General features: G+C 47.7%; 1 long non-coding RNA gene across 1 annotated transcript; it reads right to left on the bottom strand.

Moving 5' to 3' along the window:
* Positions 1-42903: 42903 nt before the first annotated feature.
* On the bottom strand, positions 42904-112505 carry LOC146816498 (uncharacterized). The gene is made up of 3 exons (XR_014962451.1): positions 112008-112505; positions 44085-44465; positions 42904-43374 (listed from the first exon to the last, which is right to left on the bottom strand). It is a non-coding gene; the product is annotated as an uncharacterized LOC146816498 (long non-coding RNA).
* Positions 112506-144179: the final 31674 nt, after the last annotated feature.

The following is a 144179-nucleotide window of genomic DNA, read 5'->3' as shown; positions in this document are numbered from 1 at the left end:
CTCGGGGCAAAAGAGGTAAAGGTGGAAAGGCATACAGGAGTCCCGAATTCCACTCTAAGTGGAATGCATCTCCAAGCTAGAGACACTTAGAAAACACCAGCATGTAAAAGTGCTGACATTGTGTGTTCTCGGCGGTGGCAAACAGATCATGCCAAGGTTCTTCACATTCGCGAAAGAGACCTTGCGCCACCTCCAGGTGTATCCACCATTTGTGATCCGCAAAGTGTTGACGGCTGAGTGTTCACATATCCCACCAGATGTTGCACCACCAGGAAAATGTCATCGTTTTCCAGCCACGTCGAGACACCAGAGGTGCATGGCTTACTGGCATAGTGCCCATGACTCAACCCACTATGCTTGTTGCAGTACCAGATGGCGATGGTGTTGTCTCTGAACACCTGAACCAACTTCCCTTTGATGGATGGTAACAAGGCTTTCAATGCCAAGCGGATGGTTCGCAGCTCCAACAGACTGATTTGAAGCAGGCCTCCGTTGGAGACCAGGCCCCTCTGATATTCACCTTTCCCAAGAGACTGCCCCAGCCCAGCCAGGGTGCATCGGTCACCACTGTCAGCTCTGAGTTGGGAATGGAGAGGGGTCTACCACTGACTCAATCGTGGTCCATTAGTGCCACTGGAGATCTTTTGCAGTCTCTTTAAAAATCTGAACTTGATCTTAGAGTTCCCCCAGGTGCTGTGCCCACTGGGACCTCAGATTCCACTAGAGAGCCCCCATATGCCAGATGGCGTGCTTTATCCACAGGATTCAGGAGGCCATCAGTTCCAGCAACCACAGAGTCATTGTCACTGCAATCCAGGGCCAAGGCTGAAACACCGGGATCATAGCCCGAATGTCCTGGACACCCCAGTACTAGAGGAAGGCACACAACTGAACCATGTACAAAATAGCTCCAATAAAGGAGAGCATCCAGAATGGCTCCAGTGAAGGGGAGGGTATGTGAATGAGTCAGGTGTGACTTCTACAGGTTTAAAGTGAACTCCAATGATATAAGGAGATTCGCAGTAGTCTGGAGGTGGGTGATAACTGCCTGTGATGAGCCCGCCTTCAGCAGCTAGTCGTCAAGGTAGGTGAAGACTGGAACCCAACCTCCAAATAGAAGCTTTTGTAAACACACCCATGGGCATTGGTGAAACCAAAAGGGAGCACAGCAAACTGGAAATGCTCCTGGCCCACATGAACCACAAATAGTGCTTGTGGGTCTGCAGGACGAGGATGTGAAAATAAGCATCCTGCAGGTCCAATGCTACAATCACTCTCCAGAGTCATAAGCAGACAAGACCTGGGCCAAGGTGAGCATCTTGAATTTGTTCTTCAGCAAGATGGCATTGAGAGGGTGAAGGTCCAAAATACGGCAGAGGCCTCCATCCCTTTTCAGCACCAGAAAGTAGCAAGAATACCAACCACAGCCTACTTATGGCATCAGTGCTCTCTCTATGGCTCCTTTGGCCAAAAGAGCCTGCACTTCCTGATGTAAAAGGGACAGATGGTCATCTGTTAGCCGCTCTAGGGACTCTGGGAGAGGCGAAGAGGGTTTGATAAATGGCAGTGCATAACCCTGCTAGTCGATCTGTAACACCAACTTGGCTGAGTTGACGGCCTGCCACCCTGGCAGGATGTGCTGCTCCAACAGGGTGGCTCTGTGTCACCAAGGACACGTTAAACAGGCTTGGGGCTGTGGCAGCCGGAGGAGCAGTTGACTGGGCTGCATGATTCTCCTGGTTTCCCTGAGACCTGTGGATACCACAGCCATATCATCCAATCAAGAAAGAGGGGAGCTAGAAGAGATTGTCATCCATTCTTCTTCCATAGCTTATGTCATAAATCAAAAGGGGGAATGGATCACTTGTAACTAGAAGTAGGGGTTCTTAAATCTTAGTTTCCACCTTTAACACCCAAATAGGTGTTATGAGAACCCTCAATAGCGTATTTTAGGGTGGTATGGGCGGTTTATCTTGATTCTCCGCCTTCAGAATACGCGTCAGCATTATCATTGGGTCTCTTGTTTTTCATGCTGCCTCCACCTGGAGGGAACCACTGCTTCTTAGTAGTGATCAGTAATATTGGTGCAAAAGTGATGATCGTGGAATTAAAAGTGTCAAACCCACACTGCCCTCAAGGAATAAAATTTAATCTGGTGGGTGTGTGGGGAGACTATTAAAAATAGTGGTGCTGTAGGTTAGATTATGTAACGAGAGCACTTTAGGTGTCCATATCAAAAGGTCGACATGTTTCTGCCCATCTGGTGCCCCAGGAGGGGGTCTTGGGGCATTCCTCAGGACCTATTCATAGTGAGAGCTGGTGATGCCAAGTTCTAGAATTTAGAATATAGCTGTCTTCATAAATATGATAGTTAGCAATGTCTCAAGATTATTGTTACCTATAAAAAAATGGGTGAAATTAATAAGAGACAAACAATGATACGAGCACCAAGTTGGTGTTTGTTGGATGTTGAAAATTAGGTGAAGAAGATTACGGAATAAACAAAAAATGGCAATTCTTTGTGATACTGTAGAGCAACATATACAATGGCAAATCTCTGATATACTCTGTAAGGAAAAAAGCCCTGGAAATACATATCTATTGATACGGTACGTAGATCAAAGTGCCAGACATATTCTTCGATATGTTTCCCTTGGTCTGTGAACTATTTGGGTTGTTTTAAAACAATGTTCCAAATAACGGAAATCGTACAGAGCTTTGCGCTAACTCGTCAACAAGAAAGATCATTCTGTAATTTGGGCGATGTTTGCAATCAATATACTTCTAGATGGTATAGACATTTGAACTAAATGCAAACCGCAAAGAAAACAAGGATGGGGCGGATTACCTTGAAACGTGTCCGTATTGCGGCTTTGCCTTGCCAGCATTAGCGTCTCGCCTATATTGGTAGAGAAAAAAGGGGGGGAAGGGGAAGGAAGGATGAGGAAGGGGAGGTAGGGAAGGGAAAAGGGAGACAAGGACATTGGAAATTACGAGTACCGTTAGATTGTTGTTCTTGAAAGCGGCTTCTTGATCGTAAGGGAGATTGTCCTTTCGTACCTCCTTTGCGGGCTGAGCACGACTTGTGCTGACGCTGGCTTGCAGGACTCGTGGTGAACGAGATCCCGTGTCTTGCCGATTTTTAATCTGTGTGTGAAAACTGAAAAAAGACTTAAGAGTTGTTCGTAAAAAGTGTTCAATAAAGTACAGTTGACTTGAGGTTCTTGTCGATTGAAAAAGGTAAAATCATTGTACTTGGTTGGGATAGACCAGAGAAATATTTTATGATGATAAGATACGTGAGATGCCGATGTGGCCTGTATATATATGTGTGTTCCATTCTGGAAAAAAGAGGGGTCAGAAAAAAGGGAGCGAGTCAGAAAAAACCGTATTCTGGCGTATAAATCAGATTGCAGCAACTGGTCAGGTGACATGTACATTATTTGAAAGTGAGCCAAGGTATATTATCGTTCAGACCTTTAGTATCTGTACTGAGGCGGTGGACCCACCTCTGTTCTCTTTCAAAAAGAATCCTTTCAGCATTGTTCTTGCATCCTACCAATGTTTCGATTATGATCCATTTTAGATCATCCACAGAGTGTTCCTGTTCAATGTAGTGACGACTCATTTTGGTGGTTTCACGCTTACATTTCACATTACTTCTGTGTTCACCGATTCTCACCTTTATTTTCCTGCATGACATTCCGATGTACCTAAGGTTGCACGGACATGTAATCATGTAGATTACAAAGGCTGTATTGCAGTTGGTGTGCTGTTTTATAGTCCATTTTAGATTTGGTGTCAGTTGAATAATCTTAGTTGGTGTCGTTAGATGACATACTGAACATTGTCCACATGGGTAGTGACCTGTAACTGGTTGTAAATCCCATAGGGTATTTTTCAATTTTGGCGGAGCTGAAGGTCGTGTGTGCACCAGAATATCTTTCAAATTTCTGGTCCTCTTATTCGCAAACCTTGGTTTTTGCCATTTCAAATCGCCTGAGATCAGAATTCGCCAGTTTCTGTTAATTATTTTCTTAACAGCGTTGCTCGCTGTGCTGTAGGTGGTGACACAGGTCGGTGTGTTATCTGCGGGGTTCCTTGGTGTGGTTTCCAGTAGACATTCTCTAGGCTGGTTCCTAGCTCTTTTTTTGCATTTAGAGATGATTCTGGTTGGATAATCTCTTCTTAGCAGTTTGGAACTTAGGTCGTCCGCTTGTTTTTTGTATTCTGCTAAATCACTGCAGTTACGTTTGAGCCGTAGGAACTGGCTGTATGGTAGGTTTTCTTTCAGTGGGCGTGGATGGAAACTATTGAATGAAAGGAGACTGTTTCTGGCAGTTGGTTTGAAGAATGTTCGTGTTTTAATGGTATCCTCTTCAATGTAGATGGTGAGATCCAGAAAGTCTAGCTGTATGTTGTTGGCTGTATAGGTGAATTTCAGACATTCATCTTGTGCGTTCATCCATTGGTGAAAATTGCTAAGACTTTCCTGGTCACCTTCCCAAATCACCATGATGTCATCAATGTATCGTTTCCAAAAACGGATGTTGGTGATATATGGATTTCTTGGATTTTGTATGTACATTTGTTCAAATGCGCTAACGTAGAGTCCCGCTACGCTAGGCGCAAAGGTACTCCCCATCGAAGTTCCGTGTCGCTGTTGGTAAAGTCTCCCTTCAAATTCAAAATAGTTTTCCTTAAGAGCCATGGTACAGCATTGTAGGATGAAATGTCTAGGGGTTTGATATGTCCAGTTTTGGTCAAAGAGTATTGTCTCTAGAGTTTCAAGTGTTTTCTGTTGGGGTAGGCTGGTGTATAAACTTTCTACATCGAAACCTACTAAAAGCATTGTTTCGGAAGAGAAGGTTTCATTCTGCAGGAAATTTAGTAGGTCGCGAGTATCCTTCAAATAAGTAGGTGTTTGTTGGACCAATGGTTTTAAAAAATGGTCCGCAAATTGTGAGAGCGGTTCTAGGACCGATCCTATACCCGACACAATGGGGCGACCTGGAGGTGGTCTCCTCTCCTTGTGTATTTTGGGGAGGGAGTAAAAGTATGGTATTCTTGGTGAGGTCGTTCTCAGAAAGTCTGCTTCATTACGCGATATCCATCTGTTAATTTCGGCTTCTTCCACCATGATCTTAATTGTCTGCTGTAATCTTGCTGTGGGATCAGTAGTAATTGGGGTATAGAATTTCTCATCTGACAGTAGGTCAAGGCATTGATGGTTGTAGCCTTCTTTGCTTATCAGAACAATACCTCCTCCCTTATCTGCTGGTTTTATTATCATGTCTTTATTGTTTTTCAATGTCTCCAATGCTTGTTTTTCTGCTTTAGTTAGATTCATAAATGGTTTTTTCAAATCTGTTAGTTCGCCGATTTCTTTCATTATGGCTTGTTCAAAAGCTAGGAGTTTAATGGGAACCTGGTGGTTTAATGGGAAAAAAGTAGATTTGAGGCGCAGAGACGTATCGCCTTCTTTTTGCTCTGTTTCTTTGTCAGAGAAAAAGGCTTTCAGTTTCAATTTTCTACAAAATTCTGCAACTTCGCATTTTGTTTTGAAAACATCTAGATTAGGGGTTGGTGCGTATCCAAGTCCTTTGTTCAGCACTTTTTCTTGAGCTTCTGTAAGGGTTATGTCTGTCAGGTTGATTACTAACGAGTCGTGTTCGTTCCTGGTTTGTCCTTGGTTATGTTGGACATGCTCCTGGTTTGGACTTGTCTTTCTTGGTCTGTCCATGTAACTCCTTTTCTTCGTCCCCTTTGGTTGGTTTGGCCACGTCCTAAAAAAGGCGGTTGCTGCATGTATGGTCCCATATATTGTCCCATTGGTGGGGGCCCTGTAGTATAGGGATTCATCCACCCTTGGAAATTTGGTGTATATGGTTGAAAAGGGATTGGATGTTGATTCCCAAATTGGGGAGTACGCCAAAAGTTGGGTCTCCGCTGTTGTTGGCGTCTGTAAGGGCCACGGTTCCTTCTCGATTGTCTCGTGTCAGTGGTGTTCCAATCAGAGTTATCACTTGAAGTTCCGCTATTCTCGGTATCGGACTGATAGTCCGGCATCTCATAATCATCTTTGCTATATGGATGCATCTTTTCCATGGAGAAGCGTTTCAGGTCTTTGCCCAATTTTTGTATTTTGTTGTTGGTGATATAGTCTTTGGTCTCATTCATGTCCTTGTTAATTTCTTCAAGTCTTTTTTTATAGACTGATATTTGTACCATGTTCTTGATTTTGGTTTCGAGCAGTTGGATCTTGATGGTAAGAGTTTCTGTCAACCTTGTGGCTGTTTTTATTATTAATACTAGATAGTCTCTCGTACACTTCCACGATATCGCGGACCAGTCTTTTCGGAATGCCAGATCTTTAAGGAAAATTCGTGGTGCATTATGTACCCAGAGTCCCCTCGGGGCTGCATTGGCTCGCAAATATTCCGTCATTATGACGCCATGAATGGCCGTCCTGACTTGCTCCTTCTTTAATTCAGAAAGTTCTTCCCAGTCTGTATTCTGTTCCAATGTTTGTGTGAGATCACTACTATGTAGTAGTGATGGTAAAGAAAGAATTGCATTAATTTCGTCCACCGAATAACTCAAACCCAAATTTTCAGCCATGGTTGGTTGAGTAAACACAGGATATTGTATAAAATACAAGTCGTCGTTGACTTTGGTTCCTTTATATAAAGGAGAAAACTTACTGAGTGTTCCCAAAATTCGAGAAGGTAGTAAGTGAAGGCTCCCACAGCTGTGCGCTGCGAAATATCATCCAATCAAGAAAGAGGGGAGCTAGAAGAGATAGTCATCCATTCTTCTTCCATAGATTATGTCATAAATCAAAAGGGGGAATGGATCACTTGTAACTAGAAGTAGGGGTTCTTAAATCTTAGTTTCCACCTTTAACACCCAAATAGGTGTTATGAGAACCCTCAATAGCGTATTTTAGGGTGGTATGGGCGGTTTATCTTGATTCTCCGCCTTCAGAATACGCGTCAGCATTATCATTGGGTCTCTTGTTTTTCATGCTGCCTCCACCTGGAGGGAACCACTGCTTCTTAGTAGTGATCAGTAATATTGGTGCAAAAGTGATGATCGTGGAATTAAAAGTGTCAAACCCACACTGCCCTCAAGGAATAAAATTTAATCTGGTGGGTGTGTGGGGAGACTATTAAAAATAGTGGTGCTGTAGGTTAGATTATGTAACGAGAGCACTTTAGGTGTCCATATCAAAAGGTCGACATGTTTCTGCCCATCTGGTGCCCCAGGAGGGGGTCTTGGGGCATTCCTCAGGACCTATTCGTAGTGAGAGCTGGTGATGCCCAGTTCTAGAATTTAGAATATAGCTGTCTTCATAAATATGATAGTTAGCAATGTCTCAAGATTATTGTTACCTATAAAAAAATGGGTGAAATTAATAAGAGACAAACAATGATACGAGCACCAAGTTGGTGTTTGTTGGATGTTGAAAATTAGGTGAAGAAGATTACGGAATAAACAAAAAATGGCAATTCTTTGTGATACTGTAGAGCAACATATACAATGGCAAATCTCTGATATACTCTGTAAGGAAAAAAGCCCTGGAAATACATATCTATTGATACGGTACGTAGATCAAAGTGCCAGACATATTCTTCGATATGTTTCCCTTGGTCTGTGAACTATTTGGGTTGTTTTAAAACAATGTTCCAAATAACGGAAATCGTACAGAGCTTTGCGCTAACTCGTCAACAAGAAAGATCATTCTGTAATTTGGGCGATGTTTGCAATCAATATACTTCTAGATGGTATAGACATTTGAACTAAATGCAAACCGCAAAGAAAACAAGGATGGGGCGGATTACCTTGAAACGTGTCCGTATTGCGGCGTTGCCTTGCCAGCATTAGCGTCTCGCCAATATTGGTAGAGAAAAAAGGGGGGGAAGGGGAAGGAAGGATGAGGAAGGGGAGGTAGGGAAGGGAAAAGGGAGACAAGGACATTGGAAATTACGAGTACCGTATTGAAAAAGGTAAAATCATTGTACTTGGTTGGGATAGACCAGAGAAATATTTTATGATGATAAGATACGTGAGAGTACCACCTGACCAGTTGCTGCAATCTGATTTATACGCCAGAATACGTTTTTTTCTGACTCGCTCCCTTTTTTCTGACCCCTCTTTTTTCCAGAATGGAACACACATATATATATACAGGCCACATCGGCATCTCACGTATCTTATCATCATAAAATATTTCTCTGGTCTATCCCAACCAAGTACAATGATTTTACCTTTTTCAATCGACAAGAACCTCAAGTCAATTGTACTTTATTGAACACTTTTTACGAACAACTCTTAAGTCTTTTTTCAGTTTTCACACACAGATTAAAAATCGGCAAGACACGGGATCTCGTTCACCACGAGTCCTGCAAGCCAGCGTCAGCACAAGTCGTGCTCAGCCCGCAAAGGAGGTACGAAAGGACAATCCCCCTTACGATCAAGAAGCCGCTTTCAAGAACAACAATCTAACGGTACTCGTAATTTCCAATGTCCTTGTCTCCCTTTACCCTTCCCTACCTCCCCTTCCTCATCCTTCCTTCCCCTTCCCCCCCTTTTTTCTCTACCAATATAGGCGAGACGCTAATGCTGGCAAGGCAAAGCCGCAATACGGACACGTTTCAAGGTAATCCGCCCCATCCTTGTTTTCTTTGCGGTTTGCATTTAGTTCAAATGTCTATACCATCTAGAAGTATATTGATTGCAAACATCGCCCAAATTACAGAATGATCTTTCTTGTTGACGAGTTAGCGCAAAGCTCTGTACGATTTCCGTTATTTGGAACATTGTTTTAAAACAACCCAAATAGTTCACAGACCAAGGGAAACATATCGAAGAATATGTCTGGCACTTTGATCTACGTACCGTATCAATAGATATGTATTTCCAGGGCTTTTTTCCTTACAGAGTATATCAGAGATTTGCCATTGTATATGTTGCTCTACAGTATCACAAAGAATTGCCATTTTTTGTTTATTCCGTAATCTTCTTCACCTAATTTTCAACATCCAACAAACACCAACTTGGTGCTCGTATCATTGTTTGTCTCTTATTAATTTCACCCATTTTTTTATAGGTAACAATAATCTTGAGACATTGCTAACTATCATATTTATGAAGACAGCTATATTCTAAATTCTAGAACTGGGCATCACCAGCTCTCACTACGAATAGGTCCTGAGGAATGCCCCACGACCCCCTCCTGGGGCACCAGATGGGCAGAAACATGTCGACCTTTTGATATGGACACCTAAAGTGCTCTCGTTACATAATCTAACCTACAGCACCACTATTTTTAATAGTCTCCCCACACACCCACCAGATTAAATTTTATTCCTTGAGGGCAGTGTGGGTTTGACACTTTTAATTCCACGATCATCACTTTTGCACCAATATTACTGATCACTACTAAGAAGCAGTGGTTCCCTCCAGGTGGAGGCAGCATGAAAAACAAGAGACCCAATGATAATGTTGACGCGTATTCTGAAGGCGGAGAATCAAGATAAACCGCCCATACCACCCTAAAATACGCTATTGAGGGTTCTCATAACACCTATTTGGGTGTTAAAGGTGGAAACTAAGATTTAAGAACCCCTACTTCTAGTTACAAGTGATCCATTCCCCCTTTTGATTTATGGGATACCACAGCCATAGCCACAAAAGGGTTTTCTGAGGCTGTGGTAACTGCTATCGGTATTGATAGCCCCTCCTGAAGCCATAGAGGGGATGAAACTGGTGTGGAGTGCCGGACAGGCTTAGAGAGAGTGGGGCTCTGCTTTTATAAAGTGCTCAAGGACTGGGTCTGCCTTATCTCCGAACAAACTGGAGCTGTCAAATGAGATGTTCGTCATACTAGTCTGGAAGTCTCCCAAAAAGCCAGTGAACCACATCCAAGCCTTCTGGCAGAGGGCCACACTGGTGCCAATGGCTGTATCAAAAGGGTCAATTGTGTCAAGACAACAACAGATCATGGATGTTGCCATGCCACAGCCATCATGAATGGCCTGGGACAGGATGCACAAGACTCCTCAGGGACAATAGGCAAAACCTGGGTGACGGAATCCCACTAGGCGTGAGTATACTGACGAGAAGACAGCAATTGTTTACTAATCATAGAGCAAGACTTGTTGAAGAGAACACACCAGCTTCGACTCACTATCCTGAGGGGTGGAAGGGAACACATTTAGGGTCACCTTACAAGCTGAAGCCTGCACTACTAAGCTCTCGGTGTAGGATGCTGATTTAGAAAATTAAGATATTCAGGTACAATCTGTTGGCTGACCATGGGTCTCGTTCAGGTCCCCAAAATGGTGCAGGGAAGTAAAAGATCAGAACTGGACTGACCTGGACCGCAGTCAGCACATTTGTTTTACCCTCTTGGATGGGGAACTGCAGGTGTAAAATCTCAGCAGCCCGACTCATAACCACTGCAATATGACATACCTTCGTCAGTGGCCAAGCCCGGAGCCGAAACCAGACCAGTGTCTGGAGAAGTATCCAGTCCACTGGCATCCTGTAGGCCCTCATCCGAATTTTCCTCATGGTAGGCTTGGTGAAATTAATCTCATGTATCATATTTGCCATTATCCAAGTCTGTACAAAAAGGTCATGCATAAGGGGCCCTTGCGGTGAACACACTGGGTCAATGCCAGAGGGCTTGCCCATCTATGCATACTGCATGGCCTTGGTTGAGGTATGTGCGGCTCCGTCTCAGAGTCGCACATCACTATGAGTTGACGTCATCGTTAGGTGTCGGTGTGGCATCAGTGGATCGCATTCCAGCAATGGTCATGGGACCAGAAGTGGATCCAGTACCAAAGTACAGATCCAGAGGGCCCAACTGGTGAAGAGCAAGTCCCATCGCAAGAAGTTGAGATGGGAGGCCTCTCCGCTGTTTGGAGGTCATAGGTATCCCAGAGGGTGCTAGTGTCACCGAAATACACAACATTGCATCATGAAACTCCTTCAGTTGCTGAGAATGAGCCCCATGCCCTGGACATGCAGGCTGACACAAGGCAGGAGCAGGGGCCAGCTTCACGGAGTGACATCAGTAACGAGTCATAGAGCGACGGCGATGCCTTCATGCCATGTCACGAGTGTGGTGGACAGGGTCCGGTCGGTCTTCAACTGCTTCCATTTCTTCTTGGACTTATCCAAAGACTTCAATCTCGAAGACAATCCGTCATGGGACTGGCTTCGGGAGCGGGACCAGGATCTTCCCCATGACTTCGAACGATACCAATCTTTTCTGCGTCTGGTGTCAAAAAATCTTCCCCTTGAGCTACCGAATTGCATTCGGGTGCAAAAATGTGGAGTTGCTGCAGGTTTTGGAGTCGTGGTCCGACCCCAGCCTCCACAGGCAAATCAAGTAGGGAGCAGTCGCAGAGAACACAACATTTTATGACATTTTCCACCAGGTCTCAGCCATGTACACTTAGGGAGGGGACATTTTCCTAGTACACTAGAAAAAAAGTTGAAAAGCACAGTCTCATTGAGATTAGGGGTAGCTCCGGATCTGCTTCTGTTGGCACGAAAAAAAGGAACCGATGTCAGCAAACATGGATGGCGTCTCTATCATCGCACACGTCACGTCCGGCACAGTTACTGCTTAAGATTTTCCAGATTCAGCCTGACTCCTGGAGGAGTGTTCAAAACGTGAGAATTCCAGTTAGAAGCCTTTATGGGAAAATGTAAAGTACACAAAAGTGTAAGTTACCTTTGTTAATCAGACCCAGTATGTTGCTGGAGCCAGTCACCCCTTACCTCCTATCTGTCTGAGCTTTGAGGGCACTGATATCAATCATTCTTCTGCTGCAGGTGCCAACCCATGAAAGCTTGAGCACTGTGAGCATCAGCGTTATGCTAATCTCAACTAGCAATTTCCTGAACACAATATTCACATTATACAAATCAAAACCAACACCCTCACTACTCTCAGTCTTTTGTTATTTACAGTGACCAGTACCCCCACTACATCTTCCCTCATAAATAGTTTAAGTGAGATGAAAAACATATAAATATATAGATACATATCCACACATAAAAGATAGACATACTTAGAGATGTTAACATATTACACTTAGCTCAATAATCTGGACGTATAAAATATTAATATATAAAGACCCATATGTACATGCATGTTCAAAAAATTACAAGCTCAGGCATTCACATGTTTGCTGTTGATACCTTTACAATTTCCCCCCAATATTTCAATAGTTAAGCACTTGTACATACATTTTCTGTAATCATATTTACATGTTGTGACATATATGTGTTATCATCAAAAAAGAATTGGCTCTCTGACCTGCCACCGGGGATGCTCGCGGTACGGGAAGCCGCACAGGTGTCCACTCTGTGCCTTCGACCTCCCCAACACGCCTGTTTGGAGTGTGTTCAATGCTTCCATGATGGCGATTGGACTCAGGACATCCTTTTGGGCGATCACACCTCGAACAGGGAACTATACCTTCTCGGCTGATGTCACACATTGTTGTCCAATGGGAGGCAGGAATGTGATGGTGGGCTGCCATTGTGTCCTTCCCCCATTTCCAGTGGCCTTGAAGGAAGAGGATGCCAGCCACCCCTGACACCTTCGGAGTCCTTTTTGCGAGTAATAAATGGGAATTTAGGGTTTTGCAAGGAATATAATTGAGGTTATGTTTATCTACATAGGGCCCAGGTCTTCAAAAGGCAACGTTACCCACTGTTAGCCTCCCAGAAGGCCAGCTGCCTCTCACCTAGGTTACACTGTCCTCTCTCCTTCAGCAGTGCAATATCCAGCCTCACACCTGGCCCTTATCAGGTTGTGTTTCCTCAACAGGAGAGGGTCCATCTACTATGACCATCCACAGCCCCTGACTATCGATCGTCATTACTGATTTTAAAATGAGAAGCATTTTATAAGATGGGAGAAAAACGCTGAAAAATATAAACGTTCAGACAAAAAAGTTTGAGTCTCCTTCCTAATTAGGGAGAGTAGGTGTCTGTGCTTCGGGGCTTGAGAGAGAAAGCGCACACAGTTCAAGGTTTAGCTATCAGCCTCTCAGTCTGACAAAAATCAGGAAACTTTTCAAGAGCTGGCTTTTCACCCTATCAGTTTTTTAGGTCGAGCCTGAAGTCTGCGCGCATGCGCTGCTCTGCGAGGCATGCTGTATTTGGTATGAGCAGTTTGACGACGCCCACCATTTTTAATTGGTTCTTTCCTGTGCCTTTCTAACTGCTTCTCTTTTGTGTGGTGAATTTTGCCATTTGTCCCTCCTTTTGGGTGTTTTTGTCACGCCCATGCTGACTGGCCCTGTTACATCAGTTCGCTTCAGGCATTTCATACTTGCGGCGCACACCTTTTTAACATGAGTTTTGGGACGGAACCCGAGCACTCATGTTTGGAGTCCCTGCGTGCCTGTTTGGGCACAGAGTTCCTGAAGAGACCAACGCCGCCCATCTCAGCCCGGACACACCCTTCACTACACAACGTGCCATTCCTCCCTGGCGGCTCACCCCGTACCTTTTGATAATGGCTTGAACACGCTGAAAGTTGCTTTCCTTTCATGCTTGCTGGACTGAGCGAGCCCAATCTCGTGATGTCATCCTGATACCATGGTTTAAATAAGCAGCGGGTGTGAGGGATTAGAAGAGAACCATTTGATCAATGGTTTGGGGTGCTAAAGGTCTCAGGATGAGACAGAAACCAGGGTACACACTTGGGCCGATAACAAATCAGCCCAGTCAACACATGCCATGCAGTTAATGAACATTCTTTCAGACTTCATTTTTCATCGCCGGGGGAAGAGAAGAACATTAATCCTGATAACTGACACTTACACTTAAAGCTAAAGTGCTGATAACCGTACAAATAATGCTGATGGTTTATGTAAAGTATGTGAACTGTATATGTGTAGTTAGAAAAGTATGACAGCGTGCTGCCTGTTTATCAGTCAATGCATGGATATTACAGAAGGGAGGGAAACCAATTTAGAAGCAAAACAGCACGTTACAAGCAGCAGTCGAAGTGGGCGGGGTCTGTCTCATTCTTCTTCACTTGCTGAAAACGGTCACTTCAAGAAACGGCTCTCGCCCTCTCTTTACTCCCCTTTAGTTCATTTGTTCCCCTCTCAAATGGATCCAAAAAAGAAGAAACACTTTTACTGCCAGTGTCAACTTTTTTCATTAGCAAAGCCAACAGCTCTGGCTAAACACTTATAAGGTCCCAAAGGGGAGACCTATTGGCTATGCCAATGCTTGTTTCTTTTATTTCCTACTTTCTCTCTAAGTAGGTCTGCAGCATCAATCTCACTGGGCGAAAGGCTGACAAATAAAACAAATGACACATATGTAAGTCACATCACCACCATCAAATCATCACAGCGCTGCAGTGAGTTTCCAAAATGATAAATGGAGAGTTTGAAGTTTTGAAAACATTGCCAGATTCGCCAAGCGACCCTCCCGACATCTGAGATCACCGCTGCAGCCCAATACGTTTTGAAAACATTGCCAGATTCGCCAAGCGACCCTCCCGCCATCTGAGATCACCACTGCTGCCCAGTACGTTTTGAATTTTTTTGTTAGTGGACACATGCATGCATGTGTGTGTATGTGTGAATGCATTGGTGCGTACGTACTGTGAATGGGTATATGCGTGCGAAAGTGCTTGTGAATGGTGGGTGTATGGATGCAGGGTTTGGGAGGTTGCTTTGTGTATGTTATGTTTTGTTAATTAATTTAGATATATCCACAAGTGTTATTACATTTTATACTCAACACTACTCATACGGGCCCAGGGGCCAAAAACTCTGCCCAAACACTATCTTACTCTAGCTTAGAATTAAGATCCCTTAACCGGGACCACTGCCCCTTGAATAGGGAGACTACTAGTGCTCTTATGAGAGAAGGTCTCCTTATACCATTGAAGGATAAGCCTGCTCACCCCAGCCCTACTCTGGCCCAGACCTCCCCTGTTACGCCTCAACTGTTGAAAGTTATGGTCCTAAATACACGCTCTCTCCAAAAGCACGCCATTGAAATCTTTACGTCTCTACAAAATGAGGCCCCAGATATCCTGGACGTGTCCGAAACCTGGTTAGACGAAGAATCTGGACCTACTATACTGGCTGCGTTCCCAGACGGCTATGATGCCATCTGGCACAACCGCCCTGCTGGTAAAAGAGGAGGAGGGGTAGCGTTCCTTTTTAAAAAGCACCTAAGGATAGAGAAAGTATCAGGTGAAACTTTGGGTGGAACTGACTTGCTGACCATTAAGGTCTGCCATCACTCCTCAAGTATCACGATCTCCCTGCTCTATCGCCCCCCGAAATGCCCCCCCAACTATACTAACCTCCTAATTGAATCTATCTCCAATCTCCGCTCACGTTATCAACACCTCCTAGTAATGGGAGATTTCAACTTTCACTGGGATCAACAACCCAGGGAGGCTCAGGCTCGCCTACTAGAAGAGACCTTTTCCGACCTGGGTCTCTCCCAACTAAATACAACTCCCACTCATGTGCAGGGGCATATTTTGGACCTGGTTTGGTCCACCACCCCCTCCTTAACACTCAAAGAAGTCATCCCTTGTCCCTGGTCGGACCACTCCTGTATTCATCTGACACTCCCCCTTACTAAACACATAATGCCACCCACTGCGGACTGGACACGCGTGCGCATCTGGTCTAAAATAGATGGCCCGCTGCTGCTAAGCGCCCTCCGCGATCTTCCTCCCACTAAGCGGGTGTCAGCTGATATACTATGTGCGGATGACATAGAATGTGGGGCCGTTGCCTTTTCTGACCGACTCTGCGCAGCCATTAATATAGTGGCCCCGGAAAAGAAAAGAAAAATCTGCAATAAAGGTAAAGGTGCCCCGTGGTTTACGGAAGAACTCAGAACCTCCAAACGTACTTTACGCCATTACGAACGACTCTGGCGGAAAAACTACAATCCTCAGGCCCTGGCAGATTATAAAGGAGAACTAGCCTCATATAAAAAAGCGCTGCTGCTTAGTAAGGCAGTCTTCTATGAAAACAGGATATTGTCTGCCTCCAATAAACAAAAAGAAACGTTCAGAATCCTGAAGGAACTCAGTCAAAAACAATCAAAGACCACCCCACCTAGCAAAGAACAATGTAACAATTTCCTCACATATTTCTCTAATAAAATTCAGGATATTCTGATGGAGATTGGCAACTCTCCCTGCACACCTTTACCCAAAGCAGCGGATGCCTTGCAGGTTACTAAGGCTGAATCCCTTTCCTCTTTCTCACCCCTTGGAATAGATACACTCCGAAGCCTGGCCAAAAGGATAAAATCAGGCTCCCCAGCCGATCCCTGCCCGCCTAGTATTTATAACCTTGCATTTCCAGAAATTGAGCACAACATCCTGGCACTTCTTAACGCCTCCCTAAGGTTAGGGAATGTTCCTAGCTGTTTCAAGGAAGCCAGAATTATCCCCCTCCTGAAAAAATCAGGTGCGGACATATCTAATATGAAGAACTACCGCCCCATCTCCCAACTTCCCTTCCTCGCTAAAATACTTTAACAGCACGTGCTTCAAATTCTCTCCAGGTTCCTTGAGGATCACCACCTCCTGGGGGACAGGCAAGCCGGCTTCCGTGCTCATCATAGCACTGAATTGGTGATGCTATCTGTCCTCGACGACATCAGATTGATTACAGACAATAATAAGCCTTGTGTGCTGGTCCTTCTTGACCTGTCGGCAGCGTTCGACACGGTCAACCACGCCATTCTCCTGGAAAGACTACATTCTAGAGGAATTGAGGGATCTGTCTTACAATGGGTCACCTCTTTTCTGACAGATCGCACCCAAAGAATTTAGATGGGTGAGTGGGTCTCGGAGAAAGGCCCTATTACCTGTGGAGTCCCGCAAGGATCCGCACTCTCACCCCTTCTGTTTAATATGTACCTCAGTCCTCTAATCAAGGCTCTATCGGCTATGGAATGCCAGATCTTCAATTATGCAGATGACACTCAGCTCATTCTCCATATTGAGAATTCTCCTCAAGCACAATCCAGGGCAAAAGATATTCTACGCTTTACGGTCGACTGGATGTCGGCCAACTCACTTAAAATCAACCCTGACAAAACCGAAGTTTTGGCCATGTCAGATGACCACAATCCGTGGAACTCCCTGTACTGGCCCCAGGAGCTGGGTGATGCTCCAGTCCCGATCCCGGTGGTTAAAAGCCTGGGAATCAAAATAGATGACAAACTCACCATGGCCAACCAAGTCTCCACGGTCTTTGGCACCTGTGTGGGACTTCTCCGACTATTAAGGAGGCTATCCCCCATTCTCTCATTCTCTACCATGAGAACTATTGTGTCTGCCATCATCTTGGCTCGTCTTGACTACGCCAACTCCCTGTACATAGGACTCCCTGACTTCTTAGTCAGACGACTTCAGACAGTTATGAACGATGCGGCCAGGCTCATTTTTAAACTACCAAGACACTCCCGAGCCTCGGCTCTTCTCCAACGCCTTCACTGGCTCCCTGTGAAACAAAGGGCTAAATTCAAGGGCCTGTGCATCGCCCATAAAGCCATTTATGGCCAAGCCCCCACTTACATCAAACAACGACTCACAAAATACGTGCCAAGGCGCTTACTCAGGTCCTCCACAGGGAGTCTGCTTTCCTGTCCTAGTTTCAATTACGTTTCCAAAGGAGGGAGGGCCTTCTCATCCGTCATCCCTACTCTTTGGAACAAGCTACCTAGCCAACTCCGTGCGGAAAACCGCCTTCTTCCTTTCAGGAAGCAATTAAAAACCATCTTGTTTTTAGAAGCCTGGGCTTAATGATCAGTGCACTGCTAAGATTCTACGCTACTCTTAGACAGCGCTTAGAGACCTTTGGTATTAAGCGCTCAATAAATCTAAATTAACATAACATAACATAACATAACATCATATATATGCTTAAGAACTAAGGATCAGATGTATGAATCCTTTTTGCATTTGCATGCGGTCCGATTCGTAGTATCAGGCCATTTGCAACTGCAAAAAGGCTTTTCATCATGTTTGAAACCCAAATTGTGATTCAGTACCACGCTACCGAATCAGAATTTGGGTTATAGTTCAGTATTTGGAAGTGGCCTGTTTAGGGCATCCTTTCCAAATACCTAGTCAGAAATGTATCCATTAATGTTTTGCAACTGAAATCTGGTCACAAAACTTGAATACTTCACTGACTACAAACATGTAGTGGTAACCTATTCACAAACAGAAAGGTGGGTCCCCAAGGGACCTCTTCCCCTTTGTGAATGTTGATTTTTTTTTTTGAAGAGTGGCCTACTCTTAAAAAATGTTAATTACACTTTTGTTTTGTAACACCTCTCATTTTCCTTTAAGAAAAACAGGTCTAATTTAAAAAATAAAACCTTTATTTAAAAGCAATTATAGGCATGGTGGTCTGCTGACCTCAGCAAGCCACCATCCCTGTGATGGCTGCGATTGCTAGTGGGTTGCATCTTGTGACCTACCTCATTAATATTCATGAAGTAGATCAAGTTGCAACCCACTAGCCATCAGTATTTTGCTAGCCAACTTATTAGTATATAGGTCAGTTCACAACATAGTATGCTGGTCGCAGAAATACTAGTCACATTTTGAAACCACTATTTGGCGACCAGTGCTACGTACATCTCGCCCTAAATGCACCACTTTCACCATGCAGGTTTAAAGACCAATGCAATGCTAACTGTTCACATCACTCTTTTCAAGACACATTGCGGATAGAGTAGTGTGCCTCTTGCACTCTAAAATTTACCATGTTCACAGTCTGGACTAGAGCATCAGTCCTAAAGCCTCACAGTCCCCGCCCACCACAAATCATGCACCTGTGCCCTGTGCTGCTTCCACCTGAGATCCTCACTCGCTGATGCTGGCTACATAGCCCTTTGCTTTCAATCCACCATTCCACATACTAGCAGCTGGTGCGTCTCTTCATATGGCCCTATCGTTCCGTAGGTACATTGCAATTGTGTTATTTGTGAGTGCAGGTTAGTTGGTGCTCTTTAGGAGTGATCTACTGTAAAAGCAAAGTTCCACCAACACATTAATTCAGTGAGCCGGCGAGCAAACACAGTAGCAGGTGCTTTAGATAAATTAAAATCTTGGAATGTTGAGCGCTCCATTAAAAACAATGGAGTTCTCTGGGCTTCTAATGACTGGTAGAAGCCTGGAGCATCAACATTCCAATGTTTCACAAAGACCTCATAGAGCCCGAGGGGATTTCAACCACCTCGGGCTCTGTGAGGCCTTTATTTTACAAATTAGATCATAGAGGGCCAGATGTACGACCCTTTTTTGCGGTCGCAAACAGGAGATCGGCCCGTTTGCGTCTGCAAAAAAAGGGTGAAGGTATGTACAAAGGCTATTTTGTGAGTCACTGACTCACAAAATAGCATTTGCTAATCTTGCTATTAGAAATGGGCGTCCCTTCCTAATAGTGAGTCTCAATTCCATGTACTATTGTTTTGCAACCACATTTGCAGTGAAACAGGAAGGGGTCCCCAAGGGACACCACTTCGCCTTTGTGATTGTGTGTGAAAATATTTGTCAAGATGAAGGAAAACGTGCTGCATTTAAAAAAAAAACTGCTTTATTTAAAAAGCATTTACAGACATGGTGGTCTACTGACACCAGCAGGCCATCATCCCTGTGAGTGCTAGCCATACCCAAAGGGGTCTCAAATTGCGCTTGCCTCATGAATATTGATGAGGAATGAAATTTGAGACCCCATTGGGAATCGCAAACACTGTTGTACATTCACTTTAGGGAGTCACAAATTGCGAGTCGCAATTCGGCGCAACTTGCAAATGGTCGTACATCTGGCCCACTGTTCTCTACGAGCAAAATGTTCTAATAGCCTTAGAGCCCTCTATAGCGGCTTTACTAGCCATTAAAGGCCTTCTGCTCAGGCCTTTAATGCTGGAGCAGGCCTTTAATGGCCAGTAGAGCCCGCTACTGAGCGCTCTAATGCTATATTAGACACCAATATGTTCCATAAAACAATGGAGGATTGATGAGAAACCCATGAGCTGAAACTTATAAGTCTTCTACTCTAAAGTAGTGAAACACTGTGCCAAATTGACTTCAAAAAAATTCAGTCTGGAAGGTGCACCATCCAGGCAAAATGTTCACCGGGATTTGCCCTGAGATTATAGTTGGTTTAACCAGTATAGCTAGTAAATATTTTAAAATAGATCTAAACCACGGGCATAACTTCATAACAGCCATGGAAGACATTTTTCGTTAAATAGTGAAAAGTCAATTAGACACAATATGTGGCCCTCTCGTTTCTTTATTTATGGAATTCTGGCAATATTGGCTTTAATGTAACAAAAGGAATGAGATATTAACCAATGTTTTGAAAATAAGGATCAAGAATGTGGCTAAGATGGTCTCCATCAAATTAGATCAGCAAATATTTTGAGCAGCCCTAAATTGGAGCATATAACTATATGTAACTGTACGGGGAACCTGCAACCGTATTTGATAAACATTAAATTTAGAGTAAAATCGTAAAATGGATGTTGAAACTATGGGGCAAATGTACAAAGAAATGTCGGAGCACAGAGCTGTGCCTAGTTTGGGAGTGCAGAGCTCCAACATGTCCAAACGGTACGGATGCACCGTATTTATAAAAATATGGCACACCCATGTGTTCTCTCTAATGCTGACGCTAAATTTAGCTGCCTAGCGCCAACACAGGCACTCTTGCACCATAGTGCAAGGGTGCCTGCATTGCAGGGAATAATATTTTATGTGCAGGAAGATGTCACTTCCTGCACATAAACAATCGATAATGGTGATTTGTTACTTTTATGTGTGCTGCAGAATGTAAAATAAATCATTATTTAACGATTGCTGTGCAGGAAGGGACACCCTCCTGTATATAAACAGTCATTAATGGCATTTTGCTCTTTCTATGTGTGCTGCAAAAGCAAAAACGAGGAGAAATAAAAGTATTTCTCCTTGCTGCGCCATTCTAATGCCTGCTCTTGCATGGCGTTCGTTTTTGGCGCAGCCTCAGATTTACACCGCCTTGTAAATCTGGGGCAGCGTCAAAAAGCAATGGGTGTTTAATGGGTTTTACAGGAGGTAGACTGCCCCGCATGCGAGATCTGTAGTCCCCAGTGCCCGTTTGTATACTCTGCCGGGGATGGGGTTACCTAATGTGACATTATTATTGCTCTGCTGTGAGTTTTGTTTTTCTTTCAATAAAAATTGTTTAAAAAAAAAAAAAAAGCAATGGGTGTTGCAGAGTAACGCCCACAGCAACACCCATTGCATGTCCCTTTCACGCAGATACCTGTGTGAAAGTGTACCATATTTACAAAGCGGTGTTAAGCCACAAAAAGGGGCTTAACGACACTTTGTAAATATGGAGCAGGGCATACCATCACAGGAGCATCAAAAAAAGTGACACCCCATTGGTTCTAGGGGCATGTACATACGCCCCTAAGTGTTGATATTCCCCACAAGGATGGTAGGGTAGGAGATCGAAAAACCTATACTGCACTCTAACATGTCCTCTACGTCAAGGTGTTACTAGGCTGTCTCTGATTCCCATTATGCTCTTCTGCAAAGCAATGGTAAGGCACCGCGGACCAGGAGTTTGCAACATATGTGATGAGCCTTAGAGATATTGATGTTAGTTACAAAGTGGGAACATTTTTTATTGTAGCTGATGGAATGTTTGAAAAGGATGGCTTTTTTTGTAATGTTTTTATAAAGTAGACTCATTTTTTAATGTGGTGTATTGGTGTATAAACAGTCAGGTGCTTTTTGTGTGTATTGTAAGATATATTCGTATGGTCAAAGAAGGCATATAATCAAATAAATAAATGTGATTTGATGTGCTTTGAGTGAAGGATATTCACTGGTCGGTATTTGGCTTTGTGAAGAAGGCTGCAGCCTCCTCTTTGAAAACTGCAATAACAGATGTCACCAAATCACTACCCATTGTAAGACAAAATCACTATGTGTCATAAGACAAGCAGCATTTCTCAGTGTGGCAGCAGCTCGGCTCTTCAACAACATCTCCTGCTAAAGCTAAAGAACATGGGCGTGGGGCATAGTTTGCAAGGTGAAAACTATGGCAGCAGTGCACCCTTTATCAGGCAAGACTGCATTAATTGCTTCCACCTGGCTATTAACTCCTAGGTAATAGGGGATCTGTAACATTCTTCCTGTTCAGCTAACTTTCCGTCCAAGACCATGGTGACGGCAACAAAGGAACTTCTGTGATGGGTGAAGCAAGTGCTTCTCCAGCCAGTTAACACTGTTTGCTGCCAAGACAGCTTTCACACAGACCCTAGTCCAGTGCTTAATTTGAACCAGTGGTTTCCAGTGCTCAGCACTGACACTTAATTGCCAGAACCTGCATTTATGAAAGCTGCCATATGGTGGTGCTGTTTGTGTAATTTAAAAATTAGCAGAAAACTGTTGTTTGTTAATTCAATATACATTAAAAACAACTAATACCTGCCTCCCAAGCCATTCCCCAAAGCTTTGGCGGCCTCAAACTGTCTGAATTGTCACACTTGTAGCAGTGTGATGGTTAGTAGTTGAGTAAGTACAGTGGCAATGTGTGGTGCAAACTGCATTGGCCTCCTGAAAAGGGCCTGGCACTTATGTTTTTTAACAAATTTAGCACTGCCCTAGTCCAATTCTTCTGCAACTTTGTTGCATCAGAATAAAAAGAAGCACACATTGGTGTGTATTAGAACTAATTGTGTTATTTCAAGTGTCAGTTGATTGGCCTTCTGTGATGCTGCGCACGTGCTCCCCTTGCCTTTGGGTTCAGTGTTTTGTCCTGTTAGCTCTGCACAGCTGCAGTGCGCCTACACACACACGTTCCAGGAGGCCACCAACTAATTAAATCTTTATAACAAAAGAGTTTATTAGATGGAAGTAACAAAACATGAAACCATTCACCCTGAGAGAACAGAACAGAGCAAATAAATGCTCTTCATTGGTACAGATGGAAGACCACATCCTTCACCATTTATTTCCAGTAAGGTCTCTTTCATTTAGACTTAGCCCACATGGATTTGTACATTGGTGGCATTCACCACCCTCAGGTAAGGCGTGTTGACGGTATATGGTTCACGGTCATTAATTTATCTCGGGGGATTAAATGAGCAGAAGAGAGCCCCTTTTGCTTCAACACAATGGACCACATTACAAGATGAATACAAACAGGGCAACCCCAGTAATTCTCTTTAGGTTCAGGAAAGGCGTAAATAAGACACTATTATATCACAAAGTTCCTGCTTAACCTGTATTACCTCAATCACAGAATAAATCATAAAATAATGACAGACCCCATAACATATATTTAATCAGATATATTATTTTTTTATAGCTTTTTACAAACTTCACTATAAAGTGTTTCCACCTATGAATGCAAATTCCATTTAGTTAAAAAAAAGTACAGTGAACAATACATCTCATGTATACACACTGTAAAGAGAAAGGAGGGACAAGGAGCGGGATAAGTAGGAGAGGGAGAAGGTCCTGTACCGGTGCTCCTGAAATCAATCCACATACAAATTAAGGTAACAGTTCCTAAAGAAATATATATGCCAGTATGGTCTACTAGGCAGGGAAGAAAAAAGGGGAGGGGAAATGACAAGTAGTCTCAGATGAGGTTCGAAAGTGGTAATGTGGTGGAGACTAGAGACTCCTGGATGGTACTAGAAGTGCCCTCACACACCCTTGCGGGTGCAAAGCATCATCATCGGGCTGTGCTCCTCGTGGGGGTGGCGCTGCAGTCCCTCACGGGCCCTAAAAGGGCTCTCTATCGGAGATCTTTTGGTGGAGTCGCCGTAGTTGTGCGTGTGGGTGTGTGGGGAGGGGGGGTGTGTAGTGGTGAAAACTAAAAAGACCTACTGGTGCCCTAACTATTTATTGGTGGGTCCAGGAGGTCTATTAAAAATTAACGGGGATTGATGTTATATAAACATACAGAGTGGGGAAGAACGGTAAATACGTCCCACTACTCTCGACCCGTAAGAGTGAGGGTTTAAAGTGAGAGAGAGGGGGTGCAGGTGGTGGTCAACATGTTTCGCGCTGTTGCCGGTCCCTAATGGATCCTAGCGCTTCGTCAGGACCGAAGTGGTGATTACAAAGTAAGGGATGGGATTCAGAAAAAAGAGGGGGAGTCTGCTGTAATCCCAGAGACACACAAAAAAAGGATAGTTGGAGGATCACGGGTTATTCGTGTCCTAGACGTCGAACCTGTGGGGGAGAGGGAGAGAATAAAACATAAAGAGTAATGTTGGGCTTCCTACGGTAGAGGGCTCAAGAAGCATGCACCAATAAGGAAAATATTCCTGCCGAAATCGTGCTAGGAATAGGTGCTCGTGCCCTGTGTAACGTCAGTGGAAGTGCCCAACACTGGGGATATTAAAGAAAATGAAAAACAAGACATATGCAAACTGCAATTGAGGTTACTCAGATTGCCAGTAAAATGTCCCTACAGAGAGAACCAGTCTAAATGTGATGGTGACATATGCCAGACTCAGTTAGAACGGTGTGCGAGGTGCCTAGGTTGTGCACACACCAGTGGATGATTGACTTGCTTATACAAGTGAGGCGGAATGTACTGGGGATGAATCCCTGGCAATGATTCAGTAACGTAGCCCAGGTGTAGTGGGGTGAGCACTTATGAATAAGGCATGTGCGTGCTGTAATATCATACCAAGAATTGCAGGTGCTGGGCATGTCACAATGCAAAAAACAGGTGTGAGAGGCACGTGAAAACGACGTTGAGAAATGACACATGCTTTCACACAAGGTTTGAAAAACAATCCTACCCGTAAGAAGTCAGGGTCCAAGCTGTACCGGATCTTGACAAACTGGGGCGGGGGCTACAGCTGTGAATTAAGCAGCATAAGTCATGTTCGGGGGTGGGGTGGGTTGTGGCTCGCACACGGGTTAGCCAAGGATCGTCACGTCGTCTGAGACAAGGGACCCAAACACTATAACGACCATCGCTACATAGCATACAAAGTACTTACATCTGCCCCGGGAAATCGCGTTGATAACCTAAGGTGCCTCCAGAGTCGCCGGTAAAGCTGTACGGCGATCTCGTGTTTTATATGCTCAAAGCTAATTGGTCAAAGAGGTAGAGTAGGTATTGAGAAAGGACTCAATAACGTCTCAGAGAAGGTAGCGGCCATCTTAGAACGGTAAAATGTACGGACATTTTCCTATTCCTGTCTGATGAAGGCTGTAATCGTGAGTGTTGGGGTTAGTGTGGGTAAAGATATCCCATGTAGCCATAAGCTGTGGCTATGGATTGGGTATGAGTAGTTGGTTCAGAGTTCTAATATTGGGACTCATCTATGTCTCACAAAAAGGTGGCGGCCATCTTGGAACGGTAAATCATCCCAACCTTTTTATATATAGCTATATGGTAGGGGCTAGTGTCCTCAATGGTGGGGTCAGGGGAAATGTGAGGATCGATATCACATATAACCATATGAGGTGGATATGGGATGCATATGGTTTGGTGATCCGCAGTTGTTATGTTGGGACCATCTATGTATACTCTGTTAGGGTGGCTCAGCAGGTAGAAGGTGCAATGTCACTGAATAGGTTGTAGCATCACGCGTGGAGTGAGCTCCACGGAATATCGTCATTAAGGCCAGATACATTAGACTTAAGTCTAAAGACCCATCGTTGTTCGGTTTTGAAGAGGGTCCCGGCAGACCAGGTGGGATTGTGATCTATGACAACCCAACGTAAGCTATCAGGGGAGTGGTTATGTTCTAGAAAATGGTTCTGCAGCCTTGTCTGGGTACGTTTGCATCTTATTGTGCTCTTGTGTTCCCCAATACGGGTTTTGACAGGTCTTGATGTCATCCCGATATAATGGAGTCCACAGGGGCATGTCAGTAGATAGATGCAGTTCTTGGAGTTGCAGTTAGTATGTCGTTTTAATTGCCATGGTCTAGACATCCCTAGATCAACCTCTTTAGTAGATCTAGTTTGAGGACAGCAGGAACACGACCCACAGGGAAAATGGCCAGAGATGGGAGGTAAGTGCCAAAGTGTAGTGGGCGGTTTGGGGACGGTTCTGGGGCGTGTGTGTACAAGGATGTCCCTCAGGTTTTGGGTGCGTTTGAAGGCAAACAGGGGGGGAGGTCCCGGATCAAATGTCCCAGTACTGAGTATTTGCCAGTGTCTTTTAACTATTTTTTGGATAGTGTTGGAGCGGGGGGTGAACGAAGTCACGCAGGTAAGTGCGGTGCTCTCCGGTCTTGTTCTTGTTTCCAACAAGGATTCGCGATGGTTGTTTCTCGCCCTCTTGTGAGCTGTTTTTATGATCTTAGTTGGGTAGTTCCTAGCAGTGAGGTTTTTACTCAGTATGGTTGATTGTGTCTCGAACTCCGTAAGGGTGTTACAATTTCTTCTTAGGCGTAGGAACTGGCCCACAGGGAGGTTATCCCTAAGTGATTTAGGGTGGTGACTTTGATAGAGTAGAAGGCTATTTCTGTCCGTTGGTTTTTTGTAGTTGGTAGTGTAAAGCCCACCCTCTTTTAGTGTGATGAGGAGGTCCAGAAATGGTATGGATTCAGGGGAATGAGTTCCTGTGAATCTGAGGAAGGGATCAATTGTGTTCATCCAAGTGAAAAAGGCGGTACACTCCTCTACACTGCCTCTCCAAAAGATGAGGATGTCGTCGATGTATCGGCGCCAGAGGAGGATGTTTTCATGGAATGGGTTGGAAGGTGTCCTGATTTTTGCTTCCTCCAAGTCAGCCATATAGAGACATGCCAGGCTCGGCGCAAAGGTGCTGCCCATGCATGTACCTTGGATTTGGTGGTAAAGTTTATTGTTGAATGCGAAGAAATTTTCTTTAAGTGCAAGGTAAGCACAGTTGCAGATGAACTGTATCGGAGTGATGTATGGCCATGGGTCCACATTCTGTAGGGCACGTTCAAGGACTGTTAGAGTGGCGTCCTGAGGGATGTTCGTATACAGTGCCTCAACGTCCAATGTCACGAGCAAATCAATCGTCTCTGGGGAGTCAAAAAGTTGTATCAAGTTGAGTACCTCCATGGTGTCTCTAAGGTAAGTGGGTGTCTTGCTGACTAAAGGTCGTAAGAAGAAGTCGCAGAACTTACTTAGAGGTTCAAGTAGGGAATCAATACCCGAGACTATGGGTCGTCCCGGAGGAGGATTCATGCCTTTATGGATTTTTGGAAGGCAGTAGAAATACGGTGTCCGTGGGTTGGTTTGATTCAGGAAAAGGGCCTCATCATGCGAAATCCAATCCTCAGCCTCAGCTTCTGTGGTCATGCTCTGTATCTTGTTCACAAGGCGTGACGTTGGGTCTGTTTCGATGAGGTGGTAATATTTGGTATCTGTGAGTTGTCTTTCACATTCTGCTTCATAGATTCTTTTGTCGAGGATGACGATCGCGCCGCCCTTGTCAGCTGGTTTGAGGATGATCGTCTGGTCATCCGCAAGACTTGTCAGGGTACTTCGTTCTGCCTTGGATAGGTTATCGTAGTGATGGCCAGTGACTCTGTTCTCGGTGACTTCTTTAAGGACTGCCTGTTCGAAAGTGAGGACTTCGTTGGGAGTCATAGCTGAAGTGGGGGTAAACCTGGATTTATTCTTCAAACCAGTCCCTACTACCGGGGGAGCAGGTTTACCGTCAAAGAATGCCTTGAGACGTATTTTCCTGAAGAAAAGGTGGAGTTCCTGATGGAGTCTAAAATCATCCTCTCTGGGAGTTGGAACAAAACCAAGACCTTTCTCCAGGAGTTGTTGTTCGTCCGGGGTCAGTGATCTTGATGACAGATTCACTACTAGGGTTTCGTTGACTTGCTCCTGAGAGTCATCCTGTCCTGGTCTTGCCACTGGACATTCTTTCCTCCTGTTCTTCTCCTGCCTCTTCCTCTGCCCCTCCCTCTGTTTAGAAAAGGTGGGTTCGGAAATTGATTATACTGAGGTATGGGCTGGTGGGGTCCTGGTGGGTGGTTCCAAAGAGGTTGGGGACCCATCCATGGTCCTTGATACATAGGTGGTTGATAAGGGAGGCCCGGGAAGCCTTGAAACAGGGGAGGAGGTGGGGGAGGTTGTCTGTATCCTCCTCTGTACCTTGGTTGTCTATTGTCATAGCTGGAATTGCTATTACTCGAGCCTGATGAACGGTTGCTACTAGCATCATCCGAAGTCTCAGGGGTTTGACTGACATAGTCTTCTTTTGTGTATGGAAAGATTTTCTCTTTATCGAATCTTTTCACGTCCTTCTGAAGTTGGTGAATCTTTTGTTGAGTCAGGTACTCCTTATGGTCATTCATTTCCTGATTGATCTCAGACAGGCGTGACTTAAAGGTGGTGATAGAGATACCTGTCTTCAGTTTGTTCTCGGACTGTGTGATTAGTATTAGGAGTTCATCCGATAATCTTTTGGCTGTGTTGATGATCAACACCAACCAATCCCTCGTGCACTTCCATGCAATGCGGGACCATTCCCGTCGGAAAGTGATGTCTTCAAGGAAAATCCGTGGTGAGAGTGTGACAAGTAGACCATTTGGAGCAATATTGGCTCTTAGGTACTCTGTCATAATTGTACCGTGTAGGGCTGTTTTAATTTGTAACCGCCTCAGAGTTTGTAAGGCTTTCCAGTCATCGTCCCTGCTGCCTGATGGAAGGTTGCCGTCCTCTGATAGCAAAGAGGGGGCTCTGAGGATTTCGGCTACTGTCTCGTCATCGAAGCACAGGCCGGGGTCATCCATAGTGACATTGCACCTTCTACCTGCTGAGCCACCCTAACAGAGTATACATAGATGGTCCCAACATAACAACTGCGGATCACCAAACCATATGCATCCCATATCCACCTCATATGGTTATATGTGATATCGATCCTCACATTTCCCCTGACCCCACCATTGAGGACACTAGCCCCTACCATATAGCTATATATAAAAAGGTTGGGATGATTTACCGTTCCAAGATGGCCGCCACCTTTTTGTGAGACATAGATGAGTCCCAATATTAGAACTCTGAACCAACTACTCATACCCAATCCATAGCCACAGCTTATGGCTACATGGGATATCTTTACCCACACTAACCCCAACACTCACGATTACAGCCTTCATCAGACAGGAATAGGAAAATGTCCGTACATTTTACCGTTCTAAGATGGCCGCTACCTTCTCTGAGACGTTATTGAGTCCTTTCTCAATACCTACTCTACCTCTTTGACCAATTAGCTTTGAGCATATAAAACACGAGATCGCCGTACAGCTTTACCGGCGACTCTGGAGGCACCTTAGGTTATCAACGCGATTTCCCGGGGCAGATGTAAGTACTTTGTATGCTATGTAGCGATGGTCGTTATAGTGTTTGGGTCCCTTGTCTCAGACGACGTGACGATCCTTGGCTAACCCGTGTGCGAGCCACAACCCACCCCACCCCCGAACATGACTTATGCTGCTTAATTCACAGCTGTAGCCCCCGCCCCAGTTTGTCAAGATCCGGTACAGCTTGGACCCTGACTTCTTACGGGTAGGATTGTTTTTCAAACCTTGTGTGAAAGCATGTGTCATTTCTCAACGTCGTTTTCACGTGCCTCTCACACCTGTTTTTTGCATTGTGACATGCCCAGCACCTGCAATTCTTGGTATGATATTACAGCACGCACATGCCTTATTCATAAGTGCTCACCCCACTACACCTGGGCTACGTTACTGAATCATTGCCAGGGATTCATCCCCAGTACATTCCGCCTCACTTGTATAAGCAAGTCAATCATCCACTGGTGTGTGCACAACCTAGGCACCTCGCACACCGTTCTAACTGAGTCTGGCATATGTCACCATCACATTTAGACTGGTTCTCTCTGTAGGGACATTTTACTGGCAATCTGAGTAACCTCAATTGCAGTTTGCATATGTCTTGTTTTTCATTTTCTTTAATATCCCCAGTGTTGGGCACTTCCACTGACGTTACACAGGGCACGAGCACCTATTCCTAGCACGATTTCGGCAGGAATATTTTCCTTATTGGTGCATGCTTCTTGAGCCCTCTACCGTAGGAAGCCCAACATTACTCTTTATGTTTTATTCTCTCCCTCTCCCCCACAGGTTCGACGTCTAGGACACGAATAACCCGTGATCCTCCAACTATCCTTTTTTTGTGTGTCTCTGGGATTACAGCAGACTCCCCCTCTTTTTTCTGAATCCCATCCCTTACTTTGTAATCACCACTTCGGTCCTGACGAAGCGCTAGGATCCATTAGGGACCGGCAACAGCGCGAAACATGTTGACCACCACCTGCACCCCCTCTCTCTCACTTTAAACCCTCACTCTTACGGGTCGAGAGTAGTGGGACGTATTTACCGTTCTTCCCCACTCTGTATGTTTATATAACATCAATCCCCGTTAATTTTTAATAGACCTCCTGGACCCACCAATAAATAGTTAGGGCACCAGTAGGTCTTTTTAGTTTTCACCACTACACACCCCCCCTCCCCACACACCCACACGCACAACTACGGCGACTCCACCAAAAGATCTCCGATAGAGAGCCCTTTTAGGGCCCGTGAGGGACTGCAGCGCCACCCCCACGAGGAGCACAGCCCGATGATGATGCTTTGCACCCGCAAGGGTGTGTGAGGGCACTTCTAGTACCATCCAGGAGTCTCTAGTCTCCACCACATTACCACTTTCGAACCTCATCTGAGACTACTTGTCATTTCCCCTCCCCTTTTTTCTTCCCTGCCTAGTAGACCATACTGGCATATATATTTCTTTAGGAACTGTTACCTTAATTTGTATGTGAACAATACATCTCACACTCTACATATTTTTGTTAAACAAGTGAAAATACAATTCATTAGTCACAAACCCCAAGCAGCTCATCATCCTCGCCTTCATACTATTCAAACAACCTCAGACACTCATAACACTCATTCACATGTCCCCAATAGTTCCTTTCAACATTAACAATGAGATTAATATTTATATCTCTCACAATTGTCGGGCCAGGTCTTGGAGACTCAGAGAACAGTCAACACACGTTTCAGTGGTAATATAGTTTTTATGTCACCTTCTTCAGGACTCGCATTGCTACAGACTCACTGCACTACCCAGCTCACACACCCCCACACACCCAACGGCTTCATCAACAAAAGATGTCTGCTAAAGAGCCCCTTCGCGGGTGCCCTTTGGGCATTGCAGCGCTGGCCCGACGAGGAGCAGGCCCAATGATGAAGTAGGACATCCTTCGGGTGTGTGAGGGCACCTCTTAACAAACCTGAACACTCCCCTACACTTAGGAACTGCACACTAGTTTATTTTTCAAATATATGTCCTAGGAATGCGTGTGCAGGACCTGGTTAAATAAGCTCCTGGTTCCTCTTGTTTAAGAGTGATACATCTTTATTCACATCAAGCCTGGGTGTTTTCATAAGTAGTAATATAAAAACAAATCTTTAATAAGGGAAAGTGTTCATGCTGTACGGCCTTCGATTTTAACTCCAAATTTCAACCCAATCGCCCAAAGTGATCGACGATACAACACTGCTCACAAGCAGCCACCCTCTGTAGCAGTGATTAATTTGAGCCGGTGGTTCCCGGTGCTCAGCACCGACACTTAATCATCAACACCAGCGCTTTTCATGAGCACCAGTTAAGGACACATTCATTTACGGGAAGATAAAGTGATTTGCCCAAAATCCCAGGATGTTAAGCCGAGGCAGAGACTGAACCTGGTTCCCCAGCTCCAAAGTTGGCTGCTCTGGCCATTGTGCCACATCCTCCCCCCACTTCCATGGTTAGTAGTTGGTTCTGTTTTAGGCGGCACTAACAGGAGAAATGAGCTGGTGCAAGCTGCCTCCTGACGAAAGCCCAGGCACTTATTTTTTATTTTTTTACAAATTAACCACTGCTGTGAAGTAAATAGAACATTTGGACTCATGAAAGAAAGATTTTGCATCAGAGGGGTGGGGCACTGCAATATAGCCCTGACACGCGTTGTAAAATCGTAGCTACTTGTGCTATTTCGCATTATATAGCAACTAGAAAGTGACTCCCCAATATTGACCCAGACCCAGATTCTTACAGTGAAGAGGGTATCCAACGCCCCATCTACACCAAGATGCTTCAAGAGCTGTCAACGAAACAGCACAACGTGCACGCATAGCTACTCTTTCTATATTAGGTAAGGTAAGTCTTAAAAGAACTGTGTGTACAAAGCACAAGATTTGCTGTTCCCGAAAAAGTATTAACCTTATTTCAGGCTTTTGATTAATATCAATGTTATTTTCAAATTTCCAAAAAGGTCTCAATGTATATTACATTTCAAATTTGCAACAAAGGCCAAACCAACAAATGCAAATTTTTACATATTTTCCTGCTGCTTTCTACTTCCTCTCCCAACACCTCGGGTTTCTGTGGTTGCAATATTGCCAGTTACAGAGACGCCACCCTCTGCCGCTTGACTATGAGTGCGATACACACTCAAGCCCTCCGTAACAGAGAGGCTGCTCAGACTTGAAGACTCTTCACTTTCATCACACTTAAATGTATGTACTGCATCTCCCATAATGCAACAGTAAAAGAAATCAAAACAGTAGTCTGGCGTGGAAGTTACAATATTTCAAATAACAAATTAGAACTGGTTTCTAATAAGAAGTTTAAATGTTATGATTAGTAATTTTATACCTACCTTTAGATGCACAAGGGGGTGTAGCGGTATCAATATCTGTATTACCCACAATAGTCGTAGGCTGTTGGGTGACTATTAAATCAGAGGTGTTGGTGGTGGCTGAGTTGATGGTCTTCCACCTGTACCATGTGCCTCTGTTAAACGATTTGCAATTTGCTCTTTGATTCAGGAAGGCAGATCTACCATGCGTTACATATCTCTCAGTGGTACACCTTGTCATTCGAAAAGTGTACATTTTTTCCTGGATACCTTTCCAGATTTGTTTCTTCTGGGGGTACAGCACTGTGAAGGACCTCTTCCCAAAATACTCATCATTATAAGCCACACACCTTTCAGTGGGTACCTCCAACTCCCTGTGATTGAATCTATGTTTTCGCTTCCTTCCCCCCAACCCAGTAGCGGCTGCTACTGAATGGGGGTGGTGTTGTGGGGGGAGAGGGGGAGCGGATTTTGGGGGAATAAAAGAAATGACTTACCTGGGTGCTGCTGGCTGCCGCCTCTTCTCCGACGTCTTCTCCGCGCCACAACAGGAAGCACACAGCCTCCCAGAATCCCCTGGTCAATCACAACGCTGCAATGCATCGGCAATCAGACGGGGACAGGGAGGCTGTGCTTGTTCCCTACCAGGCTGTGTAATGCAGCCTGGTGGGGAACATGCAAAGTGCGCAGGACTGTTTGGCCCACCCAAGAGGGCCGGCAAAACCGTCCTACACACTTTAGAGTGTGCCTAACACTCCTCTCCCTGCCCCCTGCTCTGGCCAGCCCAGCCCCACCCCGCACCTAAGCAGGAAGGAAAACTAAAATGATAATAACTTTAGTTATTATCATTTTAATTTTCCTTTTTAACTGCTCTCAGAGCAGTGGAGCGACGCTCCTCCACCTTAGCGGAGGAGCTGCAGCTGCCCTCAACATCCTTTTCAGCCTCTTCTCTTGACATGTTGTCAATATGTGGGTATTGCACAACAAATATCCTTCTGTTTGCTCGGTACACACCGCCTATGGTGCTCTCTGCTCCCCAGGTCTCCACAGAACAGTGTGTTTCAGCACTTCTTCATTGTGAGGGCATTAACCTTTGCCCAAAGGTTTGCGACTACATTTGCAGTTTACTGATGTGGTAATTGAGAATAGGTAAATTGCAATAGGGAATCAAACCAAATCGTTAATTTAACATGTGGCTATATGATACATAACGAATCTCGATTATCGAATTGTGATTTGTAATTCTTCGCAATTTATTTTGGAGCTTCATGCATCTGGTCCATGTACCATACAAATGACAATCTATGGAGGTAATCAGCGTGTGCAGAAAACTCTCAAGCCCGGTCTGGCCATGTGCACTGGCAATTCAACCTGACTCATATCTAACAAGACCTATACTCTTAGAGATTGCCCCTTTCCAAATAATTCCTTTGGCTTTCTTCGACGCCCATGCTAATGGCCATACTTGCCAACATTCATTAAAACACTTAGGGCGTAGGGCAGCGTCGCAGGTCTTCTTGCAGCGCTGTCCTACACCAATGTGAAAGGGCAGGAATGCACCGTATTTATAAAATGTCCTTTCCCCTTGCAGCGTATGCACCCTTCCACCATGGTGCAAGAGTGCCTCCGTTGAAGGCAGGATTGCTTTTGTTTAGGAAGGGGCTCCTTCCTAAACAAAACCAATCCCAAGAGGCGTTTTCCCCTTTCTCTGTGTGCTGCAGACTGCAGCAGATGGAAAGAAGAAAAACAAGGAGAAATAAAAATATTTCTCCTCGCTATGCCTGCTCTTGGGAGGTGTAAGGTTTTGGCACATCCCCAGGTTTATGTGATTAAGTGAATTTTGGGAAGCATCAAAGTCCATAGGTGCTGCATAGGAAAATCCACTGCAACGCCCATGGAACGCCTCATTGACGCAAAGTAGGGCAAGGCAGCGACGTGCGCTGCTTTGTCTTACTCCATGCAGAGTGGCTTTGCATCGCCTCATAGATATGGTTGAGGGGGTTACGTCTCCGGAGCGTGAAAAAAAGTGACGCTGCAGTGGTGCAAGCCTCTTGTAGCCTCTTAGAGCATATTTTCTTGTGTCTGTCTTGAATAATGTTCTTCAAATTTGATGTGGGAGTATGCTAATTCAATTTTGTCTTTTATTAACTTTGCAAGTCTTGACCTCTAAGAGCAGACAAAGATTTTTAAGCAGTTCTTTGGGATCATCTTGGAAAGGCACAGCCGAGAGGCATGGATTTAGGCTTCATGGCTACTCTCCCTCCCACATTACCAGGAGTTGTTAAAGTTACTTGTCAGAGAGGAGCACGTGACCAGACTGACAATATCCATCCGCTTGCCTTATATTGTCTACATGTGGAGCATAATCTAAGGAACGGAGATCAGTCTTCTAAATCATGGAGGTCAGTTCACCAAAAAACCAGGGGCAATGGAAATGAGATCAGGCACCCGTTCACCTCCACTGGGGTCAGAGGTCACATGCACTGCCCTAGCCTTACCCACTCAACAGGGTCCTACTAGCTGCTGAAAGGCTATGAGACAGGCAAGGAGAGGATGTGGCACAGCGGCCAGAGCTGCCGACTCGGGAGCTGGGGAACTGGGTTTGAGTCTCTGCGTCACTGCAACATCCTGTGATTCTGGCCAAATCACTTAATCTCCCCATGCCCATGGACAGCGCCTGGATACCCTCACAGGTGATAAGTCATGCTATATAAATCTACAAACTCCAGAAAGTAAATCAGACTCAGAACACCCCGCTTACTTTCTCTTCCTGCTGCCCTTCCTGATGAGTCTTGAGACCCAAGGTAGCAAGGGCAGTGTCGGGGTCAGCGTGATCTGACTGAATATATATCGCCGACCAGTGGCATAGAAGATAGGGACTCAGCAGCACACCCACAGACCGCCAGTGACCTCGGTGCAGCGGCCATCTTATTAAGTAATCACTTTCTGATCAATGAGGATTTTTCAACAAAACATCTTTCTCTAACATGGCAGGAGCGCTTTCTGTGAAAGTGCCAAATGCCAGGCTGCCGTCCGTGTATTGTGCACCAGCAGTCATGCTGCGACTGGCTTGCCGCAAAGATGTCACTGGTTGTGGTGCCACCAAGGCTGTGCTGTTGGAAAGCGAGTGGTTCCCTCACCTCTCAATATGGCAGAGGAAGCATGAGTTAGGCAGGTGGGGCGTCTGTGGATCTTTTTCAGATGCTGTTTCTAATCAGCTCTAATTGAGACCCATATCAGTGACATGCATCAAAATGAAAAATTGCGAGTCCTTATTTGCGATTTTTAAGGAATCGCAAATAAAGACTCGCAAAACACGATGCACCAAAAAAAATGCGAGAAAATTGCGATTCGCTAAAAATCGCTAATTAAATTGTGATTTCGGCATTTGCGAACTCGCTATTAGCGATTTCGCAATTAGCGAAATCGCAAATACCGAAGTCGCATTTTTTTTTTTTTTTTTTTTTTTTTTTTTTGAAACCGTTTATTACAAAATTAAAAAAATATACAAAGATGGGCCTACAACCTTCAGGCCGGCCGCTAGCAAACAGAAGGAGCATATGGTACAAACAATAGCGCGCATGCTGCGGCAAAGGGAAATGCACAGGAGTTAGCAGCGTTGATAGCCACACCATCCGGACCCCACATAACGGTTTCTTTTTGATATAAATAAGAACAGGAAACAAATCCACAAGGCAACCCACAATCGGAAACAGCAGCATGTGCTCCCCTAGAAGGGGGACCCTACCAATCCATAGGAGTATCAAGGGGGGAAAAGGTCAGGACAGGGACTAGGTGGACTCAGTGCCCGGTACCGGGGCGATAAACCGGCTAAGGGGACGGGGCCGGAGACGGATCGGGCAATAACGGCGGGGTACAGATTCCCCCGCGGTAGGCGTTCCAGGGGCCCCATACTTTCACCCATGTCCCAGGCTTACCTCTCGCAACATACACCACCTTTTCCCGAAACATGCACCAGTCCATGTTGTCCTTCCAGGCCGAGACAGTCGGCGACCTCTGGGAACCCCACAGTTGGGCAATGTCGCGTTTGGCCACCATGTATCCCAGAGTCACCCACCACGTCTGTGGCGCCGAGTAGTCGGTTGGTTCCCACACATTCAGAAGGCATCTCCTCGCTTCAGGCAGCAGCGACACACGCGTAACCACCCGCAGGACCTCATGCACACCACGCCAGAATCGCTCCACCTCCGGGCATTCCCACAAAATATGAAGAAAGGTCCCCAAATAACCACACCCACGCTTACACAGCCCGTCCACAGCATAGCCCATACGCAATAGCCTTGGCCCCGTGACGTAGACCCTATGGAGTATCTTGAGCTGGACGAAGCGAAGGCGGGCCGGTATGGCCACCTCTTTCGGGGAGGCCACCGCAGAGACCCAGTCCTCGTCGTCCAGCTCCAATCCATCGGCAACCCATGCCTCACGAAGGCTAGTTAGCAATCCCGCACGGTCATTAATACGTTTTTTATAGATTAGTGAAATCGTGCTTTTCGGTACATGTCCATCTAGCACTCTGTCCTCCAGAGGGGAATACTCCGGGATGGAGGCAACATCCGGGAAGACGGAGCATAGCGCATGACGGATCTGCATATACCGAAAGTACTCCCTGTCCTGCAACTGGAATTCCGTCTGTAGCATCTCGAACGTTTTAAATCCCCCCCTAGTCCAGAGATCACCCACCCTGCTGATGCCTATCATGTCCCACCTCTCGAAGCCCTTCGAAGTCCACAGGGTGCCCAACTGCTCAGATGCGTATAGTGGCGACGCCCGGGTCAAACGATCTTTCCACCCCATCGCTACATTAGCCGCGTGCCACACTCGTACCATGACACGCGTGGGGCCCGTCAGACGTGCGTCGAGCGAGCTGGAGTAAAGCGCTCGGTTATAATCACCACCCGGCAGTAACATCTTATCCATTTCAAAGGCCGGGTTTAGAGCGGGCCCGTACAGGCCGTGATTAATCGCGGCCAGCTGAGAGGCCCAATAATACCGTTTGATATCCGGGAGGGCAATCCCCCCGTCATACCACGGGAGCGTCAGCTTCGCCAGGGCGATACGCGGTCTCCCTTCCCAGAACAGGCGGCGTTGCAAACTCTCCACTTCGCGAAAGTAGCGCGCCGGGACAACGTCCATTGTGTTCTGCAGAGCGTACAGGAAACGCGGCAGCGAAATCATCTTAAACAATGCTGCCCGGCCGAGCGGCGAGAGCGGCAAGCGCCTCCAACGTGCGACATCCTCCTTCAGGCGCTGGAGGGGGGGAAGCAAGTTCTGACTATATCGGGCCTCCGCGTCCATGGTAATGAAGACACCCAGGTACCTAAATCCCCGCGGGGCGATCTTGATAGGACAGCCCCGCGGAAGGATAGGAGCCTCCCCGGAGAGAACATACACGCACGATTTAGCCCAGTTGATGACAAGGCCGGAGTTATGGCCAAATGAATGCAGTACATCAACCAGTACTATCAGTGATTTACGTGGGGAAGCCAGGTACAGGAGAATGTCATCAGCGTATAGGGATACGCGGTCCTCATACTCGGGGGTCCAGCGGAGACCACGGATAGAAGGATGCCACCGCAGCCACTCCGCCAGGGGCTCCAAGGCGAGCGCGAAAAGGAGCGGCGATAACGGGCAGCCCTGCCGCGTGCCTCTGCCCAGCTCGAACGGAGCCGATACTCTACCGTTCACGACCACCTGTGCCAGCGGGCCAGAGTACAACAATTTAACCCAACTGATAAACCCAGGGCCAAACCCAAATTTCGCGAGCGTCGCCCAAATATATGGCCATTCCAGTGTGTCAAACGCCATAGTGGCGTCCAAGGACGGCAAGATGGCCGGCTCCCGTATGTACGGGACACGTGCGAGCACCCCATGCAAACGCCGCAGGTTAAGCGCTGTGTTGCGATGGGGGATGAAGCCGGACTGATCCTGGTGAATCAGGTCACACACTACGCCGACCAGCCGATTGGCCAACACTTTGGCAAGAATTTTGGGCTCCGCATTCAATAGCGAAATGGGCCGATAGGATGTGACTCGGTCCCGCGGCCTCCCCTCCTTGTGGATAACCACAATTGTAGCCAGACGCTGGTCTAGTGGGAGGGAACCCGTCGAGTGGGCCGCAAGGAACATAGCACGGAGATGTGGTGCCAGCGTATCCGGTCGCAGTTTATACAACTCGATGGGAAGACCATTAGGACCCATGGCCTTGACGGAAGCGACCGAGCGTATGGCGAGGGCAATTTCTTCAGAAGTTGGAGCGGCGTCCAACGACACTCTGTCCTCCTCCGAAAGGGAAGGCAGCGCGATATCTCTGAGCAGGGCATGGGAATCCTCTTCAGAGCGGGAGGACACCGGGGAATACACCCCACGGAAATAGTCTGCAAAGCAAGAAACAATTTCTTCTGGTTCAGTGACACACACACCATTCTGTTTCTCAATCAAAGGGACAACTCGACTCGCTCTCTCCTTTTTGTCCAGCCACGCAATCAATTTACCAGCCTTATCACCCACATCATACAGTCTCCCCTGTTGCTCTCTACTGAGGCCGCTGGCCGCCTCCGTGACGAGGGCCTTATAGGCCGCTTGCTTGAGTCGGAGAACATGTAATTTATCATCCGTCACCCCACATTCTAGATCACCCTCCAGCTCGGTTATCTCAGCTTCAACACGGGTCACCTCCTCCTGCTCGCGCCTCCGGGAGTGGGAAATAAGGGACAGGGCCTCTCCCCGGAGTACCGTCTTGAACGCCTCCCATAGTGAGACCGCCGATAACACAGACCCCACATTCTCGTCAAAGTAGCGCTTAAGGGATTTAACCAGCTCCGCGCGAATGGTGGGGTCACGCAGGTACCAGGGATTAATCGGGACCACCCTGCCCTCTCCCCTCGGAAGAATATCAAAGCGCAAAAAGAGCGGGGAGTGGTCCGAGATACCCCGTGCCAAATGGCTCACCTCTCCCACCCTCCCCACATGAGCCGCCGGAACCAGGACATAATCTAGCCGTGAGAGACTACCATGAGCCCCGGAATGGAAGGTGTACTGTAGCTGCGTGGGATGTTTCAAACGCCAACAATCCACCAGCCCCAAGGTATCCAAGAGGCCGGGCAACCACGCCTGGGCCCGGGGGAGATCCCTAGGGGGGTGACGGTCCACAGTTCCGGAAACCACAGCATTAAAATCCCCCCCCACCACTAGAATCCCCTCCGGAAGGCCAAGGAGGAGACGCCCCAGGTCCGCAAAGGTGGTCGTCTGCAGCCCCGGCGGGACATATACTGACACAAAAATGACCACTCTGCCCTCCATTCTGCCCACCAAAACCGTGTAACGTCCCCTGTCGTCATGGAGCACCTCATCAATCTCCAACGGGAGCGAGTTCTTAACCATAATGCCCACACCCCTTGAACCAGACGTGAAGCCCGAATGGGCCACAAGGCGGTAGCCCCGTCGATTCATAGCACGAAAGGAGTTGCCAATGAGGTGTGTCTCCTGCAGAAAAACTATATCGGGTGAAATTCGCTTCAAGAACTGCAGGACCACACCACGTTTTATCCTGTCCCCCAGTCCATTAACATTTCAGGACAACAGACTCAGTCCCCTACCCCCCATCATAAACAGAAGCCATCACTCGTCCCCCAGAGAGCACTTTAGAGATAACACAATGATACATTTGCCTTGTGGTGTAAACGGACAACACCCCACCCCAACCCACCCGCCCCAACAAAACTCCCCCCTCCCTGCACCCCTGCATGAGCCCGAACAGCCCCCCCAACTTGCAGTGTGCCTGTCGCCCCTATATAATGAAACTAGCTAGACCCCCTAGAGGAGGAAAGAGTACCCCTTCCAGACCCCACACAACCTCCATGGGAGAGGAAAGAACAAAGACAGAAGCTTGGTCGAAAGTGGCATCATAGTCGTCCAGGGTGAGGACCAATATCAACCCCTCAGTCCCGATCCAGTGGGCTGTCTCCTCCCGCCGCCCCCCCGCCATCTCGATCACGATCCCCAGACAGAGTGTCCAGCCAGTCCCCGGCCGCTTCGGGACGATCAAAAAAGTGCGTGCGACCATCCACCTCCACTCGCAGCTTGGCCGGGAAGAGCATGGCATATTTTAGGTTCATGTCCCGAAGTCGGCGCTTGACGCCCAGGAAGCTCAGTCTCTGCTTTTGGACCGCTTGGGTAAAATCAGGGTAAAAGTTCACCTCCATATTTTCCAGCTTAATCGGCCCTTGCAGTCTGGAGGCTTGCAAGATCGCGTCCCTGTCCCGAAAGTTAAAAATCCGGGCAATGAGAGGTCGCGGAGGGGCTCCGACCTTCGGCCTTCCCCCGGGAACCCTGTGGGCCCTCTCCACGGCAAAAAAGTTACTCAGTCCCCGAGGCTGGAGATGGGTAGCGATCAGGTCTTCCACAAATAGATCCGCCGCCGCTTCCTTCCGTCCCTCGGGTACCCCGATGATGCGGATGTTGTTCCTCCGGGCCCGACTCTCGGAATCCTCAAGGCGCCGATCCATAAGTGCACTCGCCTGACCAAGTCGGCGCACCTCCGTTTGTAGGGCCGCCACCTCAGTCGTGAGGCCCGATGCGGTTTGGGCCAGAGAATCAACCCGGTCGTTGGTCTTGGAGAGATCAGCCCTCACCAGGCCAACATCCACGAGGACCGCGTCGATCTTATGTGCCAGGGTATCGAACCGCTGGCCCACCGAGGCCTTCATCTCGGCAATGGCGCCCATGACGTCTTGCAGAGTCAGATCCGTGGGCAAGTCCGGGGCAGCAGAAGGGCCCTCAGAGGACTTGTGTGGTCCGCCAGGAGATCCCTTCTGGAGGGTATAGCGGTCCATGATGTTGGCCTGATGTACGGCGCCACGCCGGGTCGACTTGGTCTTTGATCGATCTCCATCTTGTTTCGTGGCCATCGCCACAGTTCTCACACTCGCACCAGCGACGCCGTAGAGGGCAGGCAATCGGGGCCACGAGCTCCGGGGGGGCCACCCCAGATCGGCGGGGTGGGTCACAGCCGGCAGGCAGGCAGGGTCCCCCAGCGAGGCCACACCAACACAAAGAGCTCCGCGATCTCACTCGCAGAGAAGGCGAGGGGGTGCGAAAGTGAAAGCGAAAGTGCGGGGTACGCGACTCGCCAGGCCCAGCCCGCCGTTGTTGTTCACTTTGCCACCAGGTCACCCCCCAGCGCAAATCCGGGGTCCGGCGAGGAGAATGCCGCAAACTTCAATCGGTGCTCACTCCGGCACCCGAGGTCCGATTTGAGAACGGGAAACAGGTACCACCTCAGCTCAGGCTCACCAACACAGTCCCCTCAACCGAGGCAGGATGAATACAGGATAAATGTAGGAGGTTGCGGAGGTCCTCGGGAGCCTCGCACCTACGCGGCCATCTTGGTTGCGCGCTAGGCTCCTCCCCTCCCGAAGTCGCTTTTTGATGCATCCTGATGACATCACAACCAGGAAGTGAGCAGCTCCAGCCTCATTTCCAGTGCACAGTCTCAGGGAGAGGAGGGAGCTGGCTCTGGGAGCTGAACAGGAGTGTGACAGAGACAGTAGAACAACTTTTTCAAACAAATGGAAGCCTCACAAACAGCAGAGGAGAGCCAAACAGGCAGGAAACGCAAAATTAAATTTGCAGAAAAAGAAATTGACACCCTCATTGAGGGAGTAGTCCACAGCCATGATAAGCTGTTTGGAAAGGCATCATTAAAAGTGGCAGAGCAGGAGAAAGGGAAAATCTGGCTCCGGATCCAAAACAGGGTCAATGCCATTGGGGTGACACACCGCACCATTGAAGAACTGAAAAAACGATGGTACGACTTGCGCAGTCGGGCTAAGGTGCGCATTGCTGACCGGCTCAAGGAGGCAAAGAAGACAGGAGGGGGAACACCAACAGACACTGGGAACACTCCCATGGAGGACTTGGTTGAATCCACCATCCAGCCAGAAGCTGTTGTTGGTGTGACCCAGCTGGACACGTCCGGAGCAGCAAACACATCTGAAGGTAAGATGAATGTATGTTACCATTTGTTTAAAATGTAAAGGTAGAACATGACCACAGTACAGCCCAAGTGCAGACTTTGAACATCCACTACACAATGTATTCAGTAGGTGAGGGGCATTATGGGAGATGTAGTCAGGTCAAGCAGTTACAATGTCAAATCTCAGAGTAACAACCCAAAAAAGTTTAATAGAGTATAAATTCATTAACAAAGGCAAAAATGTATTACTGTGAAATTTTTATCACAGACATTAAATAATGCAGTTTTGCACTGTTTCACCTCACAGATGCTCAACGTGTAGAAGCTGTGGATAGCGATTCCCCAGACATGCAGGACACCAGCGCAGGTGAACAGATGGACACACCCGTGGTGCAAATAAATCCCTCACGTCCAACAAAGTCACGCAGGGCTACTGTTCCATCCCTAGTCACCATGGAGTGTGATGATGAGGCTGATGCAACACCAGGTGGCAGCCATGGCCAGACAACTTCCATCCCACAACCACAACCACAAGTCCCCAGAACCAATCACAGAGTCCGGCGTAGGAGAGGAAGAGCACTCAGGACACAGCAGGAGGAGCAACCAAGTGATGTCTGGGGTGGTCTTGAGGGACAGATGCTCCGTATGCAGCGCCTGCAGACAAAAAACACACGTTTAGTACAATTACAAATTGGCAAGATGGCTAGCAACATAGCAGTACTGTCTGAAAGTGTGCAGCAACTGAGCAAGGTGATGCATGAGGGAAATGTATCCCAGAAGAGACAGCATCGTCAACTAATGCTGCACCTGAAAATGTTTGCTAAATCAAACAATAGGTTGGCCATGACAACTGCACTGCTGGCACGTAGGTCTGTGACCATGCAAACTGAAATGTGCCATTGGAGCGGGGATGTGGCTAAAGCACTGGACCAGGTGACCAATGCAGTTGAATTGCTTAATGCCTCCACAATTGCGGCAAACATGTCCACGCCGGAAGGGGGTAGTGAGGGTGGCTCAAGCCTAAGTAGTTTGGCAATTCCAGTCCGCACTGCAGGAAGACGCAACACACGCAGCAGTACCCCGCCGCTTCCAACATTACGGATGACAATGCTGGGTCTGACAGGCGTCTGGGTGTTCGTGGGAAAAAGCGCTAGACTGGCATGTACAAGTACATTCCACTATGGTGACGTAACCATTTATTTGGATTTGACTTTTCACTGACTGACAAGTAAATTTACATTTGCAAACCACTTATGTCCATTGCACTGGTCAGATTACAAGTGTGCTTGAACACTCATGACATTTTTATTTAATTAAAGAATACTTTGATAGCAATATTCAGTTTCTGTGTCATCATTACTCACCTCAGAAATAATTTTGTGTGATGTCAAATCTTCTCCTACGCCCTTCTGCTGCGCTTGCCCCTTGTGCTGCATGGTGGTGTGGCACTTGCTGGTTCCCATCCTCCGATTCCCTGTCAGACACCTCGATTTCCATTCCTCTCTTTGTCGCTATATTGTGCAGCATGGCACTTGCTGCTACTATCTTGCAGCATTGTTCAGGGTTGTACTTCAGTGCTCCACCGGTCTTATGTAGACATCTGAATCGGCTCTTCAGCAGCCCAAATGTGCGCTCTATGATGTTCCTTGTCGAAATATGTGCTGCATTGTACCTCTGTTGATTGGCAGTTGTGGGATTGAGGTAAGGCGTCATGAGGTAATTACGCAGGGCGTATGCGCTGTCACCTACATGTAATGGAGCAAAGAGTCAGTGGCAGCTTGACATTGACATACGTACAATGACAGTGATAAACTATTACACATATTTACCAAGCAGATGTCCCTCTCCAAATTCTCCCCTGACAAGACGGGTGTGTATGCCACTTTGCCTGAAGATATAAGAGTCATGTGCACTCCCTGGAAATTGCGCAACAATGTCAGTGATTATGTTTTTGGCATTGCAAACAACCTGAATATTGAGGGAATGGTAACCTTTCCTATTTCTATATAAATATTCCTGTGTTGCAGGGGGACATATTGCCACGTGGGTGCAATCAATACAACCCAAAACATGTGGGAAACGAGCTATCTGGTAGAACTCCTGTTTGGTTTTTGCAAGGTCAAGCGCGGTGGTAGGGAACTTGATGTGAGACCCGAGCACGGCCATCATGGCATCAAGGAATGCTTTCAATATTCTTGAAAGTGCGCTTTGTGACACACCTCCCGCTACAGCAATGACCCCCTGAAAACTGCCTGACGCCAGGAGGTGTAGGCAACATAGGACCTGCACATGCGTTGGAATGGCATTGGTCCTACGTGTCTGTCGTTGCATAATGGGGTCCAATTCATTGATTAGGTCATGGATCATTGCTGCATTGAGCCTATACTTATCGTATATCTCATCCTCTTGCTGGCCTAGCAAGGTTATGCGGACTCTGAAGATGCGCTCATTTATTCGCCTCCGTCTCTGTGCGGCAGCCTGCAGCCTCATCCTCCTCGCCATCAGGTAAATCCCTGCCATTGTGAACAGTGCTGGCTCATTCTGGCTGTGTTTAAATGGGTTTCAGTTGGTTTTCACCTGTCTCTGATTTACACTCATGATTACCACCTGGTTGTGATCCTTCTTATTTAGCTATCGCAAAATTGCGATTTTCATGGGAATCGCTATTTGCGATTTTTCATGCATCCATTTAGCGATTCTTTGTTTGCGATTCCCTATTTGGGAGACGCTAATACCGATTCGCTATTTGAATCGCAGAATGTTTTGCGATTCCTTATATTTGCGAAAAGTTGGTTTTTCGTAAATATACAGTTGATGCATTTCTACACTGTCTTTGCGATCGCAAACGGCCAATTTTTGCGATTCGCACCGTTTGCGATCGCAAAAAGGTTTGATGCATGTGCCTGATAGTGTTTTATCTGTAGCGCCTGGAATCTGGCTGAATGTGTGAGTAGGAAGGTAAGAGGACTGTGCTGAGAGGATCTGACATCAGAGGACAGTAGCTCAGCAGATGCCAGCTCAGAATGGCAGCCTCCCTCTTCCACTACCATTTTGGGTATGGCTGGAACACAGTCCCTGATATATTAAAAAATATATTTGTGGGCAAAATATTCCTTCGTAAAATATTCTTCATATTAACAAAGCAGTGCATTGGGACATAGGGCCGAAGAACAGCCTGATATAGTGTTTGAGATAGCCTGTGAAAATTGTCTCAATGCTAAAATTGGATGCTGTCTATGATATACATTAATTCGATACACATATTATCATATTTACAAGTTAAGGCACAAGGTTTTGAGTCATCTGAGTGCCAGGGTTTTGTTTGCATGTTAGCAATGTAGACCTCAGATCACTTCCCCTCCCAAGGGCCCCTGCAGAGCTGACACATTGTGGGACGAGCTTCACTGCCCGAGCAGCTCCCTACACTTCGTTGTAGGCTGGAGCCATTATAATAGTGTTCATGACAGCACCCCCTGTCGATTATGTGACATTACTCCTGTAATTGTGAATTATCCTACTTGTTATCTGCACTATTATTGTATTGTAAAGTGAAAAACTAATAAACAGATTCAAACAAAAAATAATAGTACACCTGTTGGGACAAGGGCAAAATGGCAAAAACCCAAGGGAAATTAAACGAGTCCGGTAAGCTGAAAAAATGAAAAACCCGATTTATTCACGGAGTTGAAGGCAGTCGCAGAGCCTGTTTGAAAGGGAGAGTGCAATAGAAGAAGCGAACCAATTCCCAAAGCAACAACTTGAATTACCTTTAAAAGGCAGAGTGAATGCCTTGTCAGAAATAGGATAATTAGGCAAGGGGTGGGGGGAGGGGGTGCACCAGAGCCAGCACAGAGCTAATCAAGCGCGGAGCCTTTGTTTCGAGGAGATGTGAGGCCTCTGGAACATCCGAGCATGCCTGGAGGACGCTGACGCAGCACCTTCACGGCTTTCGGAGTGCGCGCGCTCCAGGGGGCGGGACAGGCAGAGCTGAGGAGAATTAGCCTCACTGGAAGCGCAATTACACACAAAACTGACACACGGATATTGCAGAGCTGCCCCGGGCCCACGCAGGGGGCCCTCCTAAAGGGGGGCCCCCCTTAGTGCCACAGGATGGCACACGACGAGTCAGCCTCCCAGTGTTTGGGACCCTCGTGTGTCCCCCATGCCCACGTCACTTCCGGGCAGAAGGGGGTGGGGGGGAGAGGTACATATACCTCTCCCGCCCACTGGTCGCCCTCTTTTCCCTCTGCCCTGACGCCGTTTGCTTCGGCCTGGTCTGGCGGCGGGTTTTCTTGAGCCCGTGAGTGCCTTGCTGGGTCATGCTCGCGGGGATCTGGGCCCTCGACTCGTTGGTGTCCCCAAACCTCCCTGGCCTGGCTGTGTGGCGTGGGAGCAGCCGGGTTGGGCACGGCCTCCTGGCGTGGATCGGGGGGCAGGCCGGTGGGGAGCGAGAGGTATGCTGAGCGGTAAGGGTAGTGTGCTAAGGCGCCAAGTGTTTGTATGATGCCGGGAGGGGGCCAGGACTCACTTACATACCGTTTGTTGTCTTTACCTTGTCCTTGGATGTCCTGTTTGGTTTTGGTTGGCTGCTGTTGTGTGTCTATTCTGTTTACCTGTGTGCAATATGGTTGTTTGGTCTTTTGTATAGACATGGCTGTAACAGTCTTCTCTGTTGCGTTGCTAGCAGCTTTGTTCGTCTGTTTAGCTGCCCCTCCTGTGTGTTTTGTTGCTATTCCTATGTGAGGAGCTTTTTGCACATCAATTAGAATTGTCTCACGTCATGCGGACAAAGTGGGCACCAAGTAAGGTTCGGGGCGGAAATGGAGCAATGCTGCCCTGCAATGCCCTATTCCTGTACAGCCCTAATGGTTAAAGCATTGGCGTGATAAGTCAGGGACTGTGGGTGTGTGTCCCAACTGGAGTGGCTCGTGGTCTTTACGAGACTCTTATATTCCGCCTGAACCAGTGGGACTTCAGCCGCGTTCCTTGGGGGCCATTTGCTTTGTTGCGAGCGTTGCGACGCCCCCTATGTTTCGGCTGTTTCCATTTGCAATGCGAACAAAGGGAAGGATTATTGGATTTGGGCGGTGACCATTGCCCCTTAAGTTTTAAGCCCCTAGATAAGCTGGTTTTGACTTCGCCCATTCTGGACCCCTTGGCGGCTGGTGTCGGCTTTCGTGGAGTTGTTCTCTCCGGTCAGCAGGCATTAGTACTCCTTAGAATTCAGCTATACCTACCCGCCGTTAACAAATTGGCTCAGCCAGCAGGGCAGTTATGGGTAGTGGAAAAAGTGAAGGGGAAGGGAGGAAAGGGTAGTTTAGCAGAAAGCTTTACACTTTTAAAAGTGGAAGTTTCAGTGGCTCGAGTTTGTATGTTTTTTTTTGCTTGGATCCTAAGGGGATTTCTGCTGGCAGTTCTGAGGTAAAAGGCAGATTTGCATTTGTGGTATTATGTGGCTACATTACCAGGCAGTGTGAACCGGGCCTCAGTGGGTGCCACGCCGCTGCAGCTTGTCATGGGTATGAAGTAGCTCGAACGGCGGCATTATTGCGTCCTGAATCGATTTCCCAGGGTGTCTTCTTCAGTGGCACGACGCTATGGCCGGTCAGCAGGCATTAGTGCTCCATAGAATTCAGGGGTAGGTTGTCGGTCCGTGTGAGTTTATCCTGCGTCTTTAGTTGTAAAGGAAGTGATTGTATTCCCCCTATGGCTTACAGTGTCAGGCCACCTGGTGGCACTGCTCTACTGGTTTCTCAACAGGTCCGATCGTTACTTGGATTTCAACTCTAGAATGTCCGGTGAATAATTGCTGGACGGGTTCTTCAGTACAACCACTCCAAGGAGGAAGGTTAGAAGAGTAGCAGCAGATGGCGTGGTGGCGGTTAGCTATGTGCGTCGAGGGTGGCTCACATTGAGGGGCGCAAACTGGAGTACCGCGGCGAGTAGGTTGTATCTTCGTGACCGTTATGCCAGTGATGCAACTTCGAAGTGACTGATCATGAGCTTGCGCAGCCTCATCATTTCAGAACTCAGTCCTGTCCACTATTCTTAGAACTGAGCCATAGTGGTTGTTTACTTAGGCAATTATCACCGATTGAGTCGGGCTGGCAGGTGTAGTGTTGCTTTTTGGTAGGCAGCTCTGGTCAATGACAGAAGCTGCAGATTACCAGTCGGCCCCACGCTAAGCTAAGCACCAATTTTCAGCTTGCGGAGCCTTGGTTGTTGCATATTTACTCATGCAACTATCACCCAATAAGTCTGACTTGTTGGGGTAGTGTTACTTTTGTAGTACGTATCTCGAGCCAATGACTGAAGCCACAAATTCCAGTCGGTGGCACACTTTTCCCAGAAGACTCGTAAGGTGTGGTGCGAGGGAATGATTCTTTGACAATTAGATGTCTCCATCTATGTCATTAGCCACTCTGTCAGCAATTAAGCAGCCTGGTAAGAGGTGGGCAGAACACTGTAGAGTAACCCGCAATCCCTGAGAGGTAGATTGGGCAGATGGGAATCACACGGGGGCAGCTATTTTAGGCCATCCTATCAGAGAGTTTGCCGTCCACTAAGCATTTCATTCTCATGGGGGTGATGTAATGGGCACAGTGCAGAGATAGCGGATTTCGGTCTGAAGCGCTAGGTAAAACACACTAATTGCGAAGGCTTTATATCTTTAGACCCTAATTTTATTTGGATACCCCCATCTTCCTTACCAGTCACTGTGTTATTACCAAGCACAAGCTTACCCCTCCCTTGGCCGCCACGCACAGAGACAATCCCTCAGCACACTTGCCTGGGTTTGTGGTATGGGTCAGTGTTGAACTGAGTAGGGGAGCCAACGGTGCAGCACCTCTGGGGGTCGCCATGAAGGGCCGGATGGCGTTCTCACTGATTGGATCCCCACAACGTGTTGAATCGTTCCCATGCTCTTTCTTCCGAATGTCCGATGCAACTATCAACCGTTGACGAGGGCAGTATGAGGGCTGGCGATGGGTCCAATGTCACAAGTTGTTTTAATAGAGGGATACAGGACGAAGAGCCTGAACGGTGTGGCACGCTATGCCAGGAAAAGTTTACAGCTTCATGTTGTTAACCCTATGCCATGACAGTCTAATCATCCAGGCCAGAATCACGGGGCCAACGGGTGACTCAACTAGGTACGTTTTAGCAGACAGAGGGCACATGTGGTTTGGTGCAGGGTAAATCCTCCCGCTCCACCACGTGCCAGCCAGCGCGGGGTTTCTGGTACCTAAAGGACTATACTTTCTTAATCTATACTTCTTGTACTTTTGAAGGGACTTTGGCCTATTCTCTGACTTGCCCTTGTCCGTTATTCGTTCCCTCTCCCTCAGAGCCGGGTGTAACAGATTGTACCCTTCCCAGATGCACTGCGCCAAACTGTCCCTAGGTTCCCTCTCAAGACCCAGCTGGCTCCTTACTACAGAAATGATTATATCAAACAGTTGGCATCATTATATCCCACTCACATTTTTCATCTGGCCTTTGAGACCGTGCAACATTGGGGAAGGGTCTTTCAAACTGTGCCTTTAATTTTATTTTATGTATGTTATCTTTAAAATAAATTCTTCCATTTTGCAGTACCTCAAATGCCGAGTTAAATGCCACTTGATTTTCTGTGTCCTGCAATCTATGTGCTTGGTCGGGTGTTGCTTTACCGTTCCAATCGGTCTACAGATTTCCACACTAGGAACAATAACTCGCTGTGCTACCTCAACAGCAGTATCTGTTTGACAAATAGTTTTTAGTAAGAAGAGATCAATGGGTTAAAGGGGTGCACTGCAAGGATCGGTGAGTAACCGTCAAATGTTTGGTTACAAGGTCTGTAAAGTTGATGCGATGGGTCATTTCTTTTGCAGAGCACAGATTTGCATACTAGTACATTTCTTATGGTGTTCTTGCATTTGGCATAGAGATCGAAGTGTAATACCCCAGGTCAAAGATCCTTTTTTAAACAAGATAGCTCACTGGGGTATGTGCCTGCTGCAACCCCTATCTGTCTGTTCAGGACATAAGTAGCTTGCTCAAGCTTTCACTCTTTGAGTGTGATAAAATTAGCACCAGTAAGTTGCATTGCAATATACAGCTTTTATTAAAAATCAAGGAAACATCACGATTGTACTGGGTGTGATATGCATAGTTATTATTAGTGTAATGATTCTGCTACACCTGCACAACATCACACATATTGTGCTTTCAGGACACATGCTATATGTTCCACCTACCCTGATAAGAGGTAACCGCACATCTTCAGCAAGGTTAATCATTACAGGTCAAGAAGGGCGGGTAGTGGTTGCAACAAGACACCTGCAGCAATGAGTGCCGCTATGCGGCAAGGAGAGGAAGGGCATATAGGACTGCTAGGTCCCGCTGGGTGCCTGCAACCTGGGCACTTACAGATTGTTTATGGTGATCTCTAAGGGCATGGGAGGGGTCATGGCTAAGTAAACCTGGACTGATTCACCTGCTGGGTGGAGTTGTGGTCCCTACCTCATTTCACAGGATACCTCCCTGTTGGGTTTATCCAACGATCATCCCAATTAGCATGGAGTAGTGCAAGATTTTGAACAGGGTCAAACAGGCAGGGGACTGACTTGGGGAGGCACAAAAGACAATCCCCCAAGGGTTCTGGACCATTTCACAACATTGTTTAAATACAGTTGTATCAACAATCCGGGGACGGGCAAACCTGGGGCCAGTTAACGGGATCGACCCTCAGCATTACCGGGGGGGGGTGCACCGGTACGGCTACACATCAGCCAGTCACAACCCTTAGTCGGATGGGGTTTTGAGCCTGTTCAGTCTGTCCCCTCGTTCGAACCACCCACTTACCTGCTTCCTTGTATACACTAACAGAGGTTTGGCACAGGGCTTCTCACACCAGGGTTGGGTCAGGAGCATGGTGACTCATCATCTATAGATCGCTGTCAGACGGTGAGGAACCTGCAGGCAATTGGAAAATAAAGGGCAGGCTAGTTGTGCTTATTATTTTCTCCAGGGTCCCACTAGTCAGAAGCAGGGGCCCTGTTTTAACACACTGGTATACCCCTAGCAACCGCTGGCTTATCGGCTACATCGCTAGTTCCAACAGTCAGCCGGCGGGTTGTGCTAGTTTGTCATGCCACATTTTGCAGAATACGGGAGGGGGGTCAGGTGCGATGCCATGACAGTACAGTGGCCCATGCACGGGCAGAAGGATACAGTGCCAGGACCCGCGTGAGATCTGAAGCTAGCTATGGGCAATCATGATTGGGTGCTGTGTTATTGTGCAGCTATGTGCCAGATGGAATAGTTGTTTATACTGGTGTGCAGTTTGCAATAAAGGGTGTTAGCATCCTAGCATTCCTTTATTTTGCCAGGATCAAAGGTCTGTCCGTGCGGCCTGGGATTGATGCGACGGGCAAAATTCTAGAAATGGAGGCATGGGTTTCCACCACTGACTTACCTGGTTGAGGGACCCAGGCATGCGCTAGAACTGCTTGCTGGAGAAGCTGCGGCACTCCACTGAGATAAGTTGGATGGGGGTCCCAGGCATGCGCTGGTACAGCTGGCTGTAGAAGCTGCGGCACGGACTGGGGGGTGTCTCCCCTCCCAAAAGTTCGGTCTGACACCGGGGAGGCATGATTCTACTTTCCGGGATAGGAGGGCACTGCGGCCAGTAATGAAATACTCTGGGTGTAAGTTAGGCAACCTATGGTAGGCATGGGTGTTACGATGGGCAGAGATAACCCCACTTGGAGTGTGGCGAGGGGCTCGGTCAGAGGTTTCCGGGGATTTCTCACGCAGCAGAGTTTACAGTGCCAGGCGCAGATTCGAGGAAGAGGGGGGTTTGGTCCATCAGGCATTGGCATGCTGCATGCTAAGTCCACTGGGAGTTTGAAAGAGGAGGGGGCGCACCTCCCAGAGTGGGCATAGACTTATTTTGCTGGACATGGGAGAGTCCCTGGATTCAGCAAGAAGGAGGTGAAGAGGCCTACCTTGGTGGGGGGCCCTGGCTGTGACGGTGGCCACACTCAGGACGATCCAGAGGCTGTACGGTACAGAAGCGTACCCTCTGCACGAGCACAGTAAGGGTGGTAAAGCCGGGGGGGCGTGAGTAAGGGGGTGGACTGGTGGTCCAGCGGTGGGAGGGGCTATCCCCTCCCCCAAATCTAACAAACACCGGTTGGCTAGGGCCACGGGGAATTTTGGCTCATCAGGTGGGCAGGTGGCGAGGGGCTGCCTGCCCTGGGATCGCCCGTAAGATAACCCACCATGTTGGCATATTTGTTATGCAAATAAACCTGCAGCAATTTTCTCCACTAAGAATGTGTCTTGTCTGATCATTTCTCTAAGATATTGCTGTGGGAGGGATGGGGAGTGTTGCCGATATTGGCACTATGCAGGGCTGCCCCGGGCCCATGCAGGGAGCCCTCCTAAGAGGGTGGCCCCCCTTAGTGCCACAGGATGGCACACGACGAGTCAGCCTCCCAGTGTTTGGGACCCTCGTGGGTCCCCCATGCCCACGTCACTTCCGGGCAGGAAGGGGTGGGGGGGAGAGGTACATATACCTCTCCCATCCACTGGTTTCCCTCTTTTCCCGCTGCCCTGACACCGTTTCCTTCCCTACCGCTTACCCGGCATTGAGGCAGGTAGTGGGGGGGTGAGTTTGTCTAACTTATTATTTTGTGTTGCAGGCGGAGTTACAGGGCGATCCAGAGGCTGTAAGGTACAGAAGGGTACCCTCTGCACGAGCACAGTAAGGGTTCTAAAGCCAAAAATCCCCAGGGAGGTCCTCGCGTTGGACCCTGGAGGAGCGATGGTGCCCCGTTAGGCCTACAGGCGGTTGTGGACCTGAGCAACCAGGGGTTGCCTCAATGCTCCCCCCTCTTAGGGGGGGGCGTGAGTAAGGGGGTGGACTGGTGGTCCACCGGTGGTAAGGGCTATCCCCTCCCCCAAATCTAACAAACACCCGTTGGCTAGGGCCACGGTGAATTTTGGCTCATCAGGTGGGCAGGCGACGAGGGGCTGCCTGCCCTGGGATCGCCCGTAAGATAACCCACCATGTTGGCATATTTGTTATGCAAATAAACCTGCAGCAATTTTCTCCACTAAGAATGTGTCTTGTCTGATTATTTCTCTAAGATATTGCTGTGGGAGGGATGGGGAGTGTTGCTGATATTGGCACTAAGAGACACGAGCGTTACTTCAAGGTGAATCTAATCAATTGATTTAACAGAGTCCAAAAGATAACTTCTGCTGGCCCTAATGCCTTACACATTCCTGCCAGAAGCGTAGTGCAGTGAAGCACAGCTATTCAGCGCTTTATCCATTTATTCTATAAACTTAACTCACATCGTTTACTGTTTTCCTTATGCCTACCCTGCCTAAGTAGCTATTTTTCACAAGACTTGTGTCAAACAGAAGTGTCTTGTATGAGGTGCGAAACCAAAAGTGCACATGTAAAACCCATAGTTTTTGAGAGAATTGCTCATACTAAACAAAGAAAAAGAGTCAGTACTTCACCCACCTCTATTTCTCGCCCAGTAGCTCACCATTGAATGGACTAAGATCCCATGAATGCCTCCGCACTCTCTATGTTCCAGGATAGGATCGGCCCCCATCAGACCATGCTGCTCCCACACCATCTATGTGGCACACTGGCAGAGAGAATGATGCAACAACAGTCTGACAGCGGAAGGGTCTGCAGAATCTTTCCTTTGTGCTTAGCGCATAACCTGGGCATGGCAGAGAATAGTGTAGATTGTGGGTTTTCTGTTCTGGTTCTCCTAGGAGCTAAGCAGGAAAATATCCTTGGCCATTCTGTCAGGAGGTTGGTCCCCAAGAGATGCAAGCAACTGGAGTACGACAATAGCGAATAATTAACATCAAGCAGCCCCAAGAGAGCTAGAGTTAGAGGTCCAAGCCTTATCCTTGTCGGCTTGGAGTAGAAAAGCTGTACCAAGGACTTCCAAATATAAGGCTGCTAACAAATCCTTGCTCTCGATTTCTCTTCCAGACACTAATAGTCAGGTGGGCCTTCCCTTATGCTGTAACATATTCCTGAGGTGTACCAGGCAGTTGCAAAAAATTGGGTTATTGGTGAATGGGGAGAGGAAGCCCCACTCGGACAGTAACATCAATCCTTGTCAGGGTGAACCATAAAAGTCACTGAATTAACCTGTGCTTAACCCTGTGGTAGCTTGGCACAAACACACAGTCAGGATTAACTTAGAGACAATGTGTAAAGTATTTATGCATCACTCACATAATAATAAAATGAAAACACAACACAAGTAAAATCTCAAACCAATTTTGCAAAATAAAAGTAAACGCAAATTTTAATAAATAAAATGGTATCAGAACAACAAAAATCCAATTAGTAGAACCGGGGATATTCAAATGTGAAGTTTTTAGTGAACTCGTGGCCATCTGGTCACGCTAGATCAGGGTAGAGTCACAAGTTCAGGCCGACTGCAATGGAGCGTGGGTCTGATACAGGGATCAAGTTTCTTTTTCAAGTTTGGCGCAAAGAGTTCTGTTCATGTTGGAGGAGGACAACAGTAGCAGATCAAGCGTTGGAGACGGACATCATTGTAGCGCGAAGAGCAGGTCAGGCTTCGTGGACAGTCACCACTGTAGCACGAAGTGCCAGTTGGACATTGTGGACAGTCGTTGCTGTAGCATAAAGTGCAGGTCTTGAGTTGCCAGTCACTGCAGACGGTCATTGTCGGTGTAAACAGCTGGTTTCGTCTGAGTATCATGTTGGCGGTCGACATGTGTGCAGAATCTTGGCAGAAATGGGTCAGTTTGCTGTCAATAGGACCCAAAACTTCAGGATTTTCACCTTTCCTTTCAGGAGAGGCTTCCACTGATGCCAGCCAAGACTGGGGATCAGGACTCACTGCAGCAAAAGCCAACAGCAGGGCTCATGCAGGTCCAGTTGCAGCAGTTCAGCTAGGCAGTTGAAGGAAGGCATCTAAAGCTTGTTTTCTCCTTGTAGATGGCACAGGAGGTCAGCCAACTGACCCTTGGAGTCACCCTGGGTAGCATGGGATGAAGGCAAGCAGGTCCAATCTTCCCTTTCAGTCAGCAAGGCAGTCCTTCGATCAGTACAGCAGTCCTCTGGCAACAGGGCAGTCCTTCTTCTGATTCTTCCATAGGTCAACAAGTGTTCTGATGAGTGGCTCTGAAGGTCCAATATTTAAACCTAGTGCCAGCCTTTGTGTGGGTATTACCTGATTTACACACAACACTGGTTCTAGAAAGTTCTTCCCCTTACCCTGGTTAAGGCTCCAAACTGTCTGGGGAGACAAAAGGCAGGGTAGGCCAGGTGACCCTTCCTATTCACACCCAAACCCCCTTTGTGTCATAGTCTCGAAGTATTACACAAAGCCCAACAGCAGTCATTCACAGTCATGTGACCAAGAACACTGGCAGATAAGCACAGTTGGTTGGGACAAGAAAATGACAACTTTCTAAAAGTGAAATTTTTAGAATTGTAAGTTGTAATTCAACTTCACTATTAAAGAGGATTTAAAATTTCAATTCATTTAAGTGTAAACAGTATATCCCAAACTGCCCCCAATCTAAAGTTGGCACTTATTAAATGTAATAAGGCAACCTAGTGTTAATCAGTGGAAGAGAGATAGGCCTTACAGCAGTGAAAACAATGTTAGGAATTTCTCACATCTAGGACATTTAAAACTTGACCACATATGTCCTACATTTTAAATACAATACACACTGGCCTATGAGCCTTTAGGGCCTACCTTAAGGGTAACATATAAGTATTAAAAAGGAAGGTTCAGGGGCCTGGCAAAATATTTTATTTTGCCAGGTCGAAATGGCAGAAAAGGAAGAGCGGCGCGGATTTTGCAACGTTTGTTTAAACGTGTACCCTGACAGATTAAGCCGGATTTAAAACACTAAGCGAACCAGAAAACCATCCTCCAGCCAAAACAGGACGGTCCATACATTACAGATACGGGCGCCTTTCACAAATGAAATTGTACTGGCACATAAAGGATCAGGCCATACCTTAAATGTAGGGCATCACTCTTGGAGATTCTTCTCCTCCACAAATAGACAACTGGAGCTGCCTATGTAACCAATATGCACTTCCTTATAAAGTGAGGCTATACCTTATTGATTCAAGTTTGAGTAACACGTCTTGCGCAGACTGCCCTATTTCCAAAAGCCTTCTGTCAGCGATGTTCATTGCGACATATATGAATTATTGATAGTTTTTTTATGGAGGAATACATTTGTCAGTCCTGAAGAAGGTGGTCTTCATCATTGTGCACCACCGAAACGCGTCGACGCATAGGGTGTGGAGTGGAATTTGTTTGGTACAGAACCCCCAAAAAATTAGGGTGTATGATTACCAGTTTTCTTCTGTTAACCATAATTACAAATTCACACCTTCAAGATACAATTTTGGTGTCTGTCATTTTTTCCTCCCAATATATGAATTGTTTATATGTGTTGTTTTAATTTTTTTATTCACATTGAGTACTATATTTTTCTTAACTTTGTGCCTTTAGATAGCATTTACATTTCTTTTGTATTGTAGTATTGTGAAATAATCTTGAGTCATTCATTTGTGACTTTTTTATCTGATGTAATGTGTTTTTTAATATGTTAATAAATGTCAACAGATGTTTTTTACAAAAAAAAGGTGTCTTATATTGACAATTTTCCAACATTCCCGGTGGGGTGTTCACAATTGAGCTTTATGGAGTGTGTTAGTGAGTGAATGAATCTAGGGTACTTGATGCGATACAATTCCTTTATTTCAGCCCAAAGAGCAAAATCTTTTTAACCAAAAAGTTTATAACTGCACACACAGGCTGCAGTAGCAGGCCTGAGACATGTTTTACATGCTGCTTATAGTGGGTGGCAAAATGAGTGCTGGTGCCCACTACTACCAATTAATTTTCATATCCTGTGTACAGGTAGTACTAATTTCTAGGGACTTACAGGTTAATTAAATGTGCCAATTAGATGTAATTCAATTTGACTACGTTTGAAGGAGAGAGCACAAGCACTTTAGCATTGGTTAGCAGTGGTAAAGTGCTCAGAGTCCTAAAGCCAACAAAAACTAATTCAGCAAATGGGACAGAGTGGGGAGGGTCTAAAGGCAAATTATTTGGGGGAAGACAACACCAAAGATGTAACATCAAACAACAGCCGTTCCAGGTGGCATTAAGACAGCATTATCATCTAAGTAGCCCACTGTGCCTCCCACTAAGCAGGAGGTGTGTCTTTTGTTTTGCAAGATAGCCATGAGGTACTGTGGACATGCACAATGGTGGTGGAGCAGATTAATTTGATACATTAGAAGGTAGACTTACTATATGCTAATCATTGTGTTGCAGTGTGGTTAAAAACATATATTGATTCAGCACTTTGTATAATTGATTACAGTCATTGATTTCACAGTATTCTCACATTTAACAAAATATATTTTCTTAAGCTAGCATGAGTAAAGTAGGCCTTAGTGGTTTTCCATGTTAAACGAAGTGTTGCTTGCATTTTGCTTTCACATTTTTCTTTTCTTTCCAGGAGCAAAATAGCGTGCTAGTTAGATGTGTAGTCCATAGTTTGTCTTTAATGGAGGTCAGGATAGGGATTTTGATAGGGATGAGTTGTGATTGACACCATGCATGGCTATGAGTAGAAGCCTCCTGTACCATGCCGTCCTGACTGATGATACATCCAAGGTCGTGCAGCCGTGTGCTCCTTTGTCAGACTATGGGAAAGAAGGGAGTTGGCCTACTCCAAGAAGACTCTGTGTTTTGATTGGTCCCCATGTCTTGGGAACTGGTGGGAAGGTGTTTTTGGGTGAAATGAAATATTTAATTGTGTTTCCTTACAGTAGTAGTCAAGCAGAACCCTTTCTGACTTTGCAGATCACTCTTACCTTTGAGACCTTATATTGTCTGTTCATGAGTTAGACTCCCAAACTTAGAGGCTTTATCCTTGCTTTGATTGAACCTTTACTTGGTTCAACTTTGGAGTTTTACCGACTGACACCTTCTGCTATAATTTCCCCATGTTATTTTAGGTACTAACGCTTAATATTAGGGGAAATCCTTTAAGGAACTAAAGCTACATTCTGTTTTGCATTTGGAACTGTTCATATGATTCATGTTTGCATTTGTTCAATGATATTCTGTTTGGATTGATTAACTGTACTGAATTTGAAGATCTTCTGATAAATGATGAATTGATTGAATATTATGTAACCAGATTAATTTGCTAAATAAACCTTTACTTGTTAGGTTCGGAAATGTGCTCTCTATCAATGGACTGTGGTCTGGGTTGGAAAAGAATAAAAAATCACACTGCTGTCTTCTGTTTCTCCACAGGATAGTTAGGGCGGGCACAAGGGTTGGTGCCCCGGCAGCATCATGTACCATTGGAAGGATGCTGCAATGAGTTGGAGATGGTCAGGATGACCTTGGTGCAGAGAGCATTGTCTGTGCTCCAGAAAGAGGTGATGATTCCCAGGAAAAATCCCCAGGATGGTCATGGCCTGGTGTGAATAGACAATGTCCTGGAAGGAGAGGATCAGTTTTAGAGGGATTAAGCTGCAGAGGAGAGACATAAGACTCTGGATCTTTTGCTTCTGCCTGGTTTCATGTGCTGCTATGCTGCAGTATCTAGGAGGAATGTTTCTAATCTCAAATATCAGAGACAATCAGTGCAGTGAAGCACCTACAAAGTTTTCTTTATGTGTACCCTGCTTGGTGGAACGTTGCCAAGGTGTGTGCTTGCCACAGTGTCAGGATAAAAGGCAGCAATGTGTAATCCTGGCTACATCCTAGTGAATATGCAGACCACAGTTTAAGAAGGAGGTTGTAAATTGGAGCACAGAGGTATAAGCTTGGGTACGCCAGTAGTGTGCTGGATACAGTAATGGAAGAAGGCAGCGACCTGTGATGCTGTGTGCAAGCCTGAGTAGTCATTTTCAAGGACTGAGCTAGACAACTGTAAGATTTCTACAGGTTACAGTTTGGAGAGTTTAAAAAATATTCATATACTGCTGCTTGGATGTAAAGCATAACTAACAAGTACTAAACTTCCACGACTGAGCTGTTGTCAAGGATTTTCAAGAACTTCATGAAATTCTACTATCGACATTTGGATGTCTAATTGTTTGAACTGTGCTTGTTCTTTGCCACGGTGCATTTCAAAATTTCAAACAGTCGGTGCTGAGGTCAGTGCAGAAGTTGGTGAGTCCTCAGAGTTGCACACGTTGCAGATCGAACTCAGCCCATGTCCATTAAGCGTATTGAAGCCTATCTATTCTGGAGGCAACGTCTGTGTGAGTCAGTGTTAGAAATGGGGGACTCTAGTTGGCAGTGGTATGCACCCTGTCCAGGTAGGCAGCCTTCCTTCTAGTCAGAATAAGGGGAGTACACACCTAAGATAACCCCTGCTCACCCCCGTGGTAGCTTGGCAGAAGCAAGCTCACACAGTAACACAGTGAAAACACTTCAAAATGGACACCACACCAGTTTAGAAAAATAGCCAATATTTATCTAAACACAACAAGAGGCCTCGAAGGCCCTGCAGTGAAGTGCGGCGGTGAGGCATCGCTGGCGTCGTGGGTGTCGGTGCTGCAGGTCGGTGCAGAAGTCGGTGAGTCCCAGAGACACACACGTTGCAGATCGAACTCTGAAACCAAAGTCAGGAGCACTGACATCGGCAGTGCCATGGCTGCGGTGTCACTGGAGGTGGTGCGTCATGCACTTCACAATGCAATGTCCGTGGCTTCAGTCCAGGCAGTGGTGTGGCGTCGGTTCGGAGCGCTGGCGTCGAAGTCAATGATGCAGTTGTCAGCAACCCAAGGCTTTGGGGTTGTCAAGGGCGGTGCAGCAAGGCAGTGAACATGGCTGCGGTGCAGACTGGTGCGTCGGTGATGGCGCTTAGGCAGTGGCATTGGTGAGGCCAACGTTGCGGTGCTGTCGAAGTCAGTGCGACGAGGCGGTGGCCTTGGTGCAAGCAGCGGTATCGATTCAGCGAGATGAAATGTCGTCGGTGAGACCCGGGCTGCGGTGTCGTCGGGGTTGGTGCTGTGCTCACTCAACGAGTGGTGACCATGGTGTTGGTGCAGGCAGCGGCATTGGTGATGGCATCAAGAATGCTTTTCTTGCAGGTATAGCTCAGCAAACACCTCTGATGTCCCAGAACTGGCATAGGCAGCAGCTGGTGGGTTCAGGACTCCAGCAATGGAGTCCAAGTGCTGTAGGTGATGTCTTTGTGTCCCTGGGACTTGTTAACATTTCAAGTTCAACTTCAAGCTCTTGAATAATCTTCTTGAGCAGGATACAGCAAAGTAAAAGTCTAGTCCTTTCAACAGCCCACAGACAGAAGCAGCAATTGTAGGCCAACCCAGCAAAGCAACACACAGAAAAACTGGGCAGTAATCCTCCTGACAGCTCTTCAGCTCCTCTTCTTGGTAGAGTCCTCTTAGTCCAGAAGTGTTCTAAATTTCTGGAGTCAGAACCCCGCTACTTATACTACTTTCAGCCTTGAAGTAGGGATGCTTCAAAGGATTTTCTTTGTAGTGCTCAAGTTCTTGTCCTGCCTGGTCTTGGCTCCAAACACACTCCAGGAGAGTGGAGAGAGCATTGTGAGCGGTCAGGCACAGTCCTATTCAGATGCAGGTGACAGCTACTCCCACCACTCTAGCTCAGGAAGACCCTACAGCATTGTGACGCGCCATCAGGATATGCAGGGCACACCTCAACTCCCTTTGTGTGACTGTCTTGAGTGAATGCACAAACAGGCCCCTGTCAGTCTAAACCAGACATTTATTCTACAGGCAGGCAGAGGCGCAAGGATGGTTAAACAAGAAAAAGCCATTTTCAAACACACAATTTAAAACACCTTCACTAAAAAATGTATTTTTAAATCCTGAGCTCAAGGAGCCCAAACGTCAAATCTCTAGCTGTTCCCAATTGAAAGTTACACTTGTAAAAGGTTACAATACCGCTTCAATGATAGCCTATGGGATAGCTAGTCCTTACAATAGTGAAAAACGAAATTGGCAGTATTTCACTATCAGGACAAGCAAAACACACCAGTACATGTCCTACCTTTCACATAGACTTCACCCTGCCCATGGGGGGCCTCCATGAGGGGTACCTTAAATGTAGTAGAAGAGAAGGTTTAGGGTCTGGCAAGTGGGTGCACTTGCCAGGTCAACATGGCAGTTTAAAATTGCACTCACATATGCTGCAGTGGCAGGCCTGAGACAGGTTTACAGGAATACTCACTTGGGTGTCACAACCCGTAAAGCAGGCCCACTAGTAGCATTTGATTTACAGGCCCTGGACACACATAGTGCACTTTACTCTGGACTTACCACCAAATCAAATAGGCCAATCATGGAGAACCAATCAGAATTGTAATTTACACAGGGAGCACTTGCACTTTAGCACAGATCAGCAGTGGTAAAGTGCTCAGAGTATCTAAACCAAAAACAAGTTGTGGGCCCTAACCTAAAGAAAGTGATTTCAATCCCAGCGTCCCAGATTGTGTGACTTTGGGCAATTACTTGTCTTCACTGTGCCTCCTTTTCCACGATCATAATATTTCAAAGCACCTTGGAATAGTTCAGTTCAGAATGCGCACTGTACAAAAACCTCTCTTGCATTTGTTTAATTGACCATAGTATTGCTTGATTTATAATACCAGTAATGGCTTATGTAGCCAGCACAAGACAACTGACTTGGTTCTTTACTCACTGAAAAAGTACTTGTCAAGCAGAAGGGGGTTTGTACATTATCAATTCAAATGAAAGCCACTCAGTGCAGTAACATAATCCAATGTGTAAAAGTGAAAAAATCCAAAATGTTAAAGAATTCACCTATTTTAATTTAATTAAGTACCACATGCTCAGTGGCAGTCAGCGATACTTGTAGGGTGAGAGGTCCAGGCTGAGGAATGAGTTCATCAGCCTCTGTGGTGCTGTTCTTGCAGACTGGAGTTCTTTCATAGTTCTCCAATCATTTCTGTTGTAGGAGCTACTTCTGTTCAATCAAAATCATATTAAGTATTATTGTTAGTGAGGCAATGTGCCCACCCCATGCAAATCACCAGCAGTGATTACCTCAGTGCATCATGCAAGATCGCCAGCAGTAATGTGAATTTGCATTATTCATTCGGAATGCATCTACATGATTACTATATGATAGCCGTAACCGCAGTGGCCATGTGTTAGAAATTGGGTCTCTAGTTGGCAGAGGGTTGCACCCTGTCCAAGTAGGGAACACAATCCTAGTCAGGGTAAGCTAGCTACACACTAAAAGATAACCTGTGCTAACCCTCTGGTAGCTTGGTGCAGCGCAGTCAGGCTTATCTAAAGAGGCAGTGTTTAAAGTATTTGTGCAATATACATGCACACACAGTAACACAATAAAAACACCACAAATTGTTCCACACAGTATTAGGAAACCAGAGCATAATTTTATGAGTAAAACGACCAAAATGACAATACTCCAATAAGTAGAACCAGAGTTATGAATTTGTAAAGATTAAATCAGAATCTAGTGCTTAGAGTCAAATAGCACTTAGGGGTTACTTGAGATTGCTCTGGACTGGGATAAATTCAAAGTTCAGGCCGACCGTGATGGAGGGCTGGCTGACTACAGGACTCATGCAGGTCCCACTGAAAAAGTACCTTGGATGGAGCAAGCATCTACGTCGAAGACTCGCTGCATCTTTTCCGAGCTGTGCCATCCTGCACCAGTATTGAAGGGCGTCAGTTCCAATTGGCACAAAGCCAGAACTGCATCAGTTTTGATGGTTCTGCAAAGCAGAAATCTTCTTTCAAGGGCTCAGGACTTGATTGGCATCATTTGACAGGGCTCAAAGATGGCAGAGTCAAGGTACTGTTGTAGAGTTGAAGTAACTCTTTGATGGCCCAGAGATTTCAGTACAGTGGGGAAGCTAGCAAGCCCTTGGAGTCACTCTGGGTTCAAGTGAGATGGGTCCAGTCCCAGTCCAGGGAAGACATCAGCAGGCAGCAGGGCAGCACAGAAAAGCAGTTCTTCCAGAGCAGCAGTCAAGCAGAGTGGCAATCCTTGTAGCACAGCAGTCTTTACTCATAGCAGAGTTCTTCACAGGTCCAGTAGTGTACTGTCTTGATAGGGTCAGAGCCCCAGTACGTATCCCCAGATGTGCCTTTGAAGTGGGCGTGACTTCAGAGCAGGCCCTTAAAGTGCACAGGTCCCCTTTCATCCCAGCCCTGTCTGCCAGGCTATCTGTGGGGGGGTAACCAGCCCGTTGTGTGGGACATAGGACCCTGCCTATTCAGGTGTAAGTGTCAGCTACCCCTCTCTTTCTGCCCAGGAAGAGCTTTCAGGATGCAGATGAATGCCAATGAGTTCTCTTTCACACCAACCCTTGCCTGTGTTTGTGGCTGTCTGGAGGGAATGCACAAAGTGTAGCTGTCACCGACCCCAGACATGTATTTTGAGACAGGCTGCAGACACACAGAGCTAAGTTAAGAGTAGAGAAATGTACATCTTATAAAAGTGGCATTTCTAAAATAGTCATGTTAAGTCCATCTTTACCACTAAAGAGGATTTCGTATTACTATTCCAAAAATATGAAACATGATGCAGCTACTCTTTTCTAATCAGGAATTACAGCTTTAATGTGTATTAAGGAATTGCCAATGCTAGCATATGAGAGGAGTAGCCCTCATAGTTGTGAAAAACCAATGTAGTTGTTTGTCACTACCAGGAGATGTAAAACTTAAAAGTACATGTCCTATCTTTTACTTATACAGCACCTTGCCCTTAAGGCTACCTAGGTTCTACCTTTGGGGTGACATGTGTAATAAAATGGGAGTTTACGGCTTGGCAAGTAGTTTTAATTGCTAAGGCAAAGTGGCAGTAAATAGCACACACAGATCTTGCAATGGCAGGCTTGAGTCAAATTTGAAAGGCTACTTGTGTGGGTGGCACAACCAGTGCTGCAGGCCCACTAGTAGCATTCCGATTACAGACCCGGGTATATGATATAGCACTTTAGAAGGAACTTATAAGTAAACTAACTATGCCAATCATGTATACACCAATGTCACAATGTTTAGGGGAGAAACACATGCACTTTAGCACTTGTTAGCAGTGGTAAAGTGCTCAGAGTCCTAAGGCCATCAAAAAGATATAGCAAAACGAGGAGGTAAGCAGGCAATACGTTTGGGGGAAGACCACCCTTAGGATCACAGGTCTAACACCATGGCACTAAGGTAATAATTTTAGTAATAAGTCTACCCAACCCTCATGATCTATCACTCAAATGTCAGCTTTAAATATAGTTTGGAAATTCATCCATTTAGCTTCCAACCTCAGCTACGTTTATGGGTTCTGAAAATCCACATGGTTTCGTCTTGAACACACGCTTTTCAATTTTGGGATACAGATAATAAGACAACCAAGCAACAGCTTTTACTTTAGTAGGCTGGCTGCACACAGGAGAGCCACTTACAGGCAGCCGGAGAGCTAGCAGTAGCTCATGAGCTACTTACTGGGAAAGCTTGGATTACAGAGACCCACTCTTTGCAAGAAGCTGGGCCCCGGACTTGGCACCTCCCAAAGCCTCACCCATACCATAGCTCCTCTTCAGGCTGGGGATCAATGCCCCACCAGCACCTCTTCTGACAGTAGTGCTTCCCTGTGCAAAGCTGTGGTGACGTCTGTCCAACACCGGCCACTCTTTGAGGTACCTTCCCTGTAGCCAGGGTCGGCCTTCCATTTGGCGCAGCTCGAGCACTTGCTTTCTGAGGTAGGGCTCTCATATTCAGCTCTCCATGGGTCAAGTGTGACAGAAAAAAAGAAAGGACTTAGGGTTGGGTGTGACAGAAAAAAAGAAAGGACTTAGGGTCAGGTGTGACAGAAAAAAAGAAAGGACTTACGGTCAGGTGTGACAAAAAAAAAGAAAGGACTTACGGTCAGGTGTGACAAAAAAAAGAAAGGACTTAGATGGTTGCTTTGGTAAATTGTAACTGAAAGAAGACTTCTTTCCCCAATTACATCACGTTTAATCATCAAGTAAAAGACAAGGACTGACAATTTAACAGTTTCCCCCTTGGGTAGGGGAGAAAGGAGTTTGGGAGAGCAATGCAATTTATATGAATATGTGTGTTGTTCCCGTATCCGAGCATGATTTCTGCAAGGGCATTGGGTCTGCGAGATATATTAGCAGCTTTGTTTTGGTCATGGGTCATTTACTGGTACTTGATAGCAAGTCTGTTGATTTTAGGCTTCGTTCAGTAGAAGAAGACTACACAAGCGCAAATACTTAAAATGATGCAACATTATTCACTATTGCTTATGGAACAGGTAACAGAAAAGGTTCTGTTCGTGATGCAGCGTTTATTCAAAGATGTTTATATGAAGAGCTTGTGTAATTTTATATGCAAATGAGTACTACTAAAATATGTTCTGTCACAGTTTTCATTTTTGCATAGTGAAAGGAGTATGTACCTTGTTAGAATAATTTGCTTTGTTGTGCTTACTGCTTTTTTATGGATGTTGTTTTGTGAGAGGAGTGTGTGTTTTTAGGTTTCGCGACCAGACAGCACAGCCTACTGTAGGCTTACAGCCCGCCCACTAGTGAGCATTGTTCACTCTCATTTGCTTGCTTCTTATTAGAACTCGCACCACCCCGACTCTCTGTTTTGCTTCCCCCAAGCTCATTCACAGTGACCAAGCACATCCCAGAATCAGTCTCCAGGCACCTACATTATCCTGCTAAAGCGAAGCACTAAGACACTGGTCGTGAGACCTAAAAAACACATTCCTCACACAAAACAACATCCATAAAACAAGCAATAAGCACAACAGCAAATTATTCTAACAAGTTACATACTCTCATCCGTGCAGCCGCCAAAAATGCTGCGCTGCGTTGAGTGACAGGTAGGGAGCAGGAGAACGCCATATCAACAGAGATCTCTCCTCCCCTCTCCTTTGCGCTCAGCGCCATGCACACACCTTAGTGCCATAGCGCAAGGGTATGTGCCTGAGTCTAGCATAGGTTTTGTACAGTAAGTGTACCCTTCCAGTACAAAATACTAAATGTAGAGACATGTTAAACCTTTACCTACTTTGCATGTGTAATGCACAGTGCAGCACGCATGCAAAGTCAGAAAAGAAAGGAGAAATCAAAAATTTCTCTTGTTAACGCCTCCTTTCTGGTTGCGTTAACTTTTGGCACTAAACCGTGTCTACAATTGTTTGTAGATTAGGTTTTGCATCAAAAGGCATGGGTGATTGCATGGCAACACCCATGTACCACCCATGTAATGCCCCCTTGGTCATAGGTAGCGCAGAGCAATGCTTGGCGCTGCTCTGCGTTACTTGTAGGGTACTTTCCAAAGCAAAGCAAGTTTGGCGCTGGAAAGTAAATTGGTAAAAAAGCATTTTGTGCTGGTTAACATCACTTTGCTAACCCATCTAAAAATGTTTGAAAATCTGCCCCTTTGGAGCTTATTTACAAGCCTCTTGCGCCGCAGGTGGGTCACTTTTAATATGGGAAAAATTGACCTACCGGCGGCGCAAGGGGCTTGTAAATAAGCCCCTTAACTTCCTAATTTTGTAGAGTGTAGCATCTGCTCTGACGTGAACTGCGCGTGTCAGTTGCAAAGCCCTCTGTAAGGCTGCCCGGGGGGGGGGTTGCGCAGCGGCCCGCCCCTTTGAGGGCGGCCGCCTTAGTGCCACAGGAAGGCACAGGGGTGGGAGGTCGTGTCCCTGGGCTTGACCTAGGGAGACCCCAGACAGGTAGCTGCTTCCGGCGGGGAGGAGCTAAGGGGGGGTACATATTCGGTCCCCGCCCCTCCTCGCCCTCTTGTCCGCTCGTTTGCCTTGGGTCGAGGTCGCAGTCCGCCGTCGTGGATTCGTCGTAGTGCGCACTCAGCCTCCTTTCAGCCTTTGCGGTGAGTCTTGCCGGTCACCTTCCTCTCGCCCCGGCCCTGTCCCTGGGCAGTACCAGGAGACGGGGCCCTGTGGTCGGTGTACCACGGGCGGGGGGAGGGCAGTGCGCGGAGGGCTGGCTGTGTTGCGTTGTTGTGGGGTGAGCAAGTGGCCTGTGTGGGCAGTCTCGGCTCTTCCTCCCACCGACGGGGTGTGTTATTATGTTTAGTCGATCATGCGTTACCTCGTCACTCCGAGGGGCCTTGTTCTCGGAAAGTGGGCCTAGCTGACCGCTTCCTCCTGCAAGGCTCCTGGCGACCTCGTTAGCTGGCCTACCTCCCCCCCACCCTGGTCTCAAGGGTGGGAGCGACTGTACCCTGCTACACCCGACGCTGGCTCCTCCTCGGCGGGGACCGTAGTTTATACAGGGCGCACGTCCGTGGACCTGGGGAACTGGGTTCGAGTTTGGGTAACGACGCTCTACAGCACGTGGGCTGTCCCGGGTGAGCGGGTCCCTTGCCTCGGTGGGATAGGAGTGGGCCTGCGGGTTGATCGGACTCCCTTGAATGGGGACCTCGGTTTGAGTGCCTGCTATCCGCTGTTACCTCCTGGGACCTGGGCCTCACATCTACTGAGTCACTGTGGCCTGAGTGGTTATGGCCGAGACTCTGTGACTCTAGGTTACAGTTTTCTATTCCACCAGAGTCGTGTTGAGGATGTTGCCCGCATGGCCCTAAAACTGCCGACGGTGGTGCAGCAATCCAGGGGCGAGCCTCGGGCTCGAGCGCACTCCCTGCGACTCTGGCCATTGCAAGTTACCCCCTCGTGTCTGATTATGAAATGCCATGCCGCGCTCATGCCAGCGATCCTCTCCCTCACGTCGTCCGTGCCAGATTACTGGGTCTGAGACTCGCCGTCTCGAGGCTACAGTCCTCTTCCCATTCATTCTTTCAATTTTGCTAATGCGATCCTGGCCATTTGCAGTTACCTTCCCGTGCCCGAACATTTATGCACGTGACGCGCTCATGCACAGCGCTCCCATCTCCATGTCGTTTCAGCGCTAGATACACATGGTCGTAGAATCCTAGTCTCGAGGTTACAGCTTCCTTCCTTTGATCCTTTTATTCAGATCTCCTCTGAGGGTGTGGTCCGTCGGCTTATTCTGCCGACTCCGGTGCTCACTAACATCGTTGTATTCGGGGCAATTCAAATAATCACCTCGTGCCGGAATATTTAATGTTATGCCGGGCTCTCGGGAGAGGATGTGGTTCACCAGCTTAAACTGCCGACTTTGGTGTAGGAGACCAGGGTTCGAGCCTCGAGGTTTCATTTACATCCTGTGATTCTGTGATTGTCATGTATACTGCAGAGGTTTGGATGCGTGGAAGACGTGGATTGGCCGTCGCGCTCGGCTGAAGACGGGGGAGCGTTCCGTGGTGGGGCTGCCTCGACTGCGGTTTCTTGGTTTCAAGTGTGGTAGGAGTAGCCTTGGATGGGCACGGCAGTCGGTCGGGCACGTACTGGATGAAACGCTGCCCTGCATAATAGATAGGACTGTGCATGGTGCACAAGCGTTTCAGTTAAGGTCTGAGACTCTGTTCAGGTAGATCTCTTTTGGTAGTGCCTGCTCCGGGACACCCGGGCCCGCGTTACCGTCCCCCCCCCCCCCCCCCCCTCGCCTAGAGACCCTTACGGGTGATGGTTCGCGTTCGTGGCTTTGTGGCAGAGCTGCCGTCCTTGGGTCTGAGGTATCACGGTTCGAGTCCGGGCTTTTAATTTCTCGGTGGTCAAGTGGTAAGGCGTCGATCTCATAATCTCGTAAACCAGAGATCACGGGTTCGGACCTCGTCCGAGCCTCTTATTGGATTATTTTGGACTCGGCAAGTGGTACATTGGCGCCACTTGAGCGCTTTGGCTGGCGCATGCCGGGCGTTTCTATACGCCTGTCGGGGGTCGGTAGTGATTAGGTGCGAAAGGGAGCAGTCAGGGCACCCGGGTCTGTGCGGCCCCTTCCCCCGTAATCCCCTCGAGGCAGTGGCATGTGTCCTGGGAGGGTTGGTGGTCCGCCGGAAGCGAGCCTGCTGTCGGGTGTAGGAACTTGTAGATCGCGGATCGACTAGGGGAGAGGAGTTGGCAACGGACAGGGCGCTCGAGCTCGGACCTGGGTTCAAGTTCGTTTTGACGCTGAACTTCTTAACTTCTTGTGATTCTGGGCAAATCTCAATCTCCCTGTGCCCGACAAAATAAATAAATAATGTGCGTCCCCATGTAATGCAACTGGTGCTTTGTAAGGCGCCCTGATACCTGATTGGACTCCGGCAAGCTAGCACTGTATAAAACTCTGCAATATTAGATAAATAATAATGTGCAAGTCTTCATCTATCCTACATGCTTTATAAAAGTTGGAATAACCTTCCATTGCGTCAGTGGCCTGGGCAATCCTCCCCCCCCCGTCTCGTTTTCTGCTGTGGTGTGCCATGCTCAGTGGTCGACTGGGTGGCAGGCACCCCGGGTCTTGCCGCGGGGCCGCGCTCCGTCCGCTACACTACCACCTCCCCAGGCCGGCAACCTTTTAACTTACCAGGAGCAGATGGTACAGGGTAGGTTTTCGGGGCTCACGTGCAGCAGCCTACATCGGGCAGGCGTAGGCGCCCAAGCCTTGTGTCTCTTTCATGCTATCCGGGGTAGCAAAATTTTCCTCGCCTGGACAGTTTGCACTTCGGCGCCCGGGTGCTGCCTCCGCTCTGAGGGGGAGAGTCTGCGGCAAGGGCCAGGCCTATCCCCCGAGACGGCCAGAGAGGAGGTAGTCTGTTAGCTAGATGGGCCACTTTGGTGCAGGAACCAGGGTCGAACCTCGGGTCCCGTTCACTGACGGTGATTCTGAGGATCTCACTTTCCTCTCTTGCATGAATGTGTTAGGTATATACTGTGCTCAGGTAAGCGCTTCACTCTTCTGGGGCGAGTTTGCGCCGCCGATTTGGTACTGGAACCAGGGTTCTAGCCTCGGGGTTGCGTTCACATACGGTGAGTCTGGGCAACTCACTTAATCTCCCCGTGCCTGAAAGTGCAATGTATGAACTGTGCCCATGTAAACACTCCTACTTTAGGGTCGAGTCGCGCTGTCGATATTGGTGCGGAATTACATTGAGCCTAATCAGCATAGCGCAGGACACAAACCACATGATTTCCGGCAACTAATAATAATTTTCTAGGGATACCCAATGAAACTTGTTTATTGGGCGGAAAATAACAGAGTTCAAACATTTACCTACTGAAACTTATGCTTTCCATGCACAACTAGCTAGTGCATGGCCCATTACGATATGCTGGAGAGAACCAGGCCCGAAGTCTCAGCGCATTCTCAATATGCAGTGATTCTGGGCAAATCACTTAATCTCCCCGTGACAAAAAAGAAATGAGTGTGTCCTTGGTGTAGCGTTATTTGGTGCACAGGGTGTATAGACCAATGCAATAATCCTGCATCAGTTGTAATTTGGACTTCAGCCCGCCTGAAAGAGATTGTTTATTTGTGGTTACAATGCAGGATATGGTTTAGCTTGGTTGAAGACTGTTTAGATATCACCATCCTATTATGGAGAGGAGCATAGTTGAGTAGACTGCCTTAAGTCTTTAGTTTTGACTAGGCACTATTTAAGAACTCTGCTTCATGTGTGTGAGATGATTTTCATCTGGCAAGGAAATATATGGAAAGGGCTTTAGGGGACAACATATTCTGATTGGCACGAAGTAGAAATGACTTTTAGGAGGAAGGTAGGGGTCATGTTTAACATTGCCTTGTTTTTGGTGTAATGTGATATATGGCTTAATGAAACATAGGGGCTGCATCACACAATTTGGTACTGAAGTAGTCACAACGCAGCACAAACTGTGAACTGCAGCTATATGCAGGGGCTTGAGTTGGAAAGCATTCGTGTAATAGCTCATTGTTATGATCCCTGGGAGAATCCAACATATTTGGAGAGGAAACCTTGTACAAACTTCCATAAATTCCTATATACTGGGAGAGTGAGGAAAGAAGTAGGGGAAGAACTTTGTCTATATGCAGCAAGAGCTGCTAAGAGCCATGAGTTGAACTTCATTAAATACAAAACATGGCCTCGCTCTTCTCTTTTGGGACCTTTAGTGAATCACCTGACCGCTTGGCAAACTTGATGCACAGCTTCTTCTATTTGCATGTGGAAGATGGCCAGATGCTCTTGGGGTTAAACGTTGACTTTATGTCTCAACACTTTCCTTTAATTAAGGAACTGTTTAAGTCTACAGTGCCTCTCTTCTAAATTATTGTGCTGGTGGTGAATGGACAATAAATATGCCTTTACAACTTGTTTTATCACGTGTGCTGTGCATTCAAAGACAGGTCATATGTCCCTGGTTGCGGTTTGGGTTTGCGGTGGTTGATTTGCCTTCCTCCCATGCATTGTCAGGTAATGGCATCGTTGCTTGTCTTAGAGATTGGGTGACGTTGCTTGAGTTCTGGTTACCTGGTCGTTCTTTGGGGCTCCTGAGGGTATGATGACCTACCGGCAAGGAACAGCTAGGGTGGTTTACGTGTGCTTCAGCAATCAGTTAAAAGGAAGGCTACGGGGGCCCTGGCTCACACGGTAGTGGGCAAAGATCACACACGCCACAGGTGCCGAGGCCTGTTCTGATGCCTGGCGTTGTGCTCCCAGGTTACTTCTGAAGGGCTAGGCCTTCAGATGCTGAAAGGATGTCCGTGGTTATTTACTTGATTGTTAAACGATGGGTTATTTCCGGGGTCTCCGCTGGTGTAGAGCGTTAGGTGCTTGTTGTCCTTCCATCGGGCCGGTTTGATGCGGGATGGTGGTTTTTTGGGCACAGCCACGTGGTGGGTTTTTCTGTGTCTGACTGGGGTTAGCTTTCCGTTAATCTCCCTATGTGTCGCACACGGTTGCAAGACAGGGGGGTCGGTTTGATGCGGGATGAAGGTTTTGGGGCAGATCACAGGCTGCTTCCTCTTGCTGTGTTTGTTCTTCTAGGTGTGGTAGGGTCAAGTGACGGAGGAGAGCAATCATCTTGTGGTATATCTGGGCATGATAGAACGCCAGGCAAGATTGTAGCGTAGGCAGATAGTGGCACTTATCAGGGAAGGAATGTTGGTCTCAATGGCATGCCGCCATGCAAGGGGACCATGTACCTAGGTCACGTACATCAGGCTGTGACAGGTGAACAGGGACCATGTGTACTAGAATATCAGGAGTGGTTCCCACCACGGTCGGGCAGAAGGGGAGCTGTCATCTTGATGCTCGATGGACACCCTTACTCCATCACACCCATTGTAAGCTGAGGATGCCTGTTGACGCTGTTAGACCTGCTATTAGTTAGTACACTCACTGTTGTGCCTTGGCTCGGTTTGTCTCGCATCAGGGCCAGTTGGGGTTACTGGCGAATTTTTTGCTCTAAGGCCGAGGCGGGCGCTTCTAGAACAGGGCAAGATTGGTTAGGCCAGGCAGCATGACAAAGGTCTTCTCGGCACTGGCAGAATGGTACAGGCTGCGAAGTAGAGCCTTTGCAGAACTTAGATTTGTCTACATCCGGCTAGGGAATGTTTAGCAGCAGGAAGGTATTGAACCATGGTGAGCAATTGGTTTTGGGTTCGTGCGCAACAGGAGCAAGGGAATTGCGTTCTGTTCCATCAGGGTACGGGGACAGTCTATACCACCAGTTACTGTAGAGCTGCCATTTTCGCGCTGGGCTGGGGTGTCAATATCTTCCAACTTTACAGCCAGACTCTGAGCAGGCAAAGGCATATTTGTGATGGTGCAACGGGCACTCAACAGTAGAGTTAGATGTGTCATCATACCCCGATATAACGGTAGTGATGAAACATAGGTTGTGGCTACACACGACCAGGCACTCTAGGGCAGCTGGGGCGGGGGTGTGCCAGTGCCAAGAGGGTGCGGGTTGCCTGGGTAGGGCTGCTGGCTTGAAGGGAGCACTACTCGGATCGCCACAAGGGCACGTTTGTGTCATAGAAGGCTGAATTGATACTTTTATGGCATGGTGCCAGTTGCTCTAGTTATGCGCATGTGCTTGGCAGTGTCAGAAACATTCAGAACGCAATGCTGGTGGTTAGCCTGTTGTCATGCTGTTCAGAGGTATTTTAGCTCAGGCATGGCCATGCAGGGGTTATAGGCCGGGGGCCTGCCCTGGGATTCGGTTAACAGGCAGGTGAAGCAGCAGAACGTGGAGGGGCTTGGGTTGGACCTCTGGATACTAGGGCGGAGCCGGGTTGCTCACTTGGTAGCCCTCCCTTGAGTTCGATGAAACAGGTACCTTTGATGCAAGTATTAGTACCGGGTAACTTCTCCCGCCCTTCAGCACTGGCTGGCAGCTATGCAGGTTGTGGAAGTGGCCTTCCAACAGGGGCGTATGGTCCATATGATCGAGGGAAACACCGGGGTAACACTTTTGGGCTCTATTCCGCAGGAGAACATTTGGCTTTCCCAGTATTCAATTAGAGAAGCATTTTACAAGTTTCTCTCCTCTGTGGTCACCCTGACCTGTCCCTCCCTGGTATACTAGCAAATTTTGGGAGGGCAAGGCTTACAGTTGATGGGGACTGATGGAATGCGATGGGCGTACTCCAACGGAGTGAAAGAGGAAGCAAGGCGGGCTTGTCATCTCTTACCACCTCCCGCATGGGCACTGCCAGGCAGGAGTGTCTTGTCAAAGGGATTGTTCTATAGCCATGCAAAGGCAACCTTGGACCATCGCTTAGTTTGGTGTAGGTCATTTCAGACAAATCCATGGGAAAGTTTAAAAGGACGGGGGAATTCGTCCTGTTGGTACACGCTGGCCGCCGGCCCGGTTGGGCGTAGACTTGTTTGGCTGGACCTGGGAGAAGCCCGGTACCGGTATGCTGTAGGTATAAAGGCCTACCGGGAGCCATGCGCAGTGGCGCAGAGCAAAGAGGTCTTGGCTTCATCAGGCATGGTCTTATACACGCCAAGTCCACAGGGTGCCTGGAGGGAGATGGAAGTGCACCTTTCTAGTTTAGGTATGGATGTTTTCCGACTGGACCTAGGGGAAGCTTTGGCTGCAGCAGGTTGTAAGTACATAGGTCTACCTTGGTGGGGGGCCCTGGTAGTGACGGTGGCCACTCCCAAGGCTGTGGAGGAGTTACAGGGCGATCCAGGGTCTGCACATACCAAGGGGTATAGCATGCAGCAGCACCGTGTGGTGCTAAGCCAGGATACCCAGGGATCTTTTAGCGTGTCCACTGGAAGACCTACGGCGCCCCGCTAACCGACAGGCGGTTGTGGGTCTGAGCAACCGGGGGCTGCCATGTATGCTCCGCCCACCCATCACGGGGGGGCGTGTGTAGCATGTGGACTGGAGGTCCACGGATGGGAGGGGGGGACCCTCCCAACATTTGGTAGACACCAATTGGCGTTGCCATGGTGACTCTAGGCTTATCAGACGGGCAGGCGGCATGGGGCTGGCCTGCCCTGGGATCGCCCGTAAGATAACCCACCGTGTTTGCATATGTATTATGCTAATAAACCTGCAGCAATATTTCTCCACTTACATTCAGTGTCATGTGTTTTATTATGATTATGTACTGATGTGTGCTATGATAACTGTTGCCGATATTGGCACTATGTAAGGCTGCCCGGGGGGGGGGTTGCGCAGCGGCCCGCCCCTTTGAGGGCGGCCGCCTTAGTGCCACAGGAAGGCACAGGGGTGGGAGGTCGTGTCCCTGGGCTTGACCTAGGGAGACCCCAGACAGGTAGCTGCTTCCGGCGGGGAGGAGCTAAGGGGGGGTACATATTCGGTCCCCGCCCCCTCCTCGCCCTCTTGTCCGCTCGTTTGCCTTGCCCGCCCATCCGCTTACCCGGCATCCGGAGGGACAAAAAGGGGGGGGGAGGTTTTTTCTAACAATTTTCACTTTGTGTTGCAGGAGGAGTTACAGGGCGATCCAGGGTCTGCACATACCAAGGGGTATAGCATGCAGCAGCACCGTGTGGTGCTAAGCCAGGATACCCAGGGATCTTTTAGCGTGTCCACTGGAAGACCTACGGCGCCCCGCTAACCGACAGGCGGTTGTGGGTCTGAGCAACCGGGGGCTGCCATGTATGCTCCGCCCACCCATCACGGGGGGGCGTGTGTAGCATGTGGACTGGAGGTCCACGGATGGGAGGGGGGGACCCTCCCAACATTTGGTAGACACCAATTGGCGTTGCCATGGTGACTCTAGGCTTATCAGACGGGCAGGCGGCATGGGGCTGGCCTGCCCTGGGATCGCCCGTAAGATAACCCACCGTGTTTGCATATGTATTATGCTAATAAACCTGCAGCAATATTTCTCCACTTACATTCAGTGTCATGTGTTTTATTATGATTATGTACTGATGTGTGCTATGATAACTGTTGCCGATATTGGCACTATTCCTGTTTGCAGAGATTGCCGGCGGCGCATCGTTTGTTTTGCATCCGGAGAAGGGATGCGATCAGCACCATATGGAAGGCGGGTTATGAACTGCCTCTTATTTATTTTGGGAGACAAGTTGTCTGTGTTTGTTACTATTCATGCTAAATGTACCTTTGGCCTCGTTGAAGCGCTTTACAGTGAACTGCAGGTCCCAGCCCGCAGCAACCCGAGTGTGTTTGCTGGTGAGGCTTTGCTGCTTGGTTACTGCTTCCGGGGTCTCTCGTGGTCTGCATCTTGTTATTATAAGAGAACCATCTGAACGAATTGATCCGGCATTCTGCCTCCTATCTACCGCTTGGACAGAGTGAGCACATATGTTTTTTAATGAACTTGTAGCAGGAATCTCTAATCACATAAAGGCAGAGGAAAACAGGTTCTGCGCCATGCGTCCTAAATGCTGAGAGGTGGGTAGTTTTTGTATTATGGTGTTCTATTTCTGCGGTATGCATTAATTCTTCAGACATCAGCGGGTATTTGAAATATATCACACCACAGTTTGGGTGTGTGATCGCCCCACCCCTCCAACATGTAATTGGTACAGGCCAGGATGTCAACTATTTTCACATACATGTTTTTGCTACGTCATGCGTATGTTCTCCATGGTTTTAGGTCGATGCACATCAAACACCAGAACCACTACCAAATGCATGTACCTAAAGAGGCGGGTAGAAGCCTCCGGGCAAGCAGATGGATTTTAGTGCCTATAGCATAATATGACTATGGACTTTCTTAAGCTAGACAGGTAATGGGGTCGTTTAGATCCAAGCAGAAATGCAGGAATACGCACCCAGCGCCTCCATTCACGTCCTTGCTTTGAGCTCACTGAGGGACTCTGTTATACTTATTGTCCTCCTGGTTCAGCACGCCACTCCCTCCACTGCCGCTTCCCAGCACCACGAGGCGGTGCCTCTTCACTGCCTGGCTAACTGTGTAATTTAATTTGGGTAATTATTCTGTAGTAGTCTATTTCGTTTTGGCTTGGTCTGTTTTCATTTTTGGTTTCCTCTGCTTACTTTTCTTTCTCTTGTTCGTTCCGTTGAGCTAGTAGACTCCTCTTGCCCCCCCCCCGCCTGTTTCTGCCATTTTCACGCTCCCCCTGGTTTTTCGCTCTCCAGCCTCCCTGCCAGCCACTCTCACCTCCCAGGACTGTGTATGGAGGCCGCTGCACGTCTGTGCCGCCGGCACTCCAAAGGCAAGCCCGTCTGTCTGGAACCCGTCTGCGGCTGGACTGCATACAGCGCCAGGACCCATGGCCCTTCCATCCCACGAAGCTACACTGTTATGAGCCCCAATGCACCCCGATATAGGCCTAGGTAGATACACAACCTTTTTCGTACATTTGTCCTACCTTGCTCTACATTACGATTCTGGTGCTGACCTTTTACCTAGTTATGTGCCAAATAAATGTTGTGTGGTTTTCTTCAAAAACTAGCCTCATTTGTTATGCACGAGTATTCTTAGTATAACAGCAGGATTACCATCTTCTGTATAACTGTACAAGAGTCATCATACTTGAACGACAGGCCCACAGTACCCTCCTAGGTAGACCCCCTGAGGGAACCTTTTGGGTATATAAGCACCACATCTCCACTGGGCACACCAGACGAGAAGCTTTCATGCTGACACAAGAGACGCTGAGGTCATTGCACGCTGACACTCCAGCACGCAGTAGTCTGACATCCCTCACGGGGTGTCTAACTCAAGACCAAGTTGGGGTCCTTCCTTCTCTCCCATCAGGTAATGGGGTTGGCTCTTCCCTTGGGGGATTCTTGGCTATACACTCGCATACATGCTAGGTACAATTAGGTACATTTAGTTAAGGTTTGCATCTTAGCAGTACTCATGATTACTGCCATGTATCTGTATGCCTGCTTATATTCACTGTTTTAGGACCATGGTGGAATTCTACCTTATATTTGCTCTGTTGGTGCTTATAATCATATATATCTGTTTCTGTCTAATTGTTGCTGCGGCACATGTATTTTACACTAGAATGACGCTGGTTCAATAAATGATTATTGAAAACGTCCTCATCGTTTATTCTGTATATCTCTCTGAAAAGAAGTGAGCATGAGTGACTGAGCGAAAAGTACTGTACTGTTTCCACGATCCCTGCAGGATCAAGGGTTGTCATGTTCGATAGTTGCCCAAAACTATTTGCTTCTTAGTAAGGTTGGGGGGCTTATGGGGGCACTGTGAGCTAGCTGGTCAACAGACTAACATATCCTTTGAGGGTGTCTGGAATCAGTCTGGACACCAATCCCTTAGTTTATGTTAGCTAATCACACATATCCTATTTAGATTTGTAGGACTACACAACAACACAGCTACTGACTTCAGAGCCCTGCACCCCGGGCACACCAGCAACCAATGCTGCCGCACATTCCCACGCACCACCAGAGGACCGTTCTCCTGCCGACACTGCCACCTAACCTTCAGCACCAAAGCAATCAACAACACCAGAGACACCGCAAACGCAGCTGCATCTGCCATGTCGACCAAGACAACCACAACACAACTCCAGTGCAAATTACTGAACACCCTATTGGGTTGGGTGAATATGATGTCAATGAATATCATGATATGTGCACGGCCGACAACAACAATAGCAGTAAATACATTGCAAACGTATGCCATAGCTTGTGCCTGCACAATGCCCGTCAGTGCAATCTCAATGTATACCGTAACTTTTGCCCTCACAGCAGTGCCAACATCAACAACAGTGATACCAATGTATGTAATAATCCATGCATGTATAATAATTTTGTTGTTGCTAGTTGACCAATGTCAATATACGTTCAGACCAGAGCAAACATAATCTACTTAATACCAGTACAAACGATATTAGTGTACAAAATGACAACTGTATGCATGCATAAGGATGATTATATCAATAAATATGATACCAATAGCTTCCATATTATTTTTAGGAGTTCCAATGAACTCACATCATTGCTTTCAGATTTACCCATGGTGGCCTTCCGCACAACCCTGAGTCAGAGATACATGGTCTGGCAGGCCCTGCGACCCATTCCCATCCTCATCGAGTAACAAGACATAGGTGGGGTCCCCCATAAATTACAGACAAACACACACCCAGGGAAAACACTGATTGATTCTGCTGATAGATAGTTGCACCACAAACAATTCCAAGATAATTGGTCCCAATAAATCCCATTTGGCCAAAGGCTTGCGTTCCCCAGAAATACCACAAAGCTAGATACCAAATGTACATAGGTACACTCAACCAATCAGGACATGACATGCACACCTCAAGTAGCAATCAGACACTCATCACACCAGACATCTGAAAACATACACACTTGCCCACATTTAGCTCTCCTCGAGGTCGAGAGCCGCCTGTGTTCTTATCAGATGTGTACATGTGATTGATTTATGACCAAGATGCTCTTTTGGAATGTAGAGACCATTTTATTGTATCTCAAACTGTATAAATTGAGAGTCAAAACCTTGTACATCGAGAGATTTTGAGCAGACACATTTTGTCCAGGCTCTCCCGGCTGCAGCGTTTAATTAAACCAACTTGTTCCTGTTTTGCCAAATGCCTCTTGTATTTTCATTTATTTATAGTAAATTCATATCCGAGTAACCTCCCAATCACTCGGTAAACATGCCACAGAGGTCTGGGACATGATCTCATCCCTCACCACGGACGTCTTCTTCCTCACAGAAACCTGGCTAAACCCCACCTCCACACCAGACCTCCTCACTGCCATCCCCAAAGGCTACATATCCGGACTGAAGCAACAAACACTGTCGAGAAATCACCATCATCCACAAAGGCGCCATCCGTCGCACAGCATCCCCAGGTGACCCAACCCCAATAATGGAATATCTCAACTTCCAACTCCACATGGACCGAGGATACACGATCAGAGGCACCCTTGACTACAGACCACCATGACAATGCCCCAGGTTGTGCGACGCCATTCTGGACCTTATCACCCCAGTCGTAATCGACTCCGAGCACCAAATTTTCCTGATGGACCTCAACTTCCACCTCGATGACTCCAGCAACGCTAACACCATCGACCTCATGGAGTTTATGAGCAGCATTGGCCTCAAGCAGCTTGTCACCGACCCGTCCTACATCGCAGGACACATGCTCAACCCCATCTCCACCTCCAGCGACAGAGTCAAAGTCAGGTTCAACACGTCACACAACTAATCTGGTCCGACCACTATAGTGTCAACTTCGCCATAACAGGACCCACCTACTCCAGCACCACACACCCCAAATGCATGTGCAGAGACTAGAAAAAGGTATCAGAAGACCAGTGGAACAAGGCTTTCACAACCCAGATCAAGGAGCAAAAAACATTTCCCAGTGGATTACAGAATGCGCTAACACCAAAGCCCCTGCCAAGCCAATCAAGACCAGAGGGCCAATCCAAAGAGCAAGCTGGTTCACTGAGGAACTACTCGCCACCAAATTTAAATGCCAACAACTACAGAGGAAGTGGTGCAGCAGCAAAAAGACGGAAGACTATACCACTTTCAGGACTGCTCTCAACCAGTACCACCACCTCCTAAGAGACACCAGGAAGAATGCCCTAGCAGCCCGTATCAATGCCAGTGCAAACCACAGCAAGGAAATCTTCTCCAATGTTAGGGAATTCTGCAATCCTGCAGCCACCGAGAATGACATTACACCCTCCCAGGAACTGTGTGACAACTTTGCTGACTTTTTCTCAACAAGATCTCGGCTCTCTACGAAAACTATCATGAACTCTGTGCACTCGGAAGAACCCTCAGACTCCTGTCACCACTACATCTGAACCTCAGATGCAGTACAATCAGCCAAGAACTGAGAAAGGTCCTGCACACCTCCAACTCCACGGCCTCCTTCCCGGAGGACTGGAAACATTCGGAAGTGAGGCCTCTCCTGAAGAAAGCATCCACGACCCAGCCCTACTAAAGAACTACCGGCCCCTCTCGCTGCTCCCCTATCCTGATAAAGTCCTCGAGAAAGCAATCAACAAGCAACTCACTCAACACCTAGAAGACCACAACCTCCTAGGCCCCTCCCAATGTGGATTCCAAGCTAACCACAGCACCGACACAGCCCTAATCACAGCCACCAATGACATCAGAGCCTTCCTGGATCTCGGAGAAACAGCAGGCATCATTCTCCTAGACCTGTCCCCAGCATTTGATACATCTCTCACCACATCCTGAACATCTGACTCCTCCACATTGGGATCGAGCGAGATGCCCGCCAATGGATCACCTCGTACCTCACCGGCAGAACCCAGAGGATCCGTCTTCCACAGTTCACCTCAGAGCCAAAGAAGATCATCAGCGGAGTCCCCCAAGTTTTGTCCCTCAGCCTCACCCTCTTTAACGCCTACATGACCCCTCTGGTGGGACATCATCAAATCACACAGACCCAACATCATCTCTAACGCCGACGACACCCAGCTCTCCTCCCATTGTCTGAAGACCCCTCCAAAACCAAAATCAAATCATGAATGTCACGGACTGGATGAAGGACAACTGTCTCAAACTCAACATGGACAAGATGGAAATCCTCATCTTTGGGAGCCACTCCTTGCCATAGAACAACTCTCTGTGGCCCGTGGTACTCGGCCAACCCCCACACCAGCAGACCATGGTAGCAACCTCTGCATCATCCTTGATAGCAAGCTATCCATGAAGAAACAAGCCAATGCAATCTCATCTGCCTGCTTCCACACCCTTCGCATACTCTGCAAGATCCTCAGGTGGCTCCCAGTCATCACCAGAAAGATCATCATGCAGGCACTTAGCACCAGCCGACTGAACTACGGAAACGCACTTTTCATAGGAATCACTGCACATCTCCTGAATAGACTTCAGACAATACAAAATCCAGCAGCAAGAATCATCCTCAACCTCCCCAGAAGGACCACACCCCATCTCAAGAAACTACACTGGTTCCTGATTCAGGAGAGATGCCAGTTCAAGATGATAACACATGCCTAAAAGGCCCTGCACAACAACTGACCAGCATACATCAACAAACGCCTAACCTTCCACAAACCGACCAGACACCTACGATCTGCCTCCGTCTTCTGCGAAGACACTCCACGGATCCGCCGTGCCAACTGCAGAGGACACTCCTTCTCGCACCTGGCTGCCAAGGAATGGCAATACCTACACCTCAGGACTGCACAGTCGCTCCTGCAATTCAGGAAAGTTCTCAAGACCTGGCTGTTTGAATTATCTTTCCACCACACAGCATGCAACTTCTTCAGTGCCTCAATACCCTCACGGGTGACTTGCCGCACTATATAAATATTTGATTGATTGAGTGCCCTCTCAGTTCACTCCTGATGGATTCCCCCAATTTGTCGCACTTTGTTCCTCTTCTGTTCCTCTCCTGTTCCTCTCCTCTGTTGCCTCCTACCCCTCCACCTTCCACTGTACACTCTTTGTTTCCCTGTCGACCATCCTCTTGCATCTCCCTTTCAACAGTACCCTCATGGCCTGTACACTCCTCATTGACCTCAACCACCACACTCTCATATCCTTTCTCTTACAATTCCCTCCTTCTCCCCTGCTCTTCTCCTCCCCCTGCCCACCACCCTCTTGTACCTCCATTCTCTGTGTGCTTCTTAGTTCCTTCACATGCCCTTCCCTCCTAGTGGCTTCTTAAAATTACTGCTGGGACTGGGCATTGTTTCTTCCAAACAAAAGGCTGGATAATACTGAATGCTCCATTGCCTTAAACACCATCCTCTGTTTAGGTTTCGCTTACAGACCTCTTGTGGACCATGCCAAAAGCTTACAGAGGGCTTTTCGTTCCTTTCCAAACGCTGCTTGGCTTTCTTGCCACTCTGATTTGCTTGCTTTTAATTAATGTTTTCATTCCTCTTCTTGTTTTTGTCTCTACCCTGGAGCATATCTTCTTTATGATCCTTCTGAATGAGTGACTTTTATTTTTCTACTGATCACATTCAGGAAACTACTGTGTTTTCTTACTCTCCCTCTTGTGTACTCCCCCTCACACACAACACTCAATGTTGCTCTCTTCTCCCCTCCAATCCAGCTCATCTGTTTTTTTTTATCTCCACCGGGGGTTTTAAAAACTTTTTTTTTATGAATTTGCTCCCTCTGCCCCATCTTTGTCTGGGCAAAATTCAAATTATGCTGCCGCAATTTGCATAGTTTTGGGAATTTCCCAATACGCAAAATTCCGGAAATTGCACCATGATGCCACATCTTGTAATCTCACACAGTTTCTGGAAAATGTTACCGCAAACTGCCAGATCACGAACGGTTGTTGCCCGTGCCACTTGCGTTTTCCGTGCTATCTTTTTATTGCAAAATGTGCCCTCAAATGAAAAATTTACTTGAAGGCTCACTTTAAAATAGAGCACCAAATGGTGGATTTGCATTTTGTCTGATTATGGGTAATTTTTCTGAAATTTCTAAAGCAAATTTTGCACACCCCAACCTTAAGTTCCACCCTTGGTTTCACGCTTTCTTCGAATTGCTCCCACCTCTGCATTGACTTCTCCCCCAGCCACTCTTGTGTTTCTCCCCCACCCCTCCTGAATTTGTTTTCAATTTTCTTTGGGTACCAGCATCTTCCCTGTGTTGCTGGGCTGCTCTGATTCCCAAAAATACTTTTGCACAAGTAATAATTAAGGGCCTCATCTATGAAAAGTGTTGCATCGCTGCGATAAAACAGCGATGCAACACTTTTCACTGCGCCCTCCTTGCGACACAATGGATGCACCGCATTTAATGAATGGCGCTCCAAGTTGCAAGGAATGACAGATGCATCAGGAATCCTGACGTATCTGTCAATGCAAAAATCACACATTGCTGGAGTTGTGTCGTAAGCATGGCGCAACTCCAGCAATGCATGGGGAGGCCAATATACATTGCACTGCGTCACCCTTACTCCTGCTATGAGGCAGGTGTAAGGTTTTGATGCAGTGGTGTCCTAGAAGTGGTGCAGTGAAATCTGATAGATTTCACTGTGCCACTTCTACAAGGCTTTCTTGCGGGGAACGCCCACCCTTGTTGTAACATTTGTAAAGCGCTCTGATACCCTTCCAGGGTCTAGTTTGTGCTATATAAAACTTTATAAATAAATAAATTAGGCCTCCCCTTCCTTCCACTCTCTGCAAGGAAAACGGTGGTCCAGGCCCTCGTGATTAGTCGCTTGGATTACTGCAACGTGCTGATGGCTTTGGCAAACGAGACGTTGATATCAAAATTACAGGTGGTGCAGAACACTGCAGATCGCCTCGTTTGCAATTTACTAACTGGGGCCGCCTCCACCCCCCTTCTTAAGACCTTTAAATTGTGTTGTCTTACACATAAAGCCTTAACTGGTATCGGTACTGCTTACTTACGTACGAAACTTAGACACTATTGCCCGCCAAGACTACTGAGATCAAGTGATAATGCACGGTTAATCATTCGTCTTGTGAAGAGGGCCCGTTTGGGCAGTAGGTCCTTTTCTCATTTGATTCCTTTATATTGGAACAAGTTGCCAGACTATATCAGAATATGTGCGGATCATTTTCGTTTTAGGAAATTACACAAGACAATTTTGTTCTGACCTAGCTGCGCCCGCTGCCCTGTCACCTGGATGCCCTGAGATACCCTTCAGGGTGATTCGAGCGCGTTATAAATGAGATTAACATAACATAACATAACATTATACCTGATGCAGGTATAATGTGGTGCAGAGGTTTACAAGGTGACACATCTGCCTAGATGCCTCACTTTGTAAATATGGCACCAAGTGGTGCATTGTTTACGCCGGCGCTGCGTCACGAAAAGTGACTCAACGGCGGCACATAAGTGTCGCATGGGGCTCATAAATAAGCCCCTAGATTTCTACTTACTGCTCTAAGGGGTCCATCTTGGAATGGCAAATAAAATTACTAAAATGGAGCCCACATCATTCCAATTTCATATGCAAGCATGGGCATTTGTCCTCACTCATGCACATGTATACATATTGACATGGCCAGTAGCAGTGTGATGATGCATACTCCAGCATGCACACATGACACATCCACAGGATTTTGCTTTAATTTGGACTGATCCTACACAACACATTGGCCCAGCCAATATATAATAAGGAAAGGCCGATTGGCTTTGAAAGTCTTCCTCATCCCAGTCCTAAATAATTTAGGTTTTCCTCACAGAAAAGACATGACTTACTTAACTAAGCTCACACTTTCTTCCCAAAGGCGGGTTACAGGTTTTAGTGCAATCACTTTGTTTGACTCCTCTTTTTCTTATAGCATAAAAGGCAGAACAATAACGCAAGGAGCAGCTAATCTCAGAAAGATTTAGAAGACAATTAGCAGCTCTTTTGGAAGAAAAGCAGTGACAGTAACTAGAATTGTAACATAGAAACAATAGAGGGCAAAGGGAAGGAAGCAAAATGAACTGAATACAGAAATTGAGTTCGGAGAGAAGCAGCACTAGAGTCCAAGAAACATAAACAGGTCTGAAATACAGGACAAGCCATCTGCAGACAGAGGCCGGGCTGGAAGTAGGTACTTACAATTAGATGTAGAAATACTGGAATACAAGACAACAAGTCTGAACAAAACCAAGGACAGGACTGAAGGTGTGCAGGTTAGACTAGGAATACTAGAATAAAACAGGGACAAAGGGGCTGTCATCACAGGGAACTGGAACAGAAACGCTGAAGTAGCAATACAGGTGATGGGAACACAAGCAATAAAGACAGCTTAAAGCACACAGAAACTAGGAGCAAGTCTTCATGTAAAGCAGCGAGACAGCACCAGTTTGCTTAGAGCCTCAGCAGTAAAGGTGGTTGCCTGTTTATTTGGAAGAGCAGTGTCTGCTGTATTGGTATGGCCCACACATCGCTTCTGAATGCAGGTTTACTCTGTCTGCTTTTTCTCTTTAACCAGGTGTTATCACCAAGCCTCTACATTTCTAAACGGGGCTGCCCCCTGTGCCCCTGCTTTTCTTTTGCTTTACAGTGAATGTTCTTTATACCCCTACTCCTTGTTTTTTCCTGCCCGTAACATTTTGCTGTCTGCATATGTCATGATGTTTATCTAAGCAGTGCACTGCAGGAGGCTGAATATCCGGTGGTGCAGAAGACAAGGCACAAGGCATGGTCAGCCGAGTAGTTGTAGGGAAGGCCTCTGGAAGATTGTGTTCCTGTAGCTAAAACAAGAGGTCATCCAACTGCCCCTTGGGTTCAAGGCAAGCAATAGAGGAAAAAGAGAAGGAAGAAAGAGGAACTGAATAATGAAACTGAGTTCAGAGAAAAGCATGACCGGATTCTAAGAAACACGAACAGGACTAGAAGTAAGCAGGGCCAGGCTTCCTTCTTCAGATAGCATGGTAGTTCTTCTGACAGCTCTTTGCAGTTCACGAATTGCTGAGTACAATTCCCCAGACGTGCTCAGGAGAGGAACCTCCTTCCTCACACTCAAGGCCCTTTTGTCACCTGTCTGAAAGGAATACACATCACACCACAATCATGTCATCCTGAACAATAGCAGAAAGGTGCATGTGGTTTAGGCAGAAAATTGCCCAATTTAAAAAAAATGGCATTTCAGAATGGTAACATAAAATCCAACTTTACTATTAACAAGGATGTTAAATTACAATTAAAACAAGTAGAAGAATTATTTGTCTATCTGCTCCCAAACTGAAGTTATCACTTATTAAGTGTAATAAACTAACCCAGTATTTAGTCTAAGGGTGAGTTAGCCTTGGAACAGGGAAAAATAACTTTAGGAGTTTTTCACTGTGAGAACATGTAAAACTTGAGTACACACATCCAACGTATTAAATACCAAACACCTGCCCTATGAACTTTAGAACCTACCTTAGGGGTGACTTCTAAATATTAAAAAGGAAGGTTTACTCCTTGCAAAAAGTTTATTTTGCCAGATCAAAATGGCAGTATAAAATGCACTACCAGCACTGCGGCAGACCTAAGACATGTTTTACATGGTTACTTTAGTGGGCGGCAAAATGACTGTTGCTGCCCACTAACAGCATTTAATTTACAGACCCTGGCACATGTAGTAACTTATACTAGGTACTTATAAGTACTTTAAATGGACCAATGAATTTCAATGTTACCATGTTTAGAAGGAAGATCACAAGCACTTTACCACTGGTTAGCAGGAGTAAGGTGTGCAGAGTCGCAAAAGCCAACAAAAACAGGTTCAGCAAAGGAAAACACAAATCTAGGGTTATCCTGCACAAATGGTCAGGTCAAACACTTCTGTTGGGGGCTTGGAGTTTGAGAAGATGACAATGGAAATCCAACATTATTCAAGGGATGTAGCAGTTAGCGTTCAGTTATCTTGCTGCCCTGCTACCCTCGAGGTATATGCGTGGCACTGGAAGAATTTTCAAAAATGGTGTACTACAAAAGATTTACGGGCAACCTCCAGCGAGCCATCCAGGATCTTGGATCTTAAAGATGGTTTTACTTTAGGGTAAGCAGCTTTCACCTTAAAAACGTAATGGCCTGCGATTAAGGGTGTTATTAGTTAGCTGTTATCTGCTGCCTTATTTCACCGTGGGACTTACAGTTAGTGTTAGTGTTATAGACTTTTGAAAAAACACTCCACAAGCCATTACAGATAGTTAGTCTGCGGTATCTCATGGATAAGATTTGAGTTTTAGTAGCCATCTGTTCAGGCAGGTCTATTGGGGAACTTGGAGCTCTGCTGTCATCTTCAACTTTCTAGCATTTCTTTTATAAGTACCTGCTCAGAACAGATCTTATTTGCCACAGTTACCTCAAAGTTTCTTTGTGATCAGGATCAGGTTCTTCCTAATCTTCCCCTTTATCTGAGCCAGAAGAAGGAAGACTATTAGCTACTTCAGACCAGTGATACTCAAAGTTTGGCCCGGGGGCCGCATGCGGCCCTCCTGACCGTTACTTGCGGCCCCTTGATTAAAAGCAGCACTGGGTGCTGTTTACTCGACTCAGCACTATCACTAAAAAGCTGTTAAATATACATGCAAGCTTTTATGTAAAGGTTAATTGTAGTTGAAGAAATGAAGTAACTAGATTGTCCTGCACCACTTAACTTTAGAAACACCTTCATTTTCAAAGCAATCGTGCACCAAAAGTGCCCCCAGAATGCCACTCTGCTAGCATCGATGCGGCCCTCGGTCACATCACAGACCAAACTTTGTGGCCCTTGCGAAAATGTTTGTGAGTACCCATGCTTTAGACCAAAGTAAAACTCTTTCTATTTATGTGGAAAACATAACTTCTTTCACAAGGGTGGATGCGTTATTTGTTACATTTAGTCCATCAAGCCATTTATTGCAACTCTGAGTCGCTGGTTACGCTTTACCGTCTCTGAAGCCTATTCTGTAATGGGTTTAGTGTTGTCTGGTCCAGTGTATGGAAAGTCTATTAGGGGAGTAGCTACTTCCCTGATAATGTTTTAAAAATTCTTGATCAACTTCATTTATTTTGCAGTAACAGGTTCTTCTCCACATGCATTTATGAAGCACTATAGACTGCAAATTGGGTGGAGTTTCATTCAGAGTTTAAAGTTTGCGGTCTTGCCTCAACAGAGTCTCATTAATTGTATTTATTTAAAATTACTTCACTGAGAGAAGCAGTATGTGTTTTAATGGGAATTATTCATTCAAGACATTAGTTCCCTTTTCTGTTGAGTATAAACAAGCCAATGCACAGATGTAGATCTCAGTAGCAGTTGCTTGCCTTGCTGTTGGGATGGAGAGAAAGGTCCCCTGTATGGCTATGGTAAGCATGCAACCCTGCCTCAAGTTCATTGTAGCAAGCTGTAGCTTTTTGACCTCTGCCTCAGCACACATGGAAGTTATGTGTCCGAACTGGAAGTATTTTTGTGCCAACCATAGTGGTGGTTCCTTTCAATGTACAGAGATGACCGCTGAGTTGATGGTCATCTCTAAATTTGGCAGGCAGAGTAGCATCAAGAAGACAGAGGAATGTTCCTCGCTACTCCAATGAACACTACGCAACTGTCAAGCTCAAATTAGGCCCTAAATCAGTTAATAATAGCAGAGCAACGCAGGACAGAGTGCTCTAATCCATGCAGTACCTTTCTTACCTTACTGAAAAAGATCCAGAGAAGCTTTCTTTATTGACTGACACGTTGTTAATAAATGACACACAAATGATGGACGGAATGCTGAATAAATCAAACATTCACCCCCAGTCAAGAGATCTGGGTTAAATCCATTGTTCTATTGCAAACTACGCCACCCCAGTTTGGACCCAGCCATATGCAAATCAGTCTTGACCCTGTTCCTCATGGAACAGCCCAGCCCAGACTGCCAAGCGTGGTCATGCCTGGACCGGAACAAGCATCCTGGGACCAGTTTCAGGTTAACACCACTCATCAGCCAGGATAGCTTGAATCCAATGGCAAGGGACCCATGTCTGGGCATACCCCTACCACTTAGGGTGAAAAGTGATGCGGCAACAAATGATGGACAGAATGCTGAAGGAAACTGTAATGGCATGGGGAGCAAAAAAACAATGGATGTAGGCCCAGATTTCTCGACTGGGGTGAATGTTTGACATTGTTCTGCATTCTGTCCATCAATTGTTCTTTTTGCATTTGTCACCTTGAGTGGGATGGGTATTCCCAGATCTGGGTCCCGTGCTCTCCATGCCACTGGAGTCAAGCTAGCCCGGCTGATGAGGGGTGAAACCCCGAAACCGGTCCTAGGATGCTTGTTTCTGGTCCAGGGACGTCCTGGCCTGGCAGTTCATGCTGGGCAGTTCCCCTAGGGAGCAGGGTCAAGGCTGATTTGCATATGGCTGACTTCAAACTGGAATGGCATGGGGAGCAAAAACGATTGATTTAGGCACAGATCTCTGTACTGGGGTGAATGTATGACATTGTTCTGCATTATGTCCATCAATTGTTCTTATTGCATTTTTTTATTTTTAAAATGTGTCATAAAGGGGCTTGGCTTAGTGAGATTCAGGAAGCGTGAATCTCAAATTTCCCAACTACAAAAAAACACAGTGGACTTCAGGGTGAATGGGTGAGAGGACCAAGGTTCTGGATGGGCTGTTCCCATGATGTGCAGGGACAGTACTGATTTCCATTAGACGGGCCTCTGGGACTGATGTAGAGTGCGGCAGACAATTCAATCAATCAATCAATCACGAAATTTGTAGGCGTGCTACTCATCCGAGCGGATCTCAAGGCGCTGGGGGGGGCTGCTACTGCTCGAAGAGCCAGGTCTTGAGGTGCTTCCTGAAGGAGAGGTGGTCCTGGGTCAGTCGTAGGTGGGTGGGGAGGGAGTTCCACGTCTTGGCGGCCAGGTAGGAGAAGGATCTTCCTCCGGTGGTGGTTCTGCCAATCCGTGGGGCGGTGGCGAGGGCGAGGCTGGCGGAGCGGAGCTGGTGGGATGGCGAGTAGAATGTAAGGCGGTTGTTGAAGTATTCGGGGCCACTGTCATGGAGAGCTTTGTGTGCGTGGGTGAGGAGCCTGAACGTGATCCTCTTGCTGACGGGGAGCCAGTGCAGGTTTCTCAGGTGGGCGGAGATGTGGGAGCGACGGGGGATGTCCAGGATGAGTCGTGCAGATGCGTTCTGTATGCGCTGGAGTCTTTTCTGTAGTTTGGCTGTGGTTCCAGCGTAGAGAGAGTTCCCGTAGTCCAGCTGGATGGTGACGAGGGCCTGGGTGACCGCCTTTCTGGTTTCGGTGGGGATCCACCGGAAGATCTTTCGGAGCATGCGAAGGGTATTGAAGCATGAGGATGATACTGCGTTGACTTGCTTGGTCATCGTGAGGGAGGAGTCAAGGATGAAGCCCATGTTGCGTGCATGGTCCGTGGGCTTGGGGGCGGAGCCCAGGGCAGGGGGCCACCAGGAGTCGTCCCAGGCGGAGGGGGTTGGTCCGAGGATCAGGACCTCCGTCTTGTCTGAGTTCAGTTTCAGACGGCTGAGCTTCATCCATTCCGCGACGTCTTTCATTCCTTCCTGGAGGCTGGTTTTGGCGGTGGTGGGGTCTTTGGTGAGGGAGAGGATCAGCTGGGTGTCGTCAGCATAGGAGATGATGTTGCGGTTGTGGTTGCGAGCGATGGCTGCGAGGGGGCTTATGTAGACATTGAAGAGGGTGGGGCTGAGCGAGGAGCCTTGGGGTACGCCGCAGATGATCTTGGTGGCCGTGGGGCGGAAGGGCGGGAGACGGACTCTCTGGGTTCTGTCGGAGAGGAAGGAGGTGATCCATTCCAGGGCCTTTCCTTGGATCCCGGCGTGGTGGAGGCGGGTTGTTAGGGTGCGGTGGCAGACTGTATCAAATGCGGCCGATAGGTCGAGGAGGATGAGGGTGGCAGTTTCCCCGTTGTCGAGCAGGGTCCTGATGTCGTTGGTGGCTGCGATGAGGGCGGTCTCGGTGCTGTGGTTCGCTCGGACACCGGACTGCGATGGGTCGAGGGAGTTGTTCGTATCGAGGAAGGTGGTCAGTTGCTTGTTGACGGTCTTCTCGATGACTTTTGCGGGGAACGGGAGGAGCGAGATGGGCTGGAAGTTCTTGAGGTCTGTGGGGTCCGCGGTGGGTTTCTTCAGGAGGGCGCTGATCTCTGCGTGCCTTCAGCTCTCCAGAAAGGTGGCGAATGCGAAAGAGTTGTTGATGATGTTCCGGAGTTGGGGTACGATGATGGAGTCGGCTTTGTTGAATATGTGGTGGGGGCAGGGGTCGGCTGGGGAGCCAGAGTGGATGGTATTCATCACGTGGGTGATGTCTTCAGTGCTGACAGGGGTCCAGGCGCAGATGGTGGTGGTGCTCCACAACAGTGACAAAGTAAACCTGTTCACTAAACTTATGGTCTGCCTACCCAATTCTGAGTCGGGTCAGACTGTAAGTTTTACACTGAGAGAGTAAAATATAGTCCGTCGGTGTAAAACCTCCTCTGACGGCCTAACAGTGTAGTGGTCATTGGAATTGAGAGTGGGTGGTTGGATGGCTTTTTTTTTTACTGTCCATCACCGCCTGTTATAACCTGGCTGTGAGGGGGAAAAAAGGAAAATGACCCCCACACCATGGGAGAAAACCTCCCATGACGTGGGAGTCATCCTCTTTTTTTATTTTTCCAAAACAATCTCCCGCCTTGGGAGTTTGTTTTTGAAACATACAAAACCTTGGAAAAGTTTGATGGCCGTCTGTCATGGTTGTCTCACAATTCAGTGTGTGAGCAATCCTGCTGTGTCAGGCGAAACGCGTAATTGAAAAATAAATCAACTGCTGGTGAAATAACGCCCTGAGTGATTGCTTTACTGGAGTATTTGAGAAATTTGACGCTCGGCCCGCTCCGCAGGCAACCAGTAATCCAACTGCCTCAGGCGAGGGGGTATAAAAGGAGCAAAAATCAAATTGAAACTGACGGAGTCTCCCGTGGCCGGCAGCTAACTTTGCATGAAAGGACATTGACGGGACACAGTATTGCAGTCCCGAGTGGAGAACATACGGAGCTGTACTTCAAGAATCCCAAAGGATCCAGAACAACGAGGGCGCGTCCCAGAGGTAAGTGCTCCTGACTGGCTGTGTTACTGGGAGGGAGGGAAGGAGATGAGTCGGAGGACATGTATCGTTCTCTCCACTCTGTCTCCAACTGTGTCTGGATCGAGCCACTCTGGGTGTTTTTCACCCCCTCGCAACACAAGGGAGAAGAAAGTAGACAACCGCTCCTTCTCCCCTCGTCCATATGGAATACGGCTGGGATCGAGTCAATCTGGGCAATATACCATTAAGAATAAGAGGGTGAACAGAACAAACAAACCCTGACGTTTCCCCTCTCCCGCATTGAAAAATGACACTTCTGTAAGACAAAGGGAGGAACGGACAACATCTCCCTTCCCCGCACCTTCTCTAATGTATTATTCAGTATATCTACATCATAACAAACCTGTCGCATGAGCATTTCCCAAGGAGAGGAATGGAACAAAGCGTAGAAACACGCACAGAAGTAAAAAAGTAAAAAAGCAGAATACCACAGTACCTTGACAGATGAAAGAGGAACTCCAACAAATACTTGAATTTCCGTATTAACATTTGCACATGCAACAAGGTGTAGTGCTTTATGGGTAACTTATAGTTATCTGACACTACTCTTCCCCTTATGAATCAAGGTAGAAGAGAATATCAGATGCAATATTAGAACCCACATTCGAGATCAAGAACTTTGTCCATACCATTTCGGTGACATCGAGGAGAACGTGCAAAACAGTTTGTTGCACACAAAGTGCAGAGAAAATAACTGCAGCAGGAACCCCCCCATTGGAGAGGAGTGGAGGGGGCAATACCAGCCTTTTTCAGCCATTAACACAGTCCACTATATTAGAGACATAACCACAGACAAACTCAATACATCATACCATACACCTAAGTAAGAGGACGTGATTAGCATAGATGAAGAAACAGAGAGAAGGGCGGCTGACCAGAGCTTTTTTGCCAGAGCACCCAACAAAGGCCAACCTAGGAAAGAAACCAGCACCAAAGATAGCACTCTACAATAAAAATTGAGAAGATTAGAAAAACAAAAAAAAATCTGAGACCTCCAAGTGGTGGGAGGCAATATCCTTGTAGGATTACATCGAGAAGGAGATGGTGCCACGTGGCCTATGTATCTACACAACTCCCTCTTAAGAATCCCCCAACACAAAAATGTTGGAAGAATGGGCGTAAAACTCAGCCAAAAGCTCCAAGCAAATGCTCACGATTCTAGTGAAATACGCATGGGAAGACAGGGAAGGCATTCTGCATGAGCTCAAATCACTTGCAGAGGATCTGAAGAATCATAAAGAACAGGAAGTCATCAAAAGATTCGTGGAAGAACTAAAAGTAGGACTGAAACTACACAAAGATAATATCAAAGCACGCAAACAGTGCAAATTACATCGCGACTGTTGCGACTATGAAAGTGGCAGAATTCTGACCTATAGTCACAAATATGACCACCTCTATGAGAAAATGGCTCTAGGAGACCCCGTAGAATAAATGTCAGGAACCTTAAGTGGCACAGTGTCAATTACCAGCAGTGACACGGAGGGGTATACATCACTAGTAGCAGGCACCTCGTTTGAAGGGAATTCGGGAATCAGATCACAACTGAATTTTTTAGACGAGTACCGCCTCCTGAGACCAGGGAAGAAAACCCAGAGAACAGTGCAACCATCGAAGACACGAGGGAGAGGACGAAGTCAGTGGGGCAGAATAAGTGGCCTGGAAGGAACTGGTGAAGAAGAAAGCGAATCAGAAATAGGAACCAGAAAAGGAAGAGGATGATGAAAGGGGCCAATGGGAATCAAAGCAACTGGCCCAAAGAAGAAGATGTAATGGATAACAACATGGTAAATAAAAAGATTATCAATCTTTCACATCGACCATTATCTATGATGGAAAAAAGTACACTCTGCCTAGGTCTTTCTTTTTGCCCTGTTAATGATTTTAACTACCCAGAAACTAGGATAGATGTCTACAAGTTTGTGAGGAAGTTAAAACTTGCATCAAATAAAAAGAGCATGACCACCAGATCCAGAATATACTACCACCATTGGTGCAATAGAGAATTGCACAGACACAGATACCTTCCTCAAAATAGGGGATATTGACACCCTCAGAGCCTTACAAGATCTGTACAACAAAACAGACTTTCAAACAACTGGAGAAATCCAAGAGATGACTACTGACCGACCAGCCAAGACCAATTTTAAACCAAAATCCACCTTTTACCCAAATTTACCTCACGATAACATTGATGCCTTCCATGACACCATGATGAAAGACCTTATGCAATTTCGTCAGAAGAAAAAAATGAATGCATCATCCAACTTCTCAAAAGCACAATGGGAAATTGTTAAAGCACTGGCAGTAGACCAAAATATGGTCATTTGCCCTGCAAATAAGGGAGGAAACATTGCACTTTGGGATAAAAACATTTATATAGAAGAAGCATGCAAACAATTAGATGATCCCAAATTCTATGTGGAGACTAATATGCAAGAATACAACGAAAGCATTGTTACAATCTGGAACATGCTGAACAACTGGAAAGACCAGGGTTATTGCAGTGGGAAGAATACTGTTGTCTAAAGAAAGACTATCCCAGAACATCCAGTTTTTACCTCCTGCCAAAAGTACACAAAAAATCCCACAACACCATCAGGGAGACCTATAGTCTCATCAATAGGATGTGCTTCTGAGCACATCTCAAAATATGTGGACCACTTCCTCCATGAGTATGTGATGACATTACCATCATACACCAAAGACCCAAAAGATTTCCTGGGCAAAATAAAGAATATCATCTGGGAGGAAGACTTCCTGCTTGTAACCATGGATGTAAACTCCCTATACTCAATTATTGATCATACTCTGGGCATGCAATGTTGCCATCACTTTCTGAAGAAAAGGAAAATCTGTTACATGGAACATACAGCAATGTTATTGGAAATGAATAAGTTCTGTTTGTATAATAACATATTTCTGTTTAATGGCACAGTGTACAGGCAAATCCGTGGCACAGCCATAGGCAGTTGCTTTGTCCCTACCTTTGCCAACCTCTTTCTGGGGGTTTGGGAAGTAGAAGTGTTGAAAGAACTGGATACACATAACACAGAAGGGAGAGTTATCAAGTGGCTATGATACATAGGTGACTTATTCATCATATGGAAAGGAAGCGAAGACAGTGCCAGGAGATTTATTAACAAACTGAATGTTAACAACTTTAATCTCAAACTGGCATACACCACCATCAGAGAATCTATTGAATTCCTGGATGTGGCAGTGGGGGTGAGAGATAACCATATTTGTACTAAACTGCACAGAAAGACAACAGCAGGCAACAGTCGCCTTCATGCACTCAGCAGCCACTCAGAGACCCTAAAGTGGAGCATCCCCTTTGGAGAACTTCTGAGAGCCAGAAGGAACTGTAGAAATCAGGAACATTTCCTGGTGGAACAAGAAAGTATGATCACAAGATTCAAAGAGAGAGGCTATCCAAGATGGGTATTAGAAAAGGCCAAGGAAAAGGTCAGTAAGATCCCGAGAGACCAAACACTACAGGAAAAAACGATTATAGTGGAAGAAAAGAGTTTGAGAGTTATTCTGACATACAACTCACAATCAAAGAAAATCTCCAAAATCCTAAATCAAAATTGCAATATTTTAGCAAGTGAGCCTACTCTAGCTGAAAATATACCTAGATGCCCCCAAATCACAGACAGAAAGGGCAGGAACCTCAAAGACCTATCATAACCAATAAATGCCTGAATACACAGTTGAATCTGAAGGGATACTTTCCTTGTGGACATTGCAAGGCGTGCCGCAATATCCGCATGCGGAAACAATCTCACACTCCAACATCAGAAAAAACAATAAACTAATTTATTTCCTGTGGGTCAACTTTTGTCATTTACATTCTAGAGTGTCCCTGCAAACTACGCTATGAAGGTAGTACCACCCTGGCAGTGAAGAAAAGAGTTTTGGAACACTAGAGGGCGATTAACAAAACAGACCCTCATTACCCAGTAGCCAGGCACTTTGCAGAATATCACCTATCAAACAGTTCATTGCTCACGTACTTTGTGATTGAGCAAATTGAACAGAATATCAGGGGTAGAAATAGAGTACTCCATCTTAGACAGAGGGAGTCTTCGCACATCATTAACCTACAGACCAAAACCCCTGGGGGCCACAATCAAGACGAAGAACTGAGTATACACTTCCATGAGCACTAATTCAGCACAGCAACATGAGAAAGAGACATGCTCCTATGAGTCCACATAGACCAAGCTGCCTATTGGTGTAATGCAATGAAGATTTATGTGGGTTTTTTGCTATAGAAATGACTACTGTTATTTTTAACCCTAACCATAATATTAATTTATGGTTTTTCTTTCAATCACAGGAGCCAACTCCAGAAGTGGACACGTCCTTCCCTTTCCCTACCCTTTTCTTCAACATCACGAAAAAGAGCGGTGCAAGACAGCACTAAACAGATAAAAGAACCCTTTTGTTCCTAATTACATAGCAGAGTTCCTCTTGAATTCCTCGAATAATTATTGGATCATCATAGATGTGTAAAGGTGGTGCTTAAAATCCCTGGATTCTCTTTGCGTTTTACTTTTGGCTGATAACAAGGGACACCAACAGACTGTGTTTTATTAGTGGAAAGCAGAACTCTGTACATACCAAATTACTGCATCTAATGTTTGATTCTCCTGATTAACATCCCTGGTGTGAGGAATCTACTGTGCTGGTATAACCCACTTTTCTCAGGGCACTATGCCAAATAAACAAATCTATTTAGAAATTCGAGGGGTTTCTACTAGCAATTGGCACTTTGTCGAATACATGGACTTTCACCCTAGATTGAGGGAAATGCTGTTATACACCAGCAAACTACGATCTGTAGAAACATTTAGGTTTCATGAGTATACAGTGTTTCAAAACTTTTCTTTACACCAGTCCAATATGGATGCTACTCCCAACAGACAATTATATTAATATGAATGAATATTTATACATTGTGTTGGGTGAACCCACAAAATACATATACATTTACTGATGGTTTGCACTTTTATTTAGCAGCAATCAGTGATTACAACTGATGAGGGCGCACGTACACTATGAACTAATATATCTGCTTGTAAATTTCACCATTCCAATATAGATGCCATTGTGACTAACTGTAACTAGTCCTTTTTAGGTCTCGCCTACGCAGCACGCATGCGCTGCATAGGAAAAAAGACCTTTTGAAACCGATTGAGTTTGTGTCCCAAAAACATGCCGCGTTGCATTGCTTTGAATGGCAACGGGTGCACGTTTAGCGATTCCCTTGAGGGAGCGAACTTTCAAACCATATGTTTGTAATTAACTTATGGTTCCTGCTCGCTCCCACAAGGGAAACAGGTGAAGGCCCCCTCCTCTCTCCCCTCCCCCTGCTGCCAGCGCGAGCTTGTTATTTGCACGCAGCCGAGGTCGCCTGCAGCCCGTCATTGGGAGTGACCGATAAGGTTGCTGTGCTCCTGAACTGGCGGAATCAAAGCCGCTGGCATGTCCTTGTTTCAGTAACCGTGTGCTGTTTGCTAGTTTAAATGACTAGCGTTCACCTCCCCTTTTTTCTGGACACACAGAGCCCTGCTGCACTTGTCCCGTTCTGTCTTTACTCACTTTTTAGTTGTTAGCGCTGAAAAAAAAGTTCTCTGCAGACATGCTTTCCAGTCTCTAACATGCGGCCCGCTCCGCTCCCTTCTGTCCCCACCCACCATCACCCTTCCCAGTTTTCTGTTGACTTCTTCCACGTTGAACTCCGACAGCTTCACTTTCGGTTTCGGGGAGGGTGAGGGCAGCGCGCGCTACGAAATTCGTTTTATTTATTTAATTGTTTACTTGCCTCCAATTATCCATATTCCGGTTTTTAGTACCCCCCACCCTGCCCCTCCCCCGCCCCGCCTTTCCGCCCCATGGAACTCCCTCCACGGGCCGCGGCTGCTCCCCCGTGTTCTGCTCTGCTCTTCTCTTCCTCATGCCCACCCTCAACTACCCCCGAACTATATATCTCTATCATCTATCCTTCTTTCTCCTAACTCTCTGATTCCCCCCTCTCCCTATCAGCTGCTCCCCTTCTCTCTACCACCGCCTTTCCTCTTCCCCTTTTCTCCTCTGCGCTCACTCCCTTCCCCTACTTTCTCTCTCTGCACGTCCTCTCCTCCGCAGTAGCACCCCTGCACCATGTGTTACCTCTATTATCCCTCCCTCTTTCTTCTCTTCCCTCTCATTCCTGCATCTCTCCCTCTCTCACATTTAGCTCTCTCCCTCCCTCTCACCCCTTCCTCGCTGTCTCTTTCCCTATCTCACCACTACCTCAGTCTCTCATCCTCCCTCTCCCAACTCTACCCCACTCTCTCACTTCACATTCTCTCCTTCCTGCTACCACTCCATGCCTCCTCCTTCCTTCACCTCTGTCCTCTCAGGGCTTCTTCTATCCTATCTCCCTTGGAGCTACCACTCCCTTTTCCACATTCCTCTCTCCCTTCACCCCCTCTCTTTCTGTGCCCATTTTCCTTTGTCCCTCTTCCCTTTCTCCTCCGGCACAGCCCTCTGGCCTCTCTCTGTCGCTTTCCCTCCCTCTCTCGCTTCCTCCCTTTGTGCTCCCTGCAGCCCATCCCCTCCCCCTCGCTAACTTCGGACTTCACTGCTCCCGGACAGCAGCCTCCTAGCTTCCCAACACAGTCTGGGGTCCTGGGAGAGAGGTTCGGTGGTCGGGGGTAAAGTTCCGTAAGTCTTGAATATTTTATTCTTTCTATAAATGGTAAAGACGAAGAGAAAGGCAGGAGGGAGTGCAAGCTCTCCCGACACAGGTACCTGTTTTAGGCTTCTGTTACAGAGACCAGATTTCCAGACATCCCAACATTAAGGGGTAATTGGCTAACAATGTAAAACATACATTGGCATAGCCAATAGGTCTCGCTTTTGGGACCTTATAAGTATTTAGTTATGCAGCACAATATCCTTGGTGCAACAACATCAACTTTTACATGGCTAAACACTTATAAGGTCCCAAAGGCGAGACCTATTGCCTATGCCAATGCTTGTATGCTTTCTATATACTCCACAATTCAGTGTGTGAGCAAGCCTGCTGTGTCAGGCGAAACACATAACTGAAAAATAAATCAACTGCTGGTGAAATAACCCCCTGAGTGATTGCTTTACTGGAGTATTTGAGAAATATATATAAAGACATCGAGGGAAATAACGTATTTTACAGTTATTTTTATATACATTGTTTGAATGATGTATTTACCTACAAATTGACTCCTATAAATCAAATTGTGAACAATCATGAGGTACATACAATTCTAACAAAATGTTCATGGTTTTAAAATATTTATTCAGGATGTTCAAACTTGTTAAATGTGTTTATAATGTATTTTGGTTTCTTTTATGTCTATGACTGCATAATGTTTGCACATTGCACGGCGCACTTGTTTTATAAAAGAAAAGGTTAAAGCGGCGGCATTTTTCATGTGATCAAGGCTCATCTGAACCAAAACGCGTAATGCCTGCATCTCAATAAAATAATTTATGCACTAATTTGGTGGTCCGTGCCTGTTTGTAGTAGGAATCCGGGGAAGACAACGGAATCTAAGATATATATATATATGTATATCTAATGGGACGGGAGGAGTCTGCACTCAGGTCGAGACTCCGGGCTGTGGCAAGGAAAGATTGCTGGAGCTGTTATACACCTACCATTTTTGATAGAAGCAGGTCCGCTGTCCTTTCATCTTTTGTCTGTTGCAGAACATTGAGGGGGCTTATGAAACGGTCCTGTGTGACAAGATTTTAGGCCACAAGGGTGATGGATGCATTTTAATTATTCGGAAGTGCGATTACCCACATGGGTTGGAATGCTGTTTTGACCACATGTACCAGAATGCTTAGGGATAATTGTCACATGACGCATCTAATAAAGAAGGTTCTATTTAAACAACATTGGGGCATATTACCAAGGGCCAGCGATAATTATCGCTGGCCCCACATAGCGGTAGAAATATTATCGCCGCCTATCGCTGAAAATTATCGCCATGATAACGCTATATTAACAATACATAGCGCTATGGTGATAATATTTCAGCGATAGCGGTGTTTACCATGGAACATCACTGGTTTTCCAGCGATGTTCCTTGGAAAACAGCGATAAGATTGCTGATACGACCCTGTGGTCGTGTCAGCATAATCCACGTACCATTATTAGTATGCCTTAGTCTGGAATTTAACAGACGTTAAATTCTAGCTTTAAGGCCGAGATAGCGCGATTTATTTTATCGCTGCACCTCCTTGTTAATATCGCAAAGCTGCCTTCGCGATATTTTCATGTGTTGTTTTCACAGCCACGCCTTCTTTGCATCTCATTAGCGATGCGAGGCGAGACTGTGAAAAAACGGGCTCTACATCAAAGAAACACGCGCTAGCGTGTCCTTGATATGATTGATATAATTATCGCCGCTTATCGCCCGAAAACGGACGCTAAAGCGGCGAATATTATATCGCCAGCCCTTGCTAATATGCCCCATGGTAGTTAGAATGAAATATCGCACATTTTGAATGGCAGCCTGTGAAGCATCAGAAACGTGTTAGGAGTATGCCAGCTCCAGGAATATATTTATATTGATATTCACTGAAAAAACCATAGGTTTCACACACGTTATAGTTAGGAATTAGCATTTAAAAAACCTTGCAAATTCACTGAAAAAAACATAGATTTCACACATGTTATAGTTAGCTGGACATTTCACTCGTAAAAAACCAATGAAATTCCCCCGTTATAGTTAGTTCAGCTAACTATAACTCGCGCGCCCGCAATCTACTGCTGATGACGTCACATATTACATCACTCATGACATGGTCAGTGACATCACTCATGACATCACTGATGACATCTCAAATGACATCACTGATGACATCACTGATGACATCATCCATTGAGTATGTGTTTCTGAACAATTTTAATATGTTTAATATATATAGGGAAAGGCCTGTTGAAGAATGAGTGGGTGTACAAGTGTGTAAATGGATGATTTTCTGTGGTGCGTAACTGACTCTATAAGTGAGTCATTAAATGTATCTTACTGCAGACTAGTGACTAAACTGTGTAAATGTCTGTATGTGTCTGTATGTTGGTGTATAAGTGGCTGCATGGTTTTGTGAATAGCTATATGAGTGTCTATATGAGTTATTGATTGCTTGTCTCAGTATCTGTATGGGTTCCTGAGTGTTTGTGTGGGTAGGGTGTGTGTTACTCTGTGACTAGATGTGTGAGTGGGTGATTCTATGGGTGCATGGTTTTAAGAGTGCATCTGTGATGGACTGTATGGTTGAGTGAGTGTATGTATGGGTGTGTTTGTGATTGAATGTATATCTCAGTGGTACATTTGTGACTAACTAAATATTTGAAAGGCAGTATATATGTGGGTAGAAGTGAGAGTGGGTGATTGTGAGAGTGACTGTATGGATGAGTGTGTGCTTGTATCAATGATTCTATAAGAGCGTAAGAATGTGGTAGTATTTTTATGAGTAAGTGAACTTGAGTGAGTATAACCGCATAGGTGAGTAAATGGGAGTGTGATTATTTGCATGACTGACTAGGTGTGAGAGTACCTCTATGGATGATTGGTGGTGTGTGAGTGTCTATATAGGTGTATAAATGCATATGATAGTCTTGTATGGAGTGACTGTAAGTATGAGTGACTGTACAGGTGAATGAGTGGAGGTGTATGTAGACCTAAGAGTTAATAAGTGGGTATGTAGTTATTGGTATTGCAGTATGTATGGTTTTGAGAATGGAACTCTGAAATTTTGAGTCGGTGTATCAAAGGTTATATTAGGGTGTGAGAAGATGTGGTAATTTATCACATGGATGAAGTCATCAGTGATGTCATCAGTGATGTCATTTGAGATGTCATCAGTGATGTCATGAGTGATGTTACTGACCATGTCATGAGTGATGTAATATGTGACGTCATCAGCAGTGGATTGCGGGCGCGCGAGTTATAGTTAGCTGAACTAACTATAACGGGGGAATTTCATTGGTTTTTTACGAGTGAAATGTCCAGCTAACTATAAAATGTGTGAAACCTATGGTTTTTTCAGTGAATTTGCAAGGTTTTTTAAATGCTAATTCCTAACTATAACGTGTGTGAAACCTATGGTTTTTTCAGTGAATTTGCAAGGTTTTTTAAATGCTAATTCCTAACTATAACGTGTGTGAAACCTATGGTTTTTTAAGTGAATTTGCAAGGTTTTTTAAATGCTAATTTATGAATGTATTATTATATTTTTTAAATATTTATTTTACAATAAGCTACCTATGTATATAGTTATAGATTGACTTTATCCTGTAATATGGAATGGCTCAGCTCTTTTTTTTTTTTTAATTTGGATAAAGTTGAACAGCATAGTTAATATCTTCTATAAACTTATAAACACTTAAAAAAGAGTATTTTTATTTTTAAGGGTTTTTGACCGTGCGCGCACGGTGCACGCATGCATACGTGCTCCGTGTGCGCATGCGTACGTGCTCCACGTGCGCATGCGTACGTCGTGCGTGCTCCATACGCGTGTGCTCCGTACGCGCATGCGTGCGTGCTCCGTGCACGCATGCGTGCGTGCTCCGTACGCGCACCGTGCGCACACGGTGCGCGCACAGCAAGTCATGTGATTTAGAAACAACACTTTTCATTGGTTTATAGTAGTTTCAGGTCATGTGATTAAGAAACAACACTTTTCATTGGTTTATAGTAGTTTCAGTTCCAGAAACTTCCAACACCACACCCACTCCCCTCATTATTTCTTCTGATTCCCTGGGAGAAGGAGCTGAGCAGCTTTTCCAGTACTCCAGTACTTGAGAATGGCAGAGCAGCAGTCATCTTCTGGGAGTGAGCAGGAGACCCTTGTGAGACAGAGGAAACAGAAAGACTCTTTTATCTGGCAATTTTTTAGATTTCCAGAGGGGCAGAAGAAGGTGAATGTTCCGAAAGTCACCTGCACTATTTGTGGTGTTGTCTTATCAAGAGGAGATCCTAAAAAGAAATACTCTTTTAGTATCTTCACTATGATAAGGCATGTTAAAGGAGTACATCCTGTGGCTTTTGCTCGAGCTGCTAGAGACAACCCTCCAGCAGCTCAGCCGAGCACATCCGCAGCAGCTCAGCCGAGCACATCATCCGCAGCTCAGCCGAGCACTTCATCTGCGGCGGCAGCTTCACCTGCTTCTGTTCCTCTGGATATACACCCTCTTTTCAAGAGGGTGCATATACGGTGCAATGCGTGCAATGCCCTTCTCTCTTATGGGGACACCAGCATTCCCCTAATAGAGAGCAAGATACAGCAGCACACATGCGGCACCCTATAATTTTTTTCATTTTTTTGTTCCTCTGTTCCTCAATTAACACAACAGCTCTTTTTAGAGCCACCTAACATCTAAACACTTAAATTTGATTTTTAATTCTATTTTTTTAATGATTTTTTTCCGCCGTGCGCGCACCGTGCGCCCACCTCGCGACGGTGCGTGCACGGTGAGCGCACCCCGCGATTTTTTAACAAAAAATAAAATGGTTTTTTCACCCTTCAGGGTCCTTCAGGGACCCCTGACAAAAGCTAGGGGGTCAGGAACTCTGTACCCTGCCCCCTTTTCACGTTCTCCACCTTTGTTTTTTACTGTCACACAAAAAATGGCGGCCAACACTTCCTGATTTCGACTGATTCGAATGTTGACTGACATGTAACCACCAATCAGAATTACGCTCAAGCACGGCACCGTGCACGCACGGTGCGCGCATATATATATTTATGTACTTTTAACTGCAATTTTCTCAGGAACTACTGAACAGATTGACACCATATATGCAAAAAGGCACATCCCTGACCTGAGGACTACCTCTTTTCCAAATTTCAAGTAATTCTGTTCAGCCGTTCGGGCTGTACCTTCGACTAAAGGTCCTATGGGAAAATGCATGGGGAAAACGCGTTTTGGGACCTCCCTTTTTTCTCAGCCCCCGCTTGACGAATCACCCCGAGACTTTCAGGGTAGGAGCTGAGCGGAGCGCCCCATTAGTTTTGAAAATTTCGCGAGGATTCGTCAAACGGCGCCAAAGTTATTCAAAATAGAATTTTGAGATTTCCTATGGAAACTCGGTCCTAACTATAACTATCTACTGGCGACCGCCAGTAGATAATATATATGGGTTTTTTTTGAGAGAGAGATATTTATATAATATAAGCCATGGGAGTGAAAGTAAATGTGGCCCAATACCATTCTATTTAGAGCAACTGTAAGCACTAGCATGCACACGCCCCTCGAGTATGAGCTGTAGCATGAAAAGTAACCATGCATCCCCTGGAGGATGCATACTAGTTCATAAAAGTATCCCCTTCACTCTTTCATCCAGTTTTAGACATGGAGGATCGTTACATCATCTTAACCAGTGTCCTGGCTGACAAACAGGCTTTACTGATCAGTATCTATGCCCCGAATGTGTTACACCCGAATTCCACCATGCAGTACTTTAAATGGAAATACATAAGTGCAGGTACTCACCAAATTGAGATGTGGACTAGGGGGTGGGGCTCGGGTGGAGCTACCGGGGCGGGGCTACGGGCAGTGCAATAGGACCTGGCTAGGGGCACACATTTATTTTAATTGAGATTTAATTGGTGTGGAGATGTGTATAATGATGCTAAAGCATTTCCGGTATATCTTGAGTATTCCTTTCTCCTTATATGTACAAAAAGGTACATTTAATATTAAAGTGGGCTTCTCATGGTGCAAGACCTAAATCACATATGACTTGCACATGATATTTTCTTTAAGATATTTTTGAAACGTTTGAAACTACAGTTAACTCTCTTGTCTCATTGCTACCTAGCAGACATCACCCAGCCCCCCCTAGATGGCATAACTTTGTCTTAAAGTTCCTTATCTGCTCTAAAGTGTGATTCCCTCCTCCTGAAGGTGAGCAAGCGGCTGAAAGCTCGAGCCAGGATGCCTGGCTCTGTTCCAGGTCGTCTTGCACCCTCAAGCCCAAAATGAACTGGATTTGATGTTGCATCTGCCTGCCAACCAAACTCTAATTTCATGTGCGAAGAATAAAGACAAATCAGTGACCTTTATTGTAAAGGGGATAAAGAAAGATATAGCCTCCTAGAGTCTGAATTGCACAAAGTGAAAGCAGAAATTCTGGGATCAATCCCGGCTTCACCACCTGACCAAACTATGTGATACCAGACAAATATTTTATCTCACCAAGCCTCCATTATCTTTGTTAGCACAAATGATCGTATATTCAAATGCACGAGTTCTGGATGTGTGCTGTACAATCACATCTTGTATTAGATTTAATATACTATAGTGTTGCTTCATTCATGAAAAGAAAGTAGGCCATACATAATGTACAAATGAAAATCGCCTTGCTTCCTAGTTCACTAATGGCAGTGTCGTCACGGTGAGGTCACAAAACTCCTCTCAATGCTGTGATATAAGCTTATGCACCAAGGTGAAATGCTTCCATAGGAGAAAAAATACACTTTTATTTCAATGATAATGTTTTCAAGGCTCGACTTGTACACAGGCTTTTAAGGCCAAGCCAGACTTTGTGGTTCGGCTCTGACTGGGCCCTTGTTAATTTGTTGGTTCTCCCACCTCTACCCTTCCCAGAGCCCCTGCATTTTACCCAACAGAAAATGGCCTCTAAAAAACAAAATACAATTGTGTTGAAACACTGCAGAAAAAGCAGATCTGCACTGGAGAGAATGTGGCCTAGCACTTGCTACAGGCAAACACTTTCACATACGCTTTAAGGGCAGAGTGTGGTAATGCAGGGCTTCTAACAATATATCTGGTCCTGGACCTTGCAGGCAACACTCACTCATGCAAGACACACCGGCAGTGACATAGAAGCACTAGGACAGGACATTCAGTACATGTGTTTTAAAAACACCTACGTTCGCTGACATCGACATTATTAACCTTGATTTCCACCCGCTCTACTTCTGTGTCACTATCACAAAGAAGTGCTGCCCTACTCTGCTATGCCAGCAGGAAGCCGCCTCCTAGATTTCACGCCGAGTCACGAGACATGGCTGTTAGAAAGCCCTGCTCACACACCTACTGTGCTATTTCTTCCAAGGAGCCCGAGTGACCCTGTGTCAATATTAACAGTGTGACTCCGGCCCCTCCCAATCTCCCTCCCAGCTCTGAATAAATGCATACGGGCCGCTGCTCAATTAGCACCTTGAAAGGGTAGATTAGCACTCGTTTATCAGAGTGCTTTACCAAAATGGACCAACTCGCCAGCTCTGTCGTTCTTCTTTTTCTAAATGCCAAATTTCAGAGCTTGACTTGCTTACCCATGAGTACCAATACTCTCTTTGGACAAGGAGAAGTTCCGGTACTCAAGCGCAGAAAATGTAAAAGTGCGGGTACTAAGTACCAGTGAGTACCAGCCCATTTAAAGCACTGCTACCATGACATCTACATGCACAATGGTCCGATGGAGGCAGACATCATACTCATGGTTGGGGATTTTAACATGGTGCGCACCCATCGTATGACTCAACCAGCACACAAATCCACAGTAAACCCTGAGCCCTGAAAGTCCTCCATGATATTACCAACACCTATGCCCTTTATGATGTTTGGCGACTAAGGCACCCCTCTGTCTCTGACTATATTTTTTACGCTGCACCTCATGATGTGTGGACGAGAATTGATTACTGGTTTTCTTACTGCACATACAACAAAGTGGACCACAAAGGCTACCCTGTGGGAGGCCTTTAAAACCAATCTACGTGGAGTGCGCATCTGTAAACATGCGGGTATACTGTGTGACATACGTTCCCACCTGATTCGTATCGAGGCTGAGTTACATGTCATCAACTATAAGGACTCTCGACCCTATTGCACCCCTCAGTTGCATAGGCAATCAGTCCTAATGTCCGAGTTCTGAGATCTGGCCGATAGGGAAATAGCGTATCTGGGTAAACATGCCAGTGCTAGGCGGTATGGTGAGGATGAACGTCCCGGTGGCACACTGGTGAGGGTTCTCCACCCAAATCGTCTTAGTGGGTATATAACAATGTTGCATTCCTCTACAGGGGCGCTGCTTCTCAGGTAACGATAGTATAATGGCTGAACTTCTACACTACTATGAGCACCTCTAGTAATCGCGCACGTCGGATACTACGTCCAATATTGCAGCTTACCTCACGGATCATGATGGTGTAGCTCACTGATGGTCAACAACGCTTCTTAAACAAGCCTATCAAAAAAGCAGTCTATCGATGCCCTTGACGGATCTAAGACCCTTGGACTTGATGTCCTCAACGGTGCTTTTATAAAGCATATTAGCACCTTCTAGCGCCGCAGCTCCTTGAAGTGTATGCTGAAACTTTTGAAAAGGTACTCTATCACCCACACTGCAAGAGGCTGTCCTCACACTTCTCAAACCTGGCAAAGGTCCCAGTTCCATACTTCTTACTGATGACTCTTCTTTCTTAACCTAGATAAGGAAATCCTAGTCAAAGTCCTTGCTACTCGCATATCCCTCCTAATGGAGCAATTTATATACCCCATTCAGACGGGTTTTGTTCCACATCGGTCCACCTCCTTAAATCTTAGTAAGAGATTTGCTGTATTGAACAGGATCTCTCCCAAGTTCCCTGCCAACTTTGAAGTTTGTGAATGCTAAGAAAGCATTAGATTCTCTCTAATGGTCCTTTTTGAAAGCGACGTTGGAGAAATCGGGCCTCCCTTGGTAGTTTACCTCGCTAGTCATGTTACTTTATTCCATCCCTGTGGCTCGCCCACCGGTGAATGGTTCCCTGATGGGCTCCTTCCCTGTTATGAGGCGGACTAGGCAAGGCTGTCCACTTTCACCACTTCTCTTTTTTATTGCAATTGACCCCTTGGTCGGTCATCTCCAAGAGAAGCATATGCACAGAAGCCTTCAATTCACTTCTGGCCCCCTCTTACTTTCCATCTATACAGATGATATTTCGTTGTTCGTTCATCACCCATCCGACCTCACATCCTTTGGGATACGCTGATCCTTTCCCATGATCAAGGGGGCTTTTGAATTCCTGATCCCCAACTCTACTATCTGGCTGCACAATGCCAATTTGCGTACCACTGGTACCAGCCTGATGCCTGTCTCCCTTGTCTGAAGCCAAAGCAAGAGCACACCGGAGACCTTTCACTGTCCTCCATCTTACCAAAAGGTATTCCAAGGATCCATCAGACATATCAACCTTCTCAACCACCAGCTGTGCCTAGAGGAAGCTCCGCCAGATCTTTGCAGGAGGTATCCTTTACTCCCCTGCATTACCCCTGTCCAATAACCCTTGTCTTCCCATTAAGCTCGAGAAGCTACTCCAACGTAGCCAATGCCCTAGCACACGCTGATGAACTCCGTTTACATGACGCTTCCTAGATGTACCATTTTGTGTTCAGACACCTTCACAATACATTTAGTTCTCGGCCTACCTACATACTCCCTAGTCCCGGATGAGTTCCCTCCTCTAACACGTATCATTACTGACTCTGGCACAAAGGGTGGCTGATCTCCAAATTCTATCGAGCTTGCATAGCCATGAAGCCAGAACTCACCCAGCATGTTAGAGAGGTTGGAGAAAATGACCTCGGCCATCCACTGTCTGACAAGATCTGGTATTATTGCTGCACCCAGACTAAACACACAAGATACTCAATTTCAAATTCTTGCATTGAGCTTACATCACACCCAGGGATTTAGCACGCTTTGACCCCACACCCTCCCCCCAATGCCCTAAATGCCATGTTACTGAGGCGTATTTCACCCATTTTACCTGGACCTGTCCATGTATAGGGCAATATATGGCTAAAATCTTCTCCTTACCCTCTTCCATGATAAGAATCACACTCTCCCTGGCCCCTCTGACGGACCTCCTAGGCTATGTTCAGGGCCTTCATATGGGTGTCTGTAGGTTTGTCACCCTTGCATTACTATTCGCAAAGCGGGATCTGGCACTTCACTGGAGTAGCGGTGCATGCCCCATGAGCTCTGCCTGGCTCAAAAGCATGATTAATTGTGAAAAAAACAAGTGAGACCTACATACAGCTGCAGCCCCTCACCTCCAAGACCAAAGATGTATGTGACCCTCTGCAAGACTATTTACTTACCTTAGAATCAGATGATCTGACGGATGTTCTCTACCACTGTGCCCGTCTTCTTTCTCTGTTATATATTTGTGCTGTCTCACTGGGCCTTTGGCCCCCTCATGTAGCTCTTACATTGTCACAGTCACCACGGCTAGAATTCTACATTATTGTGTTGTACCACCACCTTATATGCTCTTTACTTATTTCAATTACCTATTGCTATACTATATGCAATGATGGATGCTTTCGCACCTATGGGATTTATGTTATTGTTTGTGTTCCTTTATGGAAAAAAACAATAAATACAGTTAAAAAAATCAATTCCAAAGACACCAAACGCTAATGGATTACCTGCTTCCATTTGAAAACGATCACTTAGTAGATGTAATAAGGAACTCTAATGTTAGCCTATGGGAGAAATACGCCTTGCAGTAGAGAAAAACACATCTAAGAGTACCAGGACATGTATAGTTAAAAAGTACATGGCCCACATTTTAAAATACACTGCAACCTGCCTTCTGGGCTGTCAATGGCCTACCTTATGGGTGACGTATGTGTATTAAAAATGAAGGATTGGGCCTGGAAAAAGGTTTATTTTGCCAGGTCGATATTGCAGTTTAAAAACTGTAGGCATTGGCTGCAATGGTAGACCAGAGACGCTTTTAAAGTGCTACTTAGGTGGGTGGTACAATCAGTGCTGCAGGCCCATAAGTAGCATTTAATTTACAGGCCCTGGGTACTTTACTAGGGATTTACAAGAAAATTAAATGTGGCATTTTGGTATCAGCCAATGTTACCATGATTTGAGGAGAGAGCACAAGCACTTTAGCAATGGTTATCAGTGGTAAAGTGTGCAGAGTCCTAATGCCAGCAAAAATGACGTAAAAAAACAGGAGGGTTGAAGACAAAAAGTTAGGGGGAAAACCACATAAGGATGCTAGATCCAACATGGTGGCTAAGAAAAAGGGGGACGCTCCAAAAGTTTTTTACTCATCCATTTTTCATAGGGAATTTTAGACAGCACTGTAACCAAGGCAGGCGGGTTGTCATATTTATATGAATTTCACCTGTGGTGGGCCAGAGCCCAGTTAGTGGAGCTTATTTATTTATTATTAATATATTATTAGAGGAGAGGGGTTTGAGGCCTCCCCCCTTACCACCCTTTGGCCCCAATGACCCCATGCCCCTAGGACCTGATGAAAGACTACCCTGGGGACCCCGTTGTCGTGGCACTTGGTCCTGCCCAAGTGCAGGTGTGCTTGTCAAGGTCGGTCACTCCGTGTGAAAAGCTCAGTGGGCCAACGGTGGCCTTTCTGTGCTGGGATGGTCGAACAGAGCAACCTCGTTCCTTTCCTTTTCTCTGAAGGCTTTCTCACTTCTGGGTCTGGTACACGGTTTCTCTCTGCAGGTGGCTTTTTCTATCAGACCAATGCACCTTGAGCCTTCTCTAGCAGCCTATGGCTAAAAGACTCTTGCGGCTCTACTCCTTTTCTTCTTAGGCGCTGCCTGTCCTTATGCTTTGCTGCCTTGAGTTCAGCTGCCTTCTAGTGACACTGCCATGGCTAGACTTTTCTCTGCTGGGGCAGCAAATGACAGGCAGCCACTAGGGTCTGTGCTGCTCTCATGGTCCATTTCTACTTTATCCTTTAGGGCAAAGTCAGTTACGTTTTCTTGCTGTACTGGCCTGTTGCACTAGGCGGTACTGTGTGTACTGCACACCCGTCCCAGTTTCTCCCTGGTGATGTCCCCGAGTATGTCTTGTGAGAGAGCACAGCAGGCTTCTAGTATTTTTTTTTTCACACTGGACGGCAGGGGGCACCCATATACTGCCCAATTAGTCTCTCCTGTGGAGCTTGACTCGCAAGCTTGATGCTCTTCCGAGCAGGATGCAGTGCATTGAGTCACAGCTAGAGGCACTGTGGCTGCCTTTCATGTGTATGACATGCTTGGCTGAATCTGGGAGCCACGCTAGGGTAGAGATGCAGGTGCGGGGTTGTGTGCTGCGCTGGCATGGCCCCAGTCTTCACTTGATGTTATTCCCCTTCAGGGCTGCCTTACACGACTTTCCCTGGTAAGCAGTCACAAGTGGCATGGCTCGTGGATGGTGGGGCGGGTTGCGTGGGCAGAACGGGGTAGTGGGGAGGGTAAGGGTTGCGCATATTTTATAAAAAATAATAATAATAAAATAAACTTACAGTTGCACCGGGTCCCACGTCTTTGCTGCTGCTCTTCTCCGGACGGAAGCACAGCCAGGCCCCACTAACCAAACACAAAGCTACAATGCAGCGTTGTGATTGGTAGGCAACCAGGCTCCCCTGACCAATCACAATGCTGCAATTCATTTTATGCTTCTTGTACTGCTTAAAAGCAGTGGGGGACGATGCTCCTCCGCCATAACAGAGGTGCCGCCACTGCCGTAAGTGTTGCTGCCACTTTAACTTCGGAGGTCACAGCAGCCTGTCTTGCACTACGGGCCGCGCTGGGCACAGATGTCAGTGCAGGGATCAGGGGCTGATCAGGACATGTCCAGACCCCCTGCGCTTCACGGTGACTCCGCCCGCCAATGCGGGTGAACGTGAAAATCTTGCTGGGCGGGCTTCCTTCTGCTGCTTGCCTCACGCGAGCTAGGGTCCTGGTGAGGGGTGAATGGCCATTAGGTGGCACTGCAGGCTTTCAGGAGGCCATTGCCTTTCTCCTGGTGCTGCGGGCCGTGCCTTTACCCACGGGCACTGCGGAGGAAATGTGGGGCATTTTGTGAAGGGGAGCTACCTTTTGTGCGGTGGGCTACACTGGCCGGAGTTACCGGTGCGGGACTGTGTGGGTGCATTCAACAGGCACTAGTTGGCACTTCTACTTCTTGTGCCAGTCTTTTCGTTGCTATGCCGGTCTTGTTTACTGCAGGTGCAGCTTCTTCCTTCGCCCCAGTCCCATACTCACAGTAATTACAGCCTCACTGCTCCTAGTGTGTCGCCCCTTTTGGGCGCTGCAAGGACAGATGCAGGAAGGGTAGTACTACGGGTGGGTGCAACTACTGGTCCAGCCACACGCCTCACACCCGCGAGGTGTGGTGTTCTTGGGGGTGCTACCGCTGTTGGGCCCGTGGCACCCAGGTCCCTACACGTGGTAAAGAAGACTCGGGACACTTGTGGCTCAGTTACTCCGTCTCTGCTGCCGTGGCCGTTCTGCCTACGTGCACGCATGACGTCACATTTATTACGGGCTCAGAAACACGTGACCTGACGCGCACGCCTGTGCGTGTCACGTCAGTATCGCGACATTACATTCCTCCCCAACACGCGAAAACCAAAATAAACAACCAAACACATTACTGCATTACAATCATGAACCACAGATACCTTAGTAGTCGTCAGCTCCGCTCTAGACATTTGCAATACTAATCAACTCAAACGAAACAAAAACAGTCTTACTTGACGTAGTCCTTTAAGCGACGGGAGGGCTCAGGGTGCGGCCTCAGATCATATCGCGATTCCCCACGGTCCGGCACAACACCCATGCCCCTACTCACAGATTCACCATTTGCGCCACCGTCTCCAACCTCTGGCGCGCCAGCTTCCTCGGGTGACACCACCTCTGGCTGGTGGCCTTGCTGCGGTGCGACAACTCCATGATCCGGGGAATCAGCTCCTCCACTCGCATAGTCCATATGCTCAGCAGGTTCTAAGAACCTCTCCTCTCGTGGCTTGTGCCTCGGGGGAATGTCTTGATGTCTGTCTTCCGTTCCAGGGGGCACTGGAATTTTCTTGAAGTATGAAATGTTCCTCGTTATCCTCTCTACGCCTTTCCTGGCTGTCACGCACGTGCCCGTGACTTTTTCCACAGTCCACGGTTGCGGTTCAAAATTCAACCGAAACTTGCTACCTGGCATCCGATTTCGGATCAGCACCCTGTCACCTGGGGCCAGGTGTGGGGTCACAGCCCGCCGTCGGGCATCAACATGAGCAAAAGCTCCACGTCGGTGCTCATCAATGGCACTGTCATCAGGAGTTTCGGGCCTCCACTCTGGGTGGTGTGGTATTGTGTCGGTGACGACCCGTCCCATTAGCAGATGCGCAGGTGCCACTCCCGTTCAGCCTCTCCGTTTGCTTGAGGCCACCGGGGGGTGATTCGCCGGTGATGAATGTCTAAAGCCTGCAGGTACTCCGCGAAGTCTTGACTCTGGAATGGTGACCCATTGTCGGTTCTGATTTCCTTTACTATGCCATGTGTCGCCATGATTTTCTCTAGTTTCGGGATCACTTCCTGGGCACTCAAAACGGCTAGTATCTCCACTTCGGGATACTTCGAGTGATCATCTATGGCAACAAGGGTGTGCCTTCCGTCCGGCAGGCTGCCAAAGTCTACGCTTATCTTGGACCAGGGCCTTCTGGGTCGAGGCTCCATAATAACAGGGGCTGGCCGGGGTACTTCTCCCGTTACCTGGCAGGCATGGCATGCTCGAACGGTGACTTCTACTAACTCGTCCATGAGAGGGAACCACACTTTAGTGCGGAGCCTTGACTTAGTCTTGACCATACCTTGGTGACCAATGTGGGCCAGGTCCACCACTCTCTGGGTTAGGGACGTTGGAATGACCAGTCTGTGGCCCCTCAACAAGCATCCAGTGTCATCTTCAGTCAGTTCGTCTCTTACATTGTACAGACTATCCATTATTTGCTTCGCCCGAGGTGTCAAGCTTTTCCACTCCTCTCTGGCCCTGTTCCAGCTGTTGTTTTGGACCGCCACTCTCGCCCTTTGCAGGCATTCATCTTCACTGGTGGCACGCGACAAGCTGGCCATGGACACTGGCCTGGGACACGATCGCGCAGTGATACATCGGACGTACTCTTCTGTTTCCGCCGCCTCCTTCATCTCTTGTGGGGTTGCTTTGCGAGGGTGGCGAGATAAGTAGTCTGCCGGGTTCCGTGCGCCCGGTTGGTACTCGATCTTGCAGTTATAATTTTGCAGTTGCAACATCCACTTTTCGATTCTCGGTGGCGGCTTCGTGGATGTGCCCGCAAACAGGGATACCAGCGGCTTGTGGTCCGTGGCTACAACGAATGGCTTGCCGTACACGTACAGGTGGAAATGGTGACAACCCCAATGAATGGCGATTGCTTCCTTTTCTATTTGTGAGTATCTCTGCTCAGTCTCTGTGAGTGATCTGCTGGCGAATGCCACCGGGGCCCATTCCTCTGCGCTTGTTTTCCTTTGTAGCAGGGCTGCGCCTAATCCGACTGGACCGGCGTCGACGGCAATTAGTGTCAATTTGGCTGGATCGAAGAATGCCAACGTCGTGGCTTCTGAAAGCGCTTGTTTGATTTCCTCGAACGCTCGATCTTGTTCGCTGCTCCATGTCCAGGGGGTAGATTCTTTAGTGAGCTCTCTTAGTGGCGCCGTGAGGTTCGCCAGGTCCTTGATGAACCTGCCGCAGTAGTTCACCATCCCTAAGAAGCTTCGTACCTCCGTAATGTTCGTGGGAGCAGCCGCTTCCTTGATATCCTTTACCTTGTCCGGATCCGGATTGACGCCGTCTGCCGAGAAGGTGTAGCCGAAGAAATGGAGCTTCTTACACGGAAATTCGCACTTCTCACGATGCAGTGTAAGGCCTGCGTCTCGTATGCGTCGTAGCACTTGCACCAGCCTCTCATTGTGTTCCGCAACGGTCGTGGCATGCACCATGATGTCATCACTGACATTAATCGCTCCGGGGATTCCAGCGATGAGCTCTTGTATCACGTTCTGGAACACCTCAGCAGCGCTCGACACTCCAAAGCTCAAACGCGTATACCGCCTTAGACCCACATGCGTGGAGAACGTGGTGATGTTCCGGGACGCTTCGTCCAGTACTAGTTGGTGATACCCAGAGCGTAAGTCCAACTTTGAGAACCACTTGGCGCCCGCCATTTCTCCGATGATGTCATCGATGGTCGGAGTGATCTGGCGCTCCCTCTTGATGGCAGCGTTGGGGAGCCGCATATCCACACATATTCTGACAGCGCCTGGTTGTTTAGGTTTCCTCGCCACGACGATAGGCGACACCCACGGGGTTGGCCCGGACACCTTCTCGATGATTCCCGCCGCCTCTAGCTTCTTCAGCTAGGCTTCCACCAGTGGCCTGAGATGAAACGCTATGCGGCGATGTCGTAAGGCTATCGGCTGAACAGTGGGGTCAATGTGTAAGTGGACCTCTTTGCCGCGGAACTTGCCTATTCCATGAAAGATTTCCTCAAACTCCTCCAGGGTGTGGTGTATCGACTCTTGGTGTACCCCAAATGCGAACGTTACCACTCCCAGATCTTCTGCCGCTCTGCAGCCTAGGAGCATGCCTTGTCCGTCTTCTGTAACATAGATATTTGACGTGATTGACCGCGTTCCATGGGATATCATAGTCCTGAACTTTCCCCGCACTTTTAGCGGTTCCTCCTGTCCATATGCGAACACCGTTATCGTCGATGGGTGTAGTATTGGCTTTGGGTGCATGGAACTGTGCATCGCAGCGGCCATGATATTAATGCTGGCTCCTGTATCTACTACCGTGGTGACTTCTTGCGACCCTACCCGGACGCTGCATTGCGGCAACAGTCTAGTCCTGCGTACCGCCGTGCCTATCATGTGTACTCGGTGTATCACCTTCTCTTCCTCCTCATCATCATCCATGTCGCTGGCCACCGGGCCTCCTTCTTCTACCGTGTTTACTGCTTGGCGGGGCTTTCGGAATTTTTTTGACCGGCACACTTTCTCAAAGTGGTTGAAACGCCCACATCCCATGCACTTCCTCCCTCATGCTGGGCACTCTGCCGCGGCGTGTGGCGAACCACCACAGTACCCGCAGGACTTGGGTTGGTCTTGAACGGCCGGACCTGTTCCTCTTCTGGGCCATCTCTGTTTTGGTTTGACTGCCACAGTGTTAACTGGCTCTGTCTTCACAGGCGCCTGTAGGGCTGCTTCCATGTGCGCAGCACGCGCTTTTGACAATTCTTTCGTCCGACCCATTGTCAATATGTCTGTTAGGGGCTTGCCGGATTCCTCCAAGATCCTTTCCCTCAGCTTGACTGACGCGCACCCTTGTATTATCTGGCCTCTTATCTCCTCCGTCTCATCCCGAAACCCGCAGGTGGCCGCCAGGTTTTTGAGACGAGCGTAGAACTTGTCAAGCGACTCCTCGGGCAATTGGCGTGCTTGGCGGAATATGAATCGTTCATAATCGCGGTTCACCATTGGTTCAAAGTACTCGTTGAGCGCCGCTATCAACGTCGTGTGCGTCTTAGGAGTGTTTTCCGCGAGCGTCTTAACTATGTTGTGAATCTCCTTCCCTCCGAGGTGGATTATCATCGCGCGTTTTTGATCTCTCTGAACCTTCGTGGCCTCAAAGAAAATGCGCACTCTATCTTCCCAGTCTCTCCATCGGGCTGCCACTGCTGATGGGGACCCCTCTACGGAGAAGGGCTCAATTGGTGGAATATTTGCCATGTTGCGCGTGCGCTGCTTGCGCCAGGCGAGACCTCTTCCTGCCCTTGACCGTGATGGCTTTCAATATTCTTTCCCTCTCCCACGTGGTTGGCGGGGCCTTCCTCTCAGGCTGGGTTTGACCTTCCCACTAGTGCTCCCCCGGGTATGGCAGGAATGCGAGGACCTTCAGAGCTCTTCAGGCACGTCCCTCTTGACTTCCCCTCAGGCAGCACACACTCGGGGCCATCCACAGTACTCACTGGCACAGAGGTGGAGGGTCCAGCAGCTTTCCAGGCGACCACGAGGCAGCGCCACTCCAGGGGGTCAGCCTCAGCCGGGAGGCAGGGGATTCAAAGCGCTCCGCGCGCTACGGGCATTCCGGAGAGGCGGCACGCACGTGGTCAGCAGCGCGCTGGGGGCGCCGAGGCAGCTGTCGTCCCTACGCGTCTCTGCCTCAAGTCGGGAGCGCGCCAATGCGCCCGCGCTCCCCACCACTTCACCACGATGCCGGAGGGGGCAAAGAGATAGCTGCGCGTCGCTGCAGGGGCACGAGCACCGCGAGGGAGACCCGCTCACCGGCCGCCACACCTACGGGACGCGTGAATACGAGCGAAGGCACATCCCACCCTCGTCGCCACTTTGTGGTGTTCTTGGGGGTGCTACCGCTGTTGGGCCCGTGGCACCCAGGTCCCTACACGTGGCAAAGAAGACTCGGGACACTTGTGGCTCAGTTACTCCGTCTCTGCTGCCGTGGCCGTTCTGCCTACGTGCACGCATGACGTCACATTTATTGAGGGCTCAGAAACACGTGACCTGACGCGCACGCCTGTGCGTGTCACGTCAGTATCGCGACATTACAGCGAGGATGCCACATCCAGCTTCAGGTTCACGCGATGGGACATCTCTCACCTGGGCAGCGCAGGGCCAAGAATGCCGGTGTAGGCTTCCCTCACGCTGCGGCTGTCGGTCCCGGCTGGCTGCAGGTGAAGCTGTTCTGGCTTGTACGTTGGCTGCACTGCAAAGGCCGTCCCTTCGCCCATGTCGGCATTTCAGAAGCACACCTCGGGCCGGTCAGTACGGCGGGTGGGTGCGGGAGCATGAACATGTGGGCTGCTGCAGAGGCCTTACCGGTGGACGCTGGTGAATTAGCTTGATGGCCTTCTTCGTGCCCTGTTCCGCCTCTGTCGTGCTGGCAAAAGACTCTGGGTGCATGAGTCACAGGCTACACTTCCCCCACGACGAACTGTGAAGCAGCTGCCAGCTCACACGCGGGGCTGACCCGCTTGTCGCAATTGTAATGGTTAGCGCCCTAAGCCCTCATACAGCGCTAATAACCAAACAGACACATAGTGATACTGTCTGGAACTGGCTCCGGGCATGTGTGCCGGGCCCTTTTATTAGCAGGGCCAACTGACCGGTGACACCTGTGGTGGATCGTGTGGGGTGAGTGTGGAAGCCAGCCCTCAAGGAGTGGTTGGTGGAAGCACCATATTTACAAACACTAACAGTCCCGCCGAACACTCTAGGAACAATAGCAGTGAGAGGCAAAGTAGGCAGGAACAGAATTTCATATTAACATTTAAAATACCACCCTTGCACTGTTCAACAGCTCACAAAATTAAAAAACAGGCATGCAGCCCATGGTGACCTCTTTGAAGCTAGGCAAGTATGTCAAAAGCAATTGGGACTTCTCAGAAGATATATACAAAAAGTGATTGGCAGGCACGCCATCCAATCACACATCAGTTAGCGCACCCCAGCCATTTAGAAAACAGAGGGGCATATCAACAAGCTGGCGATAAAAAAATATTGCCGCTTTTGCGTCCATTTTTGGACGAAAAGCGGCGATAATTTTATCGCCCCATTAGCATGGACACGCTAACGCGTGATTGCATGCTTCAGTTCCCATTTTCTTATCGCCTCGCCTCGCATCACTAATGAGATGCGAGGTAGGCGTTCCTGTGAGAAATACTGCGAAAAAATTGTTAATGAAGGATCTCCCTATTAACAAGGGAAACGCTAACCTGCCTAGCGACATTAAAAGTAGCGCTAACCGGCTTTATCGCCTGCTAGGGTGCCGATTACGATCCTGTAAAAACCGGGTACGAACCGTCGGACGGAGCATATTCCCCGTCCGACGCGTACCCGGTCGGAACAAGATACAAACATGGAAGTACGATTCGCACGGAAATACTATTTCCGTACGATTCGTACAAAACACCGACCGACGAAAAAATACATACAAATGTGATCCGGGAAAGCGCCGACGTGACGTCGGGACGCACGCAGCCTGCCATTCACGAACCAGGAAGTACGATTCGCACCGACGTCATGCCGCACGGAGAATATTTTCCGGCAGCCAAAAACTGCCGGGAAATCAGGACGACGTGAACAAGGAGTACCTGCACGCGACGGACAGACATGGACCCGAACCTACGTGTCATCCCGGCCCTCATAGCAGTCGACCTCCTCTACAGGTTACGACACAGACGCCGCAGAAGGTCAGAACAACAAAGGGAGGGGGGAAAGGGGGGGGCAGGAGCAGGGGCAGGCCACAAAACCCCCACCCAAGTCACACAGCACACATGCCCTGGACATACCTGACCCCCAGGACCTGGTCACTACGAGGGGGTGGGGGCGTGTCCAGCAAAGCCAGCGTCCGCCACAACGGAAGTGGTTGACGACGTGAACCGGTAACACAACAATACAGGTAAGTCCCGTAACCACGCCTTAAGAGTGTGGGTACGAGTCGTACCACGCCCACACCTACGTCACCCCAACAATGGCGGGATGGCTGTACCCACGTGGCAAAGGCCTGGGTACGGCCCGCACAAGCATTCCACAGCGTGGGTACGGATATGTACGGACCGTACCCCCACCCCCGTATGCATGGAGCGTACCCCCATGCCAACAGTGTACGTACGGACCGTACCCCCACCCCGTATGCATGGAGCGTACCCCCACCCCAACCGTGTATGTACGACCCGTACCCTCACCCGCGTACGTATGGAGTGTACCCCCATGCCAACAGTGTACGTATGGACCGTACCCCCACCCCATATGCATGGAGCGTACCCCCACCCCACCTGTGTATGTACGACCCGTACCCTCACCCGCGTACGTATGGAGCGTACCCCCACCCCAACAGTGTATGTATGACCCGTACCCTCACCCGCGTACGTATGGAGCGTACCCCCACCTCAACAGTGTATGTACGACCCGTACCCTCACCCACATACGTATGGAGCGTACCCCCACCCCAACAGTGTATGTACGACCCGTACCCTCACCCGCGTATGCATGGAGCGTACCCCCGCCCCAACCGTGTATGTACGACCCGTACCCTCACCCGCGTACGTATGGAGCGTACCCCCACCCCAACAGTGTATGTACGACCCGTACCCTCACCCGCGTACGTATGGAGCGTACCCCCACCCCAACAGTGTATGTACGACCCGTACCCTCACCCGCGTACGTATGGAGCGTACCCCCACCCCAACAGTGTATGTACGACCCGTACCCTCACCCGCGTATGCATGGAGCATACCCCCACCCCAACCGTGTATGTACAACCCGTACCCTCACCCGCGTACGTATGGAGCGTACCCCCATGCCAACAGTGTATGTACGGACCGTACCCCCGAACCCGTATGCATGGAGCGTACCCCCACCCCCACAGTGTATGTACGACCCGTACCCTCACCCGCGCATGCATGGAGTGTACCCCCACCCCAACCGTGTATGTACGACCCATACCCTCACCCGCGTACATATGGAGCGTACCCCCACCCCAACAGTGTATGTACGACCCGTACCCTCACCCACGTACGTATGGAGCGTACCCCCACCCCAACACTGTATGTATGACCCGTACCCTCACCCGCGTACGTATGGAGCGTACCCCCACCCCACCCGTGTATGTACGACCCGTACCCCCACCCGCGTATGCATGGAGCGAACCCACACCCGTGTATGTTCTAAGCGTACATATCCTGAAATAGGAGGGTTGGGTGCAGAGTCCTCCCAGCAGTGCCCAGACACAGGAGGGGTGTGTGCAGAGTCCTCCCAGCAGTGCCCAGACACAGGAGGGGTGTGTGTAGAGTCCTCCCAGCAGTGCCCAGACACAGGAGGGGTGTGTGCAGAGTCCTCCCAGCAGTGCCCAGACACAGGAGGGGTGGGTGCCTAACACTCACAGCAGTGCCCAGACACAGGAGGGGTGTGTGCAGAGCCCTCCGAGCAGTGCCCAGTCATAAGAGGGGTGTGTGCAGAGTCCTCCCAGCAGTGCCCAGACACAGGAGGGGGGGTGCAGAGTCCTCCCAGCAGTGCCCAGACACAGGAGGGGTGTGTGCACAGTCCTCCCAGCAGTGCCCAGACACAGGAGGGGTGTGTGCAGAGTCCTCCCAGCAGTGCCCAGACACAGGAGGGGTGTGTGCAGAGTCCTCCCAGCAGTGCCCAGACACAGGAGGGGTGTGTGCAGAGTCCTCCCAGCAGTGCCCAGACACAGGAGGGTTGTGTGCAGAGTCCTCCCAGCAGTGCCCAGTCATAAGAGGGGTGTGTGCAGAGTCCTCCCAGCAGTGCCCAGACACAGGAGGGTTGGGTGCCTAACACTCACAGCAGTGCCCAGACACAGGAGGGGTGGGTGCCTAACACTCACAGCAGTGCCCCTGCAAAGAAAATGGTGGAGTACCCACAGATCCAATGCCCACAAATGTCAGTCAGGTGCACAAAGATCCTGCAGTACATGTACCACATGTGTGCGAGGCTGGGAGTATACACATGCATAGCGCCGAAAAGAAAACATGTCCACATGAAGTCATGACAACAGTCTACATACACAAGTACAGTGACCACCAAGGACGCCACGAATGATGCAGGTGGAGACATCGCTCAGCATGCATGGCCCAAGTCTAACGAGTCCGTCACACACCCAGCCAATGTAGACACAGCTCAGCACCACATATTGGAATGACCCTGCAGGGAAGATGTCAGGTCACACAGAGGAAGGAACACACCTTGGGACGATGTCACCATGCAGTAACTGCTTACATGAACAAAGTTATGTAGCCAACAGCTTGTGATGGCACACAGATACCAGGATCCACCCTATGACCAGCACAAGACTACAATTCCCACACACCCAACACATTATCACCACCCAACATAATGGAGCAGGTCCACCAACAGCAATACCAGACAGACAGTAGTGTACGAAGGAAAAATAAATTGCTTTATTCAGCATCCAAAAATCTGTTTGTCCCTTGAAAGTTCAAAATGTACAATGCCCATGGGGCAATCCAAAGTTCAAATCCAGGTGGGGGACACAGTGGGACGCGTGTCCCCTAGCTTGCCTGCACAGTCAGACTCCTTCGTCTTCCAGAGGGGGGGGGCATCATGTGGGGGGGAAGGACCAGGCACCGCAGGGACATGAGGGCGAAGGGTAGGCGTCGTGGGTGCAGGGACGGAGGACACCACCACAGGGGGTGGGGCAGCGCCAAAGGCGGAGGCCAGGATGGCGCTGCACACCTTAGCAAGGTCCTCCAGCGACTCCCCTGCACCCGAAGGAACCACAGGCCCCAAGGAGGGGGGGGTCAGAGGGATGGGTCGCAGCGCCACTGGGGGAGGGTGTGGACAGGGGGGGGACTCAACCACCCTGACCGGGGACTCCTTTGACCGCTTGCGGGGTGGTGTCACTGTGGGGCTCAGGGACAGAGCGGCCATTAAGGAGTCTTTGCTGGATTTGTGGCCAGGAGAGCTGAGGGGAGGGGATTTGGAGGGAGTGGTTTTGGTGGAATGTGGACTCCCACTCTGGCTGTGTGTCTTACGTTTGCCCCCCGACCCAGTGGGTGTGCCTACTTTACCCTGTGTGTGCGTGCCAGGAGGTGTGCGTTTGACCTTCCCTGCTGGTGTGGTGCCTGTGTCTGTTGTGGTGGGTGCATGCTGATGTCTGGGTGTACGTGGGACAGGCATGGGATTGGGAAGTGTGGATGGGTCAGGGGTAGGGGGTTGGACGAAGCGCTGCAGGAGACCCACTGCTGCAGTCAGTGTTGAGTCAATGGACCTCAGCAAGTTGCGTTGATCAGCCTGCGATGAGAAAATGCCCTCCAAGTATGCCTCCATGTTGTTCAGCACTTGGCTGTGGCCATGGAGGACATTAAGCATCGCAGCCTGACCAACCTGCAACTGCCGCTGGATGTCCACAGACTCGGCATTGGCGGCACCAGTGGAGACAGGGGCAGGGGGTGCGGTGCCTGGCAGGAAGGAGACATGTGGTGACTGGGCACGCTGGGAAGGGACACGAGCAAGTGGGAGGCGGCTGGTGGCAATGGAGGGGGCGGGGAGAGATGTTGTGCCGCTGTCAGCTGCTGGTGCAGCCTCCGCCCACTCGGAGAGCTCATCCTCGGACCCGTCAGCTTCATATTCTGTGGTGGCACTGGACAGGTCCTCGGCCTCACTCCCCTCCGCCTCAGTTCCACTCGATGTGCCAGCCAAGATGTCACCGCTGGCACTGGTGCTCGGTCCCTCCGCTCCGTCTGTGCTGATGTCTCCCTCCGTGTCCCCCGACGATGCTGTGGGCAAGGTGAAGAGACAGCAATTAATCATACACCTGTATACATATGTCACATGAGTCCAATCTACATAGGTTACAGTGCATAGCCTGAAAAGAAAGATGAGTAACATCTACAAAACAAGGTACATATGTAGGCCCTGCAACACACAGTTGGTTGACCCACCATGCCACTGAAAAACTATGGAGAGCATGACACAACAGCAAATGACATGAAATGGATTTTGACAGAGGAGCCAGGCTCTGGGGACAATCCAGCACTGCATCTGCACCACACAGCGTTGCCGAAAATAGGGATGAGCAGGGACCATATCCATGAACTTTAGGCACATGCTGCATAGGTAATACTGAAAACATGCCCACCATGACTGGCTCACTGCACCTTGAGTGTATGTCCAGACAAACATCACACACTGGCCAGACCTAGCAAGGAGATATCAGGATTTGACATGTAGGCTTTGCCCGCACCAACCACCCCCTACATGAGACAATTTGTTGAGACACAGGAAGCACTTACATCTCTTAGTCTGGGTGAAATACACATGGGCTGGATAAAAGCAAGATTGGACACAAAATACCCAAGGTGCGCCTGTCCAAATAATCATGTACAAATGGTCATCATCAGATGATTGTAACAAGACACACAGGCACTGGCCACCGTGAGTATGAACAAGGAAAATCAGGTCAGGCTGTACAGTGGACACTTGTACTACATTTTACGTCAATATACATGGTGCCAGGGGACAATGGCACAGAGCACAACCTATGCTGTAGACACTGAGAGTGTCCACATTTTGTGATGACACACATGACACCTAGGAAAATATGCCCCAGGGGACAGTAGTGGCCACACAACTCCATGGTCCTGAATGGGAATGACTGCAACACACGCTACCATCCCTGCACTATGCGTATCGCACACTCATGCACATCATGTCACAGGCCACAACATAGGACATGCGTGCTGTAAGGCATGACACTTGAGAGACTAACTCCCATGTCTGGACTCAGCATCAGTGCCAACTGACATGGAACCCACAAGTACTGAACTGGACAGGGCACAGGCAAGGTCCCAAAACCTGTTACACACCACCCCCACACATGATGCTACAGGCATTGTTCACGTGGATAAAGTGCCAGCCAAGATAACCTTGTGAAGGAGTGACTACACATAGACCAGGGAACACATTGCAAGGAGGGGAAGGGAGGCAGGAGAGCACCGCTATACTGTGGGTAACAGGATCTGCACAGCACCTTTAAACCCTGGCAGTGTATCCATGCAACTGTGCACTTACAAATGCTGGTGACACACAACAAACACACATGTACCTACCCCCTTCCTGCTGCTGCTTCTCCTGTAAGCGCCTGTCCAAGTCTGGAAAGACCACCGCCAGCACACGCTTGTGGATGTGGGTCAGACGGCGGCGCCCGTGGTTCTTATGGGTCTCAGGTGAGTCCCCCAGCAGGACCCGTGCGATCCTCCACGTCCAGCACCGGATATCCTGCCAGCATTTTCTCACCTGGGCCAGGCGCCGCTTGCGACCGTCCGTCCTCCTCACGGCACTGACGGCGTTCATCCAGATCTGCTTCTTGGCAGAGGCGCCTACCTGTGAGGATGAACAAGTGACACTACATCAATACACCTGGCACATGTCACAGAGACACATATTAGAACAAATTTGCTGTTTACAACAAGGCATAGTATGCATCCAACGCATTGCACCTTTGTCATAGGGACATGATCCTCTGGGGAAGGGCAAAAGCAGTACGTGCCATTGAAAGGACACAGGTGGAATGAGGGCAACGACACAATCAATGATCCAGGCTCACACTGTGCATCACAAGCTACACCAGGATTATGTGCAGCACCTCAAAGCAGTCACATGCCACAGGCCACTGACGCTACCTCAGCAGAGTACACAGACACACACAGGCACAGGACATTCACCTGCCATTGCCAAATGCTGCTACAAACCTCACTCTGCACATGTGCCACTAGACGGGGGGGCTCACAGGTGTGGGGCTGGCTCTGCATGTCAGACACACAGCACTGCTCCCTGCTCACATCACATGGGCAGGGTATATCCATCCCTCATGCAGCTTGGGTGCTACACTCCACATATGCACCCACCCACATGACAGGGGACTTACACACATACCGATGTCCAGGGTACGAACACATCATGTGGACACTCTCAGCACCGGTACACAGAACTAACACACATCTGTGGGTACAGTCACACTGAGCTGACCACATAATCACATGAGGACTGTAGAGGCTACATTCCCAGGAGGATAAGACAGGCAGAATGTGGCATGTACCATGCAGTGATTGTCACAGTAAACACAATGTAAGTGAGGACGGCAGACATGCACCACAGCATGCCCTGGCTGGGAGACATCAGGCATTCCCCCCCCTGTGACCCCCCCACAGTACATTGCATGTGTGTCACACCTGGACACAATGCCAGAAGTCACAGTCACAAAAAAGGGACACAGTCTGTGCCAGTGGACTCTGCACTCACCTGATACCCTGGTCGCCCATACAGCAGGGGGTACTGTGGGAGGATCACATCCAGCAATGCCAGGTTCTCCTCCAGGGTGAAAGGCTGTGCCCTCTCCACAGACCTTGACATGGTTCCAGGGAATCAGGAGCAGCAGCTGGGTCGTAGAATCCAAAGATGTGCAGGCAAGTGCTCTCTCATGGGACCTGGCTGCCTTATATCTGCCTTGCTGGCCTGTTTCATGCACAGGAGTACAGACTGATTGGTCACTCACATTTGCATCCTATGTTTCCTCCAATCCCTTCAAACCTAGCACAGTCAGTGGGTTTTTATTGTTTATTTTTCTTGAGCATGATGTCAACTCCAGAACCACATTGCAACAAAGTAGGTTCATTCAAACTGACTTTTGCTGTGCACCTGCAGAAACAAATTCATACTTTAAACTTGGTCTCCATGACAACCAGCATGCATGTAGGCATTTATACTTGTCCCTCATGTGTCCCCTATGTAATTTGGAGATTCACACACAGGTACGGTGCGTTCCGGGGCTCTAGGGCATCCCAAATGCATAGCAACGGCCCGTACAGGCGTGTGTACGGTCCGTATCACTATGGGTATGCATACGCCAGCACACCCATAGTGATAGTGAGCGTACGCGCGTGTTTACGGTCCGTATCACTATGGGTGTGCTGGCGTATGCGTACCCATAGTGATACGGACCGTACACGCGCGCGTACGCTCACTATCACTATGGGTGTGCTGGCGTATGCGTACCTATAGTGATACGGACCGTACACGCGCGCGTACGCTCACTATCACTATGGGTGTGCTGGCGTATGCGTACCCATAGTGATACGGACCATACACGCGCGCGTACACTCACCATCACTATGGGTAGGCCTACGGCAGCACTCCCATAGTGATAGGGAACGTACACAGGCCCTCAGAGCGAATGTACGGTGCCTTTCACACATCACAGTGGTGACAGGCAGCACACAGGAAGGAATAGAGCTGACATACTTGTCCATGGATGGACATCAAGGCATTGTCTGGGCAGTACTACATGTGTGGGGCACAGGTGTGAAAGGCTGTGATGTGGCACATTACTCCTGAGTCGAGAAGGCAATAGATGTATGATGAGATGTGTACAGATGTTATGTGTGACGGTGCAATATGTGCCAGGCATGCCCTTAACTCCTTTGACATGTGTGCATGTCGTACTGCACACTTGGGATGAGCGTCACTGGCATGGCACAGTCAACAACACACGCAAGTGTCCCCTGATGCCCGCTACAGGGGTTACCACACCAGACATGTGATTACCAACGGTGCACGATGTGTCCATGTCATGTATGTGTGGTGTGTTCCCATTAGCTTGATGTTGGTGTTCCCTCAAAAGCATCAGCTGTTGCAGCAACCAACATGTGTCTGTGTGTAGATGGACATGGCACACTGTTACGCACACCAGGCCACATGTGGTATCGGATGTGAGGTGTGTATGTATGCATGGGACACGGAGTAGCGTAACAAGGACCTGTCTGCATCCTCTCAATGTATGTGTGGTGAGTCATTACATGTACACCTTAATGGCAAGGTGTGTGGGCTGTCCTAGTGTAATGTCATGTGACCTGTGGCTCTAGTGTTCCGCTACCTGTCTCTGCAATCGACATCCTACTTCTGCTGATGTGTTGATGTATGTCACTCCTGTGTTGCGTCTGGCTGTTCACTTACACTGGGACACAGCTAATCTCATGCCATGGCATGTGGAGGTTCACAATTTCCGTGTGTAGCTGGGTCTTGGTAGGAGTGTCACCTGGCAGCCATACGTGTCCAGGGCATGTGGCACATACCTGACTCCGTATGTAGCATATGTGTATTGACAGATTAACATGTGCTCAGTACATGTAAATTGTTGTTGTAGTGCATCCACTCTTCCTTGTCACTTCCAAATTACTGCAGAGCGCCGCCTCTTCCCCGACCAATTCCGGACTTGGCTGACATGCGGGAGAATGACTGTATACGCTGCTACCGCTTCCCCCAACCGTTGATTGAGGAGTTGACGGCAAGGCTGGCACCACACCTGCAACCGCTGCACAGATATCCTACGGCACTGACATCCAAGCTGAAGGTAATGGCAGCCCTACATTTTCTTGCCACGGGTACCTTTCAATATACCATAGCTCATGTTGGTGGCATGTCCCAGAGCATGTTCAGCCGTGTGCTGCATGATTTCTTAGAGGCCATGTTGCTTCACCTGGATGAGTTCATCCATTTCCCAACTCCTGAACTGTTGACTGGGGTCAAGCGTGGATTCTATGTCCTGGGAGGGATGCCCCATGTCATTGGGTCCATAGATGGGACACACGTGGCTTTGGTACCACCACAGGCACAGGAGGTAGCGTACAGGAATCGCAAACACCACCACTCCATCAATGCCCTTGTGGTGTGTCTGTCCAACATGGTGATTTCACATGTCTGTGCTCGTTTTCCAGGATCAGCACGCGATGCCTACATCATGAGGCGTAGCAGGGTGCCTGAAATGATGATGCAGCTGCGCAACGAACGAGCATGTGTTGTTGGTGGGTACACTCTGTCTGTCCTGTATTTAGCGTAGACTTTCAGCACGACCGCTTCTCCTGTGCTACTTATGTCCATGTGGTTTCCATGTAGGGGACGCTGGCTATCCCAACATGCCATGACTGATCACACCTCTCCGCAACCCCAGCACGCCGGCCCAGCTCCGCTACAACACCGCCCATGGCCGGACAAGGCGAGTGATAGAGAGGACATTTGGCCTCCTGAAGAGCCGATTCAGATGCCTCCACAAGACCGGCGGCGCCCTCCCATATGCCCCGGCGAAGGTCTGCAAAATCTTCATGGTCTGCTGCATGCTGCACAACATGGCAGTTGAGAAAGCTGTGCCACTCATCCTGGATCAAGATGATCAGGACCATCCACCCGTGGAGGACGAAGGGCTTGGCAATGGGGCTAGTGATGTGGAGGATGTGGTTCCACAAGAGGACATTCGGAGTCGGCTCATACGCGACTTCTTTGCTTAGTGGTGAGTACCAGTGTCTGAGTGTGCACGCATTGGTCCCCGTGTGGCATGTGTTGCTATGTGTGTGTCCATCTGCATGTATGCCACGTGAGTCAGAGGTGTGTGTGGATGTGTCACTCGAGTGATGGTGCCAGTGAAGAGTGTATTTCCCCAGTCATAATTGTGACCTAGCATGTTGTCATCCTTACATGTGTCGAGTACATGCACATGCAAGTGGCTGTGCTTTTTGTGGCTGACTTCTTGTGTGTCTCTCATCCCCAGGTACTTGCGCATGCCGTCTGCTGGTTGCATTGTTGTGGCACTGCTATTCCTCATGGACACGTCATCGTATGCTGACTCAGCGTTACACGCACGGACAAGTTTGGAAGTCTCCTTAGGGTAAGGGATGCATCAGGGGTGTATTGGGTGTGGCAGTTGTTTACGATGTGTGCACACTGCCCCTGTCGATGTTTGGTTCCTCTGCAGACATGTCGCATCACCATGGGACACATGACATGTAGCTGGGTACACCTGAATAGATGGTCAGACTTGTTGACAGTCATCTGTGATGGGATAGTGGATTGTGATGATGGCATCAATGTGAGTAACACTGCCCTCGGACACATACGGTTTGCAATGGCTTTACATGGTGTGGGACTTCCACTTCCACATCAGAGGATCAATGGTGTATGGCAGCCTCTCCGTGAGCAGCAGGGGGTGTTTAGCTGTTACCCGACACTTGTGTGCCAGTTCCATGGCTATCACGCATTTGTGCTGCAGAAGGGGGGTTCCAGTGTTGGACCCACATGTTACTCCACATGACCTGTGTATGTGTACTCCGAGTTGCCTCTGCATTCCCGAATACATGAATAATAAAGGTGTCCCTATGCCTCCAAGGTGCCTATTCTCAGTCAATGCTGGTGTGTTGCCACGGTGCATACGGCATGTCTGGCATGGTTTTCCGTGATAGTGGCTATGTGTCTATGTGTCGAGTAGCAAGATGCAAGCTGTTTGTGTGGGATTAGACTCTGTAATGTGCATGATGTCCATGACTGTGTGGGTATTGTGACATGTGCCATCCCCATGCATCCAACGTTGGCCAGGCCACCATTCTCTGCATCCACCTGACTCAAGCTTGCAGGACATGGTTCTGCCACCTGTCCACACATACCTGGGTGCCCCCCAGGACACTCCACATGATCCCTGACCTCTGCGCATGGCTGTCGCTGTGCTCAATATGTCTGTCGGCACGGTTGTGTGGCCACCCCCTCAGCTGGTTGGGCCCATCACGGGTGTGTATGGTGCTCCATGTCTGTGTTGCCTAATACATTGTGACCCATGTGTGTCCTGTGCCAGACTCATGCCCCAGGGTGTGGATGGTTGAAGTCATATGAGAACTCAGGCATGGTTAGACTTTACAAGACACATGTAAGGTAATAATGCAAAATGTAGGCATCATCTCTTTATCGTGTGACTTTTTATTTTTGTTGGGGTACGTGGGGGGGGTATGACATGAGGGGCTTTCCGGGTGTGTGGAATCCAAAGTTCACTAGGGGAGTTGGTGTCCTTGCCATTGGAAATCCTCAGAGTCCATGCCACAGTCTTTGTCAACATTGGTCAGACAGTGACCAGCAAGTCCATGTGGCAGAGAATGTCTTTTGCTGATGTGCTGCTGTTGGTCCAGTGGGCCAGGTGCCAGGCCAGGTGTCCTGGGAGATGGTGCTGTTGCGCCGACCCTCACGGTCTTTTCCGTGGACAACCCGCCCTCCTGCGGGAACCCTCAGAAGCAGGCCGTGACGATGTTTGGGATGCTCCGTCGGATGTCTCCTCCTCCCCCTGATCCCTCCCTGTGGGTGGTGATGTTCTTCGCCTGGTGGCACAGGGAGGGTTGCCCATGTTGTCGGCCATCCGACGGAGTGTACGGTGAATTCCCGTGAACACCGTCACGAGCTCAGCCTGTCTGTCCTCCATCCGCCCTTGGTGTCGCAGTAGACAGGCATGTTGCTCCGCATGTTGCTGGGCCTGCTGGGTCTTGATCTCCTCGAGGGTGGACACAACCTGGGCCATCCCCGTGGTGTCCTGCCGGTATGTGTCCAGGATGTTTCTGACATGGGAATATACCGGTTCCGCAGCCAACTGGTCAGGATCGCGCCTCTGCCGTCGTCCACTCCCACCACCCCTGCCCACTTGCACCTGGCCTGCCCTTGTGGGCACATCGGGTCTCCGGGACCCCTGAGGGGTGGCATTAGCGTCGTCGCCTGCCTCCTCCTGGGTGCCCGGTACACCGTGTCCATCCTGGTCAGCCTGGCTGCATTGTGGTGGTGGGGCAGGGATCCTGGGTGTCTCCTGGGATGTGGCAGGAGTGGGGGTGGTGGTTGGCCAGTTGTACCTGACGCAGGTGCTGCAGGTGGTTGGACACCAGAGGGGCCAGGTTGGTCGGGGTCGTCCACAGAGTGGTGAGAGTCGTCGCTGCCGGTGGGTCCGTCATCCCGCAGAGCCGGGTCCTGTGAGTCTTCCCCCCCAGTGTTGGGGGGTGATCCACGACGTTGACCTGTGTGTGAGAGAGACAATGTTAATTTTGTTCCATGCAACATCCATGTTTCATTCGTTTCTAAGTTGGCACATTTCCTCTGGGAATTTGGATGTCTTGCATTCCACTCACAGTGCACTTGTGCATGGGTATGTCCCTTGGCCACAGCTTTTGAGACTTTACCTATGTGTGGCACAGTCTTACTTGCTGCGTCAATTGTGACTGCAGTCAGCAGTGGAGTGAGCAGGTGTGCATTGGCGCCTTCCGTGTTGCACTGTACGTGGGCACATGGAGTTGTTCCACACACTTATATAATGCAGGTAGCTGGCGTTGTGCTGGTGCACAGGTTGAGACATGGCCCAGTGTTTTGCCATGGAGAAGAGAGGGGGATTCAGGCACTGGCCACCCTTGTCTACATGCACGCAGTCCACCTGCTGACGAGCAGACATTCCCACACCCCACAAGGCTGAATTGGTCTCCCTGTGTGTCCCTTTCTCACTCCCTCACTGTCCCCCTCTCCCTCCCTCCCTGTGTCAGCCTCCTCCCTCTGTCCGTCTCCCTGTGTCTCCCTCCCTCTCTCTCCCCCTCTCCCTCCCTCTGTGTGTCACCCTCTGTCACCTCAGCCCAGCTTCCTAGGCACACACTTTTTGCAGATCTTTGAATGGCCCTTGGCTTGTTGATGTGAGTTTGTTTCTGATCTCCAGGCACCCATTGGGTGTAGTGTCTGTGTCCACGCTGCTGCTGTGGTGGTGTGTGCTGCCACTCTTTCACAGTGTTGGCTGTTCATTAGCTGCTGTCATGTGCAAAAACGTGCCTTCACCCACATGTCTTAATGCAAGGCATCCGCCATTTGCTGGCAAGTCTTTCCTGTGTGGGGACACACTGTTTGTCTGGCTGTGACCTAGGCCATATGGGCAGAGGGCATTGTTGTCTGCTTCTGAGTTGCACTATGTGATTTTTGGGGCACACACTCCCGCCATCCGGCTTACCGTGTCTTGTGTTGGTGTTTTCTGTGGCCTGTGACTTGGCATTGTCCAGCTGGGTGCATGGGGCATGGTGGCGCTAGTGGCATGTGCGTGTTCATGGAGTGTGGTTGAGTCATGCGATAGCTTGGGGTGGTTGCGTGCCTGATTGTGAGTTTGGTTGTGGATGACGTTCCCCCCATGTGAGGTGAGTTGTTTGTGTACTCACCCGGCTCTCGGAGTCCTTCTACTCCGTCCACTGACACCACCGGCAGTATGGCCATCACCCTCTCCTCCCAGGGATGGTATTGTATGCGTCTGCGGGGCAGCCCTCCTCCAGTGATGTTGGCCTGGTTGTGGTCGTCGGTCATTTTGGCTCGGACCCTCCTCCGCAGATCGTACCACCTGGCTTGGCATTCATGCCTGGTCCTTCTGGTGGACGCAACAGCATTCACAGCATCAACAATCCTCTGCCACATGGCTGTTTTTTCGGAAATGCTGGTCTGTCTGACCAATGTTCCAAAGAGGTGTGGCTCGACTCTGAGGATTTCGTCGACAAGGACCTCCAACTCTTGGCTAGTGAACTTTGGATTCTTGTTAGTGGGCATGGTGAGGGGTGTGGGTGTGGATGGTTGTGGGGGGTGTGGGTGTGGATGGTTGTGGGTGTGTGGGTGTGGTTGTGCAGGTGTGTGTGTGAATGTGATGAGGGGGTGTTTGTGAAGGTGGGTGTGTGAAGGTGTGCAAGTGTAAGGTGTAGTAAAGGTTCAAGTATGGTGCTGTAGGTTGTCTGTGGGGTCTGGCAGCAGTGAGTCTGTTGCAAAGGCTCATGGTTTGTGTCTGTGGGCCCTTTTTATTGGTCCATTGGTGGGTGTGGCTGTGTTTGAACTTTGGGTGGGTGTGTTATAAGGAGTGGTTGTGTTTTGGGCCTCTGTTTGGGATTTTGGCAGTTGCAGGTCAGTGAATGTGCTGTATTTGTGCTTGTTGGACATGTTTTGTGGCTTTGTGCCATTCGAATAGTGTATTCTTGTGTTGTTTTGCTTTGTCCTGGTTGTGTACGTGCGTTTTTAGCATGTGTACGGTGTGTACTTCGGCAATTTTGTTCTACAGTGCTGTCCTTGTGTCTGGCTTGGTACGACTCGTACATGCGCGATGTTGGGTGAAGGTGCTGGTGTTGGGGCCTGGGGTGCGCTCCGTACTTAGAATGTTGGGGTCGGGGTACGCTCCATACGTACGCGGGTGAGGGTACGGGTCGTACATACACGGTTGGGGTGGGGGTACGGGTCGTACATACACTGTTGGGGTGGGGGTACGCTCCATATGTATGCGGGTGAGGGTACGGGTCGTACATACACGGTTGGGGTGGGAGTACGCTCCATGCATACGTGGGTGAGGGTACGGGTCGTACATACACGGTTGGGGTGGGGGTACGGTCCGTACATACACGGTTGGGGTGGGGGTACGCTCCATACATACGCGGGTGGGGGTACGGGCCGTACGTACGGGGGTGTACATACACGGTTGGGGGTACGTCTCGTACATACACGGGTGTACATACACGGGTGTACATACACGGGTGTACATTCACGGGTGGGGGTACGTCTCGTACATACACGGTGTACATACACGGGTGGGGATTTGACTCGTACATAGGAGGGCTGGGGGGTGTGTTGGGCGCGTATGCGGGCACATGTCTCCATGGTTGCTATGGGAGTTCGGTGCGGACGGTGTTTTTTCCATCCGGTTGTAACATCGGACGCACGGGATGGATCGTACTAGCGCGGTCGGACTTCACTTTTCACATTTGTACGGTAAATCGTCCGAGGATGTGTCGGACACTTTTTCCGACCCGAGGACGTGTGGGGAATTATTCCCAATGCGATTCGTATGGACTTCTTCCCATGCGAATCGTACTTGGCAGTTTGTACGGCACTTGTACGATTCGTACGGTAAAAAGACCGGATACGAGTCGTACGGGGAATTTTTTTCCAGGATCGTAATCGGCACCTAAATCTTTGAGTTAGCCATGTTTGACATGGGAGGTGGATCGCCATGCTAAGTCCACATCTCCCTATTACCGTTTTTTTCAATATCACTGCTTTTTGATTGCAGGTTATCCTGCGTTATTGCTCCTTATTGCCGCTATTGCCATGAATTCTATTGCCTCGGCGATGCGCCTTGCTGATAGTGCACTCACAGGGCGATAGAATCCGGCGATAGGCGGCGTTAATTTTGTGCACGCTAAACACGGCCAGCGATAATTATCAGTGGTCGTTGATGATATGCCCCACAGTAAGAGAGGGGTCACGCAGACCGCAATTCTTTTATTCATCATTCGGATCAAGCACAGCTGCAGATGACATGAGGCCTCCTGACTCAGCAGGCAGAGTGCAGAGACACCCCTAGGCCACCAGGAGATGCTCGTCTGCCACATATGGGAACAAGGGATGGACTGACCTGTCCATTCAGTGATTAATTTGTAAAAAAAAAAATAATAAAAATATTAATAAGTGCTGGGGCACTTGTCAGGAGCCCCCTGCAATTTGCACCGCACATTTCCACACTATACTTACACAACTGCAAACCATCACACCCGCTCAAATTAGGCACTGATTGACATTCTCGATCCCACCCAGGGAAAATTGAAAAGCACCTTAAGCGGACTGCCTTCCCGATCCAGGATCAAATAACACGAAACAGTAATTCCGATTTAAAATAGCTGTTAGAGTGACTGCCAGACCTCATTAACAGATACGGGGAGTACAAAGCTGCTGCTCCTCTCAGGCAGGCCTTTCATGCCGCATATTTTCAAAACTGCGCTCAATTCACGTGGGAAAAAAAGGTCTGCGTGTAAATGCGCCTGAAAGAGACTCTCATTGTGTTCCAAACTTAGATGAAGCAGCCGCTGCAAGTCTGTCCGGTAGAAGCGGCCCCGGGGGACACCGTGCGGCAGATAACCAGGGCCCGGGAGCATCTCTGCGGGACGCCACCTCTGTGCTCTCTGCTTGCCGTACCAAATGTTTTTTGGGTGACGGCGCGTGCTTAGGTTCCTGCCTCTGTTATCTTTTTGCATAACTAATGAGGATTTGTTGCAGAGGAGTGATAAGGCCGGGTTCCACCATCAGAGATTAACTAGGAACCCCAGGTCAATGGCTCTTTATTACCTGCTGAGAAGTGTAAAGGGGAGAAATAACTCATTTATGAAAATACAACAACTTCCAATGACTAGGGATCGCAGACTCGGAAGTTTAAGTTAGTGGGTTTATTACAAAGCCAGAAGCAACTGAATGTACAAGCACCTCAAGACGAGGTTGTAAAAATACACGGGAACTAATACAAAGCCATATCTACGAACCAGCTTCATCCGATGGATCATATAAAGAATGAAAAGTTACAGAAACAGAACGCAGGTAATGACTGCCCCAACATCTAAGTCAGACTTCATCTGCTGCTGAAAGGTGAAAAGCATTAAACTATCCCTACTCTACCTCTAAAGCAGAGGTCTTCAAACTTTTGTAGGTTGAGCCCCCCCTGCTGAAGTTTTTGAAATGTCGGCCCCCCCCACCAACTGACAGAAATTTCTGGAATCTTGTACACTACATAATTGACCACCACCCGCATATCCCGGGCCATATCCAGCAAATAATGTTTTAGTTAACTGTAGGTTTGTGAGTGGGTGTGGTTAAATGACAGAGGCTTATTACACAGCTCAAAACAAAATTTCCCAAGATAAAATGTGCGCAAATTATTTTTACTAGGATGCTTTGTTTTACACATGGCAGATTGATAATAACACCACCAACATTAATGTGACGGGTGTGCCTGTTTCTCGCCATAGAGACGGTCAATCTGTGGATGGATTTTTGCTACTGTCATCCTCAGGTTGTGCTCCACATCCAGTCTTGAACGGTACTTAGTCTTTAGTACCGCAAGTGCTGAGAACCCAATCTCACATAAATAGGACGAGCTGAAAGGCAAGAGAGTTTTGATAGCAGTTTCTCTCAAAACTGAATATACTGCAGACATTTTCAGCCAAAACTCTCCCAGTGAGACTTTGCTGAAATGCATCTGCAGAGTGCGGTCCCTTTGGAGATCAATCAGTTCTTCCTGCATACGGATTGGGAGATGGCTCCCCACCTCTGCCAGAAATGGTTGAAAGACCCAGTCACTGAAGTGATCGTTGTCCTCAGGGAAATACTTTTGCAAACTGTCCCTGAGAGAAGTCCGATGATTTTTTATTATCTCAGCAACACTTGGAAGTTCATATTCAGTCTCCGAAAGAGCATCTACTAAACACGGAAACTGCTCAAATAGGCCCTCTTCAGCTAGTCTTCTCCATAATTCAAGCTTCTTCTTGAATGCAGTTATTCTTTTATTTATGGTAAAAGAAGTCATGTCAGCTCCTTGCAGAGACAGATTCAGGGAATTTAATTTCTCAAAAATGTCAGCAAGGTATGCTAGAAGTACAAGCCAGAGGGTATTGCATAGTTGTTCTGCTTTGCAGGGGTCCAAACACAGAAGAAACTGCCGTACTTCATTCCTTAATTCAAATATGCGAGACAGCACTTTCCCCCGGGATAACCACCGCTCTTCTGTATGAAACAGCAAGCCATCATGCTCAGCTCCCATTTCTGCACATAAAATTGCAAATAGACGAGCTCTTGTGGGATGGGTCTTTATAGAATTTACAATTTTTATAGCAGAATTCAGCACATCCTCTAGTTCGCTGTCCATGTTTTGAACAGCAAGGGCTTCCCAGTGTATCATACAGTGGGTCCACAAAATATGAGGAGCCACTTTCAATACGATAGCTTTTAGGCCAGCCCTAGCACCACACATTGAAGGACCACCATCTGTGCAGATTCCAACACAGTTTTCCCATTTTAAGCCATGGATATTCAGGAAGTCATTGATCATGGCAAACAAATCGGATCCTGTTGCCCGGCCCTTGATTGGCTTGCAAAATAAAAAATCTTCTAATACTAGCGTTTCATAACAGTAACGAACATAAGCAATTAAATGGGCATCCTTTGACACATCAGTTGCTTCATCCAGCTGTAAAGCAAACAAACTTGATTTCAACCTGGCTATGAGCTGTCCCTGGATATCTTCTGACATGTCAGTGATGCGACGGCAAACTTGTGTCTGAGATGGGTATACTTTTGAACTTCTCTGCTGCATTTCACCAAGCATTGTCCTAGCTACGTCGAGCAATGCTGGGAGAATCACCTTTTCTCCATCTACAAAGGGCCTTTTGTTTTTGGCAATGTGATATGCTACTTGGTATGATGCTTTTAATGCAGTTGCAGGAGTATTTGCCACATGTTTCACCGCTTCTTTCTGCTGAGTTATCTCTGTCAACTTCCTGGCAAAAAAATCTCTGCTTTTTCCTGATAGAGACCCATGTTTCGTTTCAAAGTGACGCCTCAGTTTGGTTGGCTTCAAGCTGTCGTTAGCTAAGATCACGCCACAAACCACACACTGTGGTCTACTTTCTCCACTAACAACAATGCAGGTGAAACCAATGTCCAAATAGGAGGAATCATATTTCCTTGTTTTTGCAGCTGTTCTCTCTCCGTCGCTTTCTGTTTCAGCCTTTCGCTTGAGCATTCTACCATCTTTTGGGAGCAGAAAACGATCCATATCAAATGCTTGCTTAATCTATGGTACAAAATTTGAAGCTGCATGTTAATGAATAGTACTTGGCTGCAATTTTACAGCTGCATGAGGTACAGGAGGTTTTTAACTTTGTAGTTTCAAAAAACAAATCTTTAAAAAAAATCTTCTTAGGTTTTAAATAAAATAAATTTGGATAAAAGAATCATTCTGTGGTAAGTGGATAAAAAGGAATTTCAGCCCATCCAGGCTTTAAGTAGGTGCTCCCAAAATTGCTGCAGTTTGTATATGCTGTATATCACAGATGAGGCTCTGAAAGTTACTTGTTCAAAGGTTAGTGAGGGCAAACCTCAGCACTGCCCCTTCACCCATCACTCAAAAACAAATGTGTACCTTCTTATTCACTTCCTCAGATGTTTCTTGTGCTTGAATAGGAGTCCTCGGCCTAGCGATCAAGTAGCTTTTTCCCTTGCAATGAAGAGAAAATGTTTAAGAAATATTACTTGCATGTTCTCAGTATGATTTGCATAAGACACTCCCAAGATCAGAATCATAGTGATGGGCAAGGGACTGAATGACATGCCTAGAAGTTACTTGCTGCCTTATCTTAAGGGCAAATAAAATACACCATGATCTGCAAGTTATTAGTTGAAGTCCTGATGGCTGGTAAGATGGCCATGATCTGCAAGTTAAAAATTTGATTTCTGGCAGGACCACATTAGCTTTCCATTCTTTCAAGTTTGTTAAATTGATTGCATGTACTTCCTTGAGGCTCCTTCACTTCAATATCCCCCCATACACAATACACCCACTGTCCTGTAAGCACAATGTTTATTTTACTTGTGCCATGTTAATATTTCAACACCTGTGCAGTTCCTTCGTGTACCTTTGCACAGAATCACAACTGGCAAATGTGACTAATGTAATGTGCACTCTGCAGAGAAGCGCAGGATTGGATGAGCATGCATTTTGGAACAACTTTAGGACCCAGTGACAGGCACTGTGAGAAACTTGCACTGCCTTTGAATCTCAACTTCAGAGGTCTTAATTGTGGTTTTTTGACTGTTTAAGTATGGACGCATAATTTTCACGGAGCCCTGGTCTTTGCTCATAGACCTTTGCAATATTACAGATGGACGGCCAGGGAAAAAAGCACTGGGAAAAATCACTTATTCTACTGCATCAAAAAAGGGTTCATACAACATGTGCAGCTGAATGGCATCTGGAACAGAACAAGGAGGGCTCCTGGGATTCTCCGTACCGCCACTCTGTACCTTTTTTTAAATTTGTGTTAAAAATATAAAGCTTTCCTATGCCAAACCTATGACTCCATTGGTTAAGACACCACCTTGATATATTGGGAAAAATTAGTGCCAATTTCTCTATAAATAATATCTTTTCACAGTTTTACATTGTGCAAACTCAGTTCCCGGGCACTGGAACACTTTAAATGAGCACCAGTTACATTACACAGGGTCAGATTTATTACATTACGCACAGATAAATTACATTATTTTGCCTTAGATCACAGGATGTAGCACCAAGGCCAGGATTCAAACCAGACTCCCCAATTACAAAGTCAGCAGCTCTGAGTATAAAACCACATTCTCTCCACTTCGATTTTACAGACATCCAGGGTGAGCGGGTGAATGGTGTGAGTGCATGGGGAAGAGTGTGAGGGCATTGTGATCGCTGTGAGTGCAGGGTGAGCGTAAAAGTGAAGGGCAAAAATGAGGAGTTTGTTGTCTGAATGTAGGGTGCATTCCCAGACACTTGAAGTATGTCAGCATGTCATTGCCGGCGGCGTAGGATTTCATATATAAGGTAACCTATTGCTATTATGGCATTAACCAGGGATCGAGGGTGGAGAAATAAATAATGTGCTGATCCTGCAACAAACTCCCAGTTTTATGATTAGGGTTGCCAGCTCCTTATTTTGATGTCCCAGGCCGTACAAAAATAAGCAGTCACCTAAAGCTGTATTCTCAGCACTTATCTGTGCATACTTCGAACAGAAAATATAAATAGAAAGCACTTTAAATTATGTTCTAGGGCTGCCTGAAAGATCCATGACTGAAAGGGAACAAAGACAGAAAAGTCACATTACAAATGAATACATACTTCTTTATTTATAACCCGTATTTAGTGCCAAGACAAGCAATTTGCAAGGTGCTTCTACAACACATGGCTGGCATTTTTCTTTTGGCAACTTGAAGCCCGTCTAGTCCTGTGGGTGTGGCTGCCTGCCTGTATAATTCTAAAATAAACTATGTATTTTCCAGCTTGGCTGCTGTGCTCTTCTAAATGCAGCCCAAGTGCAACATTCACACAATTGCCTGGGAGGCCTATGTAATTGTTGAACTCCAGTACGGGAATATTTTAGAGAAAGTTAAACATTCCTCAAATATTTACAAACAGGTTTGAAATGGTGTAATTTAGCTTTTCTGTGCAGACCCAGGGGCTGCTGCCCTAAAGGTACCTGTGAAGACATCCCCCTGGGATGGTGCCCCCCCTTGATTGAAGAACTCTGACTTAAGTGTACCCTAACACCTCATTCCACATTGTAAACGTCACACCATTGCCCCCAAATCTTTTGGGATTTCCATGTGTGGGACTCTTAAAGTCAACGGGTCTCCCGAGAAGTGCAGAGCTGCCAAGATTTCAGATTGCTATGTGTGACATTTTCATAATGTTAGTGTCTTATGAGTGACAATTCAATGATTATATGCGCAACACTTTCTCGCAAGCAAAATCAAGCAAAGAAGGTGAGGGAAACATAAATATCAGAAATCACACCCAGTTGAGCAATGAGAAACTCTTAAGAAGTCACTGACCTAAAGTATGTGACAGGACTCAATACTTCATGACTAGGTAAAGCACTTGGTACATGTTTCATTGAGACTTAGGTGTGGTCCTAAAATATTACCAAATAAAAACAAAAAACACTTCAATTTTTTGTTTTATTCTTGAACAGTCTGCACTTAATGAGTTTCACGGATATGTGTGCTCTCCCACCATATATTCTTACAAGCTCCTTTGTGAAGCATATGCTGCAAAAAGTATGTTATTTTTCCCATAGACCCGTTTGGTTACCTGGCCTAATGAAGAACCAAAATCTTAAACAATCAGGGTTGAAACCCAGTGTGAAAAGCAGTGAAACATGTGTAACAGGTGTTTAAACCGGCTGTGAGGCTGTGCAAAAAAAGAGAGAGGAATAAACCAAAGTTTTAATTGAGTCAACCCAAAGACCCTGTGCGTCTGCATGAATGCTGATTGGCTGGTGGGGAAAAGACAGGTCCAAACTCAATGTTAGGACAGAGTGCTCAAAGAAAGAAAAACGAGTGCAAAACATTCCAATGTTGCGACAGATACACGGGTAAAAGTGCTTGAAAACATGCTGGCGCTGTTGTCACACTAGAAATGCTGAAAATGCATAATTATGCGGAGAAAGTTATGCGCATACAAATAACCAATGGAACACCCGTGGACCTAGCAGACAAGACTAGCCATTTTACTAGATCTGAACAGAAGTGTCACTTTTCTATGTCATCCCACTACTGTTGACAAATGTGGTCAGGACAGCCATGATTACAGAAAAGGAAGAATTAATGTATCACCCTCATGGAGACCAAAGATGCTGACTATACACATTAGTACTTGGAAACAGACATTCTGACAGACAGACATTGGAAACGGTGGCGTTTGCAGAAACATTTACCCTAAATTGCCCTTCTTAGAATAGAGAAAAGAAAGAAAGTCACGGTATTACACAATGAATATTTGATAAATACAGTTGGGAAGGATGCAGGAATCTGATATCATAAGAGCTATGGAGTGTTAAGAGCGTCATTGAAGGCAATGGAGTGTCTCAGGGCCAATAATGGCTGGTATTGCCCTTCGACTCCAACATCTCAATGTTTGTCTTTCTGTTTCTCCTGTTTTTAATTATAACATTTTACCCTCAGTAGGTGGAATGTTCTATAAGCCTTGTAGCCCTTCTACCTTGGGCTATACCAGTTGTTACAGGCCCTCTCCCTTGATAAAGGCCTTGCTATGGCCTCAGGCCGACAGCTCAGCATCAGGGCCTTTAACAACCAGTATGTCCCTCGACTATGAGGCCGTAATAAGCCCTCACTGTACAAGACTCAACAGCTGAACACCATGGCTTCCCGAGCTCAGCAGTTTGCTGAAGGCCGCCATGTTGATTTTGTATTGACAAATCCAGGAGGTTGATGTTGTGTCCTGCTCTTCTATCTGAAGTGTCCCAATCGCTTCCTCAGTCGTTTAGTATAGTTAGAATGTTGCAGTGTTTTATGATATATTTTTATTCCGCCCTGCACTGCTATGAAAGAGCAAAGGCAGAGCTGTAGACAGAGCTGAGTTTACGTGTTAGAAGGGGCATGGACATAGTTCCTCAATTTCTCATCTACGGCTGTCGTATATTCTGCTGTCGCTGTGGCTGGTTCATATGGCAAGGTGAGGCTAGAGTCCAAATGCAACATATACGATAAAACATGTACATTGTTTGCTAAGGTGCACTACCATAGGCCAGACACAGGCTCATATGCCAAGGTGCACGCTAATATGTCAGGCACAGAGTCAAATGCCCAGGTGCACGCAAATTTATCAGGCACAGAGTCGCATGCCCAGGTGGATGCGAATATGTCAGGCACACGGCCACATGCTCAGGTGCACACGAATATGTCAAGCACAGGGTCAGGTGCATGGTAATATGTCAGGCACGGGTTCAGGTGCACAATAATATGTCAGGCACAGGGTCAGGTGCACACTAATATGTCAGGCACAGAATCAGGTGCAAACTAATATGTCAGGCACAGGGTCAGGTGCATGGTAATATGTCAGGCACAGGGTCAGGTGCACAGTAATATATCAAGCAAAGGGACCGATGCACGGTAATATATCAAGCACATGGTCAGGTGCACGGTAATATGTCAGGCACAGGGTCAGGTGCACAGTAATATGTCAGGCACAGGGTCAGGTGCATTGTAATATGTCAGGCACAGGGTCAGGTGCACGGTGATATATCAAGCACAGGGTCAGGTGCACGGTAATATGTCCGGCACGGGGTCAGGTGCACAGTAATATGTCAGGCACTGGGTCAGGTGCACGGTAATATATCAAGTACAGAGTCAGGTGCACGGTAATATATCAAGCACAGGGTCAGGTGCACGGTAATATATCAGTGTAGGAGGGTAGGATCTGCACTTATGTTGCCCCCACTTTTTTTCTGATGTTAACACTGGTTTCTGGCTATAGTCTGGCTGGGTCCCTGCTAATCAGGGCCCCAGTCTCTCTGTTCTCTCTAAACAACTTGGAGTGCATATTAGATGCACTAGTTATTGGATACTGTGGTACCTTATGAGCCCCTAGTATATGGTACCTTAGGTACCAAGGGCATAGGTACTTCACAGGCCTACCAGGGGCTGAAGCATGTATTATGCCACCCCTGGGAAGCATACTAAATCTGACACCACAGGCCTGCTACTGCAGCCTGGGTGAGGTAGTATTAGCACTCCTCACTGAGGCATAGGTTCCTATATGTCACCTTACACACACATATAAACCTATCAGTCACCCCTAAGGCAGGCCCTATCAATCCTGAGGGCAGGGTGCTTGGTTTACAATGTGAGGGGGTGCCTCTGCATGATCAGGGCCCCTCTGCAGCTGGCAGAGTCTATTCTCTGTG

The sequence above is a fragment of the Triturus cristatus genome, chromosome 6, assembly GCF_964204655.1.
Source record: "Triturus cristatus chromosome 6, aTriCri1.1, whole genome shotgun sequence".
Classification (NCBI taxonomy): Eukaryota; Metazoa; Chordata; class Amphibia; order Caudata; family Salamandridae; genus Triturus; species Triturus cristatus.
The sequence above is the reverse complement of the archived record's forward strand: the minus strand, read 5'-3'. Positions and strand labels throughout refer to the sequence as shown.